The sequence below is a fragment of the Dysidea avara genome, chromosome 4, assembly GCF_963678975.1.
Source record: "Dysidea avara chromosome 4, odDysAvar1.4, whole genome shotgun sequence".
NCBI lineage: Eukaryota > Metazoa > Porifera > Demospongiae > Dictyoceratida > Dysideidae > Dysidea > Dysidea avara.
This window is the reverse complement of record NC_089275.1, coordinates 5182230-5294411: the sequence shown is the minus strand read 5'-3', so window position 1 is coordinate 5294411 and position 112182 is coordinate 5182230. Positions and strand designations below refer to the sequence as shown.

Here is a 112182-nt window from a genome sequence, read left to right as displayed (position 1 = left end):
CGAGCAGTTATCCATACCGAATCGTTTAGAATCTTGTACTTCAAACCATCTCTCACAGTATAATTTATGCACTTTTTAATTTCATGCCCCACCCCCCACCCCCGAGGAGGGTGGGGGAATACAGGGGATTTGACAAATCGTGCTGTCAAATTCCCCACTACTGGGGCAAAATCGGCTGTCAAATCCCCACTATGTCCCCACACCCATAGTAGGAGATTTGACAACACCTCAAGGATGACTAAGCGCATATTTCATGTATGCGGCTAGTAATAAACCTGCCCTGTAGCTAGTAAAATTATAGCAAGTGCGATTTTATTGCTTAGAAATGCAACTACCGAAAATCGGTCAGTAAATTGGATAACTGTCAATTGCCCCAGGGATGGGGACAAGAAGCAATGTAAAATCCCCGCCTGGGATGTGGGGACGCCCCGGGGTGGGGCATGAAATTGACATGTGCATTATTATAAGGTGTGATAGCGGTTCGATTTACGCCGTAGCATTAAGTTCCGTACGCCGATTTTACCAAGCTATTCGTCCGGCTCGGTTCACGTGAATAAAAACTTAGACAAAAAGGATTGTTGAACGAAAAAAAAAATCATGACTTGTCCGGGAATCAAACCCGGGACCTCTACTGTGTGAGACAAGGATCGTAGCCACTGTGCTACGTGGCTCCCAGCTACCGACGTCTCTTAGTTTCTACCTTATGTACGTCACTCAAGAAGAAACCTATATAAGAAGAAATCCCCGTAAAGAAACCAATGCTGAACCCGACCCTAACCCTAACGCTAACGTGACATTTGCCTGTTACGCACAATGATGACCTTCATTGTCTGTATGAAGGTAAGTTTTTGGGTGAGTTTGAGGCGAGCTAGAGTTGGCCCGGCTTTGCCAGGACGCTCGCTTCGCTCGCTCCAACCCTAGCTCGCCTCGAATTCACCCAAAAACTTTCCTTCATACAACTAGTGTATTTGATACTTAAGTTATGGGTGACACTGTGGGACGAATAGTACCGGACGAACAGGACCACGCGATTCGACCCGGACGAATAGCCTGGTGAAATCGGCGTCCGGAACCGGACGAATAGCCACTACGTTAATTATATGTAAATAATTTTTAGCTAATTAGTCTAATAGCTATAAATTTTATTCTTACTTTGTGCAAATTAAAAGCTATCTGAAGTCATACAAGTGGACAGTAGCTAATAATTTTAAATTCTCTGACTTCATATATATAAGTGTGTATATTTTTTAGAAAGGGGATATTCGTCCGGTTTCGTAAATAGCTACGTAGACTATATAGCTACGGAGACTACATAGCTACGGAACTAAATAATTAAAAAAAACTAGGTTGCCGGGCAATTATAAGGCCACTCCTTCCCGTACAACGCCCACACCTGGTTACTGCCAGCTCTTAATATTCCGGCTGTTATTCCGTCAGTTATATTCCCGTTATTCTTGCATACTGTACAGGCTCAGTAAAACCATCTTGTAATAACGTGGCTCCCAGCTACCCAATTCGCTTAGTTTCTATATAGCTTATATATATAAGACCCCGTGCGCGCCAAGGCGTGGTTCAGCGAAAAGTTGCGGCTTCAGATCTCACGATTATTTACGGAGGATTTCAGAGTCGGAGAAATGAAGGTAAAAGTATCAGCTTGTGTCCCTGTTGTAAGTGCTTTAATAAACTCTCCTGCCCTGTAAATTTTTATCATTTTTGTAGCTAGGTATGTGTTTTTGTATGTTGTCTACATGTACTGTACAGTATATGTAGTTAAGTAATTAACTAGTTTTATAAGTAATTAGTTTGGGCAGCTGGTACATGTTGCCATCTGACCCTCAACACCACCACACTATTTTTGTACATTCACTTTAATTCTGTAATCTTGCATCTGGTGTTGTAAAGCAATAATAAAAAGATAATAAATAAATAAATAAATACAGCATTTCAAATAAATAAAAAAGAAAGTCTTAAAGCTCAAACTGTGGGCAGAGAGGTGAACTCTGCCTAATCCTGCATTGATGGAATTGTTGCCATTACAGATGCAGCATTGCCTCACTGAACATGGATAGCAACCTTTTGAATAAAAATCACGGATGTACTTTTACCTAGTAACTTAATACTTTGTAACAACACTCCTGTTTTTCAGTACGATTACTGCATATGTATTACATTTAAAAATTTTTCCTACCATGGAACGAATACATTTTTGCCCTCAAAAAATGGAGGATGTGACATTTCAATGGTGTAATAAAGTGTCACACCTTAGTGCTCATGGGGTCTATATATGTCCGAGTGGAGCAACTTCAATATATTGAAGAAAAAGGTGAAGAAACCAAAGTTAAACCTGACCCCTAATCCTAACCTTATGTTTGCCTGTGAACTACCTTCATGTGCCCTAAAGCACAAGACACGAAGTAATTCAAACTACTGGTCGTGTGCCCTAAAGTACAAGATCCCAGGCAAACTACTGGTCGTGTGCCCTAAAGTACAAGATCCCAGGCAAACTACTGGTTGCGTGCCCTAAAGTTGAATACTGGGGGATACTACTAGACGCATGTCAACTCCTAGCTAGTGTACGTGTTTGTCAGTGAGAGAAATCTAGTGGACTGCTGGAACAATAGACCCGGCAAAATATTTCCAGCTGCAGGAACAATAGCAACTTTGAATAATGTAAGCTCACATGTCAGCAGTGCTATCAAGTCACCATAAATATTATTTACGTTTGCATGTGCTATTTTTGCAACTTAAAAAAAGGAAGGTACAGGTTTTAGCATGTTTTTTTATGCAGGTTGTGCAGGCAAATAATGGTTTGCAAAGTTTCCAATCTTATAACGGAAAAATGGAAATGGACCACCCGCCCACATAAGTTCAGGACAGGAAACAGAGGAGTAGCCTAAAGAAGAAAACTGCAAAACTTCCAAAACTCTGCATGACCATTCAATGGTGTGAATGCTCAGTGTGGTAGCAGCTGCATGTGCTACTGCTGCTAGCTACCTGACTCCCATACTTTTCTATAGTATATCTTATGTAATTTGATCAACCATCAAATTATGGAACCAACTCCCTGCTGATGTAATTAATTCCTCTACCCCTAATGAGTTTTGCAATAACTTAAGTAATTTTTATGATCACACCTGTGTGTTATAATCTTTTGATTGCTGCACAGTAATAAATAATATAATATGTGACTGGATCAGGCTTCCACACACATTCACATTCTGATTTGTGACTTCAAAGAACCATAACTCAATGTAGGAATAAGCTATCACTTTCAAATTTTGACCTGTTATTTCACTATGCAGTGAGAGAATTGTGTGAAACTTGTACACCAATAGCATACTGACTGGGAAAATTAAAAGCCGTTAAAAGTTGAAGAATTGGATGTGTGTGTGGGAAAATAAGGTGTAACAGAAAAGGGGCCAAAGTAAGGAAAAAAAATCCCTCCAACCCAGAATTCATCTGATTATTCTGGAATGTCCCCCAATTCTTTCCACTACCTACATATGTATTATTCCCAAAATTATTCCAGCGTAATAGACACGTCCCTATAAGTGGCTGCTCAATCAGAATAAAATTGTTTTGATCTTTGATTGCATAATAATATTATGCCCAAAATTGTTCAAAATGGTGGAATAATTTTTTACCCCATCACTATTCCTAAATTATGCTACCGAGGGCTAGACATAATTAATGGTCCAGCTGGACCAACTATGACAACAACAAACTGGGGTTTAATGCTCAGTAAAGCTAAGTTATGGTCTACAACGTGAAAAATGAAGTTGCAAGAAACAAAACCCCTACTATGGCAGTATGCTACCCTTAGTGCCTCATCAGTAACACCACCCTTGGTTGGAGACACGCAATATCCCATGTGATTGATCTTTTTTTATTTCGTGCTCCAAAGTCGTCCAGAGCCTCCAAATTTTGAGTGGGATTTCAAGTGTTGTTGGCCTACAAAATGATGCATAGAAGCTCGCATAGAAGTGAGTGAAACTGTAGCTACCTGTGTTCTCCATGGAGGCTGGTTTTCTCAGTAGTGTGGATGTGCAGCCAAACAAAGTTTTTGTTCAAGGCGCTCTACCAGCCAAGGAAAGAGAAGCCAATCCTTGGCAATGAAGTTGGATGTACAAGTATTCTACACACCAAGTTTGAAAGAGCTGTGACCTTTCTAATCATCTGGTCTTTGGAGATCTTGTTTAGGTTGGAGTATGATAGCTAGGGGTATAAGTTTGATGGATAGAGAAGTCCAGCAAACATAGAATATAATAACACAGTCACCAACCCTGCACTATTATAACCTTACATAGCTGCTTAATTTTTTAGTAGTGAGAATGGCCATATAAAGTACTAGCTATCTCAAATCAGAGCTTAGTGGATGTCATCTATTTAAGGTTACGGGATACTGAGCAACTGTCAAACAAAAATTTTATTACGTAATTAAGGCGGGCTTGGTGTTGTTGTGTTGTGTATCAGCTGGTAACAGGCTTAAATTGTTGGGAGAATCATAGCGTGCTGACTGGACAGGTACAAGGTACAAGAAAACATTCGTAACAGTACAAGATAACATAGAAACAACACACTTAGCAACTGGCGCACCTGTAAGCGCATGCGTAGTTTTGCTGACTAATGGCGATATTTTCCTGAACCAAAAATCAGGACTGCCAAACTAGTTGTTGACATTTTGTATAAACAGACTACTAGTTTGGCTTCTTGTCTAGGTCCTGACGGAGCCTTTTGTTAGAAATAATGTTTCTAGTGCTTGTGATATCAATTTAAAAATATATTTTGTGACCACAATGTCTTGCTTTAGGCCATATTGTAGTCATATTTCAGCAACTATACGCATTATTCACATATCCTCTTGTCAGTCCCTCATAAGTGATGTTCTTCAAGCCTTAGAATTGTTAGTAAGTTCTCATGGCTCTTCATTGGTCTGATTTTTGGTTCATAGTTTTCACTAATTGGCATGGGGACAACTCATGTTTCCATAACAACATTTGAATTTCATGTCGATTAATGAGAAGTTAAGAATGCATAAATATTTGATAACAATGCATGAAGAAAAATCAAACCCCTAATCATGAAAAATGATTGGTAGTGTACATGTGGGGTTTACAGTATCCCGTAACCTTAATGTGTTCTTCAAACAACTTTCATTGTCAAGTTACCCCTAAAGCATATCTGTAATCCAGGTAGGTAAAGATTGATAATTGGTGTTGTTGTTCGAATATGTTTGTGTGAAGTAATCCACAGCTGAAGAAACAGAAATTGATAGTTCCACAAGATCTTTAGTAGGCTAGAGGTTTTTCTGGGCATATTGCCATGGATTCTTCCTGAACTCATGATCATTCTCATTTTTTCAACTGAATTCACATGCTATTGCTTAGAAAGGTCCTTCTTCACTACATGGTGGGTTCTCAGGAATTTGCCACAATGAGCATGTATAGACTTACGTGCAACATTCTTCACCTGTGATAGATTCTTTCTCAGGTCAGTGGGGTCTGTAAGAGCCAGAGCGAGATCTAGAGTTGGTGGCTGAAATGATTCATTGTTCTAATAAAAGCTCTCCCACCAAGTGTGAAAAATCCTCTGCAGTTGTAGTGGGGTTCACAACATTACTCCTAAGTGAATGGTGGAGAACATTCAGACATCTGTGTAGAAGATCATCCACTATGGTGATGTTTCACATGATCATGGACTTAGGGCTGTGCGATAATAGTAAATCCTATATCTTGATGTGTCAGTCATTTTATCTCGATAATTGATATTATCTTGATAATGATGTGACATCATAGGACTGTTTTGTAAACACAATTTTACATATAAAGTCAAGTAGTACTTAGAATTAATATTATTTCGATAAGCAAATTCATTATCTTATTTACGATAGGTGATTTAGGTATCTAGATAATCTTTTTATCTAAATTATCTGGGTGTATGGTAAACAACAGTACTTTAGGGGTGTCATAAGTGCTGTTTTCTGGGCTCCATTTAGGGAGTTACATCATAAACAACCTTGGAGGGTGATTTTTGTAACACCCTTCTAGAGTGTTTCATTTATACCAATAACATGTCAACCAAGCTTTTCTGGGTGTTATTTATACACCATAACTAGAATACACTTCTGTAAATTGTGGCAACCTAAAAATTTTCTGTAGTTATATGCACCTTCAATCTACAGTGAGTTGTAACACCCTTTGGGTGTCCCACATTTCTGATAGTCATCACCGCATTCCTTTTGCATATACCCTCAAAATAATATTATTTTTTAAAAATGCTTCTACAATTAAATCTGTACTATGTATATGCAAGCAAAAACCTATATACACTTTTACTGTGAAACGTAATGCATCTGCGTCACTACAGTCAAACCTAACACAAAGCTTATAGTATCAAGTATTTGTTATCCTCTAAGACTGGCAGCCACTAGTATGTTTATCTACCAACACTGTATGTCCTTCCTGTAGCTGAACAGATATTTTGGACAAATGTTGCTACTGCAAAAAAACAAAATAAATCAATAAAATTGTGTGTGGTTAATATGTACTAGGTATCTTACCAATAACAGGAAGTGATAATATTGTAGAGACCTGACTGTCAACTCTGACTAATAGTAAACAGTGGTTTAGGAATAACAAACAGTAGATCACAAGGTCAAAACTGAACTTTTGATATTAAATATTGAACTCTAACTATAGTACTGTGTCCTTGAAAGAGATATGCTGATAAGAACATGTACAATGAGTTTTTCCTTATCGTTTGATTATATACAAGGAAGAGGGTCTTCTAAGCTACAATATCTTGCTGTATGAACCTTCTGTGAGGGGAAAGTGTTGATCGAAGAATACTGGTACTATCTAGTAAACCAGATAACAACCTCCTCCATTCATCGTGTACATGCAAAACCACAGATCTATCATACATGGCTACATCTGAAAATCTATTTCCTGTAACAACAGTTTGCTATGCTTAAAAAAGCCCAGGTATATACAAGGGAAAAAGCCCAGATCAGTGACTATAGCTATATACAAGGGAAAAAGCCCAGATCAGTGATTATAGCTATATACAAGGAAAAAAGCCCAGATCAGTGACTATAGCTATATACAAGGGAAAAAGCCCAGATCAGTGACTATAGCTATATACAAGGAAAAAAGCCCAGATCAGTGACTATAGCTATATACAAGGGAAAAAGCCCAGATCAGTGACTATAGTTATATACAAGGGAAAAAGCCCAGATCAGTGACTATAGCTATATACAAGGGAAAAAGCCCAGATCAGCTATATACAAGGGATATTCATATCCCTTGTATATAGCTATAGTCACTGATCTGGGCTTTTTTAAGCATAGCAAACTGTTGTTACAGGCAATAGATTTTCAGATGCAGCCACGTATGATAGATCTGAATCACTGTATAAAAATAAATTTCACTTGTGTATATTTTGCCATTGGAATTTTTAGTGTGAAGCCATTGTGAAGCCACAACATCTAATTATAAAATTCACAAGTGAATATTACATTTATGACCTGAAGGAAGCCCATCCATGTAGTAAATAGGTTTGCTGGTGGGGAATATGATTTCCCAGACCAAATGGCAATTCTTCAAGTCACCAATTACCTTGTAGCAACTCTGCCTCTGTAGGTTGAACACATAAGTAGGCTGAGTTTCTAGGCTAACATTGGTAATTGACCCACTAACGTATCTGTCTCGGTGAAAAAAACATGTACCATTTGTTGTACTAGTGCCAGTTGTTGGTTCTAACTTAAGTCACAGTCCACCATGAACACAGGAATTCTTCACAGCATAGCTACATTTCAGGCTGTTTTCTTTAACCTTTTACAATACTGGAGGCTCATTTTCTGCCTACTTGTATAGCAGTACCTTAATTCACAACCATCCGTGATTCCTTTTTCCACATAAAATTGTAGACGGATGTCCTGAAGAGTAGTCCATATAAAAAAATATATATATTGAAATTCTACAATACTTTAAAACTGAATATACACACCCCCAAAATACATACTGTAAAACACATAAAATGGTACAAAATGACTGTGATTTTAGACTAGTTTTGAAATGCCAGCAACATTCGGAAGTGCTAACCAACTAATACGGACTGCTGGTTTCTCACATACCTTTTGGGAACATTCTACATGGATTTCATGGTTGTAGTAGCAGTAGATACCTCTGATTTCCACCATTGATTCATTTTTTGGGGGGATCAATTTGTAAAAGTGAGGTAAATACACATGACTGATTGATTCATTGATTTTCCAATGCGCAATGTATTGTGGGATTCAAGCATTACCAAGACTACGGGAATTTACCCTAAACTAATCAGGTTAATGACCTAACGTGGTCAGAAATACTGTATATATTGATTAAACTTTAATATTTCATAGGAATTGGATGAAGAGTTATCAGTTTAACTGAATACGGAATTTACGGCCGAGTCATCCTGAAAACCATTGCGAAAGTTAAAATGTTTATAAAGATGTTGTTCTGTATTGTTTAAGACTCTATCAATGTGATTCAGTTGTGTTTCTTAGGTTTCATTTTAGTGTTTTGAACCTTTCAATTTGTGTGAAAATGCAGAATTCTGCAAACATTAGTAAATTAAGCGTATTTTTTAATTAGTTTTGTAAACTCAATAGTCAATACCTATTTTTGATGTGCATTACTGCACGAGTGGAGGAGCTTCAAACAACATTGTACAAAGGATTGTGGAATCTGCAATACAGGAAGTCACCAGAAACACGACCTATCAAAGTTGTACCGTAGGCGGGGAAAGTTACACGTGGGAAAATTTCGCGAATTTCGCGATTGCAGTAGCTATCGCGAAACTTTTACGCCGGTTAGTTTCTACATGCTTGTATTTGTACAGTAAGAAATTAGTATGTAAAATCAGCATCGCGAAACTTTTACGCCGGTATACAAAGTAGAGTGCAATTCGCGAAACTTTTCCCACGCGTAACTTTCCCTACCTACGGTAGTGGCGCATTTTAAAGTTGACACATATATACCTTACCCCTATATATTATCTATGGTTGATGGATAACGTTTTTTGGTTGGCGCTTTACGGTTTGTTGCAAACATTCCGCAAACATCTGTATCCCACAATTAAATTCACGGACTTGTAGAGTACATGGCTCACGTGATTATTAAAGCAGACTGGATTCAATAATCGTCCATTCCTACAGTATAATTTGCTGATTGGGATTAGTTGGCCCTTGCCATAGGCTGTAAAAGTGTATTTGGAAGATCTCACGTGACTGTCAGTTCAATAGCCCAGGCGCTATTGTAGGGTCCGCAACGTGAAAAATCGATACCCTCCAATCAACTACCTAACTATTGTCATGTGTTAGGCTAAGTATAACTTGAATAACACCAGTGTGGCAGCTAAGTTTGTCACTTTCGTCTGGTAGAAAATGATACAAATGTCTTAAAATCACGTGTTTTTTCGTTGCAGTGGTTCGTAGGGTTCTTCATATGCCACGATACTCACTCTCAACATTGTTCAAGTAGTCTATCATCAACTCAAAGTATTGGTGGTTTGATTTTAATGGTCAGTTTCTGGTGGCAGCACGATCTGTGTGGCTTTTTGGCGACAAACAAAATGTTTCTTCCTCTAAAGCACAGGACAAGCAGAGCAGCAACTGCACCATGGGTCAGCAATGACCAGTACTAGGTAAAGTACCTGCATGTGGAGTATGGTTAGGCCACTCCAAATAAATTCTCTGTTTCCCGTCCACTGTCCGCATCTGGTTACTGCCAGCTCTAAATGTTCCATTATTCCGTATTCTTCCATTATTTTCTGGTTATTCTTGCATACTGATAGGCTCAGTAAAGGCTACCTTGAAACAGTGTAAGCTCACGTGTCAGCAGTGCTATCCAGTCAGCATAAATTTCACGTTTGAGTTATTTTTGCAACTTACAAAGGAAGGAACAAGCTTAAGCATGCTTTTATGCAGCCTTTTTGGCTGTGCCAGGCAAATAATGGCTTGAAAAGCTAGCCAATCTTATAATGAAATAATGGAAATGGACTGCCTGCCCGCATGCAAATATGCCTGAGTCCAGGACGGGAAACAGAGAATTTATTTGGAGTGGCCTTGTAATTGAAGCTTGTTAGCCATCTGGCTGAGCCATCTATATACTGAAATTCGGCCAAAACAATGCGATTTTTGCAAACAAATACTAAAATGGTTGATACATTAGTGAGACAGTCTCCAACAGCAAGGATACGAAGCTTATAAACACCTAACATTACGGCTATCTTGCCCAGTAAACGCATAGAACAATCCAATGCATGAAATAGGCACCCACGTGATCAAAATTTAAAATCACGGAAAATACAACCATACTTTCTTCCAATTTTTTTATTTTATTTTAAAAAAAATGTTATTTAAACAGGGAGACAGCATCAGCAAAAGCTGTTTTTCAGCTGTGCCCTGAACAAGCATACAAAACAATATAGGTACATATATACACACAATTAACTAAATATGACTTAAATAAGCTAGCATAAAGCTATTTAATGAGTTCATATCGGTGATTGAGGTAGGCAGGCTGTTCCATATAGTTGTGCCATGATAATATAGGCTTCGTTTGCCATAGTTTAATCGCACAGCAGGTACATACAAACGATGGACATTGCGCCCTGCATGACCTGTGACGCATAAAGCAGACCTGAATGTGGAAAGTAAGTAGGAGGGTGATAGCCTTTTTAAGATCTTGTATACTTGTATGGCAGTATGAAATCTGCGACGTTCAACTAAAGTAAGATTAAATGCAGAAGATCTGGCAGAGTCATGTGATGAAAACCGTGAATGAAGTCTTTCCAACCTACTAACTCTTAAGATGGCCAACATTAGTAGGTACCCATACAACATCACAATAGTCAATTATAGGTAAAACATGGGCCTGATATAATAACTTCATCACAGTAGGAGTGAGTGGCTTAAGGCGATTAATTGAATATAATTTGCCATGAACCCTCTGTAAAACATACTCCACATGTTGGTGCCAAGTTAAATGTTGGTCAATGTAAACTCCTAAATATCGCACAGTAGAAACCTGTTGTAGTGGTAAACTGTCAAGTGATAGGTGTAGGGTTTTCCCAGAAATACGCTGTCGGGTCCCAATGAGCATAGACGAGGACTTTGGAACACTCAGTTTCAACTTGTTGGCAACCAACCATATAAAAGTTGTGTAATAGCACGCTGTAGAATGCACTCCAATTGTCTGAAGTCACTATGACAATAATGCAGCTCTGTATCATCAGCATATAAATTGACATCACCATCAGTAATGGCAGTTGGAAGATCATTAACATAAATGGAAAATAGCAACGGGCCAAGAATAGAGCCTTGAGGCACACCAACTTTAACCTCACCCTTAGCTGACAAAGTACCATGCAGGGAAACCCGCTGAAATCTGCCATACAAAAAACTTTTCAATGACCTTAAAACCGCTTGAAATCAAATGACAATCAATTTGTATGCATTAGGTTCAGCATCTCGAATAGTCCAGCAGTCTAAGTCTAAGACTCTCCTTATGTCATCACACACCTGCACTGGCCTAGACTACACCTGAGTGAACTAATGCAAATTTTTACAAAAGGAGCTCACTGCATGGTTCCTGTTCAGAAATGAAAGCGATTTCATGGGTATTTCTGCGATTTGAATTTCGATCACGTGAGTGCCTATTTCATGCATTGGATTGCTCTATGCATTTACTGGGCGAGATAGCCGCATTGTTAGGTGTTTATAAGCTTTGTATCCTTACTTTTGGCGGCTGTCTCACTGACGTATCAACCATTGAGGTATTTGTTTGCAAAAATCGCATCGTTTTGGCCAAATTTCAGCATATAGATGGCTCAGCCAGATGGCTAACAAGCTTCAATTATAACAACACTCCGCATGCAGGTACTTTACCTAGTACTGGTCATTGTTGACCCGCTGCTCTGCTTGTCCTGTGCTCCAGAGGAAGAAACATTTTGTTTGTCGCCAAAAAGCCGCACAGATCGTGCTGCCACCAGAAACTGACCAATAAAATCAAACCACCGATACTTTCAGTTGATGATAGACTACTTGAACAATGTTGAGAGTGAATATAGTGGCATATGAAGAATCCTACGAACCACTGCAACGAAAAATCACGTGGTTTTAAGACATTTGTATCATTTTCTACCAGAAGAAAGTGACAAACTTGGCTGCCACGCTGGTGTTATTTAAGTTACACTTAGCCTAACACATGACAATAGTTAGGTAACTTAGCCTAACACATGACAATAGTTAGGTAACTTAGCCTAACACATGACAATAGTTAGGTAGTCGATTGGAGGATATCGATTTTTCGCGTTGCGGACCCTAGCTATTGGACCAAACTTTCAGTTCAGTAACCACTGCCTAATTATTAGCTTTTCAGTAAACTGTATAGCCTATTATTATTATTATTGTTTACTGAGCAATCAGCCCTGCTGGTGTGCTCAGGAATCACATAAAAAAATACATTAGGTACAATAATATGATTGGAGTCTAGCTGTAAATAGATCAGTATCTGCAATTTCAATTGTATCAGTTGGTAGTATGTTCCACTCGTTTATTGTTCTTGAGAAATAGCTGTTTTGGTATGCCGTGGTGGATGAGGTAGGTAAAATATAGTGAAGATGGTGGTATTGTCTTGTTGGTCGTGTTTTTGGTAAGTAATAATGAGGAATTTGGAGTGATAACTGTTGGTAGTGTATCTTATGCAATATTTGTAACCTAGATAATTTCCGACGAATTTGTAATGTAGGCCATTTCAGCTGATCCAACATTAGAGAAACTGAACTGAATCTGCCATAGTCATTCAACACCCAGCGCGCTGCTCTTCGTTGTACTTTCTCTAACTCTGAAATATCTCCAACGTGGTAGGGATCCCAGACAGCAGATGCATACTCTAGTTGTGGTCTCACCATTGTTAGGTAAGCTGATTCTTTAACTTGTTTTGAACATTTGTTTAGAATGCGTTATAAGAAATTGAGTGTTCTAGATGCTTTATTGACAACATTTGATATGTGAGGTGACCAAGACAGTGATTTATGAAATAAGACTCCTAGGTACATACGTTGATCAGATATATCTAGTATGTGACTGTGAAGTGTGTAGTCATAAGTGAGTGGTGATAAGGATCTCGTACAACGTATAACTGTACATTTACTAATATTGAACTTAAGTTGCCAAGTATCGGCCCATTCTGACAGTTTATTTAAATCTTCTTGAAGTCTGTTGATGTCTTCTACACTATTGATAACTCTATAAAGCAAGCAATCATCAGCGAACAGGCGGAGTGGTGAGTTGATGTCTTTAGTTATGTCATTTATATACAATAGGAACATTAGAGGTCCAAGAACTGTGCCTTGTGGTACCCCAGACATTACCGACACTGGACTAGAGGATTCACTATTTAAAACAACACACTGAGTACATTGGGTAAGCCAAGTTTGGATCCAGTTATAAGTACTGCCATTAATTCCATAATATCTTAGTTTGGTCATTAAGCGTTGGTGTGGTACTGTATCGAATGCTTTAGAAAAATCCAATAGGATGATATCTATTTGTTTCTGATGGTCTAGAGCAAAGGATATGTCTTCTGTAAGAGTAATTAGTTGAGTTATGCATGAATGATTAGATCTGAACCCATGTTGATTTTCAATTAATATGTTGTTTTCGTTTAGATGGTTGATGATGGAATGATATATAATGTGTTCCATAACCTTTGCACAAATGGAGGTCAAAGATATGGGGCGATAATTACTAACACTACTGTGGTTACCTTTCTTGAATACTGGACATATATTGGCTTTTAACCAATCAAATGGCAATGAGTTAGTTGACAGAGAATGGTTGAAAATTATGTGTAATATTGGTGTTATTTCATCTGCGCAATGCTTCAAGATGTAAGGGGATATACGGTCTGGACCACTAGCTTTATTTGTATCAAGTGTTATAAGTAACTTATGTATTCCAGATTGTGAGATAGATATATCAGGCATGTTGGGTACTTCAGTATTACTATCCATAGTAGGCATTGTTAACAAGTTTTCCTTTGTAAACACAGATTTAAAGTGATTATTCAAAGCATTTGCTTTGTCTTTTGCATGATGGATTGTTTGGTCACCTATAAGTAATGTCGGAATATCATGTTTATCTTGTTTTTTTGGCTCTGATGTACTTCCAAAATTGTCGACGATTTCCACTGGAGGAGTTATTAAATAATCTGCTGTAATAGTTATTGTGTGCTGCTCTCACTTTCGAATTTATAGAATTCTTTAATTTATGATAAGCATCCCAATCAGATTGTAAAGCGGTTCTTTTAGCTTTGTTGTACAAACGTTTTCGAACTTTCATATCCTTTTTCATTTGTCTATTTATCCATGGCAGTCTATTACTTGATTTATTTACTTTGTGTGGAACATGATCAAGAACAGCCTTGTGAACTGTTTGCTTAAACTCTTGCCATAGCTGATCAACAGATCTAGACTGAGGGTTACTGAGCAGGAAAACATTTCTAAAGGTTATGAGATCATCTTTTATTGATTGAATATTTCCTTTATGGTATAAAGCAACTTTGTGTTGGTTTCTACTTGATGTTGGTTTATGAATTATGTCAAAATCAAATATTATAGCATCATGATCAGAAATACCAGGTACAATGTCAAGATCAGAAATTCTTGGGTAAGAAGAAAATACTAAGTCCAATACACTATTCTGACGTGTTGGAAACTGTACAAACTGCTCAAGACCAGCGTCATTAATTACATCTATGAACAAGTTATTCAGTCCACTTCCATAAGTTGGTACACTAATTTGGCCATAACCAGTACTCCAGGAAATACCTGGAAAATTAAAATCTCCTATTAGTAGGATGTTCGGTGGAGAGTTTGATTGGTTCAGTAAGTTGGTTATAGACAAACGGAGTTGTTCTATGGGATAAGAATCAGTATTTGGTGGGTGATAGAATATACATACATGAATAGGACATCGGTTCAACAGTGTAATTTTGGCCCAAATTAGTTCAGCTTCTGTATCCAGCGATGGTTCTTCTACAACATTTAAACATTTCTTTATACACAAAAAGACACCACCACCACCCATAGTACGATCTTTCCTAAACACATTATAATAATCAGGAAATATCTCAGGCGTGAAAAAAGATTGATCAAGGTGAGATTCACTTCCTCCTATCACATCTGGATTATGTTCATCCACTAGTGCCAAGAACATTGCCTTTTTGGTGTCACTTCTCAAACTGCAACAGTTAAGACTTAAAATTTTTAGCTTGGAATCACTTGTTTGAGTAGCATGGACATCTGGGGTAGTTAAAATATCAGTATTTTCACAAGAATGACTAATCTTATCTTTACCATCAGGAACTCTGTAATGCTTCCATAGAGGGAGCATTACTTGCAGCACCTTGGCTATTGTATCTTCTAAGTACAATTTCACCATTTAATATCATCAGACTCTTTTCACCATTTCCTCTCCTTTGTTTTAGTTCTTGTACCAGTTTCCTATATTTCTCTCGTTGGTATTTAGTCATGTCTGTGGTGATATAAACATCCTTATACTCAGAGTGACGTCGAAGGTAATAAGAATGAGACACTAAGAATTCTTTATGTGACAAATCGTCAACTACAATGAGTAGTGGTCTAGCCCTGTTTTCAACATGTTTACCCAATCGTAGAATTTTGGTAACATTAGCATTGATGTCAAAGATCCGTTTACAGAGGTCGACAAACCATGTCTTGTCTCGTGAAGGATCAGTTTCTGGTAAATTGTAGATGATAACATTATTCTTTCTACGCTCTCTGTCATCTAATTCTTCAGCAACAGTTAGGAATGTTGAAGCAGGAGAAGGTATGACTGGTGATTTTTCTGTAATAATCATCTCTGAAGCTGCCCCAACTTCATTACGTAACACATTATTTCGAGAGGTCAAGTCATCAATTTTGTTGGCTACTTCAGAAATTAGCCGGTGCAAATTTGTTTGTTCAGCTTGTAAGCAACGCAAGGAAGGGAAATCAACTTGTTGTTGAAGATTAACATGGTGATCATGAACAAGTTGTTTAATGTGACTACTACAATGATTGGCCTCACAATAGTATGATATGTTGCTAACCTTAGCACATAAAACATTAAATTTGTCATACAAATCATTGGAAATACCCTCACAGCCTGCATGAGCCCAGGTTCCACACAGGTCACATTGTACAGCCTTACTTTCAGAGCAACATTCCTTACTACAGTGTGGACATACATCCCCAAGAAGTGATTTGACAATGGTGTCCCTTCTGCCCTCTGGAGTAGAACTTCCTTGGTATTTCTTCGCCTGGTTAGCCTCTGGGGACACAGAATCTGGCTGTAATTTACGTTTTATCGGACCTTCGCCTTCTGCCATTGCCAGCCTGCCGCAATTCTAATTGCCGCGCATTCACTGTCAAAAAAACGGAACACACAACAGCAGCTTCCACAGTTAATCTCCAAACCTCATTTGGTATCGTTAAAACACCACGGTACAACAGCTTATAAGTTTGTGACGACCAGGAATAGACGAGTTCGTAGAGTAGAAAACTACCGCCGCCACGATCACGTGAGTATAACGTGCCTAAATATTTCGAGGGGCAAATATTTCGAATGGCAAATATTTCGAGGTTGAGCAATGTTGCTAAAAATAAAATTTTCGTGGATTTGCAAACACTCCCAAAATGTATTAGACTATATATATGGAGGTCTAAATATTTCAAAGCTAAAATCTTCTCTGATGACCCCCAAAACCACAAAATCAGCAACAATTTCCTAGTACTCTGATGCCTGAGACAGACATGTGAAACAGAGGTGATACCGTATAGCCTAAATATTTTGAGGGGGAAATTTTTTTGCTGATTTGGGTGTTATCAGTGAAAATTTTACCCTTGAAATATTTAGACCTCCATTTAGTCTAATACATTTTGGGAATGTTTGCAAATCTGTGAAAATTCTATTTTTAGTAACATTGCTCAACCTGGAAAAATTTGCCCCTCGAAATATTTAGGCTGTACGGCAGTTAAAAATTAAAGTGTAGCTATTGACAAAATATGCAACTAATGTTTTGACTAGTTGTAATGGGAGGATACTTTCTTGGTTAACTTGATCAAGTATCCATAGCTAGTTGTGGTGATGGATAAAAATCATAGCATTTTATTTAGCTATAACATAACAGAAAAGACACATTCTTCTCCAGCACTAACTTTGAATGCGGAATAGTTACAACCGGCTTTCCAAGTTAGTTGAATCTCAAAATGTCCATTCCTGGAACTTTCATCTCAAATAAGCTGTAACTCCATATTGCTCCATATCCATTCTATAGAATGTTTTCTTTTTTGTTACCCTCACCAACCTTGTATATAACATAAAATTAGCTATCCCAAACAGACTGTGGTATTGCATCTCTGCGGAAAGCTCGATAAGTCATCCAGTTCAGCATTTGTAAATAATGTTTTGGGTACATATTCCTTTATATGAATGTAAAAACCATTCATTCCTTAACCTCAAAATCATCAAACTGACCATCTTTGCATTTAAAGGAAACCACTTTTCAGAAAAGCTGATGTGTAAAACTGTCGTACAGATAAATAAAGCTTCCTTACATTTTAATCTGTGATGTCTTTATTTTAAATTGCTCCCAACAATTGTTTTATGTGTAGTCAAAACTTGGTATTGTGCTCCTCACATTATTTCGCCTGTGTACGAAGTTCACAGTCCATGCAATACCCTTTATAACTTTTGCTTAAGCAAGAATCCCATTATTTTTATTAAAAAAGCTGACTGCATGGTTTCCAGAAACCCCTTAAAACTGCACCTTTATAACGTCTTACTTATATGAATGCTAGCTTTATTAAAGTATTGAAAACTATATTATATTTTTCTGTGGCCATGCATTTCAGCTTAGCTTCAACTGCAGTTCTGCTTGTTCCTCACACTAAATCATGAAGAACACAGAATGTGTTTACTTGATGTGGCTGTAGCATGCATGTATGGTGCAAAAATTAAAGTATGCTCTGGCTATTATATTACTAGTGACTATGTGGTGGACAGTTATTCCTGGTTCCAGGTTACCAGATATGTACACGGGATGTGACTAGTTATATTACTGGTTATGAAACTTATATACTAGTCACCCTCATGCAACTCTGCATACACTCTAATGTAAGTAGTGAATACTGTGGCAAATCGACATCACTGGAAATGATCACTATAAATGTACAGTGATGTTCACAGTATTTACCACTCATTTTTTATTGTGTATATCTGTAGCTACGTGTTATGTTGTTTATTGTGCTGCTATCAAGCTAATATATTTTGCTGGGACTCAATTGTATTTCATTGGTGCTGTATGGTTTTATACTTTAGGTTTAAGGAAGAAAATCCATCCCTCCTGAGTGTGGCCCCAACTAGACATTGGGTGACCTGCAGTTCGAATCCTGGGGCTAGAGGGATTTTTTCCTTACTTTGGCCCCTTTTCTGTTACACCTTATCAGTCAGTAGGTCAAGTTGTCTAAGTCCTGAATTAGGTTAGGTAATCCTAAGGCTGCAGCACATGTTGCTGTCAGACCTTCGGTCACTGTAAAGCGCTAATAATAAAATAATAATAAATAAACTTTATAGAGTATTTTAAAATTATTAATAGGCAGGTCTGTTCTCTTAGAATCATGCATGGTGTAATGAAATTAAGTGCAACAGTTTCAATTGAACTAGCAGGATAAACAACTGTTATCCTTCTTTAAAACTGCATTGCATATAAACATCATTTTTACAAAACTACAAATTTTATTCCATCTGTCACACATTATAGGACTACAACTACAAAAGTAATTATCTGGAGTGAAGTCTAGTCATCTGGAATAAAGGAAGCTCCAGCAAATAAAGCAAACCCCAATACAATTCCTAGAATTAGCAGTAGCCTATGCTTGTGATAATTGGGATCAACATTGGCCAATTCGTATCCAATCACCTCAATAAAAGCAATGTAGAAGAATGTGCCAGTAGCCAAGCTCAACAGGATGGCATTGAGCGCAGTAACAGTTACACTCTGACTGTCACTAACAGCTAACGCTATGCCTACTGCTCCACCGATGGGACTGGCCAGGGCAAATATTGATGTTAAGATTATGCTGCTCTTCAAAGCAACTTTTACTGTGACAAAGTTTAATCCCATAGAGAAAGCCAGTATTGTCTTGTGAATTATGATGGCTGCGAACACTTGTAATACCTATGAGAGAAATAATGTACAACATGTTGTACAGTGCACAACCATTTTTTTTTACCTGACTTGTCTGCTCTTCTAATCCCAAAGCCAACCCTTCAAATATAGAATGCACTGAAAGTGCAAGTGCCATTGTGAAAGCATGAAGGTTACTTCTCTTTGTTGAAGTTATTACTCTGGTGTCATTCGTGCTATCAGTATTAAGTAAGTGGGTTGATTCTATTAGCTCAGTAGTCTCTTGAAGTTCTTTTTTAACATTTATTTCTGTTATAAAATAAATTCACATTAATATTGTTCTATATTAGATACCATATGAAAACCATGTATACAGTGTATCTTATAGTAGTGGCAAATTTAACTATTCATTCAATAAGCTCATAATTCACAGTGAAATACACAGCACACATACTGTATAGTAACGAATGTTCTAGAACTACAAAGGAAATTAAATAAGTATCAAGTACAAGTAGCTCTATGCACAATACCAAATCTCCTCCATTTTTAAGAGTGACTTTGTCCATCAAAGTCAAGACGTTGGCATTATAACAAATTAATTTAATTTTTTGAAGGCTCTGTTGTAGCTGGGCTAGTGGTATTTTGTTCAGTCATATAGTTTCAGCTGACAGACAGTGGTATCCTCTGGTGGTGAATAAGGATAAGTGTCAATGTTGACAGAGGTGGCTGTAGCCTTTCAAGGGTCTCTTCTATAGCATATTTGGTTTATGCGACTTTTCACAGTCCTGCTATTATTATTGTTTGTTACACTAAAAGTCACTGTATGGTGGTGTTGGTTTGATCTGTTGCTTATATGTCATGTTTTGTTTTGTGTTCAGCATCATCAAGTCAAAATTAATGTGTTTTGAACTTACGTTTCAGGAGCGTACAGTTCACAAGAAGTAACATTAGTGGTGGCATGAGGGTTTGCACGATATACTCAAACAAGAATTCTGCTAAGCATAATGGTGAATCACTAGAGCTAGCCTTCAGAGTTTGTTTCAGTGTTTGTACAAAATGTCCAGTAAGGCCTTTAGAGGCTGGATGGTAAGGATGCATGTGTTTATAATACAATCACCTTCTAGAAATTGTGTGAATCTTGCCGAGACAAACTGAGGACTATGTCTGATACTAAATTGTTCTGGCAATCCATGATGAGTACAAACAGTGACCTTAAGATTTCAGTTGTTCTTTTTCAGAGGTAGTGGTTTACATCACTTCTACTTCTGACCACTTTGAGTGTGCATCTACAACAATCAAAAAACATGCGATCCAGCAGCTGGGTTGGCTTGGCATGAATGACAGACTTATCCAACTGTTCAAGTTGTTGGTATAGTCAAAAAGTAGCTTCAAGAAATTGCTTTCACTCTGGTGATTCCAGGGTCATTGGCACGGGGAGATTTTATTACTTGTGAATAGAGTGTTTGCTAGTTTGTCCTGCTTGTCTTGATGTTCTTTTGACATCTGAATGCAGTTGCATATTTTCTTCTGTCTGATTGGATGGATGAGTTCGATTGATGTTCTGTGTAGTAGCCACACCTCCTGCTGTTGCTGAGCTGGTCAGTGACGATCATGGTGGACTTCCATCATTACTATTATGACTAATACTTTGTAAAGGATTATCACCAAATGATGCCTGGCTCGTGTTCTCTCCTTGATCCTTATCCTTCACTATGGGTGCTAATTCTCCCTTTCATTAACTTCTTCATTCTTGCCATCCTCGTCAATGAACTGAAAATCTTTAAGTGTCTGAATCGAGGAGATATTGTACCGGCACTGTTGAGCCACCTGCTCACTACCATTCTTGATGACTGTTCTTCTCAACTTTGAAGGAGGAGTCAACATGAGTTAGAAATGTACCAGGACCACCTTGGTGATAATCCCTACAAGGAATTAGTCATGATAGTAATGATAGAAGTCCACCATCACCGACCAGCTCAGCAACAGCAGGAGGTGGGGCTGCTACATTCAGACCATCCATATCATTCATGGCACCATCTTTGTAAATTTGCAGTGGCTAGTGACGGTATGCCCTTCTTGGTGACATGATTTGCCAGAGCTTCTTTTCCCAGTTAAGCATACTGTAGTTCGTTTCTGCACTTGTTAATGTATGGGAAGCCTAGGCTATTGGACATTCAGAACCATCTGAGAAAATGTGAGATATGACAGCCCTCACTCATGTGCATGCAGACGTGTCAGCTGCTAAGGTAATGTTTTTATAATGGGTGAGCACACAAACTGAGGTTAGCTGATTTTTGGCATTCTCCATTTCTTGTTTGATTGTAAAGATGTAAGAACTATGGCAACATGCTTATTGGATTTTAGGCAACTTCATTTAATTAAAACTAGTTGGATTGTAAGGCAATTTTTAATGAAAGAGTAGACCATGAATAAAATTTTTTTGAAAATGGCTATCTCAAGATTGGACCTTGAGGTCAAATCCCTGTAGTAAATTGTAAAAGAGTTAAGATGTACAACACACACACACACACACACACACACACACAACTTTGAGTTTATACCTTTCTGTGGTGCAGCTAGATACAGTTTTACAACTACCGTTTGCAACTAGCCAAAAGTCATTGACAATTAGCTTTTGGGCCACAACTAGCCCCCCCTTTTAGCAGCCTGCAGCAGAGATAATAGCAGGCTGAGTAGTGCTCTTGTAACAGAAAGATCAAAATAGGCAGGATACCCATGAGAAAAGTCAGGATGGTACTGTATATATGTATCACCAAGGCAACAGTGGTCAGAAACAGAAACATCTTATTCACATACAGTGTGTACATGAAGTACAATGGAAACCAGCTCAAAATATGCAAAGGGTTGTGAGTATATAGCCCAAGAGATAGTCTCCAAATTGATCAATCATGAGACAAAGCGAACAAAGGGACCTCTGGATTTAAAATGTAAAGCAATTACTTGTGGGAAGAAATTGCCAAACCTAGAGATGGCTGTGGCAGTGCCTTAAACCAACTACTAGCTACTGGTCCCAGAAGAATGTGAAATGAGCATGATCATAAACATTGGAGGCACATAATAATCATTTGCTTAAACAAATTGTCATTGATGATAGCTTGAAGATCCTTCTGGAAAGCAGATATTGAAAGGCAATAGCATTGTCTTTACCTGGAAGAGATATATAGGGATGTATCAGAACTCCCAACCAGATGAGACACCAAAACACAGGATGAAATACATGAGGCAAGAAAGGTGGATCATTGAGAATCTCACAAATCCAAACCACCCAAGCAAAAAGGCAATGCTGCATGATACCAAGAGCTTTCAGAAACACTGCTGCACTTCTTGGTTGTCTTTCTCAGAGTGTTTGTTTATCTGGAATACCTGCCTCAATTTTCAATGATCAGACTATCAGTAAGTGTTCATATAATCCATTTGAAAGATCATTGTGAAAATAACTATAATTATACATACATACGTACATATACATAATTATATCAGATATTTTAGTTTCAGTTGCAAACTTTATGCTTGAGTTAAATGCTTGCTTTTTCAACTAAGACATTAATTCTAGTGGAACTATAAGCATCTTATTAGGGTTAACAGCACTACAGCTTCCACTACCAGGATTCTATATTTAATCAAGTTCCACATATCAAAGGAAGTTTGGTACAATGGTAAGATAACATAGCACAGGTCAAGAATTTCAGCTCACACACTGGTCTTTTTCCTTATAGTTTAATGAAATCATTTAGGATGTTCTATTAAAGTAGTGGACTGTTCTATTAAAATATTTCAATGTTTAGCAGCTTACTCCTAAAATATAATTTTAGCAACCTCTCAATGAATCTTAGAAGAGATTATAGCCTTACCTTTGCTCTTTCTGCCTTATCATTGCCTATGCATGATAAATTTCAATTGCAACTGTACCTTCTACTAGCTTCCTAGCTAGTACACAGTAAAAGGGTGCTTCACCTGTTTTTGTACTAAAGCAAAAGTGTGGAGTCTTGCATTACTACTAAGAATATCAACATGATAGTCATGCAGAGCTGAGCGGTAGATAAAAAAAGTACATTTGACCAATTTACTATTCAGTGGACTAAATCCAGCAATAAGAGAGTAAGGAAACTTGGATAGCATGCTTTTGAATTGGGACATTTTTATTATGCTGTTAAACAAAGCTATCCTAATTAAATCAATCTACTCCTATCCAATTATCTTCAGAGGAATGATTTTCCAGCCCATTCTCATGCATTTTTAACAATTTATTTACTACCCTCCTTCATTAATTCCTTTGCTATTCATTTTTTGTGTAAATTATGTGAAACTCAAGTACTGTACTTTTAGCTAAAATGTCAAAACTGAAATGCTCTGCTGTAGCTAAATTCTAATGTAATTTCTAGGTATTTTAGTATATTTTTTTGTTTTTGTAATTACATGCTGTTTGTATCTACTATGTTGGTTTGTGTGAGGAAGTATACGTACCTTATGCAGGCTCATACTGCAACCCTTGTCTGCTGACAAAAATTGATAGAAATTGATAGATGAATAAATAAAGTTGCACCTCAGCCACCTAATGCATGTCTCCCTGCTTATCTTCGTGACAATACTTCTTATATTTAAAGCTGTACCTTGAGATTGGTGTGTACAATGGTACCTTTTTATTAATGATAGCGAACAAAATGTTATAACAGTTGACTCCTTGTACCGTTCAATATACTGCTTAATCATGGAAAATTTCAGACAACTGAAAGCAATATATAGTTAAAAAACGTCATGAAGTTTAAAATTCATCAAAATTAATTTTGTGTGTGAAAAGGTGCCTTTTTGCAAATTTGGTCACATATTATCAGGGACGTAAGCCAGCCAGGATTCTCTGGAGTGGGGTTCGAATTTGAAGTGGAGTATGTGTAGGGACAAGTCTATTTTTTTTCATCTATTTTCTTTCCAGCAATTTTTTCATTATGCTCCATATTTTGCTAAGGAATTATATATTTTGCTCAGCATTAATTTACCATTTCCAAGTGCAAATTACAGTTTAACCTTAAAGTGACTGTTCTATTAGAGTATCTCGATCTGCACTTGCTCTTATCATGTATAGCAAGAAGCTAGCTAACATTGCTTAACATAAGTAACTGTTCTATTAGGGTATCTCGATCACCACTTGTTCTTCCCATAACAATTATAGCTTTGTATTGTTGCTATTTAATTGTGTGTGACTGTTCTATTAGAGTATCTCCATCTTTTGCACAATTTTTATGTCCACTTCACAAAAACTGCACCTATTATGCCAGCCTTTTGCTCATTGCTTTTACCCACCCATTATGCCAATAAATTTGCCGGCGAAATCGACGTGTCCCTAAGTATGTGGCAGTAGTACTAGTACATATTATGGTGCAACTAATTGAGCAATCTACTGTGTTAGTAATATATTGGCTAATTTCACTTCTACTTATTGTCAACTTCAGTCTTTTAGTACACCACCCTTCTCCATATGTGTTAGCAAAATGTTCTTCCACCGGAATACCAACATTATTCTGGGTTTTCCTGTCTCTGAAAATTAACCCAGACATCTTGTACTCCAGTATATTCGAGACTTCATGTGCCCATCACATGCATAAACACAAGCACTCAGCATAAATAGAATAATTACCTTCTCAGGTACAGTAGCTGCTGGAGAGTACCCAAGGCTGAAAGTTTGGTGTGACTTGATTTTAAAAATTTCTGTCACTGAAAAGAAGGTTAGTGCCCGAACCACCCAATTCCCCTGGCTATGCCCTTGATTACTATGCATTTAGTTGGTGGCCATAACATTAACTTTAGTCTGCGACAATAGCTATAGAGGTCATACTCACCTGTTGATACTCTGCAGCTGTTAACTATTCTGATACTACTGTGTAATGGTGCTATTTGTTCCAATACCTCGTCCTGGTCTGCAGACTTACACGACACTGCAATGTTTTCAATTATCAACACCAAGAGGAAGCCTACACAGACTACAAATTGGGTGAAAGGATACTCCACTTCCTTATGTAAAACGTCCTCAATAGCCTCATCCATTTTTTCCTTACTATCAGTAAGAAGGTGGAGATAACCTAATTCGGAGGATGCTGACCATACTGAGTATCTACAGCATGCAAACTTACCGGTAGCGATGAACACCCCTCCTCCAAAGCAGTTCAGAATTGATAAAATAAACTTCCTTCGATCCGAATTGCTGTTCTTTACGCGTGGAATCTTCAGCACGCCTAGCGGAAGCAGCACGGCTATCATAGTGACAACAGCCATGACAACCAGTAGAATAGATTTTATCACAGTTACCGACACCATCTTTATCGTTCGGTGTTAGCCCGCAGGTCATACAGGGGCGGTTCTAGAAAATGTGCTGACTGGTTTCCATTTCCAAATAAAAGAGCGAGAAGCCTTAATACTAACTGTATGGTTTCAAAATTTCTTACGAGATAATTATTTTAGAAGCGCTTATTAATCAGATTTCGACTGTTGTGGCGGATCGGGGTGGGGGGAAAAGGGAGCACGTGTCCCCTCCCCAAAAAAAAAAAATACAAGCAAACAAAAAGCAGTCAGTCAAATACTTTAATAGAACAGTCATAACCCTAAGAATCCTCAACAGTTGCTGAGTATACAAACTGGCATCATCATCCATGGGCTCATTTAGCCACTAATAGCCAGCTAGGAATTTTGCAGATAAAATGCACATGGTCCTTAGTATGTCATTCTATACGACAGTTGGCTCATAACTGAAATAGCTACATATAACTGTCAGTGATCTCTACATCTCTTGATCAGTGCAGACCATGCACTTAAGCATAATTTGCACTGCTTGAAGTGTCTTAGTTTACTACAGTGGTATATCCCCAGTGTATGGAACAGTTAATTGCTTGTTATTTTAGTAGTTTTTCAGTAAACCCGCATTCACTGATGAGAGTTTAAAACTTAGTAAAATAATTATGTTCTATGCATATACTTAAGTTTACTGACACTTTACTATCAGTATAACTACAGTAAGGCATCTTAACAAATTAGTAAACTAAGAACCTTCAAGCAGTGTTGTTACCTGTTTGTGCATAAAATTGTTCTACATCAAAATTTCAGTCCTGAAACATATAAAGCACCTTTAGCTTCTGGGGGGCCCCAGCTCCATACTACCCTGGTGCATACACCCCCTTGCCAAACCCTGGATCTGACCCTGTAGAGTGTATCAATCTGTTCGTTGAATTCCTCCTTCAAAACTGTGCCTGAGTGAATTATTGTTAGTATAATGAATGCTAAGGAAAATAACTAACTATCAGTAATGCAACCTTCATAGTTATATATATATATATATATATATATGTATGTGAATTTGACAAAACAAGGCTTCCACACATCAACTTTTATGACTTTGAAGTGCCATAACTCACTCTAGGAGTATGCCATTAGTTTCAAATTTTGACCTGGTATTGTACTATGCTATGGAAAGACTTTGTGAAATGTTTGGGCCAATAGCTTGCTGAGTAGGCAAGTTACAGCTGGTTAAAGTCAGACAATTGGATGCGCGTGGAGCCTTGTTTTGTCAAATTTGGTCACAATTATATATCCCATTATGTACTGCATGTAGAATGAAGGTTTAGCTTGTATCCTCAGTTATTATATCAATATATTATTATGAATGTAATTTTCAGTCTCCATTACAAGAATAGTATCCTGTTCACCTGACAATATTTAAACAGTCATGTAATTGAGACTGAGTGTCCACATCGTATTATTGAACATTGACTTTGCCACATTACAAAAGAGCATCAAAGAGAACATGAGAAACAGTGTCCCAAGCTTCCGCTACCCTGTCCCAACAAGTGTGAGGTAGGGAGTGTCACTTGCGAAGACATGAAAGCACACAGGAAGGAGTGTCATGGTCCAGTGTGAGTATATCCAGGGCCGCCCAGAGAAATTAAGGGGCCCAGGGCGAAGAGTTAAAGTGGGGCCCCAGAGGCAAGGAGGGTTCCATTCTGAATCACAACTTACAAGCTGTAAGTTGAAGACCAAAAAAAAAAAAGATCATGACCTGCTGACAATGACAATAACTACCCCTCACCAACCATATCTCCTTATCTATAAGCTTGCTACACTGCTCCTCTGAAGAATACTGTGACTGCTCTATTAGAGTATTTAGATCTGACTGCTCTATTAGAGTATATCGATCTTTAAACAGGTATTCAAGGGGCCCTTCATGGGGCCTCCTGGGGCCCCTTTCAGGCTGGGGCCCGGGGCAAAATTCCCCAGTTGCCCCTCCCCCCCCCCCCCTGTGGGCGGCCTTGAGTATATCACAATGTGGAGTGTGAGGAGAGGATGATGCATAAAGAACTGGAGAAACATGAGGAAGAAACTATTGGACTACATGTATACATCTGTCATTGACCAAGCCTAAAATATTTTACTGATGCAAGTAGAGGATGTACAGATTAATTGTCACTCAAACTTGATATGTATAGACTGCTCTACCTGGTGGACAAGATCACTATAAAGATTGCATTCAGAGAAGGTAGCATTGAACCATATAATTATGTGTGAAAATTATGCCTTTGTTGCATGTTACTGTTAATAACATACACTAGCTTCTTTGGCAACACAACAGAGTTACATCCATCAAGTTGAAATGGTCCAAATGAGCATGGCCAGATTTGTTTTCAGTAATTTTTCTAGATATTCTAGTGTGTCATCACTTTAAGCCAACTTGACTACATGGCCATCTCTTTAACTACATAGAAATCGGTCCTCCTTAATTATGTTCTTTAAAAATGGTTAATGATATTGTTGACATCCCTCACATTTTTCTATGCTCTGCTCCATACTCTACTCAGGGACGGTTTTAGGGGGATTTCTGGAGTTTCCAGAAACCCCCTTTGAAATAGCATGCGCCCTATGAATCATCTGGATAATAAAAATTACAAAGAGTTATAGGTCTGCATACTGTATTATATTATGGCTTTTTCTGTTGGCTAAACTTTCACCATCATAGCGTTCAAAACCATGTAGTGATTTTTTTTTGTCTTCAACTTGCAGCTAGGCTGAAGTTGCAATTCCAGAGAACCAGAAACTCCCTCTGAAAATTTCTAGATCCACCCCTGCTACTCATGGTCAGAACAAATTTATCCATTTACAATCATCAAGAATTGAATCTTTCAAAAATTCCCTTTTCCCCAGAGCAATAAGGCTATGAATACTTCTACCTGATGATGTGATTGAATTAGACAGTTTAGAAACTTTGAACGGTTATTGAATAATTAAAATAATTTAATCATGTACTTTAATACTCAAGTCTTAGGTTTGTATACATTAAACACAACAACAACAACAAACTACTGATTATTATACATAAGTTTAATTGGCTGTGCAAAACTAATTATAACACTTGACTTTGCCTGGTTTTGCATTGGTATCTCAACTTTTAATCTGGCCTGTCCCTTCTTCTTTATGCAAAGGGGCGGGCACTGCCAGACTACTCAACCTTGCCCATGCACTTGTGCTGTATCTCACAACAGTGCTTTAAGTAAAAAATTGCAGAGCTCTTTGAAAGACTAATAAGAGAGTTTCTACAATACCTGGCCGTAAATAATTAAGTAACTGACTTTGCTATTACCGTGGTTTGTGTTTGTAGAGGGAGACTTGTACAATTCACTGGAGTCAGCCAATTAATATAGGAGAATTATTGCTGATAAATTAGACAAGACACCCAATGAAGTTAGTACAACCAGTCACAAGATACGGTCATCATTTTCTGCATGTGTTAAAATTAATGTGTTGATATCAGCAAAGAAGTTGGATGATCTGAGGACAAGATGTGACTTCTAACTTTAAACCTTACTACATACATATTATTAGATGTTTATTGCATTTTTCTTTCTATAAACTTATATGTGACCTGATCTTGGAAAACCTACCTTTTTGGCACATTGGTCAATTTTCTGTTTTATAGCTTAAATGAGATACTGGGTATTCATCTATCTTGTGTTAAAATTTCAGCTTAATATCTTTAAGCATTCCTGAGATATGGCCAATTTTCTGTCCTGTACATTACAAACTAACTTTTATGGTAATGTTTTGAGTTCTGTGAGTGAATAAGGGTGACAAATGGTGACAAATCACTTTGTTTACCAATAATTCCATTCTTATAATCTAAAATACTTTAAAAGACATTTCTGATAGATTAATGAAGTATTGTTGGTACTTTTCTGCAGTTAAATGCCATGTATTATTGTCTAAGACTAAGTTTTAGCCATTCCAGCAGCTGAACAAACCACCCAATTTGTAAGTTAATTGTTATCCCACGCATGTGAAATTACTACACGGTCTGATATAATCATCCATATCTCCTATGAAAAAGAAGCTATGGGTGTGAAACTTCACAGCAAGAAGGTTTAATAGTTGCTTTATCCAAATGTGCAAAAAAATGAATTTTTAAAAAAGTGGTGAAATTTTCATTTGAGTTTACCCAAAAAGTTTGCTTGTTCCCAAAAGGTAGGTTTTCCAAGATCCGGTCACATATTGCATTAATATGTTCTGCAGCTAATCAAGCTACACATGGCCAAGATGTTGGTACAACAGACCGGTGTGCTATATTCAAATTCTGTCAAAATTTGCACACTAATAGTCTACTACTATGACTAGCAATCTAGTTTTGCCTCTGGCTAAGTTTTACTTGAAAAAATTGTTCAAAGACAGAGTGATACTGAGTAAAACTCAACAAAGACAGAGTTAGTATCAGTCAGTATTTTTTAGTATCCATACGTGTTTTACTGTGCAATTTTCTTAGTCTGCTTGACTTGGCTAGGGAACTTAAGAGGTGCTCTAGTGGTGACTAAGTATGTAAAGATTTTTACTCAGTGCAATCACAATAATTATTTTTGTTTTATACTCATGGATTTTCAGTAATCCTTATTCTTTGCTTTAACCAGGCTAATGGCCTTGCCTTACTACTGATCATGAGCCAACACAGCTCCCAATCCTGCAGTAGAAGCATCGCTCTCAAGTAGGTGCGTACAGACTAAGTTATATAATAGTCTCCTTCTTGGTTAAAGTATATGCAGGAGCCCAACTATCCCTGCAAAATTTGGGATGACTGAATCTCCTGAGCTATAGATCTAGTAGGGAGCAAGTCCTAGATGGGAAATCGCTCAGTAGCTTTCGGGGTCAGTCTGAACACTTTATACCATTACCACATGCCCCAACTAATATTCTACCGCTTCTACCTTGAGACCCCCCATACTTAGTTATCTATGAGCAAACTTAAAACTTGAATTATTGGCTGCTAGCTACGTGACATTCTGCCTGCCATAAAGCCTGAGGCTTGATCTATCCAACCAGAATTGCATTGTGTTCCTACACGGACTTCTCAATAACGAGTATACCATCCGAATATACCGGCTCACAGCTCAAAATTATTTGCGTGCAAAGTCCTGGTCACGTGATCATCAAAACCTACGTTCACATGGCAACGCAACTTCTAGGTCTTGTACTCCAGTGGCGACATAGCACTAATGTTGTGCTTAGTGAAACCGAGGGAGTCTTCCAGGACTGTGCAAGTGAGAATAATATTTAACTTGTTGCCTACTACTGTTAGTCTCGCGTAGCCAGACCACTACTTTTCTTGTGTGTGTGGGCGGGAATTTTTGCCGCCCACACATAAAAGAAAAGTAGCAAGTAGTGGTGTAGCCAGACTACACTAGCTGCTGTGCGAGCTGCTGTGCGAGCTGCTGTGCATGTAGAAATTACGTAATCAAGGTAGACTATCTCCATGCCCACAGGCAATAGACCTTCAGTTAGGTGAGCTGCTGCCATAGCAACATCCGCCATTTTGGAGTACAACCCGTTTTGAAACCGTGATAGTGTAGGGGAGAGCGTACATTTAACCAGGTCAACCTTTGCTGTGGAATGCAGAAGAAGAAGCTCTACTTCCTGGGTATTGTTTACTCTTATAGAAAACAACACTACCAGAGTTGCAAAACCATAGATATTCGAGAGAAGGGATAGGCAACCGAGCGCGCGCCATGTATACAGTCAATTGCAGAATTCTTGAAAAAAGTATGCCGTACCGTGAGTGCTTCCGTAAGGCTCCCTGTGAGTAAATTTTATTGTCCTTGCCACGGATTCAACAGCAACTGAACCACACTAATCTTTTTCCTCAATCCGGGTGATCCGGCGTCACTACAAATAGTTTTCCAGCCCACGGAATGTTTACAGCACGGGAAGAGGAATTTCAACAATTCTGCAATCGACTGTATCTACCATTGATTGCGGTTGAAGCACTCCTCGGTATTGATTAAATCCATGCGGACAGGATGGCAGTTTGTGGTTTAGTCGTCTTACAGTTGATTTCAACCACCTTGTGGTATTGTAGTTGATATACGAGACTTTCAATGCTTCTGGCTTCTGTTGTTTAATCGTCTTGGGTGGTTTTCATCGCCATTTACGATTTTGATCATCAGTGGGTACCTCCGTTTTTTGTCTATATACCTGTTACGAAGAACACTCTGTGAAGAACAGAAGTCTGGGGAAATAGTGCTGAAGTCTTCGCAATACTGTGAAGTTTTGCACAGTACCACTGAAAGATGTTTTTCGCATAACAGCATTTGTGTTGAAGTTGATAAATCACGGAGTAGTATTTTAAAGAACCGAGATGAGACTGCCAAAGGGCATTAACCAAGCGGAATAATAAAATGAAGTACACCATGCAAAACTATGTTACTTCAGGGTTACTGTGGCATTGTTTGCCAGTCGAAAGTGAACTTACCATGAACACAACAGGTACACAAAAAAATCGTGTCAACTGAAATTAAAATGATTGATGGCGGCAAAAACTCACAACAAGACTTACAATACGAGTTTGCCTAGTACTTGTAAAACATAAAGAGATTGTCATGAAATACTCCACGCCTGTAGAAAGTAGTCCAGAGCAGAAGACACCATTTTGGCCTCATGAATTCACCAAAGGCGGAGTGTTTCAGGGCGCGCACTTGTTTCTAATCCCTGTACTCTAATATCTATGGCAAAACGGGTTGTACTTCAAGATGGCAGATGTTGCTATGGCAGCAGGTCACCTGAAAAGGGTCTATAGAGGTTATCCATTTAAATATTTTTACATGTTGTTTTCGTGAATGCGTGAAGCAAGAGTGAGCTACAAGCTAATGAATGCTAATGAAAATAAGAAAGCTGTGGTGCATTTGTTATGTTTAATATTCGTTGCTTAGTAATATCACTTCGTAGCTGGAAGAAACAGGGTCATTGAACTCCAGCTGCTCGTAAGCTTGTATCGCAGCAGCCTTCTTCCGATTGCCTAGTAAGATATGCATAGATACTATACTCTATAGTAATAACATGGGATTGGAAGCTCCATTTTGTGTGCACTTGCACTCTTTTGATCGGAAGTAATTAATTTGAGAGTTGCATCATGTCATTAGTTATGTTGCTATCTCGGTTGCTATGCTCTATTATCACAGGACGGGATTTTGGCACTTGTTCCATGAGCTGTAAGTTCCTCTTTATAAAACAAAGAACTGTAATTGCTACACTAAGCTATACTCTTGAATCACTTAGTTTCACCATAATTTCAGCAATTAACACTTGGAAATACCTGAAACAGGTACACAAACTATGTGAGACTTCTCACTTGGTTAGCACTAAAAATCTTCTGGAAAAAGTGTTGAACTGTACCAATGCGTGACACAAACCATTTGGAATTGTCTCTACAATTCCATTAGGTTTCACTATATGTTTTCAAAGACTTGGCAAAGCATACAAATACGGTTTCGTGGCCTAATTTATATTGTGATATAAGAGACAATTTGAGCTGAATTGCATAGAAATATGTCCATGTATCACTTACCTTGGTTCTTCACTACCCTTAGCATAGTTGATATCTAAATAAACAGACTTTTGTAACCCTTCACCAACTGAAAAGCAAGTCTGCGAAACTACGAGGAGTGCTTATTTGGAATGTACATGTTATATTGAGTTCCGTGAACAGAGCTTCCAATCCCATGTTATTAGTATGGTATCTATGATATAAGTAACTCACTCAGTGTAGCAATTTCCCCCAGTCTTTCTTTAGTTGTGCATAATGCAAAAATTTCATTTCTCACATGAGTTCTATCATAGATAATAGAGTACATAAAAGGGATAGGAAATGCAAGTGATTTCCAGTTTTATTTCCGTTGTGCATGACTTGAAAGGACAAGACAGCTTTGTGCTCAAGTATATATGGGAATTAGTGTTCTAAGCAGCGTAAATAGTAATCCAATAGACTACAAGTATTTAGGCCTTTGTGAGAGATTTTGGTGAGTGAATTCAAAACACATCCCAACTACCAGTTACTGACTTGAAAGTGAAGTGGCCTTTACACTTCACTTTCAGCTATGTTCAGCAGAGCTACAAATGAAGAGCAGCAGTATATTGCTTGTATAGCCAGTTCCACTTTAGAGTCTTGTGGAATGCTAACTAGGTGTGTCCCCAACACCATCTTTTACCCTTGCATTGTACTGCTAGGTGTTTTAAAAATGGAAGATACTTTGTCATTTCTTTGAGCTACTGTTCCTGTTTTTCCCTCTGGTTCTCTTTGCTAAAGGTAAGGAAGAGGCTTATCACAGTTAAAAGTATAGACTATATTTGTGAAGAAAGTTATGGGGTTTAAAGTATTTTTTTCACTTTCAATCTTATTTCATTTTGTGTATAACTTCCTTGAGGGTTGGCATCGTCCTAGTTCCTTCATTTACTTACTTGAGTTCATTGTAGCAAAGTTTCACAATCGCTGGTTACAAAGTTCTGTTGTTACAACAATTTTGTTTCTCTTTAATACAAGCACAGCAAGCGTAATAAGTATGTTTGTGACGTACTACATGGAATTCCAATAGAAAAGTACCTAAATCATAGGCGGATAAGGGGGCTTTGCCCTCCTTGGCCCTTCTCTTGTCCCCCTTGGACTTACAGGACTATATTGGTGTCAGAAACAAGAATCATGCATTCACACTGTAAAGAAAGCCAACAGGCAAATAGAAGATGACAGTTTAAATGCACTTTACAGTTATAAATTGTACACTGTGAAGAAAATGAGACAAATAAGTTCGAGGCTAAAGATTGAGATACTCTCATATAGCAGCCACTACTCAAATAGAACAGTCACAATTTTAATGTCATTAACTGACAATTTTTGTAAATTATAACAGTACTACCTTATTATATTTAGTACACCTTCAAACAGGTTTATCTAACCAATTTTATATGCTTCGTAAACCCATGCATTTTGTTAACTAAATAGCTATCAAAAATGCTCCCAAATTCAAACCTATGAAGTCTAATTTAAAAAAAATTATATTCAACTAGCATTTTAGAAAGTTTATGCCCTTCATTCATGCAGGTAGCTTTATATATACCAGACAAAGTTATACAAATTAATACAATTAACTTGTGTACTAGAGTTCCATTTTTCTCCTCATAGTGGAATAAACATTTTATACTACAACTTTTTGCCCCACCACCTAGCAGTGTCTCCTTTGGTATTTAGTGATAACACGTTATTGCATTTCCCATTCTTTTTGTGTACTCTTATTATCCATAGTTCCATTGATTTTTGCTTAAAAACATGGTGTCTAGTAACCGTTACTAATTTAAAATGATGTAATTGGATAACTTCTATAGCAGCTACTAAGTTGCCAGGCCGCACAGCTCAATCCTTCGTTTGCTGCTCAGACAATTGAATCCATGCCAAAATGAGTTTTGTGTGTGTGTGTGTGATTATGCGGGCTAGCAACGGTTGTCAGGCGTCCATGTTTTGGAACAACTTTATATGGCACAAGTTGGGTCAGAATAAAGGTAATAACATCTTTCATTCACTAAGTGCTGGGTATAGTGACACTGGGAAACAGGAATATAATTCCTCAACACTGCATGGCTCTGTGATATAGGACTGAGTCTTACCACTTCCACTTTTACTCTGGCATTCCTGTTCTAATGGATACACACACATAGAACTTGACTCTAGGTTAGTCACTTAAGATAGCTGTGGAAATTAAAGTCCACAAAGCATTAAAATTCATGACCAAGGCCACACAAACTTAACTATTAATTTCTCATCCTCCAATATTCAAAATAGCAATGCAGGTGGGTGGAGCTAGATAGCTGAGTTTGTTGGCTCACATGGAATGCAATGTTCTTAGACCGCTACGTATATGTATAGCTATTCACCAACTTTTAAAGGTGCTGAATGGCTCCACCATTGCTGCAAAATATCCTTAGTGTGGTAAGAAAAATGGTAATGTGGGCAGGGAAGAGAAACTAATAAGTGTCCTAATCTATTGAAAATTATTAATACACTTGTCAGCATTTCAATGTTTGTTTTTAACTTTATCCTAGTGTCTGACAGTGCTACATGTGTGTAGCTTGTGGTGACAAATCTAGGGTATTCATCTGATTTGGTCCCATAGAGGACTTGCATGGTAGCGTATTTCATCATAATTGCTAAGCAACCACAGCTGTTGACCATGTTTTGGAGCAATGTTGTGACTGAAAAGTGCCCTCTCACTATTTTTGATGGTCCATAGTGAGTATCAAGTTGTTGAATAAATAATACCCATTTTGTTAGAAACAGCAATTACAGTAGGACCTTGATTATCTGAATCTCAATTATCCAAAACCTTGATTATCCAAACAGTATAAGTGACTGCTCTATTAGAGTATTTCATTATTAGGTTGGTGAACATTCTATTAAAGTAGTCGAACAGTACTGTGCATATAAATGAATGAGTTTCATTTATCCAAATAATTCCACTTATCTGAACACTTTTATGATTGAACTGGCACACAGGTGTTTGGATAATGGAGGTCCTACTGTAGCCACCTAATGCTGTTGAAGGCAGCTAGTGTAGGGGGATCTGAAGGCATGCCCTTCCCCCCTCCCATGGAAATGCACACTTTGAGATGCTGTCTGGAGGCAATATTGGACTGCAATACTGTGTGCAAGGTGCCTGCTTGCTTAGGGATAAATATGCAGTACTTATTGATAGAAACAATATCTACTGTATAACAGGAAATTTTAACGGAAGAAGAAATTGATGAATTTGACAAATCAGTTACACTTGTCAAATTTTAATTTGTCAAACATTAATAAGCACCTCAAAGTCAGTATTTAGATCTGTAATTTCTTGCTAAAATTTTAATTTGTCAAACCTGAGTTGAGTAATTGTAAATTTATTAAATTTTCCTTTTGTCAATATTTTCTGTTGTATACAATAATTTGTCTTTCACTCAGAACAGCTTCATGTCTACTCAGACCATTATTGAGTTTCTCTTAAATTAAATATAGCATAGTTTTGTTTCTCTTTGTAGTTACTTTGGAAACATTCTATCTTTTTATTACTGTTTTTGTCCAGTTATTGTCGAGTTTCACTACTCTTGGTTTTTAGTTTAAAAGTTTCAGCTGAAAAGTGGCTGTTACTCTTGTAAGGTTTGAACTTCTATGTACTCATCAGTTATTCTTATAAGTGGTTTACCTTATTGTTGTAACTATTTTACATAATTAAATGTCATGAATCTTCATTGGATTAGCAACAAATCTGGTACATGAATTCACCTTTATTTTCTGTGAAATTTCAGTGAAACTATGGCCACTCATATCTTGGGAATGGTTGGAGTGAATGTGATCAAATTTGGTGTGTGGCTTATTTACCCTATACGTACCTGGCAGACAGCTATAATGCTACAATGGTGCAATTTGAAAAAGGGACCATAAGGCACACCAAAAGGGACCATGTGTGAAAATTGTGTTTTTCTTCTTTTTCTGTTACCATGGCACACTGCTTTCTTGGGTGCGATTGTTACTCACTATCACAATAATCGATAGATCACAAATAGCGCTCAGCTCTATATAGAGCTATTTGGAATTGCCCATACTGAATTCAGTCATAAAGACTGAAGCTGCCGCAAGCATGGCAAGAATAGTCACCCACCTAGGCCTGAGTCAAATATGCTCAAAATTTTGCCCAAAATACTTTCAGGAATTTCTCAAATTTTCACCTTTCTGTGTTCCTGCATTATGCTCCTAGGTTAGCAACATTTCTTACAATATTCTTGGAACATTTTAATCAGTGAACGCTCTATTAGAGTATTTCACTACAAAGTGGCTGTTCTATTAGAGAGTATCTATCTAAGGAACTAATGTACACTACATTTACATGCTCTATTACAGTTTGCATTTTCCACTGATTACTCTCTTAGGGAGTGTTCATCTATCTTTAAGGATTTAAGTTCCATAGTTTGAAATACCCACCTAATATAGTAGCATTATGCTGGCGTAGCACTCCAGCCTACAATGCTTTTTATTATGCTGGCATATTTGATGCAGACCTACACCCACCCATCAGCCTTTGACTAATCACTGGCATCCACCCTCACTCAACCAATGCAATCATGCGTGCTAGCACACTTGGTATAAGTATGTTATTTCACAATTTGGGCACCCAGGGAATGGTTGAGTCAGGCTGTTTGATATGACTAAGTGGCAATAGAAATACAGCAGCTACCTTCCTCGCTAGGGCAACTGCAGGTGCATTTAGCACATGACATTTAGCAATGTCCTGGGCTGCCCCATTTATCCCCAACCTATGCGTAGCTCTAATGAATGCCATAAAGCAATAGTGCATGCATGCCAGCTGATGTAGGATGTTAAATAAAATAAAAGAAGGCTAATTATATGTGACCAAATTTGACAAACCAGGCTTCCACACACATAAGGTATTTAATTAGTAAAAACAGCACAGAGTTACTCATGCATGAAAATCACATTATTGTTCTTCCTGTCAATGACACACTGGTGTGACATGTAGACTTCACCACTAATACAACTGTGTGTTTTGATACACTGAAATGTGAATATATTAATGTAGGTGGCCCGAGCATGTCAGTTGTTCCCACTCCAACTGAATGTGGTGGATATAACTACCAATATGTGGAGAGTCCCCCAGACCGGCTTGTGTGTAACATTTGTCAGTTCCCGAGTCAAGATCCTCACCTGAGTGTGTGTTGTGGACAAATGTTCTGCAAATCATGTTTGGATGGTGCCTGGAAAGCTACTGTTACCAATGTTTGTTTAGTTTGTCAAGACAAAGAATTTATTACATTTCCCAACAAACAAGCTGATTGTGAGATTAAGAGTCTTCATGTGATGTGTACTAACAAGGAGAGAGGTTGTGAGTGGCAGGGTGAACTAAATGACATCAACAATCACCTTGAGAACAGTGATGGTTGTCAGCTTGAGTACGTGAAGTGTTCCAATGAGTGTGGGAAGGTGTTACAGCGACGAAATCTGACCAGTCATGTTGAGACTGAGTGTCCACATTGTAAAATTAACTGTCAGTACTGCCACATTACAGGAGAACATCAGTTTATTGAGGGAGAACACAAGGAACAGTGTCCCAAGCTTCCCTTACCCTGTCCCAACAAGTGTGAGGTAGTCAATGTCCCTCGTGAAGACATTGAAGTACACAGGAAGAGGTGTCCTCTTGAGATGGTCCAGTGTGAATATCACAATGTGGGGTGTGAGGAGAGGATGATCCGTAAGGAAATGGAGAAACATGAGGAGAAAAAGTTGAAAGACCATCTGTCATTAACAAATTTTAAACTTGCTGTTGCTACACAACAAGTAGAGGATACTCAACAAAAGCTAGCTAGTACACAACTAAAACTAGCTGATTCTGAATCTAAACTTGCTAATGTTATGCAACAAGTAGAGGGTACTGAACAAGAGCTGGGTAGTACACTACTAAAACTAGCTGATTCTGAATCTAAACTTACACAACAAGTAAAGGATATTCAGCAAGAGCTAGCTAGTACACAACTAAAACTAGCTGATTCTGAATCTAAACTTGCTAATGTTATGCAACAAGTAGAGGGTACTGAACAAGAGCTGGGTAGTACACAACTAAAACTAGCTGATTCTGAATCTAAACTTGCACAACAAGTAAAGGATACTCAACAAGATCTGGCTAGTACACAACTAAAACTAGCTGATTCTGAAGATAGATTAAGAAAGCAGTTGGAATTAGTTACATTAGGGACTAATTATCACCTCGCTAATGCATTCAGTCAGATCAATACATTGATGGTTGCACTACATCATTCAGCAGTTACCAAGGGACATGCCAGCTACACTAATAATACCACATCAGTTGTTTCAACTGCACAATGGTGGGCAGAATTAATGGCTAGGGCAGCAGTTTTGAAGTCACATGATCAAGTCTGTCCTGTAACTCTACACATTGGATTTGATGGTATAAAGAGGCTAAAATATATTCAACGGTACAGTGACCCTTTCTTCTCTCATGATAAGGGATACAAAATGTGTCTGCAGGTTGATACTGTTCGTAGTAATACTCACCTGTCAGTGTACTTGCACCTCATGAAGGGTCCTCATGATGATAAGCTAACATGGCCACTGAGGGGAAAGTTTGAAGTGAAACTGTTGAACCAGATCAGTGACTGTGAGCATTATTCACTAACAATAGTCTATGGTGATCATATCAAAGATGATTATGCTGCTGGTAGAGTCAAACATGGTAACAAGGCTAGAGGTTGGGGATATACAAAGTTCGTTTCCAATGAAGACCTACACAAGATCACTCCCACATGTCAGTATCTCAAAGATGGTTGTATCTTCCTCCAAGTTAGTAAACTGTAGACATAGTTACATTTAAAACATAAGTGTTATAGCTTTTATTTAGCTCTAAGACTGCATTCTCATACATGGTATATATTGTGTTTGTGTAAAGCTGCATATATACCTATATACAACATTATTTACATGTCTTTATTTGCTATATCCAAACAGAAGCAAACTGTAGTGTAAGACCCATGTTCATAATTATATGTACATTTATTGTGTTATATAAGGAGTGTATTTGCCATCTAATGCTATATGGCGCAAACATTTAGTGGCAGGAAATTTTGAACAATTTGTCAGAGTTTTCCCTCTGGAACTTTTGCATTTAATGTGTTCTCTTAGAACACATTTCATCAATGTTCTTGACTGTGCAATTCAAGATTTCTCGTCTAATAACTTATTTGCACTACATGGTAGTGTGGACAGTCAGGCCAACAAACAAATGGGCTATTTGATAAGATGACTGTTGTAACAGCAAGCCATAAGCTAGGCTGTGGCCAGCTTAGGGCATATAAAATGCACAAAGATGTATATGCCAAAACAGCCAAGCTCGTCTGCATTGTTAGGCACAATTTGTGAATCATTTAATGATTCATTGTATTATACTGAAAATAAACCAAGTACAAAATAGAGCTGTATATATATCCAAGATATCGTAAGACTTATCGAGATATGGGTGATAAATTTATTTAGATAATAGAAAATTTCTGTAAATTACTTACATACCTTAGACTGTATTACACATGATTTCTACAGTAATTATCCTAAAATAGTTTTCAGCATCGATCCATGCAATGCGATGCAAAGTGCTTGTTGTGTAATTCCACCCACCCTACTACAGCACATGTTTTAAATGGTTGTCCCCTGTTGCTTTAAGTCAGCAGATACACATTACTTGTGTCTAATTTAATTTGAGCAGTTGACACATGTTGCCATCTGACCCTCAACACCACCACACTATTTTTTGTACATAGCCATTTTATCTCTGTAATCTCGCATCTGGTGTTGTAAAGCAATAATTAATAATTTTCAGATCAGTTGTCCATGTAGGCCAAACGCAAAAATTTTACATGTCTGAATAGAAATAACCAATGAAATTTCATGCCAGGCGGACAGCACTAAAGGCTGCTGATCTCATTGGCTACATACTTTCAAGCACATGACTTTTAACACCTAGTTTCCCTAGTCAACCAACTGGAAATCAACTGTACTGTAAACTGTCTTGCAATTGGTTTGGTCTGGTGAGCATGCACTATGCACGTGTCTCAATACGGCAATAGTTTGGCTCTAATCTGCATTTCTGATCTTGCCAGAGATTCAGTCAGGTCAGCAGAGTGCTCAAAAAGTGGTGGTTTCAAGTGATGAGGAAAAGGTGTCATTATAGGTGATTCTTGCTCAATACCGGCTCATCCAGATGGTTTATAACAACCTCATGCAGAATTTAATCACACAAAACTATTTTTGCACTCCAAAATCCTGTCTAAATGATGTAGTGACGACAATCATGTTTCACCAATCAAACCACCAATACTTTCTGGCTCGCTCTTTGCATAGTGAAAGTTTCCTCACAGAGGAAGGTTGAATTACAGTATTGTGATAAAAGATCATATTTTCGGGAGTTAGAGCTTGTAATCTCGTGATTTACAAATAATATTATTTCAATCGATTTCCACCCCAAGAAGGTAATAGAATTTACCGCCACTGTAAGTGAGAGTTAGTCCAACATGTAACAGCAGTTAGCATATTACTTAGAAGATGTTGAATTTTTACATTGGTCACCCTATTGTATTGGGGTAAGCATATTGATAACTGAGAGTTGAAAAGAGCTAAGAATCAATGAGAAATGGTCAAATTTCATTTTAGGAGTAGAGCTACAAAGTTAAGAGCAGCCATTGAATTTGAATCACTCTAATACAAAAATAAACTACTCTTAGTAAATAGAACTTCCAAAATAGGTATTGGTCAAAACCAATGTGTGAGCTATATAAAATTGAAGTTTTCTTGATTGTTGCATTTTATCTCAAGGTCACCACTGTACATGTGCTGAGCTAATGTAAATGCTGCATGCACCAAAGTTATTTGTATACACTTTTGTGAGGTGTTGAGTGGTTTGTAATGACCATTAATGACCAATCTTTTCCATCTGATTGTGAGTCATATAACTTTGAGCTGCTATTTCTTCCACTTTGAGCAGCTATTTCTTCTATTTTTTCCACTTCCTTAAACATGCATTTATACTGGGTAGAGCACAGTCCGTTTGTCCAATCATATACTGTACCTACACAAATGCTTGTACGTAGCCACAATAAAACAACTGTGCAAAAATATTAAATTATTTAAAATCAGTAAGTGGTCCAGGCCCGTAGCCAGGAATTTTGAAAGGGGGGTTCTTTTTGACCAAAAGTGGACCTTTACTTGCATGATGATTAATAAAGGTACTGAGACTGGGTGTGCGAAGCACACCCAATCTAGGGGGGTCTGGGGGCATGCCCCCCCAGAAAATTTTTTGAAAACATACTAAAAGGTTGAATTTAGTGGCATTTCAGTCAATAAAAATAACATTTTTTTAGGTAAACTGAAGACCAGCTGTATGAATGATATCTGGAAAAGTATCTCTACTGCTACTGTAATTATACCATCTGCACATACATGTGTCTAAATATAATATATTGGAATGTCACAATGAATAAGAATGGGAAAGATTGAGCACCCTGCCATGATCAACAGGGGCAGTGTAGCAGAACAAAGGGTGTCTTAAACAATGAAATTTACACATTACATGGAGTTGAAGCATGGATGCTATTCGTGGGCTCTGCATGGAGGGGCTTGTCCACCAAAATCTTATATTTTAATGAAAGCTCGGTTTAGACAATCTACATGTAAATTAAGTAGCTTTTAAAAGAAAATGTAATTGTGACTGTTCTATTAGAGTGATTGTTCTATTAGAGTGGTTGACTGCTCTATTAGAGTATCTCGATCTTGTATTGCATTTAATGCAAGCACTGAATGAGTTACTCGGAGCACTTATTTTAGCTTCTTATTATAGTGGTATCTAGTAAACTGTAGCTAATGGACTTTTGCTCCTGAAAATTTGGACTTGTATACTAAAATTGTGGACCTTTTTGCTAAAATTGTGGACCTTTTACTGAAATTGTGGACCTTTTTTCCAAGAGGGCGGTTCTTCAGAACCCCCCGAACCCCCCCTGGCTACGGGCCTGTGGTCAAGTAATGATATAACACTAATAATAGATCCAGCATTACAAGCATCTCTTCTAAGAAAACCTTTGACCTTACTCAGTTATTTTTATTACAAACTAACTCCCTGAAAATTTTATTGTAATTATCTCTTGTAACTATCTCTTGCTTGATTGTGAGTCATATAACTTTGAGCTGCTATTTCTTCCACTTGTCCATTAAACATGCATTTATACTTTGAAGTATTGTGCTATAAGACATGAAATGCATATTATGATGCACCAAGGATTTTAAATATTAACAGATTTGTCACAGAAGTCCCTCACTGAAATTTCTCAGCATAACTCTCTGGGTAGAGCACAGCCCGTATATCCAATCGTATACTGTACATACATAAATACATTAGCTACAATAAAACAACTGTGCAAAAATATTAAATTATTTAAAATCAGCAAGTAGTCAAGTAATGATTTAACACTAATAATAGATCCAGCATTACAAGCATCTCTTCTAAGAAAACCTTTTTGACCTTACTCAATTATTTTTACAAGCTAATTCCCTGAAAAATTTTTTGTAAGATTTAGCCATGTTCAAGTTTGGGATGAATAGTGACTTTATATAATAGAGTAAGAGTTTCAGTTGTTAAATTAATGAAGGTCTTATAGTGCAACCAGACATAAACTACCAAAAGTTTTTACTCGCCTGCCCAGATATTTACTCTATATCCCACTAGATTCATTCTACCACTGAGCTAAGAAAATTCTTTCAGAAGATAAAATACTTTTACAGGCACATAATCCTGACAAACAGCGTGCAAGAGATGCTGTTAATTCAGCAGATTGTTTATGGAGACTGGCTGGTAGTGGCCAAGCACTGTATTTTCAATTGTCTCATAGTAACTTGGTAGCTACTTTTAAATATCTGTAGCAATTGAGGTAATCTACTTTGGATTGCAGAGTCTAGAGGGCAAGTCAATTTTAACATTGCATTTTCATAGTGAATTGAATAATATCTCGGTGATAGCATGTTGTTAGTATATGAATATTGAAATTTTTGCTTAAGGTGCTTCAGTAACTAGCTCGGAAGTTTTGTACATAGGTCTGAACAAATGAAAAATTAGCTAAAATTTCATTGAGCTTTATAGCAGGATATACAGCATCTTATTAGGATGACATGAAACGAATATGTTAAAGCTATTATTAGTGAACTTGAGTGATTTAAAAAAAAAAACAAGATGTCAGCAAGGTCATATACATACATTAAAGGTAGCATTCCAAGTTTAATCAAAAGAGATTTGTAGTTTGAAGTGTAGTTGTTAAGAAGTGGCTCTCCATTGTACTTGCTAAAGTAGAATATTGTCTTTTATAAGGTGAGGCTTCCAACAAGGTGAACACTATAGTAAGCAAGATCACACTGTTGATATATATGTATAATAGACTGTATAATTATAACTTATCAAAGAATTGTCGAGGTTCAGGGATTCCGAATTTTTCACCAAGATTCCAGATTCCATTTTGGGATTCCAAGTGATTTGTGCTGGTGTTGGACCCCCTCACATAAATCACTGTGACTTGTAGATCGCTAGCCAGTTAGTGATATGTCATATGTGTACAGGAAACATGGATCCCTATGGATATGTGTGCAGGGAACATGACACCCCAGGGAAACACATCACTGTGACACTGGTTGAGCAATATGATATCAAAAGTATTGATACCACCTATACGATACAATTTAAAGTGAGTATCAATACTCGATGCCAAAGGGTTGATATTGATACAGGTAGCTCACACGATCAATTCATTGTACATGGAAAATGGATGCTATTTTGAATATCACAGTCTAATTTTAGATGGCACTTTTATGCTTGATTAAGTACTGTTTGTGTCAAGGTTTGTACTTGTAATGGCTAGCAAAAAACTTCTGTTCAGTGTATATACCAAGATATCTTCATTCAGCAAGTTTTGAACCACATTGGTATTGTATCAATACTGGTGTATCCATTCACTGGACTGGATTACTGGACTGGACTACTGGACTGGACTACTGGACTGGATTACTGGACTGGATTACTGGACTGGATTACTGGACTGGATTACTGGACTGAACTACTGGACTCACATAAAGTTTGCTCAAATACCTTTTCCAACATCTAAAAGTGATTAGTTATAATCATGGTGAATGCCCAAGCTCAGTGTCTTGTCTTGCATTTTAGAGGCACATACAGCTATAGTCGTAGTTTTAGCGACCTATTTAATGGTATGATAAGTTCATAATCAATAGTTTAAGTTCTTCTTGTGCGCTACATGTAGTTTTTCACAAAGATGCAGCCTTACCTTCCTGTTAGTGCAGGTGTACATCGGAAAGTGTTTCTCTGGCTAACTGAACACAGCATACTTGTAATTGTTGCTATTTACAAGCATTATAAACCAAGGAGCTGGCAAATCTATTATAGTGAATACGTAGACTGCTGAAAGACTATAGGCGATGAAGCACTGTTAACACTGCCAGTGCTTCTGTCTGTCTTCTTTAGCCTTTTTTTTTTGTAAAATAGCACACGTTGACATAAAATTCAGTCAGCTTTAGACCTGCTCAATGCTTGCATCATAGCTAGCAGTAGGCAAACAATTTTTGATAACAAATTACACTGAGGTTTTAATGTAGTGTGAATGATGTGCTAGTTTTTATATGTCTTCTTCTGTGCAAGTTTTTTTAATCTTGTGGTGAATGGTGTTGATTTCTAAATACTTTTGTGGTTAAGTTTGGCTATAAAAAGAAAACAAAACAAAAAAAGTTTGAGTCCAGTAGTCCAGTAGTTCAGTCCACCTACTAGTAGTGCAGTCCAGTGAATGGATACACCCGTATCTGATTCAATACTTTGCAAGAAATATCGAATATTGGATCGAATTAAAATCCAAGTATCACCCATCCCTACTAGCTATTTAAAAGTATCGAGAAATGCCGTTCCAGGGTCAGCTTGAAGCTATGTATATACGTGTACCAAATTTTCACATGTTTTAGCTACACCAATTCCTTACCTTCCAGAGTATCATAGATATTCAAGTACATGATCCACTATACAAGCAGCCCCACAGCTAGTTCCTGCTATTTAATTCGATGTGTTGACTGTAGCTGAGCTGTTTAGCTACAAAATTAAAGAGGCTGGAAAGCATTGATGAATTAGCCAAGTTATGGGCCATTTAGGTCTCAAAACTGGCTAAAATAAAGGGCATTTACAGCACAGGTCTTTATCCAACACCACATGCAGAACTGTCCAGCCACATACTCCCATCTCCAGGCTGGCCAGAGCTCCATTTAAGGCCACTCCAAGAAATTTCCTTGTCTCCCATTTCATTGACCTTTAAAATACATGCATGCGGGCGGGCGGTTCATTATCCATTATCCATTATTCGTTATAAATATTTCCACTGATTTTCAAAATAACTAACTTACAAGTAAGAATGCAGTTGTAGAAATATTTAAACTAAGAACCTGAACAGTGAAAAGTCAGTTAAATGGGCCTTTTGAATGCTACTGAAACTAGTACTACTATGCAATCACTGGATAAATAATGAATAAAATGCATGTTCAGTTGACAGCAATAATGAATGGCCATGCAGGAGGAAAATCTGCATGTGGGCGGGAAATGGGAAACAATGAATTTCCTCCACTGTGCTTGGGAAAAGCAGACCACTCAAGTTTAGCTGATTTTGATTGTGAAATTTGATAGTTCATTCATGTATATAGCCTAGCTTTGTGCAAGGCTTTGTGAAAAATCAAATCTGCTGTCATAGGCGATAAGCTTCACATACAATTGTCACGTGAAGTCACGTGATCCACCCAATAATACAAAGCTGTTGAACTTGCTGTTAAGGTTGTTCTAAGTGGCTAGCACTACTTCTGCAGTTCTGTACGTGTTTAATGGCTGAAATTGGTAAGTTAGCTGTTCTGGGGTACGTACCTATAGTTATAAATCTGTATATAGTTGTATGTGACCTAGTCTAGCTACTCAGACTAGCCTCAAGGTTAAAAGAGTATCGGAGAAATGCCGATTTTAAGTATTCAGTGTGTTAGATGTAGTTCGCCAATGGTTGAAGCTAGCTACAGTACGTGTACCAAATTTTCATTCACTGGTATGTTTTACATCAATTCCTTAGCTACCTTCCAGAGTATCCACTGTACGAGTAGCCAACAGCCATAGGCGTTTCTAAGGGAACTTTTAAAAAATCTTGGGGAAAAGTTGCAGTATAGATTTGTTTTCTGCAAAGTTTAGGTAGTATTAACTCGATGTTGACTATATATCAGGCAAACTCCAAAAGAGGTGGGTGGCGGGGACAGAAGCTAGGTGAAGGGCGATTAGGCCAAGTTATGGGCCATTCAGTTATCAAAACTACATGGTTAAAATGAAAGGACATTCACAGCACAGGTCTTCAATAAAACTCTTATTCAACATCACGGAGCTGTGCAGTCACCCACAGCTATCTCCAGGGTAGGCCTCAGACCGCTCACATGTACTGATCACCACTGTGTTTGGGGAAAGCAGCCAGCAAAAGTAGACCACTCAAGTCTATAGTTGATTTTGATTGTGAAATTTGATAGTTCATGCATGCAGTTTTGTGTTCATGGTGAAAAATCAAATCTGCTGTCATGAGCAATAAGACCAGTTTTCCTGTATACCCAGTCACATATATGTAATTATAAATTTTTGAGGTGGATGACATCCAGCCAACCTAAGTGTGTAGCTATATAAATAAAAGATGACAGTAACATGTATATCATGTGTGAATAGCTATGAACCAGTGTATGTTGTAAAGCCTTACACTTTTGTAATGCACAATAACTGTGATGTTGTTTCGGTTTTACTTTCGTTAAAAACAGTTTTGAATGGCAAAATGTATAATATGTAAGTAACTGAAACCATTGATGACATTCTAAATGTACTGTTATATAATAAAACAAAAAGAGTATTGTGATAGTCAATACAACAATACCATTAAGTTGTGTATAAGGTTCTGTAGTCCAGCAAACCCATGCGAGCCAGTCATGGTTGTCATGTTAATTATAATGAGTCAGTCATAATGTAACAGTAACTAGCATACATGCACATCTTGCAATTAATATTGTACAGTTGTATCAATAGGGCATGCACAAACAGTGCCATAGCTAGCACCAGCAGTGCATGTGTGTTGGTGGAAATGATACACATAAACAGAAAGTAGGTTTTACTGAAAATCATAACACTAAAACAACTCAATTCGAATTCAATTTGCCATAATTATAATTGTTGCTACCACTGCATATTTGACTTATTGTGATCACAGAGCTGCACATGTACCAGATGCCATACCCAAATGTACATTGCTGACCACAGCATGCTATGCTCTGCTAATGTTGGATATAAAGTATCAAAGATATAATATAGGTAGCTACAAGGAAACAATACTCTCTGACTGGTGTTTGTTAACTCTAATAATATTAGCTGAACACTTAACAGCACATAATGACTGACTTGATATACACGTTTAGTGCTGTGTAATAATATCAAGCATCGCCAGCAGAAGCACTTCTTATTATCACATTAGCCATCCATAAATGGATTTATAAAAAGTAAACAAACTAGTGTAAAACGATTTTTAAAACTTAAAATATGGGAAATAGTGATCACTGAAAAAAACAAAAGAAACAAGAGTCAAACAAACCAGCATGTTAAAAACACACACAGAGATCTCTGTTTGGACTCAAATAAACATTTATATAGAAGCATTCTCAGTATTTATCTGCTCGGATTTATGGAAACTACTGTTTTTTCTTTAGTTTCTATCATATCCATTGAGTTCAATCTGTGTGTTAAAATGTGGGCTTGTTTGACTCTTGTTTATTTTGTATTTTCAGTAATCTCTATTTCCCATATTTAAAATTATTATGGTTTTGTATGTACTTATAGAGCTACTGTATACATAATTTTACTAAACTTGTAAGTGATACTAGCTACGTAACAGTATAGTTGGTTTTAAATGGGGTGTACTTTTGATTGTGATTTGGCAATAATATTACCATCAGTGCATTACTGGAAATTTGTGTATAATGTCTTTCGATTAAAACTAATTTGGTTTCACATTTCTGACTCCCTGGCCTTCTCACTGGTCCTTGGTGGGAACCAAAAAAAGATATCCAGCACTTGTGGCATTCTATACGATACTAGTACTATTTAGCTCAAGGTATTGTTTTAAGAATACAATGTAATTCACAATATACACTGATATTTAGTCAGTGCACTCTAAAGCAGTCAATCACTCTAATAGAACAGACATATTTTAAATAAATATTGTTAAGTGGCAAAAGTGAAAATGGTCTAAGATGCCATCTTAGACGTGCTAAAATTTTCTTCTTGAAGTAATCCCTTAGACCCAAAAAATGATAACCAAATATGCTACAAATTTCCATGTGTAACTTTCATTGCCTAATTTGGCCCTGCCTACTATTTGGCCTGCTCCACTGCTCCTGACAGAATAGTGACATATTCATAAAAAACATGTGCTCCAATCCAATCCATTACAGACACTGATACATAATGTGATTATCACTTTTGTTGCTGATGTTATGGATATACAACTGATTGTATCTATCACAAATTTCTGACAAGTAACAATTTACAAGATGTTGTCATTTTATGTCATATGATGTTTTGTGTGCAATCCCTCTATATTCTTTCCCTAACTGAAATGAAGAGTCCTGAAATTTAACACTACACACCATTTTTAGTAATAAGTTCTTTCTCATGTTAAAAATTTGTTAATAGATGAAATCCGTTAATACATACATGTACGGATATTCATATGATGCACTACTAGAGTATCTTGATCTATTTAAATATTATTCAAGAGGGCTCATTGTCTTCTCTGTAGGTTATTCCCCAATAGAGGAATGTATGTTAATGTGTTTGGTTCCTGCTGTAAACTTTTATAAGAATCTAAATTCTAAGAGTGCTTTTCTTAGTCCCTCACAAACCCCTCACTATGACCCTGAATCTCTACCTACTGGAAATTGATATTAAGCCACTCCAACTCAGAGGTGTATCCAGAGGTGGTTTCCAAATTTCGTAGTGAGTTGTAGGGGAAGGTCTGGGGGTGCAGCTAAGAGAGATTTATGTGAATTAAAATACTTCAAAATTGACTAGAGTGATAATTTTATGGATGCTATTAACTATTTTCAATATTTGCTTTTTAGTTATTATGGCAATTGTTATGGTTTGTGTCTTGTCGCCAGTGGTCAGACATTGACAATAGTCATCCAGATATATATCCAAATTCTTCAATTGAAATGAAATATTCAAAATTTAGCTACATTATTCTTTAAATTTTAAGGTACTAAGTCTACGTACTAAGTTTCATTTATATTATTCCATGTGCTCAGTTATGAACGTTCTATTAGAATAGTTTTGACTGCTCTGTTAGAATACACCCGACTGCTCTATTAGAGCGTGCCAATCTTTATAAAGATTTTCAATACATACACTTGTTCTTCCTTAATCCACTTTTGAGGAATCTCCTATTATACTGTATCTATACTGCTCTGCCCTGTTCACATTTGTTATGTGTGTTTGTGCTGCCATACTATGATGGCCTGATGCTCCTGCTGCAAGTCATGAGCCCACATGCTAAAATAGGAGTATTCTAAACCCCAGGAAACCTCCCTTAAATACTCCCTGCCAATATGTAAGTATGCTTCTGATCATATAGATTTCAGTTTTATATTGAAGCAAGCAGTTTAAAGAAACATTGAGATAACTGCTCAATTGCAACACACTCATTTTGTTTAGATGTGAACTCTCTATTATATTTAACAGTTATAGTAATATAGTCTATACCAAAACAGCCAAGCTGTAAAAAAAGGGTGCAGTTTTCAAAAAGCCAGGATAAAAAAAATACGAAATTCAAGGTGACGGCCAAGAAATGACTGTGATGGTAGGTTAATGGTAAAAATTTAATAACAATAATTCAGGTGAATTTGTACTGCTTCCTCTAAGTTTCACTAGGACTCAGCAGCAAATTCACCTGTATTGTCGATATTAAAATTTTTGCCATTAACCTACCTTCACAGCCATTTCTTGGCCACCACCTTGGATTTCGCATCTTTTCACTCTGGCTTTTCAAAGGCTACACTCAGTTTGGCTGTTTTGGTATATACAGATATCACTTTTTGTATTTGTATACTCCAAAGCCAGCCTGTGGCCAGCTTTGGAGCTTCTTTTACTTGTCTTTTGTCTTTACTGCAGAAAGAAAGAAGTGTATTTTGCTTATAAATAATACTGTATTATTACATTCACAAGTTGGCTGGCTTGTAGCAGAAATCTCTACAACTACAACGTAACTTGTTTGTAGCTGAACTCTCATACAGAGTGACTTTCAATGTAACTAGACTTTGTATAGGGTGATATTTGGAGATGAACTCTTTACAAGATGACTTGTTTGTAACTGAACTCTTTACAGGGTGATTTTTTTAGCAGTTGAATTCTCTACAGGGTGATTTGTTTGTAGCTATCTCTCTCCACAGGGTAATCTGTTTGTAGCTGATGTCTGTACTGGGTGACTTGTTTGTAGCATAGCTTCATAGTTGAACTCTCTACAGGGTTGCTTTTTTGTAGGTGAACTGCTTACAGGATGACTTGGTTGTAGCTGATTGTCTACAGTGTGACTTTAATGTGTAGCTAAACTCTCTACAGGGTGATTGGTTTGTAGCCGAACTCTCCACAGGGTGATTTGTTTGTAGCTGAACTCAGTTGAATTCTCTCCTGTGTAACTTACCTGTTTGTAGTTGAACTGTCCACAGGGTGGTTTGTTTGTAGCTGAACTGTCTACTGTGTAAAAACCTTACTACAAATAAAAGACTATGTGATGAAATGTGTCACAAATTTTAATATTGCAAAGTACTCCAAATGTGGGATTAAAGTCCTCACATCTGGCTATATATGCAGTATACTTGTTGAATGAATGTTTTATTAGGGTGATTGTTCTATTAGAGTATCTCAGCTGCACAATACACATTAGTACATACATTAGGCTTTGCTTTACAACTCCATAGCCACTTTATTTACAACCATGAAGGTTTAAGTTGATGAATAGGTTAGCCAAACTATGGGTTTCTATATGTTATCATTAGGAATTTGCCTGTAACAATCAGTCTTTTTTATGAATCTCCATCATGAACTGGTTACGCATGCTGCATATTTTCATTATAACACTTCAGTTCTTCTTTTGATTTCCACCAAACCGCAAAAAGGTTGAGGCTGTCTGATGGTTAACCTATCTGCATACCAATTTTCAGCTTCTTTCCATAAGCAGTTTGCCTGTAGGTTTGACAACATATTGGTCTCATTACAATTGTTATCTCTGATACTGTACATTATATTCAAACCAAACTCAGTATCAAGATGGCCCTTTAAACCCTCCTTATGTATACCAAATTGTCAAGTCAGTGTTTGAATTTCATGGCAGTTTTTGTACAGTATGTGCTTGAAAAGAAAGACAGTATTTATTGGACTCATATCTTTGGAATTCCTTGAAGCAATTATGCTCAAAAGTGATATTGGACCTGCTGAGTGAGGGAATTTCCTTAGCAAAAATCGTTTTCTTTGGTATAAACAGCATGGAACTACTCATGTATGAAAATCACATTATTGTTCTTCCTATTAATGACACTGGTGGGGCACATGGACTTCACTGTTTGATACTCTAATACTGCTGTTTGTTTTGTGATACACTAAAATGTGAATTTATATATGCAGATGACCCGAGCATATCAGCTGTTCCCACTCCAACTGACTGTGGTGGATATAACTACCAATATGTGGAGAGCCCCCCAGATCAGCTTGTGTGCAACATTTGTCAGTTCCCGAGTCGAGATCCTCACTTGAGTGTGTGTTGTGGACAGGAATTCTGCAAATCTTGTCTAGATGGTTCCAGGAAAGCTACCAATTCCACTGCTTGTTCAGTTTGTCAAAATGAAGAATTTGTTACATTTCCCAACAAACAAGCTGATAGAGAGATTAAGAGTCTTCGGGTGTTGTGTAATAACAAAGAGAGTGGTTGTAAGTGGCAGGGTGAACTGAGTGACATCAACAATCACCTTGGAAACAGTAATGGTTGTCAGTTTGAGGACGTGAAGTGTTCCAATGAGTGTGGGAAGATGTTACAACGACAATATCTGACCAGTCATGTTGAGACTGAGTATCCACATTGCAAGATTGACTGTCAGTACTGCCATGTTACAGGAGAACATCAATTTATTGAGGGAGAACACAAGGAGCAGTGTTTCAAGTTTCCCCTACTTTGTCCTAACAAGTGTCACATAGGGAGTGTCCCTCGTGAAGACATGGAAGCACACAGGAAGGAGTGTCCTCTTGAGATGGTTCAGTGTGAGTATCACAATGTGGGGTGTGAGGAGAGGATGATGCGTAAGGAAATGGAGAAACACAAGGAGGAAAAGTTGAAAGACCATCTGTCATTAACAAAATCTAAACTTGCTGATGTTACACAACAAGTAGAGGATGCTCAACAGAAGCTAGCTAGTACACAACTAAAACTAGCTGATTCTGAATCTAAACTTGCTGATGTTACACAACAAGTAGAGGGTAATCATACTACTCAACAAGCGCTGGTTAGTACACAACTAACACTAGCTGATTCTGAATCTAAACTTGCACAACAAGTAAAGGATATTCAGCAAGAGCTAGCTAGTACACAACTAAAACTAGCTGATTCTGAATCTAAACTTGCACAACAAGTAAAGGATACTCAACAAGAGCTAGCTAGTACACAACTAAAACTAGCTGATTCTGAATCTAAACTTGTACAACAAGTAAAGGATATTCAGCAAGAGCTAGCTAGTACACAACTAAAACTAGCTGATTCTGAATCTAAACTTGCACAACAAGTAAAGGATACTCAACAAGAGCTAGCTAGTGCACAACTAAAACTAGCTGATTCTGAAGATAGATTAAGACAGCAGTTGGCATTAGTTACATTGGGGACTAATTATCACCTTGCTAGTCAGGTCAATACATTGATGGTTGTACTACATCATTCAGCAGTTACCAAGGGACATGCCAGCTACACTAATAGTACCACATCAGTTGTTTCAGCTGCACAGTGGTGGACAGTATTAATGGCTAGGGCAGCAGTTTTGAAGTCACATGATCAAGTCTGTCCTGTAACTCTACACATTGGATTTGATGGTATAAAGAGGCTAAATTATATTCAACGGTACAGTGACCCTTTCTTCTCTCATGATAAGGGATACAAAATGTGTCTGCAGGTTGATACTGTTCGTAGTAATACTCACCTGTCATTGTACTTGCACCTCATGAAGGGTCCTCATGATGATAAGCTAACATGGCCAGTGAGGGGAAAGTTTGAAGTGAAAATGTTGAACCAGATCAGTGACTGTAAGCATTATTCATTGGTGATAGTCTATGGCGATTGTATCAAAGACGATTATGCTGCTGGTAGAGTCAAACATGGTAACAAGGCTAGAGGTTGGGGATATACAAAGTTCATTTCCAAAGAAGACCTCCGAAAGTTCACTCCAACATGTCAGTACCTCAAAGATGATTGTATCTTCCTCCAAGTTAGTAAGCTGTACATTTAAAGCATTGTTATAGCTTTCATTTAGCTCTGTGACTGCATTTGTATAATATTACTGCATGTATGCCTGTATAACATTATTTACAAACCTTCATTTGCTATATCCAAGCAGAAGCAAACTATAGGGCATATACACTTTAAACCCATGTGCATATGTACATTTAGTGTGTTATGTAAGAGTGTATTTGCTGTCTAATGCCATATAGTGCAAACATTTTAGTGGTAGGAAATTTTAACAAATTTGATGATTTATGTTATGATTAGTCAGAGTTTTCCTTCTGGAAGTTTTGCATGTAATGTATTCTCTTATACAATATTGGAGCATTTCATCAATGTTCTTGATTGTGCAACTCAAAATTTCTCTCAAATATTTTGCAGTTTTGTACTACATGGTAGTGTGGACAGGTCAACAAATAAATGGGCTATTTGATAAGACAACTGTCATAAAACAAGCCACAAGCCAGCTTAGGGAATATAAAATACACAAAGATGTACATGCCAAAACAGCCAAGCTTGTCTGCATTGTTAGGCACAATTTGTAAATCATTTAGATGATTCTTATACTGAAAATAAACCAAGTACAAAGTAGAGCTGTATGAGTATCTAGATATATCCAAGATATCGTAAGACTCATTGAGATATGAATGATAAATTTACCTTAAAAAGCCTGGGTGAAAAAAGTTGTGAAATCAAAGGTGGCGGCTAAGAAATGGCTGCAATGATGTTGATGCTAAAAGAAATTTAATAATGGCTGTGTGCATTGTTAAAATTTATTAGCATTAACATCATTGCAGCCATTTCTTAGCCGCCACCTTTAATTTCACAACTTTTTTCACCCAGTTTAAGGCCGCACCATTTTTTCACAGCTTGGCTGTTTTTGTGTGGATAATTTCTACAGTAAATATCCTAAGTATTACCAGTTTCACATGATATTCTAATAACATGCAAGTATGAAATAATATTACTAACCAGCAAAAGTTCAAGTCAATTTTAATTAACCAATGGCGGATTCAGGTTGGGGCATTTGGGGCAAATGTCCCCCTCACCTTGTGGAGGAGCCATTCTTTTGATTAAAATACTGAACTTTATGCCAGGCCAAGATCAGCTTATAAAACTCACAAAAATATGCACATTTTACTAGCATTTGTTACGAATTCACCTGAAACTAAAGCGAACCAAAGCCAAACTAACTATGAAATTGTCACCCGGCACCGTCCTGCGTACTAAGCGCCTCTAAAAGTAATTATCGTTTGCTGTTGTTTAAGACATTCGAATTCAGAGCCTTTAAAAAGCTTTATAAAGACTTTACAACCGCCAAAATCGTAAAAATCAACAGTGAGATACTACTAAGAGCTAGAGGTGTATTATTTGCTGCTTCAAAAATGCAGCAATTAACAAGAGGATTTGGCTCTCCCTAACCACCTACAACTTGCCTGTTTGTGCCCCTCCCCTTGCGAGGTGCTGGATCCACCCCTGTTAACATACTATACAGTACAGACTTTGCAATAGATAGATATTTCAAAGGTTTGAGAAAATTCACCTCAACACACAGCTATGCAGGTGTACACTTTCTGGCATCCAGGTTAACTGTTATATGCAGGAAATTGGAAACGTTTAAAAAATTTAAAGTTAGGCCACGAAAAGTTAATACTATGTTTCTGTCTTCCTTCCTGGTCATTTTTTGCTGAATGAATTGCACAATCATTTGTGACCGGATTTACAAAAAGGAGTCTTCCATACACATCCAATTTACCAAGTTTGACAATCCATAACTTCAGACTGTAAAACGCTCACAGTGAGTACCAACATAGTTATATGGATGACTATGCTAAGATGTGGTTACAATTAGTATTTCCCTTCTACCTCATCTTCATTGCTATATCACTCATCATAACAAGTCGTTACTCCATTACAATACAGAGGCTCACTGCACGTAGAGCACTACCAGTACTTGCTACACTCTTCCTATTATCGTATACTAAAATACTACTTATAGTATCCAATGTCTTGTTCTCTTACTCCACAATCATTCATCTTTCCAGTGAACACACTACGATGGTGTGGTCACTGGATGCTAATTTAGCTCTTCTTGGGGTTAGATTTGTCATACTCTTTCTTTCATGTTTAATCCTCTTTCTGACATTAATACCATTTAGTGTTGTGTTGCTGTTTTACAAAAGCCTTTTCAAGATTTTGATGTATCAGTAAGTTCAGGCCACTACTGGATGCTTATCAAGGACCATACAAAATAAAATTCTATTACTGGCCTGGTATGCAGCTCCTAATAAGGATCGTCTTCTTTGGAATATATGACAGACACATTAATCTCATCATTGGTACAATACTACTTGTTATCCTAGGAGGAGTTGATGGTACTATACAACCATTTAAAAATGCTTTCAAAAATTACCTGTATTCTATTCAATGTAATGATTACAATGGCTGCAGTCCACTTCATGTTCATTGTCTTCTATCACATCATCGCTTATGTGCATGGTGGTGTAATCAGGAACAAGATGGAGATGATTATTTACATGTTAGTAAAACAGATTAGAAGTTTTTGTAATATGTCGCAGGTTAAACAATTAGAACTAGTACCTACACAAAATAAAATTCCTGAAGTCCCTTATCGCTATCATGAATATCAAGAACCGCTTGTTGGTCAGAGTTACTAGTATGTACATTATTACATTGTATTTTAGCATTAATTTACTGTATATTACAAACATTATTTTCTCTCATATGCATGTGCAAAGTACTAATGAATTTTATTAGTTATGCAGGATAAAAATGAATGTGTCTGTAAACAATTACTGCATGCTGCAGTCCCACAGCTGCACATGTGCCTAGTATTGCACGTATTATACTGTATGCAAAGTTGCTTAACACATGAATAGATAGATCAAGCATATAAATTTTTGACCTAAATTTGGAAAAATGATCATTTTTGGTACAATACTACTGCTCCAATAACAGCATAAGTAAGATATTCAAAATGCAATTCCTGACGATTAAAATATTTTTTGGAGTCTGACCTCTGTAGGTGTGCCGATTGGTATCACTTATCACTCTTGGATTCTTGTTCAAACGACATGCTACAGAGGGGAAAGAATCTCTGGGGAAACAAAAAGTGCTAAAATTTTCTTCTTGAAGTATTCCCTAAGACCCAAAAAATGATAGCCAAATATGCCTCAAATTTCCCTGTGTAACTTTCATTGCCTAACTTGGCCCCACCTGTTCTTTGACCTGCTCCACTGCACCTGACAGAATTGTGACATATTCATAAAAAACATGTGCTCCAATCCATTACAGACACTGATACATAATGTGTTTATCACTTTTGTTGTTGACGTTATGGACGATCACTGCAACTGATTGTGTCTATCACAAATTTCTGACAAGTAAAAATTTATTTACAAGATGTCATTTTATGTCATATGATGTTTTGTGTGCAATCCCTCTATATTCTTTCCCTAACTGAAACGAAGAGTCCTGAAATTTAACACTACATACCATTTTCAACAATAAGTTCTTTCTCATGTCAACAAATGTAAATTTGTTAATAGATGAAATCTGTTAATACATATATGGATTAAGCCACTTCAACTCAGAGGCGCATTCAAAGATGGTTTCCAGATTTGGTAGTGAGTTATAGGTGCAGGGTCTGGGGGTGCAGCTAAGAGAGATTTATGTGCATTAAAATACTTCAAAATTCACTAGATTAATGATTTTATGGATGCTATAAACTATTTTCAATATATACTTTTAAGTTATTATGGTTTATGGCTGGTCGGACATTGACAATAGTCATCCAAATACTTAATATTATCCAAATTCTCCAATTGAATGAACATTTCAAGATTTAGTTACATTATTCTTTAAATTTCAAGATACTAAGTCTACGTACTAAGATTTTCATTTATATTATTCCATGTGCTCAGTTATGAACATTTTATTAGAGTAGTTTTGACTGCTTTATTAGAGTATGTCAATCTTTATAAGGATTTTAGATTTTCAATGCATACCACTTGTTTTTCCATAATCTACTTTTTAGGAATCAATTTAAGTTTCCTATTACACTGTAGCTATACTGCTTTGTCCTGTTCACATTTGTTATGTACATTTGTGTGGCCAAACTATGATGGCTTGGTGTTCCTGCTGCAAGTCATGAGCCTACAAGATAAAATAGGGGTATCCTGAATCCCAGGAAACCCCCTAAATACTCCTTGCCAATCTGTAAGCATACTTCTTATCATATAGATTTCAGTTTTATACCGAGACAAGTAGTATAAAGAAATATTGAGATAATTGCTCAATTGCAACACGCTAATTTTGTTTAGATATTGATGATGTGAACTCTCTATTATATTTAACTGGTTATAGTAATATAGCAATCTATACCAAAACAGTCAAGCTGTAAAAAAAGAGTGCAACCTTCAAAAAGCTAGGGTCAAAAAAATGCGAAATCCAAAGTGGCGGCCAAGAAATGGCTGTGATGGTAGGTTAATGGCAAAAATTTAATAATGACAATTCAGGTGAATTTGTACTGCTTCCTCTAAGTTTTACTAGGACTCGGCAACAAATTCACCTGAATTGTTGTTATTAAATTTTTGCCATTAACCTATATAGCTACCATCATAGCCATTTCTTGGTCACCACCTTGGATTTTGCATCTTTTCACCCTGGATTTTTGAGGGCCGCACCATTTTTTCACAGCTTGGATGTTTTGGTATATATGTAGATATCACTCCTTTTTGTATTTGTATACTCCAAAGCCAGCCTGTGGCCAGCTTTGGAGCTTCTTTTACTTGTCTTTTGTCTTTACTACAGAAAAAAGGAAGAAATCAAGAGAAGAATTCTTTTGTATTTTGCTTATAAATAATACTGTATTATTGCATCCACAGGTTGGCTGGCTTGTAGCAGAAATCTCTACAACAAGGTAACTTGTTTGTAGCTGAACTCTCATACAGAGTGACTTCCAATGTAACTAGATTTTCTATAGGGTGATTTGTTGGAGGTGAACTCTTTACAGGATGACTTGCTTGTAACTGAACTCTTTACAGGGTGATTTTTTTTAAACCAGGTGCACGCCCACAGCCGGCCTTCGGCCGGCTGTGGGCGTGCGCCTGGTTTACTGTAATTGTTTCCGTAAAAGTGTGTGTGTGTACCTATCTATCTACCTATGTACCTATCTACATATCTACCTATGTTTGTCCGTACGCACCCACGTGAGCAAAATCGTTTAATAACGGTGAAAGCAGCTTTTACGTAAGAAGTAAAAGTGAAATGAAGTCTGTATTAAACTTCTGCACAGGTGAACTTTGCTCTGAGGTGGGCGGACTGAAATACGGGTGTGGTGACTTTCCTCAGACTACCTTCCCCTTGAGGTTTTCAGGCATTTAGCAACTGAAAAACAACGGTGCAGGCCTCGTACACTGCCAGGAATAGCCTATCGCTTCGAGTTGAAAGGGGGCGTATCCCATACGTACGCGAACGAAAATGAAGAGCAGCTTTGAGGCTTTGTCGAGAGAATTTGCGGGAAAAACACGTTAGTTACACTATAAAACAGTTTAGAAGATAGTTTTGTGCGTAATATGTTGGTAAAAGCGGTTTATTTAACAAACGCTTCCTTAGCAGTGCATAGCAACGTAATTGAATGAATTACGAATATTTCATGAATTACGAGAAATAGCTAATTATATTATTGCACAACCCAAACTACCATATTGTAAAGTAGTAATACATAGTTGGTTAATTCATAGTAGTATATACTGTCTATAGTTATTCCAGATGAGTTAGCTAGCTGCATGGCACCTGGTTTTTAGAAGTAGCACAACATCGACTTGTTGCAGCTGAATTCTCTACAAGGTAATTTGTTTGTAGCTGTCTCTCCACAGGGTAATTTGTTTGTAGCTGATCTCTCTACCGGGTGACTTGCTTGTAGCTGAACTGTCTACTGCATACAGGGTAACTTGTTCATAGCTTCATGGCTGAACTCTCTACAGGGTTACTCAACCTACTTGTTTGTAGCTGAACTGCCTACAGGATGATTTGATTGTAGCTGAACTGTCTACAGGGTGACTTTTTGTAGCTGAACTCTCTACAGGACGATTGGTTTGTAGCTGAACTCTTCACAGGATGATTTGTTTGTAGCTGAACTCAGCTGAATTCTCTCCTGGGTTACCTGTTTGTAGTTGAACTCTCCACAGGGTGGTTTGTTTGTAGCTGAACTCTCTACTGTGTAAAAACCTTGCTACAAATAAAAGACTATGTGATGAAATGTGTCACAGATTTTAATATTGCAAAGTACCCCAAATGTGGGATTAAAGTCCTCACATCCAGCTATATATGCAGTATACTTGTTGAATGAATGTTCTATTAGGGTGATTGTTCTATTAGAGTATCTCAGCTGCACATTACACATTAGTACATACATTAGGCTTTGCATTACAACTCCATAGCCGATTTATTTACAGCCATGAATGTTTCAGGTTGATGAATAGGTTAGCCAAACTGTGGGTTTCTATATGTTACCATTAGGCATTTGTCTGTAACAAACAGTCTTTTTTATGAATCTCCATCACGAACCGGCTATATATTCATGCTGCATATTTTCATTATAACACTTTAGCTCTTCTTTTGATTTCTATCAAACCGCAAAAAGGTTGAGGCTGTTCATGGTTAACCTAAATGCATACCAACTTTCCATAAGCAGTTTGCCGGTTTGACAACATATTGGTCTCATTACAATTGTTATCTCTGATATAATTATTCAAACCAAACTCAGTATCAAGATTGGCCCTTTAAACCCTCCTAATGTATATCAAATTGTAAGTAAAGTCAGTCAGATCATGTGTTTGAGTTTCATGGCAGCTTTTGTACAGTATGTGCTTGAAAAGAAAGACAATATTATTTATTGAAGACTCATATCTTTGGAATTCCTTGAGCAATTATGCTCAAAATTGGTATTGGAACTGCTGAAGGTGAGGGAATTTCCTTAGCAAAAATTGTTTTCTTTGGTATAAACAGCATGGAGCTATATACTCATGAATGAAAATCACATAGTTGTTCTTCCTGTTAATGACACACTGGTGAGGCACGTTGACTTCGCTGTTTGATATTCTAATACTGCTGTTTGTTTTGTGATACACTGAAATGTGAATTTATTTATACAGGTGGCCCAAGCATATCAGTTGTTCCCACTCCAACTGACTGTGGAGGATATAACTACCGATATGTGGAGAGCCCCCTAGATCGGCTTGTGTGCAACATTTGTCAGTTCCTGAGTCGAGATCCTCACTTGAGTGTGTGTTGTGGACATATATTCTGCAAATCTTGTCTAGATGGTTCCAGGAAAGCTACCATTTCCACTGCTTGTTCAGTTTGTCAAAATGAAGAATTTGTTACATCTCCCAACAAACAAGCTGATAGAGAGATTAAGAGTCTTTGGGTGATGTGTACTAACAAAGAGAGAGGTTGTGAGTGGCAGGGTGAACTGAGTGACATCAACAATCACCTTGGAAACAATGATGGTTGTCAGTTTGAGGATGTGAAGTGTTCCAATGAGTGTGGGAAGATGTTACAACGACGACATCTAACTATTCACGCTGAGGCTGAGTGTCCACATTGTAAAATTGTCTGTCAGTACTGCCACATTACAGGAGAACATCAGTTTATTGAGGGAGAACACAAGGAGCAGTGTTTCAAACTCCCCCTACTTTGTCCCAACAAGTGTGACATAGGGAGTGTCCCTCATGAAGACATGGAAGCACACAGAAAGGAGTGTCCTCTTGAGATGGTCCAGTGTGAGTATCACAATGTGGGGTGTGAGGAGAGGATGATGCGTAAGGAAATGGAGAAACACAAGGAGGAAAGGTTGAAAGACCATCTGTCATTAACAAAATCTAAGTTTGCTGATGCTGCACAACAAGTAGAGGGTACTCAACAAGAGCTAGTTATTACACAACTAAAACTAGCTGATTCTGAATCTAAACTTGCTGATGTTATACAACAAGTAGAGGGTATTCAACAAGATCTAGCTAGTACACAACTAAAACTAGATGATTCTGAATCTAAACTAGTTGGTGCTACACAACAAGTAAAGGATACTCAACAAGAGCTAACTAGTACACAACTAAAACTAGTTGATTCTGAATCTAAACTTGCACAACAAGTAAAGGATACTCAACAAGAGCTAACTTAGTAACACAACTAAAACTAGCTGATTCTGAATCTAAACTTGCTGGTGCCACACAACAAGCAAAGGATACTCAACAAGAGCTAACTAGTACACAACTAAGACTAGTTGATATTGAATCCAAACTTGCTGATGTTGCACAACAAGTAGAGGGTACTCAACAACAGCTAGCTAGTACACAACTAAAACTAGCTGATTCCGAATCTAAACTTGCTGATGTTACACAACAAGTAAATGATACTCAACAAGAGCTAGCTAGTACACAACTAAAACTAGGTGATTCTGAATCTAAACTTGCACAACAAGTAAAGGATACTCAACAAGAGCTGGCTAGTGCACAACTAAAACTAGCTGATTCTGAAGATAGATTAAGACAGCAGTTGGAATTAGTTACATTAGGGACTAATTATCACCTTGCTAATGCATTCAGTCAGATCAATACATTGATGGTTGCACTACATCATTCAGCTGTTACCAAGGGACATACCAGCTACACTAATGGTACAACGTCAGTTGTTTCAGCTGCACAATGGTGGGCAGAATTAATGGCTAGGGCAGCAGTTTTGAAGTCACATGATCAAGTCTGTCCTGTAACTCTACACATTGGATTTGATGGTATAAAGAGGCTAAATTATATTCTACGGTACAGTGACCCTTTCTTCTCTCATGATAAGGGATACAAAATGTGTCTGCAGGTTGATACTGTTCGTAGTAATACTCACCTGTCAGTGTACTTGCACCTCATGAAGGGTCCACATGACGATAAGCTAAAATGGCCAGTGAGGGGAAAGTTTGAAGTGAAACTGTTGAACCAGATCAGTGACTGTAAGCATTATGCATTGGCGATAGTCTATGGCGATCGTATCAAAGATGATTATGCTGCTGGTAGAGTCAAACATGGTAACAAGGCTAGAGGTTGGGGATATACAAAGTTCATTTCCAATGAAGACCTCCGAAAGTTCACTCCAACATGTCGGTACCTTAAAGATGATTGTATCTTCCTCCAAGTTAGTAAGCTGGAGACATAGTTACACTTAAAGCATTGTTATAGCTTTTATTTAGCTCTATGACTGCATTGGTATAATATTGTGTGTACAACTGCATAATATTATATACCTGTATAACATTATGTACAAGCCTTTATTTGCTATAGAACAAACTATAGTGCATATAAACCCATGTGCATATGCACATTTAGTGTGATATGTAAGAGTATATTTGCCATATAGTGCAAACATTTTAGTGGCAGGAAATTTTAACAAGTTTGATGATTTGTGTTATGATTAGTCAGAGTTTTCCCTCTGGAATTTTTGCATGTAATGTATTCTCTTATACAATATTGGAGCATTTCATCAATGTTCTTTATTGTACAATTCAAAATTTCCCTCAAATATTTTGCAGTTTTGTACTACATAGTAGTGTGGACAGGTCAACAAACAAATGGGCTATTTGAAAAGACAACTGTCGTAAAACAAGCCACAAGCCAGCTAAGGGCATATAAAATACCCAAAGATGTGCATGCCAAAACAGCCAACTTGTCTGCATTGTTAGCTATGTACAATATTTGTGAATCATTTAGATGATTCATTGCATTATACTGAAAATAAACCAAGTACAAAGTAGAGCTGTACGAGTATCTAGATATATCCAAGATAGGGATGATAAATTTATTTATAGAAAATTTCCGTAAATTACTTGCATACCTTACAGGGGAATACGCTTTCACTTTCTGCAATATACATGATTTCTACAGTAAATATCCTAAGTATTACGGGTAGTGATGAAACCCGGAATGGAACGGAATTAATCGGGGCGCGCGCACCAAGTTTTTATAATCGTTTTTAACGGATTGTGAACTGTTTCCAACTGTCACACAATAACTAGAATTGTGCTAGAAGTAGTTTGTTTCTATTTATAGGTATGCTAGTAATTGTTCGCTCTAAAGTTCTATTAAATGCCCACCACGTGGCAATGTATCTGGTTTTGGTAAGGTGAGACCAAAAAAAAAAGGTCACAACCAGCTGACAATAGCTCCCCACCTCACCAGCTACGAATTATACCGATAAACTACATAAAATCCTTACATAGCTCGCTACACCTCGCGCTACACACTGCTCTAATACTATGATTGCTTTATTAGAGTGACTGCTCTATTAGAGTATCTCGATCTTGATCACGGTTTTCAGCCCTACTCCAAGAAGGATAATTTCGCGTGATATCTTTCTGAGGGGGGGCTAAGGCCCCCCTCCCGCAGAAAGATATCACGCGAAATTTCCCTCCCTCGATCTGCTGAGGGAGGGCTTCAGCCCCCTAGCCCCTCCCTTTCCGCCGCCTATGATTTGGACCCTGGCCTCCAAAAAGTGTACCCTTGTCCACGACCCCTCTAAAATATTTTATCCCCTATAGAAGAGCTACCAGCATCATGTGCTGTACCTGGATCCAAATATTTCAGCCAAAATAAGCAATCCTCAATCCTGAAAACAGGCTTCAACCAACAGAAAAAGACACCGCAAGATTTACATAGTCAGTGACACTGATTTCCAAGAATTTTAGTATCATATAGCTAATAGTCAGTCCCCTTTATATACTTTTATCAGTTGTGGGGAACAAATATTTCACTTGAATAATTTGATTCCTCTTTCAATATAAATGCAGGATTTCATCCTGGTCAATCATCATTAATTTTCTCTTATGGGCTGCCTTTGCCGACATTTTGCCCACTGCTATCAATTTTCAGCATTGATCCATTCAATGTGATGCAAAGTGCTTAATGTGTAATTCCAGCCACCCTATTACAACACAAGTTTTAAACAGTTATTCCCTGTCGCTTTAAGTCAGCAGAGATGCACTTACCATCATTCTGCTATAAAGCTCATTGAAAATTTTGCTACTTTTTCATTTGTTCAAGTATATGCAGACCTATTTGCAGAATGTCTGAGCTAGCTAGCTACTAAAGCACCTTAAGTAACAATTTCAATATCCATACTAACAACATGCTATCACCCAGATGCTATCCAGTTCACTATGAAAATGCAATGTTAGAATTGACTTGCCCTCTAGACTCTGCAATCCAAAGTAGACTACCTCAATTGCTACAGAGATTTAAAAGTAGCTACCAAGTTACTATGAGACAATTGAAATTACAGTGCTTGGCCACTACCAGCCAGTCTCCATGAACAATCTGCTGAATTAACAGCATCTCTTGCATGCTGTTTGTCAGGATTATGTGCCTGTAAAAGTATTTTATCTTCTGAAAGAATTTTCTTAGCTCAGTGGTAGAATGAATCTAGTGGGATATAGAGTAAATGTCTTGGCAGGCGAGTAAAAACTTTTGGTAGTTTATGTCTGGTTGCACTATAAGACCTTCATTAATTTAACAACTAAAACTCTTACTCTATTATATAAAGTCACTATTCATCCCAAACTTGAACATGGCTAAATCTTACAACAAATTTTTCAGGGAATTAGTTTGTAAAAATAATTGAGTAAGGTCAAAAAGGTTTTCTTAGAAGAGATGCTTGTAATGCTGGATCTATTATTAGTGTTAAATCATTGCTTCACTACTTACTGATTTTAAATAATTTAATATTTTTGCACAGTTGTTTTATTGTAGCTACATGTATTTATGTATGTACAGTATATGATTGGATATACGGGCTGTGCTCTACCCAGAGAGTTATGCTGAGAAATTTCAGTAAGGGACTTCTGTGACAAATTTGTTAATATTTAAAATCCTTGGTGCTTTATAATATGCACTTCATGTCTTATAGCAGGATACTTCAAAGTATAAATGCATGTTTAATGGACAAGTGGAAGAAATAGCAGTTCAAAGTTATATGACTCACAATCAAGCAAGAGATAGTTACAAAGCACTGTTTTTATGATTGCTATTGCATTGAGTGTAGTGTTGCACCGAAAATTGGATTGGTTTTCGGAAAAACCATATATCGGCTGTATTTTTGCATATCGGTATTGGATTGGCATTGGCACCCAAGATGAAAATAGCAGCAGATACAGATATATGTATGTGCTTAGAAATACATGATCATGTGCACCAAATGATGTTTACAAATGCATTGAGTTGTATTATAACATTGTTATTACTGCTTCAGTGTCAGTACTGTCAGCTGCTGTTGTAGCAATACTGACACTGTAAACAAACTAAATTAGTCCATCACAATCAAATTTCAGCTACAAAATAGACATGCTGTGCTATATCGGATCGGCTACATTTATTGGCTTGAAAATATTAACCAATATCGGTTATTGGAATGTTAGCAAAATCACATATCGGTGCAACACTAATTGAGTGCATCGTCTATCAGAGTTGGGTACATAATAGCGTTTGCACCATAGTCTTTATTATGCATACATTACTATTGCACTACAGCAAGACACATAATAGTGTTTCCTTGATAATCCTTTTAGTAGAGGATAACTGTTTGTTTAATTAGAATGGCAGCAAAGTTCTCTGTAAATTTTATTATTTTAAGAACACAAATTTCATTCCACAAAAGTTGATCAAAGGTTTTTTATACTTTGAAAATGAATCTTAACTATATAAGCAAATGGAAGAGTTTGGTCATTAATGGTCAAACATTACAAACTACCCAACACCTCACAAAGTGTATACAAATAACTTTGGTACATGCAGCACTTAGCTCAGCACCTGTACATGCAGTGGTGAGATAAAATGCAACAATCAAGAAAGCTTCAATTTTATAGCTCACATATTGGTTTTGACCGATGCCTATTTTGGAAGTTCTATTTGCTAAGAGTAGTTTATTTTTGTATTAGAGTGATTCAAATTCAATGGCTGCTCTTCACTCTGTAGCTCTACTCCTAAAATGCAATTTGACCATTTCTCATTGATTCTTAGCTCTTTTCATCTCCCAGTTGTCAATATGCTTACCCCAATACAATAGGGTTACCAATGTAAAATTCGACATCTTCAAAATAATTTGCTATCTGCAGTTACATGTTGGACTAACTCTCACTTGCAGTGGCGGTAAATTCTATTACCTTCTTGGGGTGGAAATCGATTGAAATATTTGTAAATCACGAGATTACAAGCTCTAACTCCCAAAAAGATGATCTTTTATCACAATACTGTACTTCAACCTTCCTCTGTAAGCAAACCTTCAAAGATCGAGCCAAAAAGTATTGGTGGTTTGATTGGTGAAGCATGATTGCCATCACTGCATCATTTAGACAAGAATTTGGGGTGCAAAAATGGTTTTGTGTGGTTAAATTCTGAGGTTTTTATAAACCATCTGGGCAAGCCCAGTATTAGGTAAGAATCACCTAAAACGGCACCTTTTCCTCATCTCTTGCTCTAACAACTTAAAACCATAATTAAAACCACTCTTTGAAGCACTCTGCTGACCCGATTGAATCTCTGGCAAGATCAGAAATGCAGATTAAAGTCATGCTATTGCCTGTACAAATGTATTGAGACACATACACAGTACTCACCAGATTAAACCAATTGCAAGACAGTTTATAGTACAGTTGATTTCCAGTTGGTTGACTAGGGAAGCAAAGTAATGGCTATGTACAAAAATAGTGAGGTGGTGTTGAGGGTTACTTATAATACTGGATAATTATTTAACTACTGTACATATAGAAAACATATAAAGACACGTACTTAGCTACATAAATGATTAAAATTTATAGGGCAGGAGAGTTTAGAGTACTCACAACAGGGACACAAGTAATGGAGAGTACAATTGTTATTTACATTAAAATTGTTGACAAAATGATAACTTTTAATTGCCTTTTGATTTGCTGGATAAGGAGAGAGGTATCAATCACTGCGAGAGAATTCCATAATCTGGGTAATTTGTAAAAGTAGGAGTTATCGATAAAATTGGTAGAAAACTTGTGATGAAGTTTAGAGCTACATGTTCTGGTAGGATTGTTACTAAATGATATAAAATTGAGTATGTTAAAGCTATTATTAGTGAACTTAAGTGATTTAATTAAAAACAAGATGTCAGCAAGTTCATATACATACAGTAAAGGTAGCATTCCAAGCTTGATCAAAAGAGATTTGTAGTTTGAAGTGTAGTTGTTAAGAAGTGGCTCTCCACTGTACACGCTCAAGTAGAATATTGTCTTTCATAAGGTGAGGCCTCCAAAGAGGTGAACAGTATAGTAAGCAAGATCACACTGTGGATAATAGACTGTATAATTATAACTTATCAAAGATTTGTCGAGATTCCATTTTATCAGTGATTCCAGATTTTTCACCAAGATTCCAGATTCCATTTTGGGATTCCAAGTGATTTGTGCTGGTGTTGGACCCCCTCACATAAATCACTGTGACTTGTAGATCGCTAGCCAGTTAGTGACATGTGCGTGGGGAAACATGGATCCCTATTGATATGTGTGGGGGAAACACATCACTGTGACACTGGGTGAACAATATGATATCAAAAGTATTGATACCACCTATACGATACAATTTAAAGCGAGTATCAATACTCAATACCAAAGGGTCGATACTGATTTAGGTAGCTCACATGATCAATTCATTGTACATGGGAAATACATGATCAATTCATTGTACATGGGAAATGGATGATATTTTGAATATCACAATCTAATTTTAGATGGCACTTTTATGCTTGATTAAGTACTGTTTGTGCCAAGGTTTGCATATAGGCTAGCAAAAAACTTCTGTTCAGTGTATATACCAAGATACATTCATTCATTCAGCAAGTTTTGAACCACATTGGTATCGTATCAATACGGGTGTATCCATTCACTGGACTGGATTACTGGACTGGATTACTGGACTGGATTACTGGACTGGACTACTGGACTCACGTGAAGTTCGCTCAAATACCTTTTCCAACCTCTAAAAGTGATTAGCTATATGGTGAATGCCAGACTCGGTGTCTTGTCTTGCATTTTAGAGGCACATACAGCTATAGTCGTAGTTTTAGTGACCTATTTAATGGTACGATAAGTTCATAATCAATAGTTTAAATTCTTCTTGTGCGCTACATGTAGTTTTTCACAAAGATGCAGCCTTACCTTCCTGTTAGCGCAGGTGTACATTGGAAAGTGTTTCTCTGGCTAACTGAACACGGTTGCTATTTACAAGCATTATAAACCAAGGAGCTGGCAAATCTATTATAGTGAATACGCAGACTGCTGAAAGACTATAGGCGATGAAGCACTGTTAACACTGCCAGTGCTTCTGCCTGTCTTCTCTAGCCTTTTTTTTTTTGTAAAATAGCATACGTTGACATAAAATTCAGTCAGCTTTAAACCTGCTCAATGCTTGCATCATAGCTAGCAGTAGGCAAACAATTTTTGAAAATAAACTACACTGAGGTTTTAATGCAGTGTGAATGATGTGCTAGTTTTTATACGTCTTCTTCTGTGCAAGTTTTTTATCTTGTGGTGAATGGTGTTGATTTCTAAATACTTTTGACCATGGTTAAGTTTGGCTATAAAAAGAAAACAAAAAAAAAGTTTGAGTCCAGTAGTCCAGTCCAGTGAATGGATACACCCATATCAATACTTTGCAAAAAAATATCGAATATTGGATCGAATTAAAATCCAAGTATCACCCATCCCTACTAGCTATTTTAAAGTATGGAGAAATGCCGTTTCATGGTCAGCTTGAAGCTATGTACGTGTACCAAATTTTCACATGTTTTAGCTACACCAATTCCTTACCTTCCAGAGTATCATAGATATTCGAGTACATGATCCACTATACAAGCAGCCCCACAGCTAGTTCCCGCTATTTAATTTGATGTGTTGACTGTAGGTGAGCTGTTTAGCTACAAAATTAAAGAGGCCGGAAAGCATTGATGAATTAGCCAAGTTATGGGCCATTTAGGTCTCAAAACTGGCTAAAATAAAGGGCATTTACAGCACAGGTCTTTATTCAACACCACAGAAATGTACAGCCACATACTCCCATCTCCAGGCTGGCCAGAGCTCCATTTAAGGCCACTCCAAGAAATTTCCTTGTCTCCCATTTCATTGACCTCAAAAATACATGCATGCGGGCGGGTGGTTCATTGTCCATTATTCATTATAAATATTTCCACTAAGAACCTGAACAGTGAAAAGTCAGTTAAATGGGCCTTTTGAATGCTACTGAAACTAGTACTGCTATGCAATCACAGGATAAATGATGAATAAAAATTATTAAAATGTTCAGTTGACAGCAATAATGAATGACCAACATTGACGATGCGGGAGGAAAATGTGCATGCGGGCCATGGGAAACAATGAATTTCCTCCACTGTACTTGGGAAAAGCAGACCACTCAAGTCTAGCTGATTTTGATTGTGAAATTTGATAGTTCATTCATGTACGTAGCCTAACTTTGTGCAAGGCTTTGTGCAAAATCAAATCTGCTGTCATGGGCGATAAGCTTCACATAAAATTGTCACGTGAAGTCACGTGATCCACCCAATAATACAAAGCTGTTAAACTTGCTGTTGAGGTTGTTTTAAGTGGCTAGCACTACTTCTGCAGTTCTGGACGTGTTTAATGGCTGAAATTGGTAAGTTAGCTGTTCTGGGGTACGTACCTATAGTAGGGTCCCCAACGTGAAATTTCGACCTCCTAGAATCAACTACCAAACCACCCACAAATGCTAGGCTAGGTACCACTTAGAAAATGACAGATTGGCGTTATTTTTCATTAACGTCTTGTCGCGCAAATCGGCGAATATGCTTACAAATTACCAGATTTTTTGCTATATCTTCAAGGAAATGTCTTTTAAAGCTACAATACGCGCTCTCAACCTTTCTTACTAACTGTACTCTAAACTAAAGCCATCAGTGGCTGCATTGTCTTGAGCAATTTCCAGCCGCAGCATCGCGAAAATGAAATTTCGGACTCGAAAAAAGTTTCGATGTCACTGGAACACATAGTAGCGATGCCAAAGTAACCCTCCCAGGTCAAACTGGTCTGGCATGGGTCCAACTACTACCACACCAAATATCATCGAATTCCAAAATTGTTTGCCATCTGGCTGAGCTCGACGGCTGTCAAAAATTCGTAAAAAATGCCGATTTTATTCACTGACGGGAATTTTTGCTAGCCAGATGTGCTAGTTTATTTCTCAAAAGCTTGCTAAACCCACAGCCTGGAGCTTTCATTCATAGGATTGGTCTGGCAGCTCTTCTAGCGACCTCAAAAACCGCCAAATGTCGATATCCACGAATTTTGTCGATATCGACCAATTTACAATGCGTTAAAGATATTTTGCACACCAAACGTGATGCTTTGTCTCTCTAAAGTCATGCTGCATCCTTGTTTAGTTCTATTCGTCCATAGGGTGGCAATGGCGGCTCTCTTATCGGGGCCAAAATCCATCAAAATGCCCATCTCACCATTTGTCAACAGTTTAGGAAGTTTTACAAGTCAAACATGCTGGTTTGCCTCTGTACATCTTTACTGGACGTTTCAATCACCTTCGTCTGTGTAGGCACCTTTCTCAGTCCAGTTTCTTCAAAATGCCAGAGCACGCCAATTGGGCCGCGGCGCCACCAACAACACTACTTACTGCTTATTTTGTTTCATTGATTCCACAAAAATCCAGCAGAAATATTACATAACCCAACTGGAGTTAGTCTAGTTCTAAATATCCACCTTCGGAACTCTACACGAATGGAAATTTCGATTGTGGTTTTTGATAATCGGCATTTGCATTTCGGTAATCATTATATATTAAATACAAAATTCTAACTAGCTTAACTACCAAACTAAGTACTTTAACTACAAAACTAGCTACCATAACTACAAAACAACCTTAATTAATAACTTAGTTCAACAAGTTATTAATTAAGGTAATCATTTGTATAAACATGTAGAGTACAATATTTAGAGCTAAACTAACTCCATTTTCGCTCTATTACATTTCTGCTGGTTTTCCTGTCATTCTTGCGTGGAACCAATGAAACAAAATAGCTAAGCATTAACTGTTGTTGATGGTTGCGCCCAATTGGCGTGCTCTGGCGTTTTCAAGAGACTGAAGAAAGTTGCCTACACAGACGAAGGTGATTGAATGGTCCAGCAAGGATGTAGAGAGGTAAACCAACATGTTTGACATGTAAAATTTCCTAAAACTGATGACAAATGGTGAGATGGGAATTTTGATGGATTTTGGCCTCGATTAGAGAGTCGCCAGTGCCACCCTATGGACGAATATAACTAAACAAGGATGCAGCATGACTTTATAGAGGCAAAGCATCACGTTTGGTGTTCAATATTTCTTTAACGCATTGTAAATTGGTCAACATCGGCAAAATTCGTGGATATCGACATTTGGCGGTTTTTGAGGTCGCTAGAAGAGCTGCCAGACCAATCCTATGAATGAAAGCTACTGGCTATGTGTCTAGTAAGTTTTTGAGAAATAAACTAGCACATCTGACTAGCAAAAATTCCCGTCAGTGAATAAAATCTGCATTTTTGACGAATTTTTGACAGCCTTCGAGCTCAGCCAGATGGTAGACAATTTTAGAATTCGATAATATTTAGTGTGGTAGTAGTTGGACCCATGCCAGACCAGTTTTACCTGGGAGGGTTACTTTGGCATCGCTACTGTGTGCTCCAGTGGCATCGAAACTTTTTTCGAGTCCGAAATTTCATTTTCGCGATGCTGCGGCTGGAAATTGCTCCAGACAATGGAGCCACTGATGGTTTTAGTTTAGAGTACAGTTAGTAAGAAAGGTTGAGAGCGCGTATTGTAGCTTTAAAAGACATTTTCCTGAAGATATAGCAAAAAATCTCGTAATTTGTAAGCACATTCGCCTATTTGCACGACAAGACGTTAATGAAAAATAATGCCAATCTGGCATTTTCTAAGTGGTACCTAGCCTAGCATTTGTGGGTGGTTCGGTGGTTGATTCTCGGAGAACGAAATTTCACGTTGCGTACCCTACCTATAGTTATAAATCTGTATAGCTAGTTGTATGTGACCTAGTATAGCTACTCAGACTAGGTTAAAAGAGTATCGGAGAAATTCCGATTTTAAGTATTCAGTGTGTTAGTTGTAGTTCGCCAATGGTTGAAGCTAGCTACAGTACGTGTACCAAATTTTCATTCACTGGCATGTTTTACATCAATTCCTTAGCTACCTTCCAGTATCCACTGTACGAGTAGCCAACAGCCATAGGCGATTCTAAGGGAACTTTTAAAAAATCTTGGGGAAAAGTTGCAGTATAGATTTGTTTTCTGCAAAGTTTAGGTAGTTTTAAGGGTGGCGGGGACAGAAGCTAGGTGAAGGGCGATTAAGCCAAGTTATGGGCCATTCAGTTATCAAAACTGCATGGTTAAAATGAAAGGACATTCACAGCACAGGTCTTCAATAAAACTCTTATTCAACATCACGGAGCTCTGCAGCCACCCACAGCTATCTCCAGGGTAGCCAGAGCTAAAGGCCTCAGACCGCTCATGTACTGATCACCACTGTGTTTGGGGAAAGCAGCCAGCAAAAGCAACCAGCAAAAGCAGCCAGCAAAAATAGACCATTCAAGTCTAGTTGATTTTGATTGTGAAATTTGATAGTTCATGCATGCAGCTTTGTGTTCTTGGTGAAAAATCAAACCTGCTGTCATGAGCAATAAGACCAGTAATCCTATACCCAGTCACATATATGTAATTATAAATTTCTGAGGTGGATGTCATCCAGCCAACCTAAGTGTGTATATAGATAAAAGATGACAGTAACATTATATATGTGTGAATAGCTATGAACCAGTGTATGTTGTAAAGCCTTACACTTTTGTAATGCACAATAACTGTGATGTTGTTTTGGTTTTACTTTCGTTAAAAACAGTTTTGAATGGCAAAATGTACAACATGTAAGTAACTATGAAACCATTGATGACATTCTAAATGTACTGTTATATAATAAAACAAAAAGAGTATTGTGATAGTCAATACAACAATGCAATTAAGTTGTGTATAAGGTTCTGTAGTCCAGCATAGCATGTGAGCCAGTCATGGTTGTCATGTTAATCATAATGAGTCAGTCATAATGTAACAGTATCTAGCATGCACACACACACACACGTGTGCATACACGTACATCTTGCAATTAATAATATTATTGTACAGTTGTATCAATAGGGCATGCACAAACAGTGCCATAGCTAGCACCAGCAGTGTGTGTTGGTGGAAATGATAAACATAAACAGGAAAGGAGGTTTTACTGAAAATCATAACACTAAAACAACTCAATTCAAATTCAATTTGCCATATAATTGTTGCTACCACTGCATACTTGACTTATTGTGATCACAGAGCTGCACATGTACCAGACGCTATACACAAATGTACATTGCTGACTACAGCATGCTATGCTCTGCTATAATATTGGATATAAAGTATCAAAGATGTATATAGGTAGCTACAAAGAAACAATACTTTGGTATTTGTTAACTCTAATAATAATTATTAGCTGAACACTTAACAGCACATAATAACTGCACATAATGACTGACTTGATATACATGCTTAGTGCTGTGTAATAATATCAAGCATCGCCAGTAGAAGCACTTCTTATTATCACGTTAGCTATCCATAATGGATTTATAAAAAGTAAACAAACTAGTGTAAAATGATTTTTAAAAATTTAAATATGAGAAAGAATGATCACTGAAAAAAAAAAAAAGAAACAAGAGTCAAACAAGCCAGAATATTAAAAACACACACAGATCTCTGTTTGGACTAAAAATAAACATTTATACAGAAGCATTCTCAGTACTTATCTACTTGGATTTATGGAAACTACTGTTTTTCCTTAGTTTCTACCATATCCATCAAGTCCAATTTGTGTGTGTGTGTGTGTTTAACATGTGGGCTTGTTTGACTCTTGTTTCTTTTGTATTTTTAGTGATCTCTATTTCCCATATTATGGTTTTGTATGTACGTATAGAATTACTGTATACTAAACTTGTAAGTGATACCAGCTGCAGTATAGTTGGTTATGAATGAGGCAGGGCCGCCCAGAGAAATTAAGAGGCCCAGGTCAAAGAGTTAAAGTGGGGCCCTTGACCCAAGTTGTAAGGTGAAGACAAAAAAAAAAAAAAAAAGGTCACAACCTGCTGGCAATGACGATAACTACCCATCACCAACCATATCTCCTTATCTATAAGCTTGCTACACTGCTCCTCTGAAGAATACTGTGACTGCTCTATTAGAGTATTTAGATCTGACTGCTCTATTAGAGTATATCGATCTTTTAAACAGGTATTCAGGGGGCCCTTCATGGGGCCTCCTGGGGCCCCTTTCAGGCTGGGGCCCGGGGCAAAATGCCCCAGTTGCCCCCCCCCCCGTGGGCGGCCCTGGAATGAGGTGTACTTTTAAATGTGATTTGGCACTATAGCTAACTGCAAGACTACTGTAAGAAGTGCATTAGCATCAGTGCATTACTGGAAATTTGTGTATAATCCAAAACAGCCAAGCTGTAAAAAAAGAGTGCGGCACTCAGAAAGGCTATAGTGAAAAAAGATGTGAGGCGGCCAAGAAATGGCTGTGATGGTAGGTTAATGGTAAAAAATTTAATAACAACAATTCAGGTGAATTTGGTGCCGCTTGGTCAATTGGCACAAAATTCACCTGAATTGTCGTTATTAAAATTTTTACCATTAACCTACCATCACAGCCATTTCTTGGCCGCCACCTTGGATTTCACATCTTTTTTCACCATAGCCTTTTCAAGGGCCGCACTCCTTTTTTTACAGCTTGGCTGTTTTTGATTAGATTTCACTTCTTTTTGTATTTGTATACCCCAAAGCCGGCCTATGGCCAGCTTTGGGGCTTTTTAACCTATATATTTTTCTTTACCACAGGAAAAAGAAAAAGATGAAGCAGATTTTATAAACACTTTAACTCATTCTGATTTTATCAGTAAATGTACAAATTATATATATAATGCATATATCAAGAGTTCATAATATAAAAAGAGAGCATATATTTATTACATGTCAATTAATCCCTACAGGATAATTTGCAGCTGATCACTCTACTGGGTGACTTGAAATGTAGCTGAAATTTCTACAGGGTGATCTGCTTGTACGTAGATGAACTCTTTACAGGATTCTCTCTACAGGGTGACTTGACTCTAGCTGAACTCTCTGCAGGGTTATCTGTTTGTAGTTGAATTCTCTACAGGGTGATTTGTTTGCAGCTGAACTCTCTACAAGGTAACTTCTTCTAGCTGATCTTTTTACAGGGCATGTTTGTTTGTAGCTGAGTTGTGATTGGTTTGCAGCTGAACTCTCTACATGACAGTTTCTTTGTAGCTGAACTCTCTACAAGGTGACTTCTTCTAGCTGATACAGGGTGACTTGTTTCTAGATGAACTCTCTACAGGGTGACTTGCATGTAGCTGAATTGTCTATCAGATTAACTGTTTGTAACTGAATTCCGTACAGAATATCCTGCAATGTAATATAATTCAGTAATGGAGTAAGTTATAAACGTAGCTGAATGCTCTATTAGGGTGACTGTTCTATTAGAGTATCTCGATCTCGCATTTGCTACACGTAGTTGCCTTTCGAATCATAACTCAGTGGTTTGTAATCCGATTCTTCTGTACTACTGCACGAACGTTCTATGATGATTATTCCAGCTACACACTGATTTTCAGCTCATTGCTCTAAGCGGTTGGCCTGGTAGATGTGAAAACTAATAGCTTTTTTATTAATAAAAATCGATCGCGTAATTTTGACACAGGTTGGGTTTTGTGTCATATCTCCATGGTCTTTATCTCAATTCCTTTCAACCACAAAAAGGCACTCCTACGATGGTTACTCCATCTACATATAAATTGTCAACTCATTCCTCCAAGGGGTTTAGCCTGTAGGCGTGACAGACCTTCGACCTTATTTTACGCACATAATCGGTAATAACTCCGTGTATGTTCATCGGATTCCTACCAAAGTTGGTACTGAGATCCGCCTTAATGAGCCCTTTAAGTGTGCCAAATTTCAGCCCTATCCGAGTACGCATTCGTGTTTTATGTAAATATTTTAATAACGACAATTCAGGTGAATTTGGTGCCGCTTGGTCTTGGCACAAAATTCACCTGAATTGTCATTATTAAAATTTTTACCATTAACCTACCATCACAACCATTTCTTGGCCGCCACCTTGGATTTCACATCTTTTTTCACCATAGCCTGTCTGAGGGCCGCACTTTTTTTACAGCTTGGCTGTTTTGGATTAGATTTCACTTCTTTTGTATTTGTATACCCCAAAGCCGGCCTATGGCCGGCTTTAGGGCTTTTTTTAACCTATCATTTTTTCTTTACCACAGGAAGAAGAAAAGATGAAGCAGGGTGATTTTTTTTGTTGCTGACCTCTCTACAAGGTTATCCTTCTAGCTGATCTCTCTACCGGATGACTTGTTTCTAGCTGATCTCTCTACAGGGTGACTTGTTTGTAGCTGAACTCTCTACAGGGTGGTTTGTTTGTAGCTGAATTTTCTACAGGGCGATTTGTTTGCAGCTGAACTCTCTACATGGTAGTTTCTTTGTAGCTGAACTATCTACAATGTAACTTCTTCTAGCTGAACTCTCTACAGGGTGACTTGTTTCTAGCTGATCTCTCTACAGGGTGACTTGTTTGTAGCTGAACTCTCTACAGGGTGATTTGTTTGTAGCTGAACTCTCTACAAGGTAACTTCTTCTAGCTGATCTTTCTACAGGGTGACTTGTTTGCAGCTGAATTCTCTACAGGGTGACTTGTTTCTAGCTGATCTCTGTACAGGGTGACTTGTTCTTAGCTGAACTCTCTACAGGTTATTTGTTTGCAGCTGAACTCTCTTACATGGTGGTTTCTTTGTAGCTGAACTCTCTACAAGGTGACTTCTTCTAGCTGATCTCTCTACAAGATGACTTGTTTCTAACTGAACTCTCTACAGTGTGATCTGTTCATAGTGGAACTTTCTACTGGGTGATTTGTTTGCAGCTGAACTCTTTGCATGATTGTTTCTTTGTAACTGAACTCTCTACAAGGTAACTTCTTCTAGCTGATCTCTCTACAGGGCAATTTGTTTGAGCTGAACTCTCTACATGATGGTTTCTTTGTAGCTTTGTAGCTGAACTCTCTATTAGGTACCTTCTTCTGGCTGATATGACTACAGGGTGACTTGTTTGTAGCTGAATTCCCTACAGAATAACTTGCAATGTAATATAATTGAGTAAATTATAAATGCAGCTGAATGCTTTATTAGGGTGACTGTTCTATTAGAGTATCTCGATCTCGCATTTGTTACACGTAGTTGCGTTTCGAATCATACCTCAGTGGTTTGTAATCCGATTCTTCTGTACTACTGCAAGGACTTTCTATGATGATTATTCCAGCTACATACTGATTTTCAGCTCATTACTCTAAGCGGTTTGCCTGATAGACACAAAAACTAATAGTATTTTTATTCATAAGAATCGATCGCGTAATTTTGACACAGGTCGGGTTTTGTGTCATATCTCCGTGGTCTTTATCCCGATTCCTTTCAATCCACACAAAGGCACTCCTACGATGGTTGCTCCATCTACATAGCAATTTTCAACTGATTCCTCAAAGGAGTTTACCCTGTAGGCGTGACAGACCTTCGACCTTATTTTACGCAAATAATCGGTCATAACTCCGTGAATGTTCATCGGATTCCTACCAATGTTGGTACAGAGATCCGCCTTAATGAGCCCTTTAAGTGTGCCAAATTTCAGTCCGATCCGAGCACGCATTCGTGTTTTATGGCGGATTTTGCGAAGTGTGCGAAATGAAGAAGTAGAAGAAGATGAAGAAGAAAGAAAAAACGAAGAAATTAAAACGAAATTTTGTTCGCTCGTATCTCGGAAATGGCTGGAGCGATTTTCTTCCAATTTGGCGTGTAGACTCCCCTTGCTGGCCGGCACCTCTCTAGCAAATGTGGTTCCAATCGGATAAGGGATCACAGAGCTACATAGGTGTGAAAATTGCGTTTTCTTTCTTCCTGTTAATATACTCACGGGTGGCACGCCGGCTTCTTGGGCTGCACGACACACTACCGTGTGTCTTGATATTATTACATCTACAGGTTGACTGGCTTGTAGCAGAAATCTCTACAACTACAAGGTAACTTCTTTGTAGCCGAACTCTCATACAGAGTGACTTCCAATGTAACTAGACTTTCTGTAGGGTGATTTGTTGGTGATGAACTCTTTACAAGATGACTTGTTTGTAACTGAACTCTTTACAGAGTGATTTCTTTTGCAGCTGAATTCTCTACAGGGTGATTTTTGTTTGTAGCTGAACTCTCCACAGGGTAATTTGTTTGTAGCTGATCTCTCTACTGGGTGACTTGCTTGTAGCTGAACTCTCTACTGCATACAGGATGACTTGGTTGTAGCTGAACTGTCTACAGGGTGACTTTTTGTAGCTGAACTCTCTACAGGGTGATTTGTTTGTAGCTAAACTCAGCTGAATTCTCTCCTTGGTTACCTGTTTGTAGTTGAACTCTCCACAGGGTGGTTTGTTTGTAGCTGAACTCTCTATTGTGTAAACACCTCGCTACAAATAAAAGACTACATGATGAAATGTGTCACAAATTGTAATATTGCAAAGTACCCCAAATATGGGATTAAAGTCCTCATATCCAGCTATATATACAGTATACTTGTTGAACGAATGTTTTATTAGGGTGATAGTTCTATTAGAGTATTTCAGCTACACATTAGTACATACATTAAGCTTTGTATTACAACTCCATAGCTGATTTATTTACAGCCATGAATCTTTCAAGTTAATGGATAGGTTTGCCAAACTGTGGGTTTCTATATTTTACCATTAGGCATTTCCCATAACAATCAGTCTTTTTTATGAATCTCCATCATGAACTGGCTACTCATGCTGCATATTTTCATTATAACACTTTAGCCTTTCTTTCAATTTCTACCAAACCGCAAAAAGGTTGAGGCTGTTTGATGGTTAACCTATCTGCATACCAATTTTCAACTTCTTTCCATAAGCAGTTTGCCTGTAGGTTTGACAACATATTGGTCTCATTACAATTGTTATCGGTGTTACTGTATATATATATATATATATATTATTCAAACCAAACTCAGTGTCAAGATGGCCCTTTAAACCCTCCTTATGTATACCAAATTGTAAGTCAAGTCAGTCAGATAATGTGTTTGAGTTTCATGGCAGCTTTTGTACAGTATGTGCGTGAAAAGAAAGACAGTATTTATTGAAGCCTCATATCTTTGGAATTCCTGGAGCAATTATGTTCAAAATTGGTATTGGAACTGCTGAAGGTGAGGGAATTTCCTAAGCAAAAATTGTTTTCTTTAGTATAAACAACATAGAGCCACCCATATATGAAAATCACATTATTGTTCTTCCTGTTAATAATGACACACTGGTGTGGCATGTAGACTTTGCCATTTGACACACTAATACTGCTGTGTGTTTTGATATACATGAAATGTGAATTTATTAATACAGGTGGCCCAAGCATATCAGTTGTTTCCACTCCAACTGACTGTGGTGGATATGATTATCAATATGTGGAGAGTCCCCCAGACCGGCTTGTGTGCAACATTTGTCAGTTCCCGTGTCGAGATTCTCACCTGAGTGTGTGCTGTGGACAGATGTTCTGCAAATCTTGTTTGGATGGTTCCAGGAAAGCTACTATTACCAATGCTTGTTCATTTTGTCAAGAAAAAGAATTCATTACATTTCCCAACAAACAAGCTGATCGTGAGATTAAAAGTCTTCATGTGATGTGTACTAACAAGGAGAGAGGTTGTGAGTGGCAGGGTAAACTAAATGACATCAACAATCACCTTGGAAACAATGATGGTTGTCAGTTTGAGGATGTGAAGTGTTCAAATGAGTGTGGGAAGGTGTTACAACGACAACATCTAACCAGTCACGTTGAAACTGAGTGTCCACATTGTAAAATTAGCTGTCAGTACTGCCACATTACAGGAGAACATCAGTTTATTGAGGGAGAACACAAGGAACAGTGTCCCAAGCTTCCCCTACCTTGTCCCAACAAGTGTGAGGTAGTCACTGTCCCTCGTGAAGACATTGAAGCACACAGGAAGAGATGTCCTCTTGAGATGGTCCAGTGTGAATATCACAATGTGGGGTGTGAGGAGAGGATGGTGCGTAAGGAAATGGAGAAACATGAGGAGGAAAAGTTGAAAGACCATCTGTCATTAACAAAATCTAAACTTGCTGTTGCTACACAACAAGTAGAGGATACTAAACAACAGCTAGCTAGTACACAACTAAAACTAGCTGATTCAGAATCTAAACTTGCACAAGTAAAGGATACTCAACAAGATCTGGCTAGTACACAACTAAAACTAGCTGATTCTGAATCTAAACTTGCACAACAAGTAAAGGATACTCAACAAGATCTGACTAGTACACAACTAAAACTAGCTGATTCTGAATCTAAACTTGCACAACAAGTAAAGGATACTCAACAAGATCTGACTAGTACACAACTAAAACTAGCTGATTCTGAAGATAGATTAAGAAAGCAGTTGGAATTAGTTACATTAGGAACTAATTATCACCTTGCTAATGCATTCAGTCAGATCAATACATTGATGGTTGCACTACATCATTCAGCTGTTACCAAGGGATATGCTAGCTACACTAATGGTACCACATCAGTTGTTTCAGCTGCACAATGGTGGGCAGAGTTAATGGCTAGGGCAGCTGTATTGAAATCACATGATCAAACATGTCCTGTAACTCTACTCATTGCATTTGATGGTAAAAAGAGGCTAAATAATTATATTCAATGGTACAGTGACCCTTTCTTCTCTCATGATAAGGGATACAAAATGTGTCTGCAGGTTGATACTGTTTGTAGTAGTACTCACCTGTCAGTGTACTTGCACCTCATGAAGGGTCCACATGATGATGATCTAACATGGCCACTGAGGGGAAAGTTTGAAGTGAAACTGTTGAACCAGATCAGTGACTGTGAGCATTATTCACTGGTATTAGTCTATGAGGATCATATCAAAGATGAATATGCTGGTAGAGTCAAAAATGGTAACAAGGCTGGAGGTTGGGGATATACAAAGTTCATTTCCAAAAAAGACCTCCGAAAGTTCACTCCAACATGTCAGTACCTTAAAAATGATTGCATCTTCCTCCAAGTTAGTAAACTGTAGACATAGTTACATTTAAAGCATTGTTATAGCTTTTATGTGCATTGGTATAATATTGTGCGTACAACTGCACATATACAGTACCTGTATAACATTATTTACATGCCTTCATTTGCTATATCCAAGCAGAAGTAAACTATAGTGCATATAAACCGTGTGCATATGTACATTTAGTGTGTTATGTAAGAGTGTATTTGCTGTTTAATGCCATAATTATTATATAGTGCAAACATTTTAGTGGCAGGAAATTTTAACAAATATGATGATTTGTGTTATGATTATAGTCAGAGTTTTCCTTCTGGAAGTTTTGCATGTAATGTATTCTCTTATACAATATTGGAGCATTTCATCAATGTTCTTGATTGTGCAACTCAAAATTTCTCTCAAATATTTTGCAGTTTTGTATTACACGGTAGTGTGGACTAGTCAACAAACAAATGGGCTATTTGATAAGACAACTGTCATAAAACAAGCCCGGCACAAGCCAGTTTAGGGCATATAAAATGCACAAAGATTTACATGCCAAAATAGCCAAGCTCTCATCTGCCATTGTTAGGTATATACAATTTGTGAATCATTTAGATGATTCATTGTATTATACCAAGAGTATATCATTATACTCTTGATTATACTAATAAACCAAGTACACTGTAGAGCTGTATGAGTATCTAGATATATCCAAGATATCGTAAGACTTATCGAGATATGGATGATAAATTTATTTATTTAGATAATAGAAAATTTCCATAAATTACTTGCATACCTTACAGGGCAATACACTTTCACTTTCTGCATTACAGATAATTTCTACAGTAAATATCCTAAGTATTATTCTACAATAGTTTTACATGATATTCTACTTTAACATGTAAGTATGAAATAATATTACTAGCAAGTAAAAGTTCAAAATTGACATACTATACAGTACAAACTTTGCAATACTGTAGGTACTTCAAAGGTTTGAGCAAATTCACCTCAACACAACTATGCAGGTGTACACTTTCTTTTAGGTTAATTGTTATATACAGGAAATCAGAAACATTTTAACAAATTTAAAGTTATGAAAGAAATTAACAGTAGCCTAAATGTTTAGGAGAATATTTTCAAGGTTGGGTGATGTTTAAGAATTTTGCAAATGATCCCAAATGTGGAGGTCTAAACATTTCAAGGATAAAATTTTCACTACCTCAAAAATCTTGAAATAAGTAAAAAAAATTTCTCCCTTGAAATATTTAGGCTATACATTGACGAATATATCTATATATCTATCTGCCCCATATCTATCAGATGTGCTATAATACTATAATAATAGCTATACTATTATATTTAATAGACTTTGTACTAGAGAACATATCTTAATTGATATTTTTTGAACTTTCTCGATTATCTAACATATCTAGATAATTGAAGCATGATAATTATAACTGCCAATAATGTAAATAGTATAAAGTGAGGAAATTACAATTTGAAGAGAACAGCAAAGTGAAAATAGTATAATATAAAAGCACAACGCAAAAATCATGCACTTTTTATAAAAGCATGAAACTTTCCACATTATTGTGGTGCTCCTAATGACATAAATTTTTGATATAATGCCATTGCAGACTTGAATTTTGGTAACCTTTATGGCCATTCTTGCCCAGAAATTTCAACTTTTCTGTCTTTATCTCCCCGAGGCATCAATTAATTTGTTAAAACATGGTACCAAAATAAAGATCTTGTTGAGTGAAGCAATTGTAACTTATTAAATTTAGTTTTTATTTGAAGCTAATAGGTGATTTCATTCCAAGAGATAATTTACCTTTCCATGGGTAATTTACACCCCAAGGGCAGGTTAACTCAAAGAATTTTGCAGCTAATAAAAGCAATCATAACTTCAAAATGGAATTACCTATAATTATTAACTTCAAATATAAACCCAGTTCTTTTGTTCAACAATATCTTTACTTTGGTGCCATGTTTTAATGTGCCAATTAATGCCTCAGGAGAAATGGTCAAATTTCTGTGCAAAAACCTTAGTGGTCACAAAGGTCACCAAAGGTCAAATTTGCAATGGCACTATATCAAAAATACATGTCACGAGGAATACTATTTATGTGGAAAGTTTCATGCTTTTAATTTTGGTTGCTATGCTGCTATACTGCTGTATAATAAGTCAGATGATGTCATAATATAATATTATGTGATGCGGATTTATGTGCACATTACATTTTCATGTCAGTCAACATACAATTGGTTTGCTGCTCTAGATAAATATTACCTATTGGGATTTTAAATTTGCTTATTTAGACCTCATGCACTTATAGCTTTTTAAGATGCTGGATGATGAACTGTCAGTTATGCCTGAAGCTCATAGTAAGAAATCTCATTTTATAGAAACAAGCTTAGAAGCAGGAATTCATCAAAATTTTTATGATACTTGGCAGTGACCAATTGCAATTATTTCTAAAGGGTAAATTGACAATTTGGCGCTTGTACTGGCCATGAAATACATAGTCTTGAATCATGGGTTACCTGCTGATTTGTTTCGAGGTATTGATCTAGTTGATTTTCCTCAAGTTTTAACAATGACTGGAACTACAGAAATTGGGTGGCAATTTAGAAGGATCATCTTAAGGTCCTGCCTTATGTATAGCAATAAATGTTACACCTCTTCCATTCTGAATGGAATACAGTTTGTAGGGAGATACTGTAGAGTTTAATCAGTGGCTCTGCAGTAGACTCACTTCAGATGTAACTTCCATGAGGAATCTAGATAGGCCATCAAGAAACTCTGTGTATATTAGGATGAAGTTATAGTTAAACTCCACCATGAGTAGGATATCATGCTTATCAACCCAAGGCCGAGGTGTTGACAACTGAACCCACACAAAAATGTGTATGTACCTTTAATTTTGGTACAGTGCTAAGCTCAGTACAATGATGAGATAAATGCAACAATCAAGAAATTAATATTCAGTTTTTAGTCTATTTTGTAAGTTTAATTGGATTAGTTGGTTGTTGTATTAGAGTGATTCAAATTAATTGCCTTCTCTAACTCTGTAGCCCTACTCCTAAAATTCAATTTGACCTTCTCTCATTGACTCTTATAAGAATTCATCTCTTAATTGCTTATGCCTACAATACAATTACATTTATTTTATTATTATACTAGCTGCCTAGTTAGCATAATCATTATGTACAATAAAAATGTCTTAGGTGGATGTCATTCAGCCAACCTACTGTAAGTACAACAAAAATGACAGTAACATAATCATAATAATTATGTGTCAATAGCTACAAACAGTGTATTTTGTAAAGTCATACACTTTTAAATAAATGCACAATGACTGTCATGTTGTTTCAGTTTTACTTTCATTAAAAACAGGTTTGAATTGGCAACATGGCTAAGTAACTATGTATGAAGCCATTGATGACATTCAAATGTACTGTTATAATTATAATAAAACAAAGAGTATTGCGATGGTCAATACAACAATGCCAATTTGGGTAGATGGGTGTCACTTATAAAAACACAAAATATGGGAATGCTAGTCACACATGAGAAAATGCATACAATTTAAGTTCTATCATATCTTCAGACTTTAAGTAAGTTATATATTATGGTTTTGTATGTATCAAGACACACGGTAGTGTGTCGTGCGGCCCAAGAAGCCGGCGCGCAACACCCGTGAGTATATTGACAGGAAGAACGAAAACGCAATTTTCGCACCTCCGTAGCTCTGTGCTGCCTTGATGAAACAAGACGATTTTTGCTGTTGACATTCCCTCCAACTTCAGAACTCCACATTCCAAATTTGAGCGAAATCGCTTCAAGCGTTCCCGAGATATGCGACTTCAAAAATTGGCTTAGTTTCTTCGTTTTTTTTTTCTTCTTCTAGAGAGAAACCATCATTATAATGATGAACAAATTAAATGTACATAAGTTAAATTGCATGTGAGGCCTCGGGCAACATGCGACCACAAAGTGAATCACCACAACAGAATCACACCGTTGCATGGCAAGGCAAAAAAAAAGTAGCTATTACAATACAAAAATGAAGAATAAAAGAGCCTATCATTAGTTTGTGTACCACTCCTTACAGTTTCTTGCCAGAAATATCCTCCGAGAAGCAGAAATACTGGCAAAGGCAGCATCATCCAACCAATTCTTGACAGCAGACTTTGGAGAATCAATATCAGGGTGAACAAACTTTAAAAGATTGAGTAAATTCTTGATAGAGGAAACTTGATAGTGGCCCAGTACTGTTATTTCAATAGTATCATAATAATTAGTAACATTCAAGCGGTCAAACTCAGCCAACAGCTGGAGATATTCTGGTTTTTTCTGCTTTCGTGCACGAGCAGACTCGATATGATGGTTAGAGTCCAGAGGGCAAGTTAATTCCAACAAAGCAACAGATGAACTCTGAGAATTATATAACACAATGTCTGGACGGTATGATGTAATAAGCAGACTAGATGGAATTGTCACTTGCAGTAAGTTTAAAAGATTTGCTGACATTCAAAACATGCATTTGTATGCAACAATAAAGCAGTACCCTTCATGCTTCTTTCAGTATTTAAGTGACAAAAGATTGGACAAAGACTACAACAGCACACAGTATTCTATAATATTTGAAAATAATGAAGTGACATCAGAACAACATGCTTATAACAATCTTCCTCTCACTCACTGCAGTTGGTTACCACAGTCAGCATTTACTACTGCAATTCCATTGGAAGTAATTAAAATACATTAATCATTCTGATATATTCGTTCTATTACCACAAAGAGTTCAGAAGAAGACCATGTACTATTGTACTACAAACACATCTTTTGATTGCTACAAAGATATAATTTGTTCAATATATCCTGGTCAAACATTGACACTTAACTTATACATGGACATAATTGGCTTTGAATCATCTTATACAATAATCACAGTTGTAAATGATGTGGATTGGTTACTGCCAACTGCTTGTGTTATAAACAATTATTCTGTGCAAATTGCTAAAAGCTATGCTTGTAATGCTTTAGAATATTCTATTTCCTTTCCAGGTGACGATTGGTGTGAACTATTCCTAGAAGGATATAGTGATGGCAGTGAATTTGAAAAAAAATGATATTTATTACGTCAACCAAATATCTTGTCCAGTTGGTTTTACCAAAATTGATGGAACGTGTCAAAGTGATCTGTTCCTCAAACAGTTTAATATCAAATGTGACATTACTGATCAGGCATTAATCCGTCCTTCCAAGGCTTGGATATTACCTATACTTCATGACAAATTGTATACTTATCAGATATCTGTACACTGTCCATTCCATTACTGTCTACCTCACTCATCACACCTTAACTTCTCCACTCCCAACTCACAGTGTCAGTTTAACAGATCTGGTATATTGTGTGGACATTGTCAACAAGGTCTCAGTACTGTATTTGGTTTATCTCACTGTCAACAATGTTTAAATATCTACCTGTTATTGATTGTACCCATTGCAATAGCAGATCTTGTGTTGGTCTTACTACTCTTTATTCTCAACCTCACAGTAACTGATGGACCTATCAATGCATTTATATTATATGTTAACATTGTCAGTATTAATGCAACAGTGTTCTTTCCCCAATCAGGTAATTTTACACCAGCTTACACCTTCATTTCACTAGCTAATCTTGATTTGGGTATACAAACATGTTTCTACAATGGTATGGATGACTATGCTAAGATGTGGTTACAATTAGTATTTCCCTTCTACCTCATCTTCATTGCTACATCACTCATCATAACAAGTCAATACTCCATTACAATACAGAGGCTCACTGCACGTAGAGCACTACCAGTACTTGCTACACTCTTCCTATTGTCTTATACTAAAATACTACTTATAGTATCCAGTGTCTTGTTCTTTTACTGCACAATCATCCATCTTCCCAGTGAACACACTACGATGGTGTGGTCACTGGATGCTAATCTAGCTCTTCTTGGGGTTAGATTTGTCATACTCTTCAGGGGCGGATCCAGGGGAGGGGCTTTGGGGCTGAAGCCCCCCTTCACTTTTAGGCTTTACTTAATCAATATGCTGAGGATTATAATGAAATTTTGTCTTAACATAATTATATGATCACTAATAATACAAATACTCATAAAACCACCTTATAAACATCTTTCCAAGGTATTATCAGTGGATTTATGCTAAAGTTTATACAACAAGGACCCGGATTAGCATTGGAGGTGTACACTCTAATAGAACAGTCACCTAACTACTCTAATAGAACATTCACTGGAAGAATACAATTGGTTCTGTTATGGAATTTTTCCAAATCTGCCTGCACCTATACATACAATGAAGTGCATTGGTCTGTTTACAAGGCTTGATTCATCTACTTGTGTAGTTAATATGTATGGCAATACTTAATTCAGGTACACAATTTCCATTGAAAATGCTCTCAGATTCAATCTCATATCATTCAAATTTCAAACTTTTCCACTTTCAACATTATTATTTTTCTAACATGCACCTATTGTTGTGCAATTGTGAGAGGATGCATCATGTGCTTGGGTGTCAGTACCTACCCAAACTTTTCCATTAACAAAATGCTTTAGAGAGCCATACCTATATAATTTAAAGGTAGTATATAAATATCTACAGGCAGAAATATGAATTTTATGTGGAAATGTCTCCAAATTGCAGTATTTTATCATCCATTTTTCAAAAATTTCCTGGGGGCATGCCCCCAGACCACCCTAGTTCCAGCATGCTTCACACACTGGGAGGTGTGCTTTGCACACCTCTACTCAAGAGATTAGTACCTTGAGTTAGCCCCACCCTTTTATAAATACTAGATCCGCCCCTGCTCTTTCTTTCATGTTTAATACTCTTTCTGGCATTAATACCATTTAATGTTGTGTTACTGTTTACAAAAACCTTTTCAAGATTTCGATGTATCAGTAAGTTCAGGCCACTACTGGATGCTTATGAAAGACCATACAAAATAAAATTCTATTACTGGCCTGGTATGCAGCTCCTAATAAGGATCATCTTCTTTGGAATATCATCTCTTGACAGAGACATTAATCTCATCATTGGTACAATACTACTTGTTATCCTAGGAGGAGTTGATGGTACTATATAACCATTTAAAAATGCTATCAAAAATTACCAAGAGCTGGTACTCATCCTTAACCTTCAAGTAATGTACACAATTTCACTTTATGGTAGAGAAAGTGTCAGTGTTGGACAAGTTACTTTTTAAAAGTAACATATTACATATTACTTGCAACTGAACTATTTAGTTACAGTTACATGTTACCCATAAAACAAAGTAACTATAATAATATTACATATTATTAGGCATTCCAGACTGATCTTAAAATTTTGGAAAAACGGGCTTTTTATATGCTCAAAAGATAGAGTATTGATTGCTGATCTCAGAAATATATAGTTTGTCGGGTTGGAATTAGCTACTTTGGCATGCATAGTGCTTAAAAACTGAAAAAAGGTACATTTTTTCTCCAGGGCTCCCCATACATTTTACAGGGGAAAATGGCACAATTGAATCAGGAAGCCATCTAGCAATCTGGACTATCTTGAAACTGCAGTTGCTTCTAGGTGCAAGTTTGTACATGTAATGAGAGTAACTTCAGGTCTTATCGGATCTCAGCGATCTTTGTATGCTTTGTGGTGAGCAAATATGTTTCACCTACTGCACACTTCTCAATATAATGGTGTATGCCCATAGGCAAGTGGCTATCTCAAGTTGGTAAAAACATCAAGTTAACAACTTATAAAGGTAAACAACTAAAGTGGAAGTGCCACAATGATGCAACAATACCTAAGGTGGAGTTGTGGTTTCAATTATGGCATTGTTATGCCGACTTTGAAGTGGTTTATACTTTTGAGCTGATGACACAACCATCAGAAAATTACTCTGGAGCTGAAAATCGCTAACCCGAGCGAAGTAACTACGCACTTTAAAGTAAGCACCAGTGACTGCCTTCCACCCGACCGTACGTTTTTTAAAGTTTTAAAGTATTCTACATACATTACAAGGCTTGAAAAGATTACAAAACAACACAAAACTTATTTATATGTAACGCGCACGATAAAACTAAGATTGTCATGATGATCAGCGTGTGGACAAACCCCACAGCGATTTTCACCCTCATTGGAGCTCGGACGACGGAGCAATCCCAAGTTAAACACGAGTTGTCATTTTGTGCCAGGGTTCTATTGGGGAATATACGGAGAATTTTTTTATTAAAAAATCTCGGATACTGGAATGCCTAATATTATATTACTTCGTGTCCACAGCCTTAAGCTGTTACGTATGAAACTACCACCTTATCACGTGACATGATTTCGTTGTTGGGCAATGTGCAAATCTTGGTTATAAGTAAGAAGCTGGTGAATAAGCTTCATTCAGTAGGCTTCATTACTTCGTTGTGGCTAGGCGTTACTCAGTGGATTACTAACGAGATTAGTAACTTCGTTACTTATAGTAATAATATTACGTAATATTAGATTCGTTACAGTAACTATATTACTTAGGTAACGCGTTACATTTGTAAGTAAAGTGACTTGAGTTATATTACCTGTTTTTATAGCATATTTCGTTATATTACTTAGTTACCACAAAAGTAATAATATTACGTAACGCGTTCCACATTCAAGTAACGCCTTACTCCCAACACTGCCTGTATTCTATTCAATGTAATGATTACAATATATGGCTGCAGTTCACTTCATGTTCATTGTCTTCTATCACATCATCACTTATGTGCATGGTGGTGTAATCAGGAACAAGATGAAGATGATTGTTTACATGCTAGTAAACCAGATTAGAGGTTTGTGTAAGTCGCAGGATAAACACTTTAACTAGTAGTACCTACGCGAATTAAAATTCCTGAAGTCACTTATCGCTATCATGAATATCAAGAGCCACTTGTTGGTCAGAGTTACTAGTATGTACAGTACATTGTATTTTAGCATTAATTTACTATAATATATTACAAACATTGTTTTCTCTCATACGCATGTGCAAAGTACTAATGAATTGTATTAGTTATGCAGCATAAAAATGAATGTGTCTGTAAACAATTACTGCATGCTGCAGTCCCACAGCTGCACACGTGCCTAGTATTGCACGTATAATACTGTATGTAAAGTTGCTTAACATATGAATAGATAGATCAAGTATATATGTGACTGGATTTGCGAAAAGGAGTCTTCCACACACATCTAATTTTCCAATTTTGACAATTCGTAACTTCAGATTGGAAAAAGTTATTGATTTGAAATTCAGAGCACCAACATGGTGCAATAGCTGGTGAAAAGTTCATATAGTTACTTGAACACTGTGTTATGGTCTCCCAAGTTTATGGAATCAGATGTGTGTAAAAGACCCCTTTTTGCAAATCCAGTCACATATTATAAATTTTTGACCTAAATTTGGAAAAATGATTATTTTTGGCTCAATACTACACTATACTGCTCCAATAACAGCATAAGTAAGGTATTAAAAATGCTGTTCTTGATGATTAGAATACTTATGACTTCTGTAAGTGTGCTGATTGGTATCACTCTTGGATTCTTGCTCAAACGACATGCTACAGAAGGGAAAGAATCTCTGGGGAAACAAAAGAAGCATAAAATATATCTAGCATATTATGTGAAGATCAGCATATTATGTGAAGTACCGATCAGCATATTAGTGTACCGATCAGCATATTATGTGAAGTTGTGAGGCGAATTGTAGCCAAGGCTTTCCTTTCCATCATTGGGGATGACATCCAGATCATGGCAGGTCCTTTGCAGTTATGTGTTGGTCAAATGGCTGGAGTGGATGCTGTTGTTCACTCAGTGTGTGAACTGTTTGTTTGCCAGTAATGCCTTTAATAGAATAGTTGCTTTACATAATATCAGACAGCTCTGCCCACCATTTGCTCCAATCCTGATTAACGCTTATTGGTCTATATTTAGTCCATTTATTTCAGGTGATGGGTGATGTGTTATTATCTGAGGAGGGAACTTCTCAGGGGGATCCACTGACTATGCTCTGGCTACCATCCTTCACTGTGGTGTTGAGCAGGTTTAATTTGGTATGCTGATGATGCTTGTGTATGTGAGAAGTTAAGTATTTTGTGTAGGAAGCTGTTTCAGGTTTCAGTCAAAACTACTTGTGAAGGCTGCCGCTGCTATTGGCGGTGAGAGTTATGTGAAACTTTTTGTTGCTGACAAGGTAAACGGCTGGTCTGAGGAGGTTACTGTGCAATTTAGATTTGCAGAGAGCCAGCCTCATGCTGCATGTTGTGCCTTTATGTACAGTCTGTCCTGTTTCCTTCTTGGACTGTCCCTTTTGTGTGTGATGCTTACAAGCCTCTTGAGGTGTTCATCCCTGCTCTAACTGGTGTCCACCTCCTAATGATAGTTCATGGCTGCTATTTGCTCATTGGGGGTCTGGGTATTTTTGGCCCTTCAAGTAGATGTGCTAGTGAGTTGGCTGCTTCCTATTAAGTTACTGAGACACTTGGTCAATGCATTCATAACCACTCTTTGAGTTTTATTTTATGGCTTTTGTTCTCAACAGTCCAGAAAGGGCTGAATAAGTTTAAAAATTATTTAGATAACTCATCTAAGCTGTGACAACAGCTGGAATCTTCTGTGAGACATGCTACGGACTTAACTTCTGTTACAGTTGCTTCAACCAACCAGCGATCAGCCTTGGGCGGTCTTGCTGTGGGTATGTATTCATGTATCTGTGTTTTCCAACCAGCGATCAGCCTTAAGTGGTCTTGCTGTTGGACTTGTATTCATGTATGTGTTTCCCAACCAGCGATCAGCCTTGAGCGGTCTTGCTGGGAGGACATGTATGTAATGTTTGTGTTTTATGTAGAAATCCTGTATGTAACAATATTATCATTGATATGATTTTTACGAAAACTGTGCAAAACTATCAGTCAAATTGATGACCTATGTAGCAGCAAAGTTTTTCCAGATGCGTTCCACAAGATTTACCTCCAAAACTGATTATCTACCTTTTTGTACCACAAGTGTTAACAATTTAAATGGATGAAGAATATTGATGAAGTACGTATGGAGAGAGATGGCATGCTACTAGCATTTTTTTTATGTTGCCGTTATGTTATGGCTGAATTTCAAGAATAGCGATCACAAGGTACATAGTATTTTTGTGCAGTTAACTTGCATACACAAACTTTGTTAATGGGACCACATCTGGAGAAAAATAATGCAGCTTTGATAGTGAGGTGGTCTCAGTAAAGAGGTCATGAAGTACACCTTACTGACATGGCCACTATAATAAATATTTTTGTAGTGCAGTAAATTCTGCTTTGTTTGACATCATTATTTAGCTTGTATAAATTAGATCATCTGTGTGCTTACCTGCAGCTATCAATGTTATTCCCCATCTCCCCCAGTCAAGGACATTTTCAGCATTGTGAAGGGGTTTAAATTTATTTCTGAGGATATGGACATTAACTGAAGCCACGGCATATTGTCAAATCCCTATTTGTATCTCCAAAATGTGAACGTATCTGTTTTGTTATCAACCGTAATTCTGTTGTAGAATCACTCCTTCATTGTTTGGAATCACAGAGGATGGGAGCAGTAAACTACAGGCATAGCAACAGTTGTGAAAAAGTGCAATTGTAAGTGTTGCTTAGTCTCGTGTGGCTAGACTGCTACCTCACCTCCTCTCTTTCTTTGTGGCATTGTTTGTCAGTGAGATAGAGCCTGGTGGAGTACAATGGTGACTTTCAACCAATATCCAGTGAAATTGATTCATTGGCTAGCTGTATGTTAGTATGATGGACATAAATGCTACAGCAAAACTTCTAACAGAGCTGATACCATTGATACATAGCATTTTCCCAGCAAGAACAGCAGGAAACTGTGGTGCCTACGAATGCATTTTGTCATCAGTAATTCACCAGACCCTATCTTGCCAAACAGTGACATCACAAAGAAGTAAGATGGTGGTCTGGCCATGTGAGAATAAATGCTGTTATGCTTATCTAACTGTTTGTTATCGACTATAAGTTTGTTTGTTTGGAGTAACTGAGGGTGGGGCAGTGAAATAATGCCAGAATAGAAATAGTTGTGAACAAGTGGAATTGTAAGTGTTCTTGTGCTATCTAACTGTTTTTGTAATTGACCATAATTCTGTTGTAGAATATTTGGAGGAACTGAGAACAGAGCAGTGAAAGAGTGAAAACTATGATTACAGTTGTGAAATGTACGCAAGTGGTGGGATGATTATGTAACTGTGTTGTTATCGACTGTAATTCTGTTGTAGAATTAGTCCGTCATTGGTTAAGTACAGGAGCAGTGACATATTGAAGCTACAGGCAGAATAGTGAACAAGGAAATGTAAGTATTTGGTATGCTTATCTTAACTGTTTTGTAATCAACTAAAATTCTGTAGTCACTGTCGTTTGAAACAAATGAGGCTGGATAGTAGCAGTGAAATTATGATGAAGTAAAAACAGTTGGGATAGTTTTTTTGAGAAGTAAGCAGTGGTGTTTATGAAACTGTTTTATCATCTGTCGTAATGCCATTGCAGTATTGATCCCTTTGACCTCCTTGTTGAGTCATTGTGATGGTGGTGGTAGTAAAGAAACCGGAGAACAATTGGTTTTATTAATAAATTTATGCACGTGATCTTATGAATAATATTATGGTGCGCATTTATTCGAATCAATCTTTTAACGCGATGGGAGGCTTGGAAGGCGTATTGGGAACGTTGTACAAGGTTTGTAGAGGACAAGGGGGTTATTAGTTACTAGATTGCTGGGTATATAACGAGGGACGATAAGTCTGAATGCGGGTAAGGTCACGGGTTTCCGTTCGCAAAAAAGTCCCAGTATGGAAATTTAGTAAAACCCGTTTCACTGCCAACGGGTTCGCCGATTAATGCACCGTAATTTGTTTAACGGTAGCATTTTGCGGGTAATTTTTGTACCGTTTCAGGGCCTACATTCTCCTGTGCCCTTTAGAATCTCGTTTGATGACACCATACTATTATTATGTAGCTCCATACAATAGCTAACCTAAAAAAATAGCTAACCTAAAAATAATAATAGTGTACATGTGTTCTATGCTCAGTTAATGTTCTGGCCTGACCTCTAAAGCTTACTGGTTAACTAGCTGTGTCCAACTTTTCTTTTCTTGGCTTCATGCCTTGTTTGATCAGCATGATAGGAACGTTTTGGTGGTTTGTACTTAAAATTTTCTAGAAATTTTGTTTTCATCTCGTCTGATATTTTGATGACCTCAATAAATTTCCTTTCATCTACCTTGGCTCCAATGCACAGCTTGGCCTTCTCCAAGGAAACATCTTCACTGACATACAAGCATACTGAATACCACGTATTTCTTCCAAAGCTGCTATGCACTGCCTCTTCAAAGTCATTGATCACCTTATCATTTAACTTGTTGTAACAGATTGGGGGCATCTTACACAGAACTAGTGGGCCAGTTGTAAGTAACTCATCTGGTGGAGCATGTACTAGTTTATTGGATGGCTCAATGGCAACAGCACTACCCTTATCACAGTGGTCCTGGATGACACGAAGGTTATCAGCATAATAGTCCCTGCGGAATCGTTCATCATATACTTTCTGGTCAACAGTGGGTGGTAAGGTTATTCCAACTGCAGGACAGAATATTTTAATGTAGACATCAGGGAACATTGCATATTTAATGTGAAATGCTTCTGACCTTTGACACTTTGCATGGAATGTCATAGCCCCTGCAGTCAGCGAAATTTTATTCTTGGTCAGTACATCAAATATTGCTCCCACGCGTAACATAAACCCACCAGAAGGAAGCTGAGAACGATCATGGCGCTTCCTATCGTTTTCAATCGTACCAATGCAAGGGCGCAGTTGACGATCCTTTTGCCATACTTTGAAATCTGGGTAAACTTCGATGTCATGTACGTTCTTTTGCATTTTCAAACAACCCAATGCAAAAGTGCTCCACCCCTCTTTTACTACTCTATGGAATGTAGCTAACCACATACCTGTGAGCGAGAAACCACAATATGGGGCGTGAACATGCCATATATCCCAGTATTCACACCTTAAGTAGCTAAAGTGTTTGAGCAGGCTGTAGGACCAGGTGTCCTACAGATTTTCAGCACTTGTGCTGTAAAGCATTAATAAATAAACTAGTGTCCATTTGATTCTACTTGGGGTACTTAGAGATAATGAGTTGCTCTCTAGAATTCCTATGGATATATTACATGAAAATAACAAGAAGAAAACATCCTGACCACCTGGTAGACTCCTGTAAGCGTTTGAGTGTAAATCGGATGGCTGCAGGTTCGAGGCTACCTAGGTCTAGTCATGGATTTTTTCTACTTTCTCCAACTTTTCAAACACACCTTAAGTAGCTAAAGTCTTTGAGCAGGCTGTAGGACCAGGTGTCCTACAGACCTTCAGCACTTGTGCTGTAAAGCATTATTAAATAATAAATAAAAGTATGTGAGTAGGCACTCGCGCGCGCCCGTCTTACAAGAGAAACTGGCTTAGATAACGTTGTGTATAAATTTTAATACAAATATTTCTGCTTCCTGTGATTTCATGCGGTTAGCAAGCTTTCTCTTCTGTGGTTTCTTGCTCACAGGTATGTGGTTGGCTACATTTCAAAGAGTAGTAAAAGAGGGCGGGGCACTTTTGCATTGGTTTGTTTGAAAATGCAAGAAAACGTGCAGGTGTGAAGCAAATAGTTAAGCAGATTTGTGAAAAATTGTGGGTTTTTACGTACAAGCATGAAAGTTGGTAGGATTATAGAACTTCACCTAGTAAGTATTTTTAGCAGTGGAGCCACCTCCTACTCTGACCTTATGTGAGCTTTACGCATTAATTAACTATTAAAACTAATATGACATTTAGAAATTGTAATCAATTGTGGTCATTATGGGTATCAAATGGAAGGGCACACTACAAGGAGTAATTTAACAGTTGAATTATGCCTGTATGTTCAAAAGTTATGGCCAAGTTTCTATCATTTCATGTGACCGATTTTCATAGTTTACAACATGTGGCAGCCACTGTATCAGCTCAAGACATTTTCTACCAGTTCTAGCAGCTTTAAAACCATTTTAATACCAATAATACCCAGTTGAACAACCAAATATCTAAATATAGCTAGTATAAATAAGACATTGTGATGTAAAATGGAATAGGGCATCCTTTCTGCTAGTCAGCCCTTGTTTGGTTAAAATGTAGCCACATGGCTGTGACCTTAATGGTGACCTATTCAAACCTTGTGTTCTTATATAAACTTAAGCATTGTCAGGGGCGTAGGCAGGATTTCCAAAAGGGGGGATTCTGCCCTAAGTATAGAATTTCGTAGGTGTGCACATGTAAACACGTGTACACGTGTAAACATGTGTATTCTTATAAATTCATTCGCAATAGCGAGTAGAGGTACTTGAATTCCTCTGCCTGAAGACCTGTAGCTACCCATTTCAGTGGATTTGTGTAAGTTAATTCAGTTCTAGTTAACCAGTATCACGATTTAAAAAACTTAACTCTGAAAAGGGGGTTCGTCCGAACCCTTTGAACCCCCCCTGGCTATGCCCCTGATTGTAATTAGGGTATGATCTATATTTAATTGTAAGGTTAACCAGTGGCATAGCCAGGAAAATTTTTTATCGAGGCAAAGTTTATACATTGACCTAATTGAGAGGGCCTGACTCAACTGATCACAAACACTTTCAAGCATGGGTGGTACAGCATTTACAGGGTTGGATGGAAGAAGCTGTTTTAGAAGACTCTGAGAATTTTTCTACATGTCATAAGTACTCCAGCTTAGTTGATGATGTATGTGTATACCATACTTCGACTAGTGTTATTGTACTTAACACAAAACATTGACCTACTCCAGAGATATTTTGAGTAGTGGTCAAGCCATCCATGGACTGCAACAGAGGTCATAGTCATGCACACTATACTTTTATTGATCTGGTCAGGGGCGGATCCAGGAACTGGTGAGGGTAGGGGCACAAACAGGCTAAGTTGTAGGTGATTGGGGAGAGTCAGATTCTTTTGTTAGTTGCTGCATTTTTGAACCAGCAAATAATCACCCCTTAGCAGTGTTTCACTGTTGATTTTTGTCATTTTGGCCTTTGCAGATGGTTGTGAAGTCTTAAAATCTGTTTAAAAGGCTTTGAATGTCTTAACGAACATCAGTACGATAATTAATTTCAGAGGCATCTTAGTACGCACGAAGGTACTGGATGACGGTTTCACACTTATAGTACGTTCACATTGAGTTGAATCCTGAAAAAACAGCTAAAAATTAAAAGTGGATTTTTTCTCAACAGAGTTAACATTTCAGCCAACCAGATGATTATTGGTAACAGCAAAGGTGTCAACAACAGACATGTACGGTTTGGCTCCATTACAAGTTCGGGAAAGGGCTGTAACGGACACTGTAGTTATATGGCTTCCCCATAGGAAATGTATTGTGAAAACTTTGATTGGCTGGAAATATTATGTCAAACATTTGAACAACAAGATTTCAAAATATTTTTAGTGGATCAAGCAGTACTACAAATGAGCCAAATTTCAAGATCATATGTAATTGCATCCATGAGTTATTAAATGTTTTTGAGGATTCAGCTCAACGTGAACGTACTATTGGTTTACTTTGGTTTCAGGTGAATTTGTAATAGCTAAATGCTAGTAAAATGTGCATATTTTCATGAGTTTTATGAACTGATTTTGGCCTGACATAAGTTTAGTATTTTAATCAGAGTCAAAAGTATGGCTGGCACCTCCACAAGGGGAAGGCTTTTGGGATCCGCCATTGCTGGTGTAATATTTAAGTCAGAGATTATATCTCTTTCATGTGATGCTTAACTGCATGTGCTAAGCATGTCAAGCTAGGGAGTCTGGGAGCATGCTCTTTCAAGGAAAATTTTGAAAATATATGCTTTGAAATAGCTATTGATTGTATTATTTATTTATTTATTTATTAAGGCTTTACAGCACATGTGCTGAAGGTCTGTAGGACATCTGGTCCTAAAGCCTGTTTAAAGTTGTTACAGAAACTGTGTTTGAAAAGGTGGAGAAAGGAGAAAAAATCCATGACTGGACCTAGGTAGCCTCGAACCTGCAGCCATGTAACTGCTAATGCGTGATATACATGATCATGCAATTAGCTCAATGCAATACCATGCAGTTGATTCACTGGAACTTTTGAAAAATAAATGTAAATGATTTAGACCAAGCATGCAGTGTAATGAGAACAGTGGCTATAATCTATACTGAATACTCTATTAGATCTAGTATGTAGATAGTTAGGTAGTTACTTAGTCATTTGGTGAGTTAGTGGAAAATTCCACTAGTATCTTATAAATTTATATTGGAAGTGTTTTGGGTTACACTGGATGCATGTCAGACTTGAATATGTGACCCAATTTTGGAAAAACATCCCCTTTGGCACATTGGTCAATTTTCTCTTTTGTAGCTAAAATGAGGCATGGCTGCTTATCTATCTTGTGTCAAAATTTCAGCTTGATATCTTGAAGGGTTCCAGAGATATAGTCAATTTACTGTCTAATACATTCAGTGTCATAGCCAGTCCTTCGGGGATGGGTGGGCACACTCACCCACACATTTCACCCCATGCAACCAACTAGCACAAAATACGAGTCCATCCTTAATGGACTCTACATATATTTGGTTTAAAACTGTTTCAAAAGTGCATAAATGTATCTAGCTAGCTAATAATACACTATGTTGCTTTTCCTGCAGCTTATTTCACTAGTCTAATGCTACTGCATGAATGATATAACTAGAAACTAGAAATGAAAACTAACTTATTACACCTCTTTGTCTTGTTCTCATCTGTACTTGTACACAACTCATTCTACTCCAGTCTGACTATTAAGATAGTAGAATGGCCGAGGGGAGTATGGCTTAATTCAGTCACTGCTGAATCTTACATCGTCAACCGACTTGTCTAACACGGTAACACCTGAGAATTTTAATTTCATTTATCACTTTACAATGGCGGATCCAGGATGGGGCATTTGGGGCAAATGCCCCCTCCCCCCCACCCACCTTGTGAAGGAGCCATACTTCTGATTAAAATACAAATGTTACGCCAGGCCAAGATCAGCTTATAAAACTCACGAAAAAATATGCACATTTTACTAGCATTTATTACGAATTCAGCTGAAACTAAAGCAAACCAAAGTCTAACTAACTATGAAATTGTCGCCCAGCACCTTCATGCTTACTAAGCGTCTCTAAAAATAATTATTGTGTTGCTGATGTTTAAGACATTCAAAGCCTTTTAAACAGTTTTAAAGACTTCACAACCATCTGCAAAGGCCTAAATGGTAAAAATTAACAGTGAGATACCACTAAGAGGTGTATTATTTGCTGCTTCAAAAATGCAGCAACTAACAACAGGATCTTGCTTTCCCTAACCACCTACAACTTTCCTGTTTGTGCCCCTCCCCTTTCCAGGTCCTGGATCCCCCCTGCTTTAGGTCACTGATAACCTCACCAAGAACAGAATTTGTGCTCCTCACAACTCAGCATTTCGGATGTGAAAAAAACTGGATTCCCTCCTTCCTTGAATCCTCATGCTCCTCCTTCCTGCCTAAAATTTGGGTTACGTGATGCTGTGTATTAAATTGAAAGCAACAAACTACTTGGATCACATGATGTAATTATTGAACTTATCTCAATATCAGCTGTTGGTTTACAATGAAAATATGGTCTGCCAAGGTATGCACTACTGATTTCTTGTTTGTAATATCATTTGCAAGTGGGCGCTGCTGTCCCAGGGAAATTTGGGTTGGCACATGTCCTTGGCTACGCCACTGACTACATTACTAAGTAACTTTTCATATTAATGTATTGAATTCTGTGAGTGATTAAGAATGACAAATTGTGACAAATCACTTTGTTTACAAATATTTCCATTCTTACTATCTAAAAATATTGTGAAGAGACTTCTGATAGTTAAATCAAGTGTTCCTGGTCCTTTTCTTCATTGTCTAAGACTTAGTTTTAGCTATTCTAGCACCTGAACAAATCACCCCATTTGTAAGTTAATTGGTGTGCCACGCATGGTGAAATCACTACATGGTCGATAAAATCATCCATATCTCCTAGCAGAAAGAAGCTTTGGGTGTGAAATTTCACAGGAAGAAAAGTTAACAGTTGCTTTATCCAACCAACTGTGTAAAAAATTAATTTTTTTAAAAATGCTGAAATTTTCAATTGAGTTTTGGTGCAAATTTTGCATGTGCCCAAAAGGATGGTTTTCCAAAATTGGGTCACATATTATACACTTGTATTGGCTAATAATAACACTACCTTTGTACACTGTATCAATATTGTCATGCAAAGACACTGAAAGTATTGTGAGGTTGGTTTGTGGTCACCATTTTTGTTGCAGTCCTTACTATGCAATACCACTGTACTTTTCCAAGTATGGTTTTATCTTTACTGCCAAGTGAACTGACTAATTTAATTGTTGTAAAGAATCGCATACAAACACCTGAGACATGAAATTAAACATGGCTAGTTAGTGTTGTACACTCTTTACACATAGCTATATGCACCTAAAAGAACCAGTTCACTGTTCACTCAGTATTCTTGATTCATTGTGATCTATACTGCCAAGCACTCAGTGGGATACTCATACTAAACAAGTGCAGGCAAGCTCAACATGTTCTTATATTAATTGTACTTGCTTAAGCTCATAAAGATCTGTAGTTTCTAGCTTGTTAATTCGTTACATTTGTTTGTTAACTCTTTGTGATTATTCATCATTAGTAAACTTCTGTTACACCACATCAAAGGAAAGAATGGTGCCAGACATATAACAGTACTTGAGATTTTCATAGGGTTTACCCTGTGTTCAGTCTGGACCTATATAAAGCAGTATAAAGATCAAGAAGTATTATATGGACTATATAGCCAGCTACCTAGCTATAGAGAGCTACAGTTTTCTCTTAGACTTTTTGCATAAGTATGCTCAATTTCCTTCATTGAGAATCCCAGTCATGAATAGTTTTCTATGGATAATTTGAATGTGATCAATACATGACCATTAACTTTTTAATGTAGTCAAATCAGAAAATGATGTCATTATGTCAGCACTCTGTACACACAGTAATAATGTATGCATTATGCACTTGATGGTGATGTCATACTTCAAAGGAGCCAGCAATTGGATATTCAGCATAATTATATTCACCCCAAACCACAGGTAAGTGTTTGTATTATTGTATACCTACCTATATAGGAAATTAAATGGATTGTACTTTGTGGATAGATATACTTAGACTTGTACACATAATTCACTTAGTATGGTTACCTAAATATGTTTAAAAACTGCAAATTGTTGAAATTAATTGTGAGAGGCACACTACAGTAGGCAAAGAACATGAGGGATAGAATGATAGGCTGGAGGTTAAGCTAAATGATGTAAAATGCTTGTGTGAGTTGTCTATAACATTTATGTCCTTTATGCATCATAGTAGACATTATATGAACTGTGGCTTCTTGCAGTGCATTGCACTTATAAAATCTTGGTCATACCATTATACCCCTCATGTAGCCTTCAGTCTCAAGGTTTAGCAAAGGTACACTTCCTCTGACCTTGGAGTGAATTGGGATGCATGTAAGTGCAGTGCAACCCGTAGCCATGGTTTATACCCTTATGGGAAAATCAATCATGTTGAAGTATGGTATAGAGTGACATATACCACAGTTTGTGACTATGCTTACTATGTATGATGTAACTTAACACTTTATGGATCTTGGAAATTGTGTCTCTATTTCAGTTATGGCCCACATACATAAGTGCTCGTTTTCTCTGCGTGTGTGTGTGTGTGTGTTTGTGAAGTGATGCAAATAGCTCAGTCATTGACTCAAACGCTCACAGTGTGAATGTCACACCTTATTTCTCTCTCACCACTGTTTACAGTATGATCTATTGTATACCAAAGAACATGAGATAGCTAACCTAATACTTATTGAGTTTACTTTCATCATTCTATTATTTAGACAATGGCATTGTTATCTACCTGTATAAGGTAATATAATTTTATATAACTACATTTTGGTAAAAGTTTGAGCATTTAGTTTAATTTTCTCAGCTTAGCTATATGCTATATACTGAAAATATAAAATTAATGATGACAATGGTTCATCAAACAATGCATGCTAACTGAATCAACAATTGATAATAATAATAAGTATTCAATGTCAAAGTGAGTAAACACTACGGTGACAACAATGGGTCAAGAGAGGGGATATACAAGTGTCCATAAACATCTACCTAATTATTTGTATTCAATGATCAACCAAGGATTATTGATGGTAACAGTTGTCTGGCTTATTGTCTTATGTGTCAGTACTACGTAACTGTGTTGCATATATATAGATAATAAAGACCTCACTAAAATATACGTACATCAATTGTAGTTTTATGACAGCAAAAGAAAACATTTAAAAGCAATACCATTGATGCATATTGGTACAGTACATCCTCACACGGATTGCTACTACCTTCTCTGTTCAGACACTTTTGGCAATCATTATGATGCTTGGAAATAAAATTAATCCACATCCTTCATAGCTGTGTGTTTGAAACACTTATACTTCTTTGTGTGATCTACTTGTAGTTAGATGATCATGAGAAGTTTAGCTGTTTATGCAATTTCCACATCATTGTTAATAGGTTAGTCAAGTCATACTAATGAATATTTCATATTATACCATTGTATGTACAGCAGTCAGTGGACAAGTGTGTTCTCATTCTGATACTGTCGGATCACTGGATCATGATGAGAAGATTATTACTGCAAACCAAACATATATATTTGATGGATATACAGTTCAATGTGAAGGAATTGTAACTACCTGGGAGTTCTGTTATCAGATAAATGATGCTCGATCAGTGACATTTTATCCTGGTATTTGGGAGAGAAATGGAAGTAATGGTAGTGACCCTACGTATTCACTCATTCAATCAAATGTAGTCACATTCACTTATAATGGTAGTAATGCATTTTCATGTCAGAACTTCACCCTTCCAGTAACAGAACAGTTCACTGCACCATCAGGATCAGTTGTGGGACTGTATTCTAATTTGGGGGGACAAAGGCCACAGTTGTTACATACTAATACCAACACCTCCATAATAACTTACCAAGTTGCTGGTAATCAAACCAGTGTTCTTCATAGAAAAAATTTAGAAGTTAACTACAACATTGCCATTAGGGTACATCTTGGTAAGTTGGCAATCCCATTTGTTTAATGTATGTTATGAGGTAATACATAATTAGGGCTTGCATTTACCATTCTCTTTTTCTACAGGCATTGCTTTCATATGGCTATATCATACAGTACAGTAGTACTGTATAGTAGTCATGCAAACTGGGGCTTTCCAGTCAAAATATCACCCTAAAACCAGCCTCAATTTTCCTTCATGACAACTTGGCAGTATTGGTTAGGCACATCCAAGTCCAAGCTGAATGTCTTCAGATCAACTATAAACCCTTCCAAAAAGTTGCTATAGAATTTTAAAATTTAACAGAATTTTATTATGACTAACTGATGCCTTCAGCAAAGCATAACTCGACAATAGATATACAGTACTATGGGCTTGATTTTTTCACTGTTCAACTTTTGTTTTGTCCTGAGATGTGCTTTTTCACTAACCGTGGTATGTACAACAGAGCGACTTTCCTTTGTTCCCAGTTCTTTTCACTGATAACGCGAGGTGTTCATTTATTTGCGATACAGTAGTGCATTAGAGGCTTCCTGCTCAGTAATAATTTATTTAGTACACGCTGCTCGATTTTCTGTGCTGGTCACTCACGTTTGTTTCTCGTGTGTTTGAGTTCAACTGATTGTTCCAGACAATGGGTGTAGGATAAGAACTCATTTTTAGCAAAGTAAAACAGGCATGTGTTGATTCGTTGGCACAGTTTGATCACTTGTGACTTTCTCATTGGGCCACTCCTGTAGTTTCCCGTCCTCCACCTGCATCACGTCTGGGCACCCGCATTGCATGTCATTATTGTCATTATTTTCCAAAACTACTTCCTGTGCTGCTTTCTGGAGGCTTCTCATGGAGCCCTTTATTTTGCATTGCTAAAAAACACAATGAAAGCTAAAAATGAACAGTTCTGGTAGTTGCTAGCTAGTACTGTGGTATCTTTGGAACTTAACAGTACCTTTCAAAGCCAGTTTTACGCTGTTTGTAGTGGTTTTTTCGTGGTGCATCTCTTTTAGAATAACTGGCGGGAAACCTGGATGGCTGCCAAATGTTCAGAGAGACCGAGTGGAGACACTCCGCCTACTAAAAAGACGAGAGATAAGTCTGCAGACTCCCCAGCTAGACTGGAAAATGGCAACCTTCAGCTACTTCCTGGTGATAGGTATCCACACTGTGACAAAGACTGCTCTGTAGAAAGTAAGGCTATTCAATGTGACTTATGCCATGTCTGGGTACATAGCCAGTGTGAAGGGATATCAAATGAGTTATACAATAAGCTGAATGAAATATGTTCGGGTGTTGCAAATGTATCATACTACTGTGAATTGAATTGTCGTAACAGTCGAATCAAGCAACTCGTTTCTGACTGGAAACTATCACATAGTGCTGAACCTCTATCTACTGAGGACTCATCTGAATCACTTTCAGACAAGTACATCTCTCTTAAACAGTCAGTTAATGAATTATCATCTAAAATTGGTAACCTTCTCAATAGAAATAGTAACCTTCAGATGGAGATAAATTCTGTTTCAGTGCCATCCGCCACCAATACCCAAGCAAGTGCGAGCTCATCTGTCTCAATTTCACCAGCATTAACCATACTTGATGAACTCTCAGACAGACAATGTAGAAGCAAAAATTTGATTCTCTACAATTTCAGTGGGGCATCTGACACCAGCTCTGACCAATTGAAGGTTCAAGAATTGTTCTCAACTGTATTCAGTCTTGAAGAAGTACAATTAACTAGAACTGCACGCCTTGGTAGACAAAATGGTCCTAAAGTAAGACCCTTATTGGTCTGTTTTGATGATGTACTTATTAGAGGCACTATCCTGTCGCAGTCTAGCAGACTCCGCAAACACGATCAATTCAAGAACATTTATATCTCCCCAGATAGAACAAAATTAGAAAGGGAAAAGTATCAGAAGTTGGTTACTGAATTGAAATGTAGGAGATCAAATGGTGAACTGAATTTGATGATCCAAAATAATGCCATTGTCACAATAACTCGTCATCCTCAATCATCTGCTACTACCAACTCTAGTAACCAGTGTTCTTGATAACATGTTTTTACCTAGTGTAAGTAATTTAAGTAACTCTTTACTAAATGATTCCTGCCAAAATTCTTTTCCAAACTCAATTTCGAATTCCAATGGTATTGAATCTCTAAAGCTGATTTTTCTGAATAGTCAAAGCATTGTAGCGAAACGTGCCTCCCTTACTGTTTTACTTGACGATTATGACCCTGATGTTATAGTAGTTAGTGAAACCTGGCTCTCATCTGATATTTCCTCCTCTGAGTTCTTTCCTGATGGATACTATGTATTCAGAAAAGATAGGGTTGATGGCTATGGTGGGGTGCTCTTGGCATGCCGAAGCTCTATTAACTGTCACGAACTTGTGTTTGATAATAGCACAGAAGCTGTGGAGTGTAAGGTTACTCTAAACAACTGTCAACCCCTCATAATTTGCTCTTTCTATAGACCACCAAATAAAGATATCCAAAGTATAGATAATCTGTGTAATTTATTTACAACCATTACCTCAACCCATCCAAATGTTCCCATCTGGCTTATCGGTGACCTTAACCTACCAAGCATTGACTGGGCAAACAATTCCACTAAAGACTCTGCATATGTGACCGGATCTGCGGAAACCCGACATAATGGTGCAAGCCTAAATGTTCAGTATAAGCCATTGATTTGCAATGGGCAAAATATTTACGTAATCGAAAAAAAAAATTGTAAATTTTTAAAACGCTTTGTTCTTTGTGAAGGAAGGGTCCTATGATAAAAACCTGGATATCATCTTATTCGCCTACTCAAGGGGAGTTCAAAAATCCTTGTTTCGTTGCAGTAGACTAAAGGATACGTAAGTTATGGGTGTTTGTTTACTTACGTCACGTCGAAACCATCTTACGCGATCGATTTTTCTCCGCTGATCTCGTCTCTGTATGCAGTGAAGAATGGTAATAGAAGGAAAAACCTACCCAGTAATGGACTCCCCTATTCATGGCGAACACAATGGTGTACGTTGCAACTCTGTACTGCATTGTATTTGTAAGTTACAGCCGTTTTTGTAAGCGCGTGTAATTTATTTTCCCAATAATGTAGGCGGGGGGAACTTCGTGAAGGGGGTAACTTCGTGAATTTTAACTTTGATCGGCTGTTACTCCTCAATGGCTTAACCGAATGCTTTGAAATTTGCTGTGAAGATACGCTAGTATATAGCAATTAAATTGCATCCAAGCACCAGTGTCTAGCTTTTCTGAGTTTTGCAAAATCATTAGTTTTTCAAGAACATGTAACACGATTTTTACTTAAAAACTTAATAGGCATACCAAAACCTACTTCTAATCACTTCTATAAGGAAAATTCCTTCCCAAATCAACTGTCTGTTAAGTACTGCCTATTCTAATCAACCGAAATTTGATTATCCGATCCATACAAATTGTTCTCTAACTTGTCTTCAATTCTATCGGCGTAGAAAAGCACGGGGAACAAGCTAAGCAGGGGCGGATCCAGACTTTTTAAAAAGGGGGTTCCACTTTGAAATTGCAACTTTAGCCTAGCTGTATAAGTTGAAGACCAAAAAAAAAAAAAAAAAAAAAGGTCATCACCTGCTGACAATAGCTGCCACCTCACCAACTATATTTCCTTCCTTATTTATAACTAGATATATAGCTTGCTACACTGCTCCTGAAAAGACTACTTTGACTGCTCTATTAGAGTATCTTGATTTGACTGCTCTATTAGAGTATCTTGATTTGACTGCTCTATTAGAGTATCTCGAGTGAGAGAGGCTTTTCAAAAGGGGGGTTCCATGGAACCCTTGGAACCCCCCCTGCTAAGCATTGTGTGCAACTTCTTTCCGGCTGACAACAATCGCGGACTCTATAGGGAGAAACACGAGAATACGTAAATTCACGAAGTTACCCCCAAACGCGTTTTTTGACACCACCAGATGTTTAGTGCTATATCTCTTCTGCAATAAGCTCAAATCTCTTGTAAGTTGGTATGCTGAGAGTACATATGTACGCACTAAACATAACGAACTTTGGTTAAAATCGATTCAGTAGATCGAAAGTTATAAACGAAAAAGCAAAGTATTCACGAAGTTACCCCCGCCTACCTTACTTACTGTACAAATCGATCTTTTGGTTGTTGCTACTTTGTAGCAGACATGCCAACTCTCATGCATTAGGCGTGAGTCTCACTCTTTTGCTAGTAATCTCATGCTCTCACGCCTAACCCTCTGTTTCTCACTCTTTCACCTTAGTTCTCACGCATTTCTCACGCCTGATCTGCTTCATAAGTAGCCCTGTGCTTAAAATTGGACACACCTGTGCTTATTTTTGTACTTTGAGCATGTAGCGACCTTTTTTTTTTTTTTTTGGTCTTCACTACCAAAAATCCTGGAGCTGCACTTGAGTCTGGTCCACATTGCTGGTCGTGTTTGAGGTCTCACTCCTAAAATTGTTCAGAGGTTGGCATCTCTGTTGTAGGGCTGTAACTCCAAAAGTTGTTGCCATATGAGGCTGAAACTTGGCCAGAGCATACACTTGGATAAGTAGATTATAGATATTTAATGATAAAGAATTTGTAAAATGCGCCATTGTGTTGAGTTTTCGCAGATCCGGTCACATATCCTCTTATTTTGTGCGATACTATGATCAATTTTGTTCAAGAATATGGTTTCTCTCAAGCAGTTAATTTTCCAACAAGGAAACAACATTTAGATGGTTTCATCACAAATAGACCATCTCTTGTGCATAGTTGCAGTCCCATTGCAGGTATTAGTGACCACGAGGCAGTCTATATTGAATCTCTGTTTCCATCACTCATCAGCAATGTGCTCAGCGAAAATCTTTTCTTTGGAATAAGGTAGATATGGTAGGTATAAAAGAAATTATAAACCAATTTAGTAACACCTTCTTAAGCAAAGTACTCCTTGTCTACGCCAGTTGATATTTTATGGAATGAATTCAAACAAATGTGTTTTGACTGTTTATTCCAACCAAGCACTTTAGCACTGGGACTAAACAACCATGGGTAACCAATCGCATAAAGTGTTTATCACGCAAAAAGCAGCGCTTGTATAATCTAGCCAGACAATCTAATTGCAGTAGGAACTGGGGCTCTTATCAATGTTTCAAATATGAGGTCCAAAGAGAATGTCGTAATGCATACAATAACTATATTGAAGGATTAGTTAATTCCAACGGTACTGTATCAAAAAGGTTATGGAACTTTATAAAGAGTCAAAAGAAAGACCATTGTGGTGTAGCACCTTTAAAGGTTGAAAACAGTGTAATTAATGATAGTTCTACTAAAGCTCAAATACTTAATGACTACTTCACCTCAGTATTTACTCCAATAACAGAAGAAGCTCTCCCCATGATGCATGAACAATCGAAACCAGACATCAACCCAATTCTTGTCGAAACTAATGGTGTCCTTGAACTGTTTAGGACCCTGGATGTACATAAAGCCTGTGGACCTGATGGAATACCTGCAAATCTATTGAAGGAAACCTGTGAAGAGATTGCTCCATCCTTATCTTTTATATTCCAAGCCTCATTACAACAATGTGTATTACCTATAGACTAGAAAGAGGCAAATGTTGTACCATTGTTTAAAAAAGGTGACAGATCCAGTGCTAGTAATTACAGACCTGTGTCATTAACTTGTATTTGCTCAAAACTATTACAGCACATTTTCTATTCACATATTTATGCTCATCTTAGTAAATATAACATCTTGTGTGATCAACAACACGCGTACGGATTCTGCCAAGGACAATCATGTGAAACTCAGTTATTGCTAACAGTAAATGATTTTGCTGAGAACCTGAACAAAAATGAGCAGATTGACGTTGTTTTTTTAGACTTCTCTAAGGCATTCGACAAAGTATCCCACCAGCATTTGTTCCACAAGGTTTATCGTTATGGTATCTGAGGAAAATTACTAGACTGGATACAACATTTTGTTCTATAAAGATCCCAGCATGTAATAGTTGAGGGTCAGCAGAGTGATCCATCTACAGTAACTTCCGGTGTACCCCAGGGCACTATCTTGGCCCCATTACTCTTCCTGTGTTTTATTAATGATTTGCCAAATGGGATATTATCCAAAATTAAACTGTATGCTGATGATGTGTTACTTTATGCTACTATTCATTCAGAGCAGGACTGCCAACAGTTACAAAGAGATCTAGATTCTCTCGGAAAGTGGGCTGATGAATGGAAAATGGTATTTAACCCTCAAAAGTGTGAGTTTCTCAGAATAACCAACAAAAAGCATCCAATTCTAAACCACTATAAAATTCAAACCAAAAATGCTAAGTACTTAGGTGTAACATTAGTCACAATCTAACTTGGTCTGAACATATAAAGCAAATTACCAACAAGGCTAACAGAACCAAAGGATTTCTGCAACGAAATTTGCATAACTGCCCACTTGAAATTAAAAGTAATTGTTACAAAGCGATGGTAAAACCTATATTAGATTATGCAGCCATTATTTGGTCACCACACACACAAAAGGATATCAATATGACAGAAAGAAGTCAGAGGCAAGCAGCAAGATTTGTGATGAATAACTTCTCCCATTATGCCAGTGTCACACAAATGCTAACAAACCTTAACTGGCCAACTCTTGCTGAATGTAGAGAAGGACAGAAAGCTATTATGATGTTTAAGATCACTAATCACCTCATTGACATCTCGGCAAATTCTTACCTAACACCTGTACCAATGTTACATGATACAAGAGGCC

General features: G+C 37.4%; 6 protein-coding genes, 3 long non-coding RNA genes and 1 pseudogene across 35 annotated transcripts in view; 7 read left to right on the top strand and 3 right to left on the bottom strand.

The window, feature by feature from the left end:
* Positions 1–532: 532 nt before the first annotated feature.
* Positions 533–40183, top strand: LOC136254110 (TNF receptor-associated factor 5-like). 22 transcript variants are annotated; one of them, XR_010700317.1, is made up of 7 exons: positions 9496–13331; positions 13381–13471; positions 13528–13633; positions 13717–13866; positions 18873–22652; positions 26921–27777; positions 28894–29161. XR_010700317.1 is itself a non-coding variant. In XM_066046776.1 (7 exons), the coding sequence occupies exons 6-7, from the start codon at positions 13857–13859 to the stop codon at positions 39955–39957; spliced, it is 1800 nt and encodes a 599-aa protein (XP_065902848.1). In that variant the 5' UTR covers positions 12090–12963; positions 13032–13098; positions 13148–13331; positions 13381–13471; positions 13528–13633; positions 13717–13856; the 3' UTR covers positions 39958–40183. The 22 variants fall into 22 exon arrangements, 18 of the variants coding, with proteins under 18 accessions (XP_065902854.1, XP_065902839.1, XP_065902853.1 ...); XM_066046776.1 differs by lacking the exons at positions 18873–22652; positions 26921–27777; positions 28894–29161 and adding an exon at positions 38168–40183 and having other exon boundaries at positions 12090–12963; positions 13032–13098; positions 13148–13331; XM_066046774.1 differs by lacking the exons at positions 18873–22652; positions 26921–27777; positions 28894–29161 and adding an exon at positions 38168–40183 and having other exon boundaries at positions 12091–12963; positions 13032–13153; positions 13216–13331.
* Positions 6242–10114, bottom strand: LOC136254113 (uncharacterized). Its single transcript, XR_010700321.1, has 3 exons — positions 9697–10114; positions 7881–7936; positions 6242–6497 (listed from the first exon to the last, which is right to left on the bottom strand). It is a non-coding gene; the product is annotated as an uncharacterized lncRNA (long non-coding RNA).
* LOC136254112 (zinc transporter ZIP3-like) lies at positions 18761–25695 on the bottom strand. 2 transcript variants are annotated; one of them, XM_066046784.1, is made up of 5 exons: positions 25560–25695; positions 25385–25504; positions 25094–25333; positions 19345–19547; positions 18761–19289 (listed from the first exon to the last, which is right to left on the bottom strand). In XM_066046784.1, the coding sequence occupies exons 1-5, from the start codon at positions 25597–25599 to the stop codon at positions 18909–18911; spliced, it is 984 nt and encodes a 327-aa protein (XP_065902856.1). In that variant the 5' UTR covers positions 25600–25695; the 3' UTR covers positions 18761–18908. The 2 variants fall into 2 exon arrangements, with proteins under 2 accessions (XP_065902856.1, XP_065902855.1); XM_066046783.1 differs by having other exon boundaries at positions 25385–25694.
* LOC136254114 (uncharacterized) lies at positions 27784–29161 on the top strand. The gene is made up of 2 exons (XR_010700322.1): positions 27784–28976; positions 29047–29161. It is a non-coding gene; the product is annotated as an uncharacterized lncRNA (long non-coding RNA).
* Positions 40184–46973: 6790 nt separating the features above from the next.
* Positions 46974–54997, top strand: LOC136254221 (TNF receptor-associated factor 3-like). Its single transcript, XM_066046885.1, has 2 exons — positions 46974–47068; positions 52919–54997. Exons 1-2 carry the CDS (start codon positions 47056–47058, stop codon positions 54778–54780), a joined length of 1875 nt encoding a protein of 624 aa, XP_065902957.1. The 5' UTR covers positions 46974–47055; the 3' UTR covers positions 54781–54997.
* Positions 54998–59968: 4971 nt separating this feature from the next.
* Positions 59969–64146, top strand: LOC136254223 (TNF receptor-associated factor 3-like; annotated as a pseudogene).
* A 7274-nt stretch (positions 64147–71420) lies between these two features.
* Positions 71421–83359, top strand: LOC136254033 (TNF receptor-associated factor 5-like). Its single transcript, XM_066046683.1, has 2 exons — positions 71421–71506; positions 81448–83359. The coding sequence occupies exons 1-2, from the start codon at positions 71494–71496 to the stop codon at positions 83139–83141; spliced, it is 1707 nt and encodes a 568-aa protein (XP_065902755.1). The 5' UTR covers positions 71421–71493; the 3' UTR covers positions 83142–83359.
* A 3326-nt stretch (positions 83360–86685) lies between these two features.
* On the top strand, positions 86686–95839 carry LOC136254107 (uncharacterized). Of its 5 annotated transcripts, none has more exons than XR_010700308.1 (10): positions 86686–86726; positions 92665–92926; positions 93117–93221; positions 93270–94297; positions 94709–94790; positions 95182–95257; positions 95314–95377; positions 95438–95511; positions 95567–95651; positions 95706–95839. It is a non-coding gene; the product is annotated as an uncharacterized lncRNA (long non-coding RNA). The 5 variants fall into 5 exon arrangements; XR_010700310.1 differs by having other exon boundaries at positions 92665–93221; positions 93270–93361; positions 93746–94297; XR_010700307.1 differs by having other exon boundaries at positions 92665–93221.
* A 303-nt stretch (positions 95840–96142) lies between these two features.
* Positions 96143–97167, bottom strand: LOC136252920 (uncharacterized). Its single transcript, XM_066045506.1, has 2 exons — positions 96863–97167; positions 96143–96794 (listed from the first exon to the last, which is right to left on the bottom strand). Exons 1-2 carry the CDS (start codon positions 96876–96878, stop codon positions 96286–96288), a joined length of 525 nt encoding a protein of 174 aa, XP_065901578.1. The 5' UTR covers positions 96879–97167; the 3' UTR covers positions 96143–96285.
* Positions 97168–103441: 6274 nt separating this feature from the next.
* LOC136252841 (uncharacterized) overlaps positions 103442–112182 on the top strand; it is a 75534-nt gene continuing 66793 nt past the window's right edge. The window contains exons 1-3 of the mRNA XM_066045418.1: positions 103442–103590; positions 104808–104863; positions 104916–105416. Coding sequence (XP_065901490.1) covers positions 104812–104863; positions 104916–105416 — 553 coding nt within the window. The 5' untranslated portion in view covers positions 103442–103590; positions 104808–104811. The remainder of the gene's footprint in view (positions 103591–104807; positions 104864–104915; positions 105417–112182) is intronic.

Excerpts from the sequence above, each read along its gene's own strand:
- LOC136254112 (XM_066046783.1), bottom strand. The coding sequence starts at position 25,568 with ATGGTGTCGGTAACTGTGATAAAATCTATTCTACTGGTTGTCATGGCT. Across the intron at positions 25,334-25,384 it reads AGGGGTGTTCATCGCTACCG|GTTATCTCCACCTTCTTACT; the intron begins GTAAGTTTGCAT and ends CCTCCGAATTAG. Across the intron at positions 19,290-19,344 it reads TAGAAGAGCAGACAAGTCAG|GTATTACAAGTGTTCGCAGC; the intron begins GTAAAAAAAAAT and ends TTTCTCTCATAG.
- LOC136254110 (XM_066046764.1), top strand. The coding sequence starts at position 30,724 with ATGGCAACGCAACTTCTAGGTCTTGTACTCCAGTGGCGACATAGCACT. Across the intron at positions 30,818-38,167 it reads AGTCTTCCAGGACTGTGCAA|GTGGCCCGAGCATGTCAGTT; the intron begins GTGAGAATAATA and ends ATATTAATGTAG.